General features: G+C 40.4%; 1 protein-coding gene and 1 long non-coding RNA gene across 3 annotated transcripts; one reads left to right on the top strand and one right to left on the bottom strand.

Annotated features, from left to right (window-relative positions):
• Window positions 1–11,285: 11,285 nt before the first annotated feature.
• On the bottom strand, window positions 11,286–19,525 carry LOC141410768 (uncharacterized). The gene is made up of 3 exons (XR_012435552.1): window positions 19,410–19,525; window positions 16,803–16,956; window positions 11,286–12,609 (listed from the first exon to the last, which is right to left on the bottom strand). It is a non-coding gene; the product is annotated as an uncharacterized lncRNA (long non-coding RNA).
• A 2,208-nt stretch (window positions 19,526–21,733) lies between these two features.
• On the top strand, window positions 21,734–76,411 carry Chic2 (cysteine rich hydrophobic domain 2). Of its 2 annotated transcripts, none has more exons than XM_020161797.2 (6): window positions 21,734–22,000; window positions 39,913–39,967; window positions 40,108–40,263; window positions 64,791–64,847; window positions 65,014–65,073; window positions 68,829–76,411. In XM_020161797.2, the coding sequence occupies exons 1-6, from the start codon at window positions 21,882–21,884 to the stop codon at window positions 68,877–68,879; spliced, it is 498 nt and encodes a 165-aa protein (XP_020017386.1). In that variant the 5' UTR covers window positions 21,734–21,881; the 3' UTR covers window positions 68,880–76,411. The 2 variants fall into 2 exon arrangements, with proteins under 2 accessions (XP_020017386.1, XP_073898329.1); XM_074042228.1 differs by lacking the exon at window positions 21,734–22,000 and adding an exon at window positions 34,926–35,215.
• Window positions 76,412–144,179: the final 67,768 nt, after the last annotated feature.

Genomic DNA, 144,179 nt, shown 5'->3' on the forward strand with positions numbered 1-144,179 from the left:
AAGGTGTAAGCGCCTGCTTCACAAGCACAAAGCCCTGAGTTCAAACTCCAGTGCCACCAAAAAAAAAAAAAGTTGCAAGCATCAGCCTAGTGTTGCCTATCTGAAAAGCGCAAAGACTAGAATTAAGAAGTAGATAGGGAACAGACTGTTTTGTGCACCTGTACCCAGAACATAGTAAGGTCTGAAAACCCTTTGGAGTGGATGGAAGCAATATTTTATTCTTTTACTTCACCCACAGTCAATACAACTTCCATTAGTTTAGTTGCTGATAAGGTACCACTCCCAGCTGACCGCACACAGCGCCTGAGCAGAATCTGGGTCTGTTTTGTTTATTCATCAGTGTCTGTACATCCAGTCCAGAGCCAGCATATATCAGAAGGGCAATTCATATTTGTTGAACGACTGATTCCTCATTTTACAGAGAGGGAAACTGAGTCTCTGAGACACTATGCAACTTGTCCAAGGCCACATATCTTGAAAGTGGCAGAGGGAAAATTCAAAGTAAGGGGTTTTTTGCTTGTTTTGTTCTGTTTTAATTGAGATTGAGTCTCGCCATGTAGCCCAGGCCTGATCCTCCTGCCTCAACTTCCCAAGTGCTGGGAGTACCTGAGTGTGGCACACAACCACGATCGAGCCACACCTTCAAATCAAGGTCTCTGACGATAAAATCCTGCTTCTCTTTTAACCGAGCCTACAGCCTGCATTGGCTGTGTCCCTGAGCCAAATCGATAGTGCGCCGGAACTCTGCGCGACCTGGCCGGTCCCAAGTCGGTCCGCACTCCACTCCTCCACTCCTCCCCACCCCAGATGGAGAAGGCAAGCGAGGCAGGTTTGTGAGAGGCCCGAGGGACCGCTCCGTCGACCCGGGTAAAACCAGGCTCTGGAACTGAACTGCGGAGGCGCCCACCGCGCGCCCGCTGCTCCTAGCGCGCTAACCCCCCCTGCGCGAGTAGCGCAACCTCACGGTCTCTCTCACTCTCCCCCCACCCCCATCTTCCTGGCTATTTATCTTGGAAAAACACAAGCGAATCTAAATCGCACTGACCCTAGGCCTCAAAACACCTACATTAGCAACAGCGCCTAACACCAAACACACCCGCGTCCGCATTCAGCCCCGGCTTCCTCGTGACCGCTGCGCATGCGCGAGCGCCAGGGCTCCTTGCGTGTGCCTGTGCGCCTGCGTGGGTGCGAACTTGATCGGGTCTAAAGGGTAGCTCGGGTGGAGGGTGCGTGAGAAGGTGTGAGTGGGGGTGTGCGGAGGGGATGGATGTGTCTGCCTGCGTGTGAAGAGGCGCACTGGTCCCAGAACGGGGAACGTGCAGGTGCGTGCAGGTGCGCGCAGGTGAGTGAAGCGTGTGCGAGTGTAGGAGTGTGTGAATGAGACGAAGACATTTGCCATGGACTTGTAGCCCAAGGTGTGGGAAGAGCGCGTGGGGGAGTGAATGTGATCGTGTGCGTTTGCGTGATGTGCGTGCGCGCAGCGCGTGCGTGCCCAAGCCCTGGTGCCCCCCCCCTACACACACACACACGCTGCGCGCGCGTTCCTGGAGGTGGACCGTGGGCGGTGGCTGGAGCCTGCAAGTGACTCCGACTGACAAAGCCTGGACACGCTGAGTGGGAGGGGATCCGGGAGTAGCACCTCTGAGTCTCCTCTTTCACCCTCCCCCGGTTTTGCGCACTCCCTTCTTTCATGAAAGGAGCATTTATGGTGTGTCTGCAGTATGCCAGGGTCTGCTTTAGGCGCTGGGGAAGCCAGAACATAACAGCTTAGGTCTCACTCACCTACTCCCACTGTATCTTTTGGGTTTTCTGTTTGCGTGTGACTGCTTTGCAGGATGCTGGTGATACAAACGTAAATTTTGGCCTCTGCTCACTCAAGCAGAGGGGTACGGAGAAGCTTATAAAATGGATAATGGTAGTAATAAGATAATGTATTGTAATAAGTGCAGATCTATCTCCATCCCAACCTCAACCCTCTCGCTGTGCCGTTGATCTTGGGCTTGGAGTGAAGAAGTCCTGGGTGTGAATGCTCCCTGTCTTCAACAATGGGAACAATAAGGTGGTTGTGAGAATTGTGTTAGGTCACAACAACTCTCGGCACAATGCCTTGCACATGGTTGTCACTTGATATATTGCACCATCACGGTAAGCTATAATGAGGATGTTGATGTTCCCAGTCAGGTATTGTAGGGTAGGAGAGAAGCTGCATTTGTGGGCCACAAAGTGTAAGAGACTGTGGGTTTAAATTAATTTAATTTGTGTATAAATTTATATTACATTCCTCCATAGCATCAGAATGTGAGTCTTCATCGATTTCTTCCCCTCCTGGGTAGATATTCTGAATAGTGGTGTCATTGGGAAGAGAGCAAGAACCCACAGGAAGCAGATATTCTTCACACAGCTTTAGATCATTTTCAGTCCACCCATGGCCATTAAAGTGACAGAGAATATTTTCACAATGACAAAAAAATGCGTGCAGTCATTTAACCTGTGAGCAAAACTTCGGATTAAACACGACACAGTAAACATATTGTGTTCATTGTGTTTAAATAGCACAATGTACTATTTAAACAATTAAAGGACATGCTTATTTATTATTTTTAAAAAGAAGCCTGTCTTATTAAGATGCTTTTTTGCCATTTGAACTAGGATCACAAAATAAATCTGTTTTAAACTAAAAAGAACACCTTTAAAGATCGGATTTCCTAATCTAGATGTTTTTTTTCCCCCAGAAAAAATAGATGACAAATCCTGAAAAGCACAAGAATTGTTTGCAGTATCTAGGTTCTTGAATTTTATGGCTGGAAATAATTTCCCCCTTATCCAGCTGACCTATGTCATATCACAACTAGGAAAACTGTGGTCCAGGGAGATGAAGTCATCTAAGTGGTCAATCCTGCCTATGTCAGTTTTGTTCCTCTACCCAGTTTTATACTTGTAGGAAGATGCCCAGGCAACTAGGAGAAGAAAAGAAAGAGGAGTTCCAGCTCCCTGCTGGGCCTGTACAGCTCTATTGCTGGCAACTCCATCTTCTGGTCGTTCAGACCAAAACCCTTTGAATCTTCCAGGTTTTTTTCTTTCTCTGTCTCTGTACGTTTAATCTGTTGGGAAGCCCTGATAGCTCAGTCTTCAAAACTGACCAGAAACTGACTACTTCTCAACCCCTGCCACCAGTGTCATGCTAGCCCAAGCCATCACCACTCCACAGCCTCCTAGCTGGGCCCCTTCCCATACTGTCTCTACAGTCTGCTCTCAACCTAGCAGCCAGCAGAAGTCTTTCAAACAGAAGTCAAAGCAAGAACCAAAGACCCTTAAGTGACCCCAGAGGCCATTATATCTCTGACCACTCCAGCTATAGGCTCTCCTACTTTTTTCTCCTCTATGGAGAACTTTTTCCCCTTAAAAAAAAAAAATCAAAGTTCCAGTTAAACATGGTGGTACATGCCTGTAGTCTCAGGTAGTCAGGATGTGAGGCAGGAAGATCATGAGTTTGAGGCTGGCCACGCAAAGTTAGGGAGACCCTATCTCAAAAATAAAAGCAAAAGAGCTGGGGACACAGCTCAAGTGATAGGAGGCCCTGGGTTCAATCCCGGGTACTACTAAAAATAAGTAAATAAATAAATGTCTCTACCGTATTCCATATATGCCAGCATCCTTACTTAGTGTGCTGTTTCTCTCCCATGGTGCTTTTCACTAGAATGAGAGCTCCTGGAGCGGATGAAAGTTCGAGAGGATCACTGAGAACAGTGCCTGCACAGTAGGCACTCAGTCTTGGATGGGGGTAAAAAGGAGAACACCAGAGTTTTAGGTGGATGCCTGACAACAATTCTGTCTTCCCTTTGCGCACCACTTGGAGTTTATAAAGACTGGATAAGTGATGTCATTGGGCCTGAACAATTATATAGCAGGATAGGACCTTTTGTTTTTATTTCCTCAATGAGGTTAAAGGACATTCGCAATCCAATCCAGAACCAAAATCAAAATCAGAATGTCATTTTTGGTGGGAGATAAGTTCTGTGTTTTTAGATGTCTTGGCTAAATGAAGAGAACTAGCAGATTACTGGAACCACTTTGGATCTATCTGACCAAAGCCTGGCCCTGAGATTAGGGATAGGGGCCTCACTCCACCATCTGCCTGAGGTATTAGTGTAGCTGCTTAAGCCTCAGCTATCTGGATGGTGCTTGGGGAACACACCACAATGGCCAAGAGATACAGTCTGGTTTTTTAGAGCTTATTTGAAGTCTTTCCTGAATCTCTGGGCTTGGCTGGCGGCCCTCCCTTGTCTGGCTGCCCTCCCTTGTCTGAGTGCTCTGGGCAGATCAACACACTGCCTTAGTCAGTGCATTACTGTCCCTTCCTCATGTTTGGGCTCTCTGTCAGTCCATCAGCGTTATCTGATGAGCTCATCAACTGGAAACTGATTGAGCAAGACAGTGTTCCCAGTTCTCTCTGCACACACAGCAGTATTGTCCTGCACAGACGCACAGTAACGATCGGCATCCTCTTGCCAGTCACTGGTATCTCAATAGTCACTAATTATTATTATTTTTTTTGTGCTGGGAATTGAACCAAGGGCTTCATGCATGCTAAGTGCACACTGTACAACTCTACCACCGGTCCTACACACGCATTTTTAAAAATCTTTTGGTGGTACTGAGGGTTGAACTTAGGACCTTGTGTTTGCAGGCAGCCACTCCACCAGTCCTTCTTGTGTTGGCTATTTTATTTTATTTTTTTGTTGAGTCCTGGGGTTTGAACTGAGGACTTCATTCCACACCTCCCGTCCATCTTTGCTCTGGTTATTTTGGAGATGGGGGTGTTAGAAACTATTTGCCTGGACTGGCTTTGACGGAGATCCTCTGGATCTTAGCCTCCCAAGTAGTTATGGTTATAGGCATGAGCCACCAGTGCCCAGCTCAATAATCATGAGTTAATGACTGTTGTTGGAACAAGAACTTATCATAATACACCTAAAAGTAGTTTTAAAAAGTAATAGTGCTGAAGACAGATGTAAATAGAAAATCACCAGGGGGTAGGGTGAAAGGAAGGGGAGGGGAAGGGGGGAATAATGACCCAATCATTGTATGCACATATGAATAAAAAAAAAAGAAAATCACCAACTCTGAACCTGTTTTAAAAGATAATTTCTCCTCAAGGAGGTCCATATGTAGTCAAATGAATGAGTTACTTCTTTGCTATCAAGTGACGTAAGTTGTTACTTTTTTTTTGGCAGGGCTGGGGATAGAACCCAGGTCCTTATGCATGCCAGATAGGCACTCTACCAATGACCTACCTCCTCAGCCTGAATTGTTACTTTTTTATGTGAATGGAGAAATACAGCATTTATACATTTTGACATAAGACAAAGAACAATTTCATTGTTTTTTTTATTGTTATGCTGGGTGAGGGTACATTGTGGCATTTACAAAAGTTCTTACAATGTATCAAATATATCATACTTGAATTCACCCCCTCTTCTGCTCTCTTCCACCTCCCTCCCCTCATTCCTGGAATACTTTCAACAGGGATCATTTTTGCATTTACATACATGTGTACTTTAATTGTTTATTGAAATATTAGTTCAATATTTGGTTATTGACTATATGTAATCATCATTTAGAGTTTAATACGTCTCAGTTCTATACGAGTTTTCTGTCCTCTAATGCATCAGAAACAATGATAATGAAGGTAAAAGATGTAGCTCAGAAAGAAACAATGGCAATCAAATAAGACATCATTAATATAATTAATATTCTTTTTAATTTTTTTTAGTGGTACTGGGGTTTGAACTCAGGGTCTTGTGCTTACTAGGCAGGCGTTGTATCACTTGAGCCACACTCCCAGCCCTTTTTGCTAATGTGTGGGCAAGCCCAGATCACAGTCCTTTTACTTACACTTCCAGCATAGCTGAGTTGACAGGTGCATGCCACTGTGCCCAGCCTTTATTGGTTGAGATGGAGTCTTGCTGACTTTTTGCCCAAGCTGGCTTTGAACTGAGATCTCTTAGCTAGGCATGACCCACTGTGCCCTGCTCATGTTTTTGAGAGGGCTTTTTTTTTTTAATCATATATATGTGTAAACTCGGGGCCTTATGCTTGCTAGGCAGACACTCTTACCACTTGAGCCACTCCACCAGCCCTATCATATTGTTGTACTGGGGTACATTGTGACATTTACAAAAGTGCTTTCAATATATCTTAGTTAAATTCACCCTCTCTATCATTCTCCTTTATCCTCCTCCCCCATTCTTACAATAGTTTCAACAGCTCTCGTTTTTCCATTTTCATAATACTTCTACCATATTCACCCTTGGGAGGACTTTTAAACCTGTCCTTTCCCTTTCCTTCCTTTCTTCTTCCCTCTGTCCTTTCTTCTTTCCTTCTTCTGTCTGTTTATCCTTTCTTCCTTTATTCCCCCCCATTTTTATTAGCATATATTCATTGCACAGAGGGGATCTGTTTTGACAATGCTGAGTAGGATTACATTGTACATTGGTTATATCATCCCCTCCATCTCCACATCACCACCCCTCCTTTTTCCCTCCCCGTTTTTTGAGACAGGGTCTTACAATATATCCAAGGCTGAACTTGAACTAACTATTTCTCCCAGGCTGGTCTCAAACTTATGATCCTCCTGCCTCAGCCTCCTCCTGATCCTCAATTCAGTTTAATTCACCATTATTTACTGAGCACCAACGTATGGTAGGTGCTGGGTCTACGGAGATGACTAGAACTTAACCAATAGCTATCAGTGAATCCTTGTAGGTGTGGAAACAGCGGATAGGACCATTCTTTCTTCCTGTGGGCAGCAGGGACTGAGTTTGGGCCTTGAGCTATTCGGAGGAGATGCTTAATTATAAACAATGGAAATAGCAGGAGAAGAGAATTCTAGGCCAAAGGTCCATGAGTGAGCCCAGGCTCAGAGAATGAATGTGCATTATTTTTGTGGAGGTAGAACACCTGCTACAGAAGAGGGAAGCAGCCAAATGGCTTCAGGACAGAAACAAGAAATTTGAGTGACACACGAGGAAGTATGAAGGATCTGTATTAAATAGAGAATCTTTGAAGGATGCCATGCAGAAAATTGAGAGGATGATAGGTGCTTCTCGACTTATAATGGGTTATGTTTCAGTAAAGCCATTGCCAATCGAAAATATTGTAAGTTGAAAATGCATTTAATATACCTAGCCTGCAGAACACCCTAGCATTACCACACATTACACTGTAGAGTACTGGTTGTGTGTTCTTGTGAAAGGGTGTCTGCCTGTGAGCTGTGGATCACTCTTACTGCCTGACACTGTAGCAAAGTATTGTGGTACATATTGCTAGCCCAGGAAGAGATGAAAATTCAAAGTTCTAGATACTGTGGATCAGTTTTGTACCATTGCAAATCGAAGAATGGCAAATCACACCATTGTAAGTTGGAGACTGTATATTATCATCATAAAGGATGGATTAGAAGAAAGAGAAAGCAGAGAGACTACAAAAATCCAGATTGCATACCCTTGGTCAGCGATTGGGGATCAGAGAAGAGAAGATAAGTTCAAGAATCTGTTGGAAGGTAGCACCAACAGGCCTTGGCTACTGATTTTATGGGATGGGGTATAGAAACAGAAATGAGTCAGTGGGGTCTTGGTTTTCCAGCTCGGGTATCTGTTGATGATGGTGTTAAAAAATGTAGTAATGACAGATGGAAGATAAGCAGGCTCTCACTGTTTCAGATGGGATCGTGGCTAGCACAGGTGGAAGAAGAGGATGATGAAGTATTTGGTTTTAAACATTTTGAGTTTTTATTTTTTTTTTATTTTTATTTTTACTGGGGTTTGAATTCAGGGCCTTACATTTGCCAGGCAGGTGCTTAACCATATTTTCAGTTTTTAGAATAGCTGAGGAGAATCTTTTTTTTTTTTTTTGAGACAGAATCTCCATATATAGCCTCAAATTCATGATCTCCTGCCTCAGCCTCCAAGTGTTGGAATTATAGGTTTTTATCACCATGCCCAACCTACTGGAAAATTTTTTGATGTATAGTATTAGTTGGAAATATAGATCTGAACCTAAGAGAAATTGGGACTGGAAATAAAAACAGCAGCATCCTCTAGTATTTAAACTGTGATATTTGAAGTAATGAGATGAATTTACCCAGGGTTGGGTGATTGTTAGAATGATGGTCATGAAAGGCCTTAATGTCATTTGGTTCACTACTTGTCCCAGAAGTTGGTACATAGTATGTAACATTTACAAAAAACTGGGTCTGTCCCACAGTCTTATTTCTCTACTTTTAGGAATCTGTAATTTTTTGGTGAAACTAAGGATAATGTAGGATTTAGCACATGACAGAGGGGCCAAAATACACCAAGGACACCAAATAAGGTTGAAGGAAGTTGGTTTAATATGGGATTGGAGCCTTCTTAGCTACCAGGTGCCCTGGAAAGTTGGCCTGAGAACTCTGTCCGCATTCCACCCCATAAAAATAGAATGAAGTAGGGAAATCCTGATGTACTGTTCAGATACCCTGCCTTAGCTGGGAATTGATGGTTCATACCTGTAATCCTAGCTACTCAGGAGGCAGAGATCAGGAGGATTGTGGTTTAAAGCCACCCCAGGTGAATAGTTCAAGAGACCCTATCTCAAAACAAGGCTGGTGGGGTGGCTTAAGTGGTAGAGCACCTGCCTGCCTAGGAAGCATGAAGCCCTGAATTCAAATCCTAGTATCACCAAAAAAAAAAAAAAAACCCTGCCTTCTTTTCTTTCCAGAATGCTTGCTTTTCCTGGTAGATCTTACCCACAGGGCTGTTGACAATTTAGCATGCCAAGAATCCATGGAGTGGAGCACCCAGATGTTTAGGGCCTGGTTCTAGCTTATTATCATGGTGTTACTCAGATTCTCAGTCTGAGTCAGAGCCTCAGTGACTGCTCCAGGTCACAGGGTATTTGTTTGTGTTTCCTGAAGGAGTTGAAGTGCTTTGCAAGATGTTCTGTCATATGTGTCTCCAGAGAGAAAATTGCCATCCTTGAAATCCCATGTAGGTGGGAAAAACAGGGAGAAACGGTCAATCAATGCACAAAATTAAATACAGCATCACTATTTATTATTAGCTATAATTGTTCATTTTCATCAGTTACCTCATTACCTGTCTAATTCCCTTCATCTCATTGGACTCTGCCTCGACCTGCTGCAACTAGGTAGCCTGTTTGTGGTCCACCACAGCACACATAGCTAATCTTTCCATATGCAAGGTTTCCTGCTGACACCTTTTTCCATTTATATTGCTTCTAGTCTTTTCACACTCATCTATTTTTAACTTTGAACTGGTACTTTTTCTTCCTAATGCTAAAAACACAAGTGAAGTCCCCCTGTGGTTCCATATATGGCCACTGTAAGTTTTATCTCTCCATGGTCTTTGGGCTGGGAATTTAACTCAGTGGGAAGGCATGTGCCCAGCATATGTGAGATCCTGGATATAAACCCCAGCATGGGAAAAACAAACAAACACATCTGAGATTCTGCACCTCATATTCTTGACAGTACACCATGTTGACAGTGCTCATTTTTTAAAGGGCAGAAATGGTTTTTAGACCCCTGTCCCTCCTTTCCTTCCTCTTCTGCTAGGGATATACACAGGGCCTGCACATGCTGGGCCCATCCTCAGAGACTGCAGGATCTTCTTGAGTCTTTCCATTCCTCCTCATACAGAGGTATGTACTGAATATAGTCTAACTGAATGGGCTTTTTTAGGTTACAGAGCACATGGATGCTGAATTTCCTTCTGAAGACTGAGTATTTTGGGTAATGATATTCAGGAAGAGAAGCTGAAGATCTTCCTCAAATTATAAAATCAAGTCTCCTGGGAAACTGGAAAAGTCACTTCCTCTGAAGGGACCTACTTAGGGGTCCCTGTCTTCCTTTGAGACCAGAGCTTGCTAACTTTCAGATAAAAGACCCTTTATTAGTAACAGTTCTTCAGGGGGCTGGTAGAATAGCTCAAGTGGTAGAGCACCTGCCTAGCAAGCATGAAGTGCTGAGTTCAAACCCCAGTACTGCCAAAAGACAAAAACAACAACAAACCAGTTCTTCATTAACTCAACAAAATACTTTGTGAGCACTTACGATATGCCAAAAACACTCTCCAAGGCACTAGGGAAAAGTGGTGAAAAATACAGATAATGTTTTCTGTATTTTTTCCAAGCGGTCCTTATATTAAGTTTCAGTAATAATAGGATCACTGGGCTGTTGTCTTCATCATGCTTATTTCTAGGTTTGAAGTCTTCCCATTCTTAAGACTATTCTTGAATTCAGTGGTAGCATAGGGAACTATTTCTCAAGTTCACTTATAGTGGCTATCAGTTGCTTCACTTGCATTCACAGTTTTTTATGTTAGCCTTGTAATTTGGGGGAAGTTGACTGTTTGTAAAGAAGAACACATGATCTAGGCTAAGTCAACCAATTTGTGTTATCCTTTACACAACGATTAGCATGGTAAAGGGCATCTGAGATGAGGAGGTCCAATAAGAGCAATTCTGAGAACTTGTGGGATGATTTCAAGAACACTGACCTCTCTTGTGCTCTGAAGAGTGTGTTGTATCAATGTGACGGCTGGATCTCCTGCAGACATTTTGCAAAGAAAAGGAAGAACCTGAAACATAGCTACACACAGAGTCCCTAGGATTACAAAGAAATGGAGGTAGAAGCCTGATCATAGCGTGCCTTGCCTTGTCCCTGTCTAACCTCCAACTATCAACAAAGCCGATGGATGCCTTTAAGAAGCAGCTTGATTTGAGTTTCATTAATTGCAATTAAAAGCACAGTAGTTTATACTTTAAAGAAAATTTACTCTCCTCCTTTGTTTTCTCTAGAATCATTTCACGAGAGTAGGTATTCTTAGAGTAAATCCACATTAGGAAGTTGATTTTGACAGTTGCTGACTGTCCATGTCCCCAGGATGATAAAAAATGCATGGCTTTGACCAAGATCTTTTCTGTTGTTAAGAAATATTTCAATATCTATTGTTATGCAGTCTACATGTAAAGAAATCTTCTTGAGTATTAATCCTCAAGAATGGCATGTGGTTTAAATTTTTAACACATATTTTCAGTGAGCAATTAAAGCACCTTTGAGATGCTGGTAAAGGAAAAGAAGAGAGAGAAAAAAGGTTGGTGTGATTATGGCCAGCAAATAATAAATATCAGGGAAAAGAAAATGTAGGAAAAAATCAAAAGGCAAAAATAAAAGTCAATTTTCTGGAACAGGAAGCTTTATTTCCTATCTGGAAAAGAAAGGCTATAGTAAAAAATTTAAGATTGTAGAAGTTAATATCATGCAGTCACAAGTGCTCTCTGGAGGTTGGGTGGACAGACAAATGAAGGCTCAATACATATATAATGTAATTCAATCTGTGTTAATAAGATTGTTTCTACATCATTTTCATCATAATTCAGAAATAAATGAGGGATTAAAAGGAATTACAGGACTATTTTATAGCACTAATAAACTAATCTGGCTGTATTAAATTTGACTTGACTGTCCTGATCAACTCAGCCATCAATAAAAAAATTATTTTTCCAAATCATCCCTGAAGTAGAAAAAGTCCAGTTCTACTGCAGTAGAAAAATAGAAAGTAGTATTTGATCCTTGGCAGTGGTGTTAATTAAAATAGCAGCTCATGTGTGTATAGTGGTAGGATTCTGAGCTACAGTAAACTTATTTTAGTAACCTGAAAAAAAGCCCTATTGATTCGATATGTGAGAAATGTTACATTCGTCGATTGGTTGGAGTCATTTTTAGTTAATCCAAGATTATTACCCAAAAAGGTTGTGATTTAAGATTCATGTGCCAAGTTATATTACTTCTAGAGCATCTTAAATCAGGCAGGAGAGGTTAGAACCACACGTTGATGTTCCAGGGTGTAGATGGGTCTGAATGGGCACTGATTTAGCCAACAATCACAGTCTCACCCCAAATGATGGACTCCTCTGAGATACTAACAAGAATTATCACCTAGTAACATGACATGCCTTTGAACAACAGGTCCTTATAGTAGGGGCGTCAGGAGGGTTGCTGTGAGAACGAAGTTAGAGGGACCTAGCAGAACCACCGTCAGAGTGGGATTTTTGGATCATGCTTAAGGCGAGCAGCAACCACGACAGCTTTGTGCATATATTTGGAGGACACATCTGAGACTCTCTCACGCTGATCTCTGTGGTTATTCCAGCAAAATAACCTGTCCATTCAGATGACCTGTGCATTGTCACCTCAAGGAAATATCATATATAATGTGAGCCCTTCACTTGAGTCTTAGCAACTGATTAAGTCAGGGCTAGGGGCATAGCTCAAGTGGTAGAGAGCCTGCCTAGGCAGTGTAAGACCTTGAATTCGAACCCTAGTACTGCCCAAAAAAGGGGAGGGGGGAAGGAAAAGAGAAGAAAGAAAATGATAAGGTCAGGTCCACTGTTATTTCCTGTTCAGCCATTGAACTGTACAGGTCTGAATGGAGGACTGCTTGTCATTCAGAAAAAGTGGAAGAGACACATCTACAAGACTTTGTAGATGCTCAGAATGTGATCCGTCATAGTGAGTAGTTTCTGTGAAGGAGGCATTACTGTCTTCCCCTGTAGATGAGAGAATCAAAGCAAGGTAATTTAGAGTTGGCTGATTGCAACGCAGCATGAAAACTAATATACTACTCCTTCTTTAGTAGTCTATCCACCCCGATTAACAATAAAAACAATAACATCACCAATAACAACATTTACTGAGTGCTTATCATTCTTTGTATGCATTATCTCATTTAATCCTTACAAAAGCTCTGTGGATGAGACCTATAATTAGCTCCAAGGCACATATGAGGACAACAAACATTGAGTCAACTGTTTACCCAGTTTCTTATACATCATCCTGGGATTGTTAAATGTTTGGAGACAACTATTAACTTCTCTATAATCACTTAACAATTGCTCATTATATGGAGAGAAAATGGTTAGCCTCCTTTTCTTACTAAGTGTATATTTTTCTGTCTTATTTATGTTGTCTCCATTTAGTAGAAACCTTCGCCCCCAGAAATCCTAGGGATCTTATATCTTAGTTATGCTTCAGCCTTTTAAGAGCCATTTGAGCTTGGATAAGTCATTTAACTCCAGTTTCCTTTGAAGTTGATGGAATGGGAAAAATATCCCCTTGCCTACTTCCTTCCCTGGGGTGCTGTGAGGGTCAGAGCTGATGTGGTAATGAGTGTGTTTTGTAAAATGTAAATGTGTTTTGTAAAATGTTGGGGTTTTTTGTTGTTGTTGTTGTTGTTGTTGGACTGGGGTTTCCCACTTGCAAAGCATGAGCTCTACTGCTTGAGCCACACTTCTAGTCCATTTTGCTCTGGTTATTTTGAAGATGGGGTTCTCCCAAATCATTTGCTCTATCTTTGTGAACATGGATATAAATATCGTGGATATAAATACGATTTCTACTTTTTCCTTTGCCTCATTTCCCCCTCACGTTTTGTTTCTTTTTTGGTGGTACTAGGGTTGAACTCAGAACCTTGCACTCTCTGGGCCATTGCTCTACTACTTGAGCCACTCTACCAGCCCTTTTTGTGTCGGCTATTCTAGAGATAGGATGCTTGGGCTGGCCTGGACTGAAGTCCTCCTCTTTATGCTCCCCCTCATTACTGGGATGACAGGAGTGCACCACCATGCCAAACTTTCATTGGTTGAGATTGAGTCTTTCATACTTTTTGCCCACACTGGACTTGATTCTCAATCCTCCCAATCTTGCTTCCACAGAAGATAGAATTACAAGCTAGTTTGTTTGTTTGTTTCCTGAGACACGGTCTTGCTGTGTAACCAGACTAGCCTCAAACTGCTCTCAATACTCCTGCCTTAGCCTCTGAAGTGCTGGGATTATAAGCATGAGCCACTACATTCTGCTCCCTTATCTTTTTAAATAAAGTCATTCCTTTATGTGTTCCCATCTACATGTCTTCCAAATGAACTGAACAACAACAAAGGTAACAGCAAGATTTCTGTTCACTTGAAACTCTTAGGTCATTCTGCACCTAAGTCAATCTCTTGGTAAGGAAGGAGCATTTAATTTTCTATACCTCCTAATTACCTCATAGTCCATTTCAGTCTTAAAGGACACATTGGGATCTTCACATATATCAAGTGCAGATTTAGTAAATGATTCTCTTCAGCCTAAAGTCACGAATGTGTCTCCTTCATATTTAACATCACTAGAAGAAGCATACTACCTTGGATATTGAAGCACTAATGGTAACTGACTGAAAGAATTTGGTTTTTTATACTGTAGTTCCATATAAGAGTAACTCAGGATCTTTGGGGTTTTTTGTTTGGTTTTTTTTTTTTTTGGTGGGACTGTGGTTTGAACTCAGTGCTTCCCACTTGCAAAGCAGGAGCTCTACTGCTTGAGCCACGCTTCCAGTCCATTTTGCTCTGGTTATTTTGAAGATAGGGGTCTCCCAAAGTATTTGCTCAGCTTGGCCTCAAACTGCAATCCTCCCAACCTCAGCCTCCCAAGTAGGTAGGATTATAGGTGTAAGCCACTAACACCTGGCATAACTCAGATTTTAAGAAGATTGAAACATACTAGCCAGTGAAAATAGAAAAGAAAAATGTGAAAGAATGAATGTAGATATAGTGAGAAAGAAAAGGATATGAGAAAATATCAGGGGCAAGGTGTTCTTCCCCCCCACCACCATGGTACTGGGGATTGAACTGAGGGCCTCATGCTTTGCTCTAACATTTGAGCCACGCCCCAACCCTTTTGTTTGCATTGTTTTTTTTGAGATTGAGACTTGTTAACTTTGCTGGGCCTGGCCTTGACTTGAGATCTTCTTGCCTCCACCTCCTGAGTAGATGGGATTACAGATGTGCACTGCCATGCCCAGTTTGGGACAAGTTCTCTTCTAAGATCTTAAATGAGGCTGAGTGCACCTAATCTCATTCAAATCTGAAGACTAGCATGCTTATATCTATAAAATCTGACTCTCTCTGTATCATGTATAAAAAACAGAGGGAGCTCTAAACACTGACGAGTGAGAAGGGCACTCACTCTCAGGGAGAGCACCAACAAGTTAGAGAATAGGCACCCATTTAGAAGCAAAGATTACTTGTGCCACTCAGGCCTTAAAGTAAAGCTCAGTATCTTAAAAGTTACATACTGGGAATCTGTGTAAATCACCTATGGTCCTATGACAATGCTACAGAGGCAAAAGACAAAACTTAATCAAAAATATAACCTAAGAAACTTTTATGTAGACAAACAAAAACTCACTTAAGACTACAAATTAACAGTAGAACAACCTATTCAGTCTATTTTTCTTTGCTTTTCTATTCTTTCTTATGATATTTAGGATCAGGAAGGAAGGATTAGTCCCTTTTTCTTCTGGCCTTGCTGTAACAGTCGTCTGTTACTATATACAATTACTTCAAAACTTAGTGCTGTAAAGCAATAGTCCAGGCATGGTGGTGCATAGCTTGTTGTGTCCCCTGCTTGGGAGGCTGAGCTGGGAGGTCACCTGAGACCAGCCTGAGCAACATGTTGAGATCCTGTCTTGAAACAAAACAAAGCAACCCCAGACATTTATTATTATTATTATTATTATTATTATTACTATTTTGTTTTGTTTATTTTTGCTGTGCTGGGGATTGAACTCAGGGCCTCATGCATGCTAGGTAAGCGGTCTATGGCTGAGCTATATAGCACCCAGCAAACATTTATGATTTCTGATGGTTCCTGTGGGCTAGGAATGGTGAATGGCTTAGCTGGGTGGGCTGGCATGAGGTCCTTTGGGAGGTTATAGTCAAGATGTTATCTGCGGCTGCAGTCATCTGAAGCCTTGACTGGTGAAGGATGTAATTTGGGATGGCCTGCTCAGGGGAAGGGCAGGAGGCCTCAGTTCCTCTTCCTGTAAGTCTGTCTCCATAGGGCTCTGACCTGGTGCTGCTTCCTCCAGAACAAGTGACTTAAGAGAATCTTACGTCGTTTATAATCTATCCTCAGAAGTCACTCACTGCCATTTTCACAAATCCTATCGGTCACACAGGTCAGCTCTGTTCTGTGTGGACTACAGAAAGGTGTGATTACCAGCTGTTGAGTCTCATTAGGGAACATCCGGAAGGCCAGCTATCACAGCTGTCAGCCATGTATAAGCCCCAAATGTTAAGGAGGCTGTTGACCAAACAGAGACCAATGGAGTCAGAGACAGCCTCTGAAAAGAGACAGGAACTATATTTCATACTTTCCGTGTTGGTTTAAATCAAATAATATGTAGATATTATTTAATTTAGATATTAGTCTAGAGGACTCTAAGATAATTCACATTTACAGACTTACTATAAAAACATTTTGGGGACAAACTTTGGACCAAACACATATATAGTGTAAAATGATCTAGAAAAAATTGTTAGGTACTAAAATTCAGTGCTGAGCACTATTGTAGATGTTCAGAAAGTAGAGGTATAAGTTACCCAGATATTTGTCTACTGGCATTTAAGACCATGTAGCATGGTGGTGAGGAAACTTACTGCTCAGACTCAAGTCCTGGTTCTACTGCTTCCTAGCTGTGAGACCTTGAACCAAGTTACCTAATTTCCTTATGTCTCAATTTGTAGAATATGCAAAATAGGGATGAAAATGTACATAGAGATCCCTATGTAGCAGGGTGTTTAAGGTTAATTGCTTAGAACAATACTTCAAATGCTTTATACTATATAAGCATTTGCTTTTCCTCAAGGTAGGGTCTGCCCTCAGGAAGCTCCCATTCTACTTTACGACATCTTTTCCCCCTTACCCTTAATTGCCTCAGTCGTATGGATGCAGAAGAGGGTCACAGTTGCTCCCCGAAGGCCTTCTGCATGTTGTACTGCACACACCTTATCCAGTCCTGGGGCACTGGAGCAGCAGTGCTGTTGTTATCCATGACTTGTCCTCCGGACATCAAAACCCTAAGGTTGGAGCAAATTTTAGGTCGCATGTCTACTATTGGAATTGGGGAAATGATCAGCTTAATTCAATCATGGCAAAATACGATTTACCAAAAATCCTGGTGCAGTGGTGCCGAACATGGGCTGTTTGCAGAAGCAGTGGGGAGGATGATACCTCAGGGTAGCTGGACTACTAGGTCCTCATTTGGGAATTTAGATGTGCACATCCTCATCTTTATTTTTAGGATAAATTTCAGACTTGTGACCAAGGCCAAATTTCTACCAACATCTTTGACCCCATCTCAAACCTGGCTCTGTGTTACTCTCTGCTATCCAACCACACTGGGTTTAGTTCGTTCTACATTTGGACCAGTCTCCTTTCTGCCTTAGGGTCTTTAAACTTGCCATTCACACTGTGTGGAGCTTTCTCTTCTTTCTTCTTCCCTACCTTTGCTTAACTCATCAGCTTAAATGTCATTTCCCCAGAGAAGAAATCCTTATTTATTTTTGGTGGTATCAGGGCTTGAACTCAGGGCTTCATGCTTACTAGGCAGGCATTCTATCACTTGAGCCACTCCATCAGCCCAAGAAGTCTGATTTCTCAGAGTGACTCAGGTCTGTTCACTACTCACAGTCCCCTGGACTTCTGCACAGGGCCGATCGCACTTGCAATATTTATTTATATAATTCTTTGTCAGCCTCCTCAGTGGACATTGTGCTTTATGAAGGCAGGGACTGCATTTTGTTGAGTGCCTTACTGCTAAATCCCTAGCTATGGCCAGTGTTTGGCACGGGAGAATTGTTCAATGCATGTTAACGAATGAATGAAGGTTTATATGCTGCTTAGACGTCAACTTGGGCGGCCATACCAAAATAACATTGTGTCTTAGTCCATTTTGGGTTGCTATAACAAGATATAATAAACTGGGTGAATTATAAACAACAAACATTTATTTCTCTTAGTTCTGGAAATTGGGAAGTCCAAGATTATGGAGCTGACAGATGTTTCTGTTGAGTGCCCACTTCCTTATTCACAGACAGCTGACTTCCCACTGTGTCCTCACACAGAGGAAGGGGCAAATTAGTTCTCCAAGACCTATTTTCTAAGGGTACTAATCCCATTCGTGAGGGCTCTGTTCTCGTGATCTAATCACCTTCTAAAGGTCTACCTCCTAATGCCATCACCTTGGGGGTATAATTTTAACATTTGAAAGAGGCTGGCCTCTAACTCATGATCCTGCTTCCACCTATGGAGTACTTGGATTACAGGCATGTGTCACTGTACCCTGCCCAACCTACAAGTTTTGTGGGGACACAAACATTCAGTCGATGTGGACTGGATGGCTTAAACAGCAGATATACCTTTTACAGTTCTGAGACTAGGAAGTCAAAGATCAAGCCAATTTGGCTCCTGGTGAGGGGTCTCTTGGTGGCTTTCCATTAGCTATCTTCTTGTGTCCGTATGTGGTAGACAGGGACAGCAAGCAAGCTCTCTGTATCTCTTATAAAGGTACTAATATCATCCTGAAGACCTGACCCTTAGGAAGACCTAATTATCTTCCAAAGTTCCCATCTACAAATGCCATCACATTAGGGGTTAGGGCTTCAGCACACGAATTCAGGGGGAGGATACATTTCGTACATAGATCATGCATTATCTCATTTGATTCTTGATAACCCTATGACATAGGTTTTATTTTAGGTGAAGTACGGTAAGCTTAGCAAGCTGAATCTGCTAAAGATCACTTAGCTTGGTAGTGGGCTTGGTAGCCCAAAAGTGGAGGGCTTCACACCTAGGAATAACTGCCTTAAAAGCAACAGAAGACTTGCCTCCTGAGGCCCTGAGTCATTATCCTATTTGGTTTTGAACCATTTGGTCTGAAAGTAAATGTAAAAGTAAGTGAGGCAGGAGCATGAAGGGGAACCCAAAAGGAGAGAAGCAGATAGAGGGGTGGGTGCTCAGTGGGGTACAGGTGAGCCCCTCAACATGGAGAGCATGGATATATCTTCAGGAGAGACTGCTGGAAAGAGCTTGACAGGAAACTGGACCCAGGAAGGCTGGGGGTGGAGTTTGGCATTATGATGTCAATTATGGAGGAATGTTTGACTCATCTTCCCTCACCCTCTTGGCCTTGTTCCTAGGTCCCATACACTGGCAGGTTTTTCAGAACAGGAAAAAGAGGAAGGGAGGGAAGCAGAGCCCCTCCTTATACCCAGGCTTTGGGAGTTACAAAGATCTCTCTGTTGAATAAACCTTAGAATGGAAACATTTCTCCCACACAGAACCAGTGTTAAGATAAGGGTAAGGGTCTCACAGTCCTCTGAAGCAGGAGCTGTGCAAGGTGCTGGAGACTGAAGGAGCTGTGTAAGGTTTCCTCTGCCCTTGGGAAGTTGTCAGCTGTGTGCCGGGTAAGATACTCAGGGCAGCAGCCCCCTATCTTGGCTGCTGTTTCTATGGAAAGGTGGATTCTTACCACAGCACGCAGGGTGTAGGCTGTGCTGGGAACAGGCCGAACTTCTCCCTCTTGTTCCTTTCTTCCTCCTGTTTGCAGCCACTCCTCTGAGCATAGCTACTGGCCACCTGCTTCTTGCCAAGGAGGAAATTCAGGAGGTTGGCACATCTAGTGTGTCAGAGTCCTGAGTGAGACCACTAAATAGCCATGTGGCCACGACAGAGTCACATGGCATCTCTGAAACTAAGGAGTAAATTACCCATCTTGCCTACCTTATGAGGGTCTCTGGTGGATATTAAATATTTTATTTTTTTATTTTTGTGATATTAGGGACCAAAGTCATGACCTCAAGAGCTCTACCACTGGAACCGCACCCCCAGTCCTTTTGCTTTATATCGTTTTTCAGAGAGGGCCTCACATTAACTCTGCCCTGGCTGGCCTTGGATCTTACCCACCTACCTCCAACTCTGTAGTAGCTGGGACCACAGGCATGTGCCACCACACCTGGCCTTAAATGGTATATTATGTACGTACTTCATAAATAGCAAAGCATTACGCAATGCAGAAAATTACGGTGATTCTCATAGTCAGGCAGCTGGATGGGGCCTGAAAGTCCGCCTGTTGTCACTCATCTTTACTGCACACCAAGCCTTCTTCTAAGCATTTCTTATATATTAACACATTTAGTCTGTCGAGCAGCCCAGTGGGGTAGGTGCTATTATCTTTTACGTGAGGAACAGAGAGGTTAAGTGATTTGTCCATGGCACATAGTAGGTGACACAGCTGAGAGTCAAAGTCAGATTCCCAAACCTTGGTCTGTCAGCCTCTAGACCAAGTTGCCTTCTGTGTGCTGCATTAGCGCCTTCGGCATATCCTTCTGAGGACTTGACAGAGAATTACAATTGCTTATGTTAAGGACAGAAGTTATTGGAAGGCAGGGACTCTGCCTCATTTACACACACACACTCTCCATAGTGCCTGCCACATAGTTGGAGCTCAGTAAAGATTTGTTGAATGAATATATACCTCTGGGAAGGTAGACAAGTCTGACACACACTGTTTTTCCTTCATCTTAATTCACTATGCCCATTTTCTTCAACTGTTTCCAATAGCAGGTTGTTTGACATTTCTCACCATCCACATTGATCTTTGCACTTTTTCTTCTTGGGCAATGACTCATAAAGTGAACTCCAAGGATGTGAGCATTGCACTTGAAGAATGGGCTGAGCAGCACTGGGTCCAGTAGGCCTATCCTTTCCTCCCCCTACAGTAGAGCCTCATTATCCAGACTTTTGCCTTAGGAGTGCATTCCTGCCCTTGTGCTTTTGTATGCCTGATTAGGAAACCAAATATCCTTAGCTTTTCCCTCCTTCCTTCCTTTCCTCCCTCCTACCTCCCTCCCTCCCTTCCTCCTTCCCTCCTTCTTTCTTCCTTTTCCCCTTCCTCCTTCCCTCTCTTCTTTCTTTCTTTATTTTTACTGGTAAAAAAAGAAGAGATTCCCTAAGGTTGTCATGGAAGAAAGCAGGTTGTTTGGTGAGAGTTTGGGCAGGGAACTGCATCTTCTAATCTGGAATCCAGAGAATTTATCAATTTGTTTCATAGCATGACTGGTGAGATTTTTTTTTAAGAAAAAAAAATCAGCATTGCTGGCCTCACATATAGGACTGTATTTAAGGGACAAGATGTTTGAGTTTGGAGATGTCTTGAGAAATCTTGTAGTTAGTAGACGAGATTGTTTGCAGTGTATCTTGTTGGTCTCAAGTTGGGGAAGTAGACTCTGGTTCTCATTGTAGACTAAAACAACTGACAAAATTGAGATCAGATTTTTAGACAAAGTGGCAATCACACGCATGATAAATTTTCGCTTCCAACCGGGTTTTTGTTTGGGTTAGAGATGACTTTGGGGACCTGCACATCCCACTGGGCATCCCGAGCTCGGCTCTCTGAACCGGGTCACCTCCGCCAGCCCCTACTACGGCAGCCTTCCGGGTTAGCGACCCAAGAGCCGGAGGGCGGGGCCGCCCCGGCGGGAGCGCGCGCCCGGGCCCCATCGCTGGGTGGCAGTGGGGGACAGACGGCGTCCCGGGAGCGCGCGAGGCCGCACGTGCGCGCGCCCGCCCGCTCGTCCGCACTCCCGGCAAGTCTCGCGATGCCGTAGCCGGCAGCTCCCGCTGCGGGCGGCTCTGGCTGTTGCTGTGGTTGCCTGAGTTGCTGCTGCTGCGGCGGCGGCGGCGGCGGCGGCGGTGGTGCCTGTGGAGGTGTCGGCCCCCGGGCGGATGTTGACATTGTGTTGTTGTTATTGCCGATGGTAATGGCGGCCGCGGTTGGCTGGACCCCATCTCCTTAGTAGCCAGAACCCCGACAGCCAAGCGCGAACTCCGCGGCCTCCGAGCCGGCGGCAGTGACTCCCTCTTCCTCGGCCGCCTCGCCAGCCGGTCCCCGGCGCCGAGCCCAGAAGTCAAGGCCCCTTGGCAGGGGTGTCGGGGGCGCGGGATGGCGGATTTCGACGAGATCTACGAGGAGGAGGAGGACGAGGAGCGGGCCTTGGAGGAGCAGCTGCTCAAGTACTCGCCGGACCCGGTGGTGGTCCGCGGCTCCGGTCACGTCACAGTGTAAGGCCCGGCGGAGCGCGAGCGCGAGCGCGAGGACCGGGCGCGGGCCCGGGGCGGGGGCCGGGGGGACTCTTCCCGGAGGTCGCCCGCGGTGGGGGTGGGGGGTGAGGACTCGCTGGATTCTGTGTGCTTTGCACTCCCTAGTGGGGACAGGCTGTCCCTCCTCCCCCGCGCCCCCAGCAGGCCCCTGGCCTGGGCGAGGGGTGGTCCCCGCCGTGGAAGGGGGGGTTTTGTGGGGTCTGCCCTTTGGCCCCCGGCTCCAGCTTCGGAGTGGAGGTACGCGTAATTATGAACCTCCCCGGGTTCCCCGTGGTCCTTTGGATCATTGAGCCTAGTGACATACGGCTCTGAGGCCAGCTCTGGACCGTGTAAAGACCCTAGTGACAATCGGTAGTGAGGTTCACTGTCGTGTGTCTGTAGATTTCACACATCCCCACAGATCTTCCCCGTTTCTTAACAGTTAATTGCTGCAACTAATGCAAGCTTCTGTAATTGTAAATAATAAAAATTTAAACATGAACTTAAATTTAAGATACGCAGAAAGATGGGTGTTTACAACGAGCTTTAAAAAAAAAAAAATCCGGTCTACTGGATGAGGGCTATCTGTGATCCAAGTCCTTCTTGGGGGCATGAACTTTCCGTTGGCGTCTTCATTTCATTAGAGTTCCTGTAAGTCTTACGAGCAACATCAGAAGTCCAGTATTATTCAGGCAATAAGGAATGAAAGTTTTCAGAAAGGTCATGACTAATAAAGGAATGCTCAGACTTGAACCAAGTAATGAGCTGTCCGGAAGCAGGAAGTTTTTAATGTTTTTCTGAGAAGTCAGGCTGTGCACTGCTTGAAGTATTGATACCCTTTAAGTTTATATCTAGGGTTCAAATCACAGATCAAACTTGTATATCTCCGCGCTTCCCGTTTTCCTAAGTCTGAAAGGCTGGGCAGTCTGAGGAGGTCTGGACTAGTTTCCCTTGTATTTTGGTAGAGGGTGGGTAAATGGGTGTGCTGTGATGAAGATTGTCGGCAGAATCTTTGCACTTAATATGTGGAGACCAGCCATATTGACCATGTTGTTTCCATTTGCTTATGTAATGCTTTGATTTTTTTTTTTTTTTTTTTTTTTTAGCACTAGGTAGTTTGTATTCTGTTGACTTAACAATGTCCCAGCACCTTGAGGAGACCATGAGTTTGATCACAATAACAGTTATTAAGTGTTTTAACTGTCATGTCATATCCAAGTATCATAGATGTTAAGTTTTAACATATATCACAATGTTTTTAGTGCCCAAACCACTAAGCTACACACCCAGCTTCTATAGTCACTACCTTTTAAGATTATTAAGGATTGATTGAGTTCATGCAAAAATTTTTATCACAGAATGTGGTAATGGGCTTATTAAATTCTAGCCCTTATTAGTTATTATCTTCCTCAGATACAGTTTTCCACTTTGAGGAACAGATAGAAAATCCACTAGTAAGAAATCAGTACTTGCTGGGCACTAGTGGCTCACTCCTGTAATCCTAGCTACTCAGGAGGCAGAGATCAGGAGGATCTAAATTGGAAGCCAGCTTGGGCAAGTAATTTGTGAGACCCTCTCTGGAAAAAACCCAACACAAAACAGGGCTGGTGGAATAGCTTACATGGTAGAGTGCTTGCCTAGCAAGCTTGAGGCCCTGAGTTCAAACCCCAGTACCACCCCCCCCCAAAAAAGTACTGTCATTTTCAAACCTAACATACTCATTTAACCACCTAATTTTTCCATTTCCAAACAACTTGGATGTGCTTAAATTATTGTGTGAAGTATTGCAATGAGAGTAAGAATCTTTGTGGACTGAAAACCAAGCCCATTTTGTGGTGACAAATACAAAACTTGTACGTGACTGTCATGTGTAATTCTCAGGCATACTAGATTGGGTAGCCAAGTTAGCACCTGTAAATTGGTGCTTCTATGTTATCACAACTGTTGAGGTTGTACAGTTTTTTCTTGTCTTTGAGTATAAACAGGAAGAGTTAATTAAAAAGTTACAGCAATACTATGGAAGATTATGCCCCCTCCCCCCCTTTTTTTTTCTCACTAAGGAATTGATCTGAGCAGTCTTCTCTTGCCAATGTGAAAGTAAATGATAGTAGAAACTTAATCATACGTAATCCAGGTCAGACTGGAAAGATACAGATCTATCTGTATGTTTGAGTTTGCCGTGTTTCTACTTTACTTTTCTACTTTAATGTACTCCAGTATTACTCTTATTTTATTTTAGAAATTTTTGTATTCTCATATGATATGATTGGTATATCATTGTGGTAAGGTGTAAAGTAAGTTATCTTCCATTTTCTACCTCATAGGTAGATAAAGGTTAATTTTAGAGCATTACCAAATTTTAGGGACATAGGAAACAAAGTGTCCAATTTGCACAAAGTCTACTTGAAAGTGGCTTTTAATACAAATATTTTTATACTGACCCCAATGACATCTACTTTGTACTTCTATCATGATCAGTATTCTTTGTTGACATTCTTCTGGATGAATGTAATATTTTTCTTTATTGTTAGATTTGCATGTAGAAATGTGGAGAAATCTTGTGTAGAAAAGTATATTTTGAGGAAAAGTGGTTAAAAAAGTGGTAAAAGGGGAAGGAAATAATAAATTTCTATTGCATAATATTTATATACATGTAACTTACGTGGCTTGAACTGTCAATTCAATTAAAAGTAAATTTCTGTTTTTCTTTTTTGATAACTTCTCATTATGTAATGAAAATGAGGGAAAAAAGTGACTTATTAGCTGGTGTTGGCCAGACTGGTTAATATTTTTAAACTTGGAGTTTTTTCCTCCTGGGTACTGGGGGGTTAAACCCAGGGCCTTGTAAATGCTAGGCAGTTGTTTTACCACTGAGCTACATTCCCATTCCAATTTTGGAGTTCTTTATTATGCAGAATATATTGATAATTTACTTAAGACTGATTTTTTTCACAAGGATGATAACTCCAAGGGCCATGTTAATGTAAAAATTAAAATTTAAAAAGTAATTTGAGGCCAGTATTAACTAGCTAAGCTATCATAACTGCTGTTATTTGGTATTTGTTCCCATCCTGCTTCATATTCCTCTGATGTCAGGCGCAAACTTGGGGCTTTCCTAGAGTATGTATTATCCTTGACTTTTAACTTAAGCCATGTCATAGAGCCAAATTATTTTGCTGAGGCTTGTTTCCTAATATATTCTTTTCTAATTTTACTAAATTACCTTGTCTTCATATGCTATGTTCTGGTAATCTTACCGTTGCCACAAATAATTCCTTATCCTTCAGCAACAGTTTTGATTAATGGCTCTTGAACACCACCCATTGCTCATCTTCATCTAAGATATTTTTTGGAAGACTGAAGATTTAGAAATGTGTCTTGAAATGAAAAAGTTTGGAAACTACTTTATGGTGTATATGGTCTTTGTGAGGAAAGATCACAAGAATACCTTAGTGTTTATTCATCTTTCAAATGGTAGAGGTAGTAAAATAGTGTCTCTTGAAATGTATTGACTGCCGGGTTCGATGCTGCCCTTAGCAATAAGAAACCTGAACACAATTTGCCCAGATTATAGAATCAAAGGAATCATTTTTTAAAATGTCTTAATTCCCAGCTCATAATATAAAGCATATCCCATTTTTATTTTTATTTATTTGTTAAAAAACTTTTAGACAGGGTCTTGCTGTGTTGCCTAGGTTGATCTCAAATTCTGGGTTCAAGTGGTTCTTCTGTCTCAGCCTCCCAAGTACTGGGACTATAAGTCTGTGCCACTGTGCCTGCCTTGGTATATTCCATTTGTAAAGATGAAATTTTTTGTTTTGAGATTTTTGGAGACCTTATTAATATTTCTCCACAAGCTGTAAAGTTTTGAGGGCAGTGATTGTGTTTATTAGTTTTTATTTCTCTGCTGTTTAATTAGAATTATTATACAGGTCCTAAAATAGTCTCTAAATGGATGAGGTAATTCCATACGTTTTTGGATCTTGTTGAATGGCCAAAGGAATCACTGTTGTCTGCACTTACTAATGAAGGCAAACTATTTTACAGAATTCTTTATTTACATAGAGAAAATAAACAGCTCTTTTTAAAAATGAAAGAAATGTGGTAAGGTCTTCACCTTTGCCAGCTGTTTGGGAGGCAGAGACAGGAGGATACTGGTTCCAGGATGGCACAGAGCAAAAAGGTAGCAAGACCCTGTCTCAAAAGCGAGCCTGGAAGGATGATGCATGTCTGTGGTCCCCGGTATTCTGGAGGTGGAGGAGAAGGGTCATGGTTCTAGGTCAGCCCTTGTAAAGTCAGCACAACACCCTGTCTGAAAAACACATTAAAAGCAAAAGAACTGGGGGTGTGGCTCTCTTTCAAGCTCCAGGTCTCGAGTTCAATACCTGCTACTGCCCTTCCCCCCCAAAAAGAGTGAGGAAATAACATTTTGAGATAGGCATTTTTCCCTCAGAAAAATTTTTCTTATTCCTAATTATTTGAGAGGAAATTAATTTGATTGAGAATATGACTTTGAACATGTTTTTGGTAATATGAAGAAAAAATACTAAGTCTTTTATATGATTCCCCTGCCCTTCCCCCCTCCCCCCCTTTTTTTTTTGTGGCACTGGGGTTTGAACTCCAGGCCTCACACTTGCTAAGCAGGTTCTGTTAGTACTTAAGCCACTCTGCCAGCCCACTAAGTGTTTTAATTGTAGCAACTATTAAATCTTAATGGGTAAATGTTCTTAAAGAAATGAGAAATACGGTAATGAATTGGAGCTTCAAAGGTGTACTATATTTGAATTTAAAAATTTACATAGGGTTTCAGTCTGTAGAGTTTGGTATTGGATTTCTGCGTACCAAGAGGTTTGAAGTAGGCTAGTACTTAGAATTGTATATGACTGTCTAAGTGGAATTCAGGGGCTAAGTAGTGAAAATTAAATTGTAGGTTATTAATTAATCAAATACTATTATTCTAGATTACTCTAAAGAATAATGCTTTTGAGAAATACTCTTAAATTCCAACTTGAGTTGACTCAGGACACTAGGCCAACTATATACTCAAAGGATTTCAAGTCTCTGTAATATCTGTGCTGACTTGGGTTTCTGACCTGTTGTATAGCTACTTCAGATTCCATTCTGAATAGGGTTAAGCTTTAAATATAACTTGGAGCAATACATGCTCTTAAGTCTCCATGCTCTGTTATCTTCTGCAGAAGATTTTTTGGGCAACTTTTTGCCCAACCAGAATCTTTAGGGGATGGGTTTAGGAATTTTATTTTTACTTATATATATATTTGAAACAGAATCTCACTATGTTGTCTGGCTGGTCTTGAACTCTTGGGTTCAGGTGATCTTCCAACATTAGTCTCCTTAGTAGTTGGGACTACAGGCATGCATCACCATATTGTGCACTAGGAATTTTTATTTTTATGAAGATTTTGGATGATGATTCTCATATCAGATACATTTGGAAAGTAATGATGGTACTATAGAAGCTGTGGTCTTTGACATCACTCATACTGGTTTCAATTCTTAGACACTTTCTAACTAACCACAGGCAAATTTACTTCTTTTTTTTTTCTAGTACTGAGTTTGCACTCAGGGCTTCATGCTTGCTAGGCAGGCGCTCTACCACTTGAGCCATTCCGCAGCCCTGTTTTGTGCTGGGTATTTTTGAGATAGGGTCTCCTCATACTTTGCCCTTGGCTGGCTTCAAACCTCGATTCTCCTGTTCTCTGCCTCCTATACTGACACCTGGCCAAATTTACCTTCTTGAGTTTTCTCCATCTGCAGAAAGGGATAGTATCTACCTTAGCCGTTAGGGGTGAGAGTCAGAAATAACTTATCTAGTGACCTGGATCCATAATAGGCATCAACAAATTCTTACCGTATGTTTTGATTATCCCCATATGTACATTTTTTGGTTAATCTTTACCATTTTGTTGGAAATCAATCTAAAATGTGGCATATGCTTTGTTGCTTTAAAACAAGATCCTGAGCATAAATCAGAATTATAAGATTGACTAAAGGAATCATTTAATCAAAAACAGATATTATCAGATGAGTTGTTGGTGATGTCTTCAACTATGAGGTATGTTGAGGTTTGAGATCTAGATGACACTGTCTTGAGTTTTAGATGTGTGAGCTGTTGCTTTCTGTTTACCTTCTTCTGTCTAACTGATCTGTACTTGCAAATTTAAAAACTAACCTTTTTAGAACCAGGTATAAAGTAAAAAGTTTATTCTAAATGCTGAATTTAGGTCTTTAAACTTTAGTACTTGGGTTTTATGATGTTTTGTTTGCTCAGAATTTTTTACTCTTAATTTTTTTTTTTTTGATAGTACTGGGGCTTGAACTCAGGGCCTCATACTTGCTAGGCTTGGTAGGCAGGTGCTCTACCATTTGAGCCACTCCACCAGTCCTGCTTTGTATTGGGTTTTTGTTTTTTGAGTTATGGTCTCCAGAACTATTTGCCTTGGACTGGCTTTGAACTGCAGTCCTGATCTCTACCTCCTGAGTAGCTAGGATTATACAGTTGTGAGCCACTGGCACCTGGCTTTCTCTTGATTATCAGTTATCTTACAGAGGTTTCCTGAATAAGGAATTTAATGAGAGTTTTTAATTAATGAATGAATTTTTTTGGTAGTACTGGCAGTTGAACTCAGGGCCTTGAACTTGCTAGGCAGGCGCTGTACCACTTGAGCTGATCTTGTCAACCCTTTTTTGCGGTGGTTATTTTTTTAGATAGAATCTTGCTTTCTGCCTAGGCTGGTCTGGACCACATTCCTCCTATTTGTGCTTTCCTGCATTACTGAGGATAACAGGCACACACTGTTGTGCTGAGCCATTGGTTGAGAAAGGGGTCTTATGAATTATTGCCTGAGCTGGCCTTGAACCATAATCCTACCAGTCTGCACCTACTGAGTAGCTAGGATTATAGACTGGAGCCACTTTGCCCAGTCTAACAAGTATTTATTAAATTCCCATTTTATGCCAAGTAAGTAAGGCTCTGGGTATATAGTTGTGAATAAAAGATACGTAGTTTCTGCCCTCATGGAATTAGCTAGTAGACAAATTGTATAAAAATTGCTGAGAAGGAGACCAATAGGGTTCTGTGATTGAAATTAATGTGATTAGGGAGAATAACATTTAGGAAGGGATGACCGCATCTTGTAAAGAGCACCTCAAGTCTAGAGAAGGGCAGGTGCCAAGACTCTTAAGCCAAATAAGCTTGACTTGCCTAAGGAACTAACTGAAAGGGTACTTCAGTATTATGGCTAGAAAACAATAAAAAAGGGATAGTGCCTGAAATGAAGTTGGAGTTGAGTGGGGGCCAGAGAGGATTGTAAAAGGATTCAAGTGAAATTTAGGAGGCTATTAACAGCAGGCTAGCTAGAGACACGATAGTAACCTGGTTAGGATTGTGGTCTTAAGATAAGGAGACACTGTAGTTCTGGGTATAATCCATCAAATTTCACAACTTTCCTATGACATATGGAAAAACATAGTAGTGGCCACTTTTGTCATTTGATTTGCCAGTTGTTATATGTATGTGGTTTTGTTTTGTGGCTTTGTCGGGAGAGAAGTCAAAGAACTGAAGACTGTTTGATGACATACTTGCCCTTGTATTCTATTGTGGACATCTGGTATACCAAGAGATCATGTGTCTGGGCCAGTGGAGTCATTCAAGTGGTAGAGCACCTGCCTAGCAAGGATGAGGCCTTGGGTTCAAACCCCACTGCACCAAAAACAAAAAAAAGGAAGCATGTGTCAGAGTGGAGGGGTTTTCTCCTGGGATCATAGAGATTGAAGTGAGGACCTTCATATTCTTTAGATACAAGATGTATGATAGTTGTAACTATTTGTTCATTAGATTTGAGGGAAAGATCTTACATTTAAAACTGAGTTGGAGCCACAAGGGCTGAAATCTTCTCACAATGGCCCAGATAAATTAGTTTCCTTCCTGTCCTCCTCATCCTCCTTTTCTCTTTCTCTTCCTTTTCCTCTTCTTTAAGCACTTTTCCTTGAACTTTACTTAGGGTAGAGTTGGTTGGACTTTGGAGTACCTATCTTTCTTTTTGATTGATTGATAAGAAGTAAATGTATATATAATAAGCATCCTACAAGAACTCCTTTTTTAAAATTCTCTTTGATCTTGCATTGTAGTTATGGTGGAGTCCTTTGTTAGTTCAGTGAAGGAATTTCTATGTACTCAGCTCTCTTTGCCTTTTCTAAACATTTCAATTGTGAATGTTAATTGAGATGAATATTTTTGGTCCTCTATTGTGTTAATCAGCTTTCCATTACTATAACAAATGCCTGAGATAGTTGTATAAACTTAAAAAGAGAAAAGTTTTATATTATCTCACAGTTTTGGAAGTTTTATGATTGGTTGGCCCTCTTACTTTGGGCCTGTGGCAGCACATCGTGGTGATAGTGCAAGGTGGAGCAAAACCACTAACCTATGGTGGGAGCAAAAAGAGACTGAAAAAAGAGATTGTGGGGTCCCACAGTCCCCTTAAAAGCCATGCCCTCAATAACTGGAAGCCTCCCACTATGCCTTTCCTCTTGAAATTTCCATCACCTGATAGCACCACTTTGGGTACCAAGCCCAAAACATGTGGGCTTTTGGGAGACACTTAAGATCCAAGCTATAGCATCTGTATTAGAAGCCAACTCAGTTTTTCTTTTTGGTGATATGGGATTGGAACTCAGGACCTCATGCTTGCTAGGCAGATGCTCTACTGCTTGAGCCACTCTACCAGCCCGTATATTTTCTTAAGTAAACATTTAGCATCATTGTCTTGCTCATAAGATTTATGTAAGTATGAGGATATTTTAAAATATGTATAATTCCTTAATCTGTTATAGATAATTTAAAGTAGTTGAGATAATCATCTGAATCCCTATATCATCAGAAGTTAGCTAATACAATGAATTTAAGTCAGTATTCATTTATATAAATTTCACTGTATAACAACATGTGTAATCTTCTGTTAATAATTGACAGTATGCTAGTCTGAGGGTGGAGATTAGATGGATCATGGTTCAAGGCCAGCCTGGGCAAAAAGTTCATGAGACCCCATCTCAACGAATAGCTAGGCATGTGGTGCATGCCTATCATCCTAGCTATTATGGAAGTATAGAAGAGAATCATGTTCCATACTGGCCTGGGAATAAACATGAGACCCTATCTCAAAAATAACTAAAGTGAAAATTCAGGGCTGGAGGTGTGGCTCAAGTGGTAGAGCATGTAGCAAGCACAAGGCTTTGAGTTCAAACTCCAGTACCACCAAATAAAAAAGAAAAATTTGACAAGATAACCTTAATTGAAATTGCAGAGTGCTAATGTTAGAGCATAAGATTGTAGTGGTGAGGATTATGACAGTGAATTTGACATGGGATTTCATGAATAAGATTACACTTTCATAGAGCTCAGTGAATCCAAACATTATTCACGATGTGACACAAAGTAAACATTTTTAGACTTCTTCTAAGAGTCATATATATGTCTCTTGCTTCAGGGGTTTTGTGTCGTCTGTGTAAATAGAGAGTACTTCCAGTTCCGTTTCTTTCTCCTTAATCTGCATTGGTAATCAAACACATAATGAGGCAGCCAGTTAGAATTAAGGCATGATTTGGAAGCATCAGAATCTGTTAGCTTCTTCCATAGTTATGATTTCATTTCCAGAAATAGCTAAAAATCCGATTCCATTGAGCTCAGAGTTTAGCATTAGGAAATAAAATGCTGTCTTCATTTACCATCTGCATAGCCCATGTGATCAGTTTGAGTCTAAAATTTCTAGTTCGTATGTTCACAGGTCTTGCCGTATCTATGGAACATAAAATCCTGTGAATCTGGGTTTGTACAGGTTGAGTGTCTCAGAATCCAAAATATCTAAAACCGAATTTATAATGCTCCCGTCAAACAACATCAACTGCAGACTTCTCAGTTTAGAACAGATCCAGCATCCTGCTTATTTAGAACAAAATTTTTGTCACATCGTTGATGTCTTTTTCTTTCTCTAGAGCCATTGGCCCTGTCTTCAAATCTGACCTGAATTATTCTAGGCATGCTTCTGGTTCAGGGCCTTTGCATTGACTCCTTTTTCTGGAATATTCCCTTCAGATATCCTAGATCCTTCATCATCTTCAAATCCTTCTCAGTTATCTTCTTTTTTGGGGGTGGGACTGCAATTTAAACTAAGGGCTTTGCACTTGCAAAGTAGGCACTTTGAGGTGCCACTTGAGCCAGACCTCCAGTCCGTTTTGCTTTGGTTATTTTGGAGGTGAGGTCTCAAGAATTATTTTCTCGGCCTGACCTTGAAACATGATCCTTCCAATCTCAGCCTCTCAAGTAACTAGGATTACAGGTGTGAGCCACCCGGCTCCCTTACCTTACCTCCTCCCTGTTTAAAATTATAGCTCTCTTTCTTCCCCTTACTCTGTGCTACTTTTTTTTTTTTTTTCATAGTGACTTCCTCTTTCAGAAAAAAAGTCTATCCTCTTTTAACAAGTCTGAGCCAGGCGTATTAAGCAGGGTCTTCTAATGTAGCCTAGACTGGCTTCAGATTCACAGTCCTCTTGCTGTAGCCTTGTGGGTGCTGAGATTACAGGTATGTGCCTCCATGCCTGCCAGTAAACTTCTTTGAGAAGAATAAAGTTTTAAAACTTTTTTCATTATACGGCAACTGTCCCATCTGCAAAATGAACCCAGGAAACCTTCCTAATTTTTTTTTCTTAAAAAGTTTAGGGGCTGGAGGTATAGCTTAAGTGGTAGAGTACCTGCTTTGCAATCACAGAGCCCTGAGTTCAAACCCTAGTACCACCAAAATTTTTGAGGGGGAAGCCAGGCATGATGGTGCACACCTGTAACATCAGCATTTGGGAGGCTGAGGCAGGAGGATCATGAGTTTGAGGCTGTCCTGGACTACAACATAGTAAGATTCTGCCTGAAATAAAAAAAAAATTGTGATGAGGCTGGAGATGTAGCCCAGTGGTAGAGCACTTGTGTGCAAGACACTGAGTTTGATCCCCAGCACTGTAAAAACAAACAAACAAACAAAAACTTTGGGACAGCATTTGACCTTTGATCTGTTTTATCTGAGGCAAATAAAACTGGAAGGAAGATTTGCTTTATTTTTTCTCTCTCTCCATTGTATTGCTATTTCACCTTAATCACAGTAACTTTTTTGGGTTTTTCCCTGACTGGATTCCTGGCCAAATGCTTACCCATATTAGCTGTAAACCCTTCAGTATTGCATGGCTATCTTGAAACCAGTATCTCTCTTGTGAACCCTGTTTCCTCCATACTTGGTTGGTAGAAGGTTGGAAATCCTTTGCAGTTAACATTAGTCAATTTGATCTTTGGTAATTTATTTGGTAAGCTGTTGATGAGGATATTTGTAAAGTTGTTGAGATCTAGTCATTCTCTAATTTATAATGTTCCATAGTAGTTATTAAATGACAGTATTACTTTACTTGAAGGATAATAACAATAATAAAAACAGACATTTATATTATAATATTAAAAGTGGCTAACATTTATATAGGGTTTATGCCATGTATTTTTGGTATGTTATATACATGAACTCATTTTGATGAGTTTCATAGATTATCGCTGACATATATATATAGGTAGGGAAATTGAGGCTCAAAAAAGGTAACTAACTTGTTCAGGGTAACAGACACATAAAGTACATAGCAGTGTCAGGATTCAACCTAGGCAACCTGGCTTCAGAGACATTTGCTTAATTACTTTATTGAACTGAAGCAACAAAGTTATGTGTTCTCTATATTACTAACACAAACATTATAACAAACTCACATTAGTTTGGGGATTTTAGGTACAAATGTGAAAAGCTCAGAAACATTTTTTTTCTAGATTCTGTGAGAACTTTAACATTTATTATATATTAGTCTTAATTTTTACACTTTTTATTGATAGAAAATGAAGTCTCCTGAATTCTTAATTTTTTCCTAAATTTTAGAATGTTCCACTTCAAATGAATAACATTTTCTCTTATACAGAAAGCTATTAGTTTCAAGAGTAAGACCCCGTCCTAGGTCCTACATATTAACTAGCCAATGGACTTTTTAAGTTACTTGCCTTTTATATATCAGTCTCATCTGTAAAATAGAATGTTAGGGTTGGATGATATGTGTGGTTTTTTTTAACTCTCAAATTCTGAGATTGTACTGTTAAATAATTAGAAATTAGTTTTTCTTTTTAACTTCTAAATTCTTTATATTTTGTTTGTACATAAATATACTTTAAGATGCCTCTTAAAATACTCTAAGCTGGTCCTGGTGGTGTATGTCTATAATCTTAGCACCTTGGAGGCTAAGGCAAGAGAATAGAGTTTGAGGCCAGTAGGGCTACATGGTAAATTCAGGGTCACCCTGGATTACATAGTGAGATCCTGTCATACAAAACACCCCTCCTCCCCAATTTAAAATGTACTTTAAAACTAGTAGCATTATCTCTACATCTAAGCACGTCACTTGTATATTCATTACCCTTTTTTTGGCCTTAAAACAAAACCCCTTTTAGTATACCTATTTTTTTCTTTAGGATTTAATCACTTTTCTAATTATAAGGAAAATGTAAAGGTTATTTAAAAGTTGAGAAATTGTATTTCCCAGTTAGCAGAAAATAAAACTTATAATCACTAAGAGGCAAAAAATCACATATTTTTGTGTAACTAGTTCTTTCTATTTTACTTTTTTCTGGAAATCTTTGTTTAGACTTAAATACTAACACCTGTTTTAGAGAAACTGGAAAATGTGAAAATATAAAAAAATGAAATGTCATAATTTCATTACCTGAGATCAACTGCTACTAATATTTTGATGGATTAAAATTTTGTTTTTCTGTTTGTATGTAAATATTTTTATTAAAAATTGAGACATACTCATTTTTTTAACATTTTTTCGCTTAAAATTATATTGAGCATTTGCCACTATCATTATAGGTTCTTATAATATGAATTATTATATTTCAGAGAACAGAACCACCCAAGTGGCCTTAAGCAGTGGAATTTTTTTATAAGAACGCCTGGGGACCAAGGAAGACAGGAAATTAGCCCTTGTACAGCCAGGCTTCAGGAGGCTGGAAAATTATTGTTGTGGATACAGTGTTGCTGTGGTGATCCAGTTACTCTGTCATTTTTCTCAGCACCATATGTCCTCTGCTCCCTGTTCTAGTGCACGGTCAGGTGATTCAACTACTTTCACTCCTCGCTTCTGCTGTTGTATTGAGAACTGGCAGGCTGCTTTCCCTTGTACTTCATACCTTCTGCTTATATTGGCTTCTCTTTACTCTTTACTTTATTTCCAGTTATTCACAGCTTTACTATTTTGACTTCATTTTAAACCCTTTTTCTGTATTTTAGCCCTTAGCCATGTTACCAACTTTTAGTCTCGTATTCAGATACCATAGGAAAAAGACCTGATTGTGAGTTGGTAAGGTCTAAGTTGGGCAGCTCTGTTGGGCCCTGCATCTGATGTGCTGCTTGCCAGCTCAAGGATTTAGTGTTCTTAAAGTCAGTACCCGTTTGTGGGTCACTACTCAGGGTATAGGGGGCTCCTAGTTAGGCAGCTGTTGTAGCTTTCCATATCGATGTGTTGTATTTAACATAATTGTATAATATTTCTATTGTTTTAAAACACTTATTGTTAGAAATAGGGCTTGGAGCGTGGGCCAAGAGGTAGAGTGCTGCCTAATCAGTATGAGGCCCTGAGTTCACTCCCCCAGTACCTCAAAGCAAAAAGAAATAGGACAGCAACTCAGAAGCAAGGATAATAAACACCGACCAGTCGAAGCAGTCAGATTCTTGAGTATTTAAAAGACAGAATTCATCATGAGTTCAAAACATATCTTAATTCAAAATGACAATGCAGTAATGAATTCTAAAAGACATTATATGAGAAGCTACAAGGAACATAGAAAAGTTTAAAGCTGAAGTAAAAGGATCTGGGGTTTATATGGGTCTGAATTATGGAAAAGATTGAAATGCATTCAAGAAACTTGGTTAGTGAACCTAAACATCACATGATAAGTACCTAGTTAATACCAAGTAAAAGATTCACATGGGAAAAACTGTGTTGGCAGTGCATAATATAAAATGCTTTTTAAGTATTTGCTTAGCAATAGTTACCCAGTACTGAAAAGTAGGACCTATCTTTTTTTTTTTTTTTTTTTAAATTTTTTTGTGGTACTGGGGTTTGAACTCAGGGGGCCTACATCTTGAGCCACTCCACCATCCCTTTTTTGTGATGAGTTTTTTTGAGATAGGGTCTCACAAGGTCTTTTCCTGGGCTGGCTTCGAACAGTGACCCTCCTGATCTCTGCCTCCTTAGTAACTAGGGTTATGGGTGTGAGCCACTAGCACTTGGCAAGGACTTATTTTTTAAAAACATTATGAAACAACAAATGAAACAGAAATGGCTTTAATACCAAAATATCATTGTAGAATTCTTGATTATTCATCAATATATAGGTGTTGCTGTACCTATTTTCTTCTGGTACATTTTTAGGTCCTTTTACGTTTTACTAGATTATACCCTTGCAGAGTCTGTCAATTTTATAAGATTTTTTTTTCTTTATAGTTAAGATCATGGTAAAGTACAGTTTTACACTTTTTCATGCTATTAATTTGCAAATTTTATTTTTAAAGGTTGCCTAATACTCTGTTATTGAGATACTATAATATACTTAACCATTCCTGTAATATGAATAAATGTTTATGTTTTTGAATAAAGTTTCAGTGACTTGTTTATCCACAAATTTTTATCCACATTTCAGGTTATTTTTGAGATTATATTCCTAAAAGAGAATTCACTGTGACAAAGGTATAAATATTTTTAATGCTAAATTGATTTCTAGAATGGTGGTAACAATTTTTAATTTTACTAACACTATACAATATTTTCCATCTTAAGATCTTCTTGTCAACATAAAATATTTTAAAGGTTTTATTTTATTTATAGTAATTGTGTCCGTTTTTTTCCCCCGGTACTGGGGTTTGAACTCAGGGATTCACGCTTGCTGGGCAGGCATTCTACCACTTGATCCACTCCACCAGCTTATTACTCTTTATAGATAACAAAATAAACAAAATAAAGATGCTACCCACCTTGAATCTACTTTTAAATTATTAAGTGCTGCTTTCAGCTTTTTGGGTTAGCAGAATGTTAGAGTATTAGAATCTGAGGGATTCAACTTTTTGCCAAATGTAGAAATCATTGCATTTCATTTAAGCATATCAGATTGTCAATGGGATGAAATTTGGCCTTTCCGGTACTGTCTCAGGCCAGTTGTACTTTATTTTAGCATAAAATATGCTATTTTTTATCATATTTAAGGAATAATTTATAATATAAATTTAGACTGAATTTTTTTATCCTAACAAACTATGACCTCTGCCAAACTTAAGGAAAGAAAAAACAGGGAAACCTAGAACTACGGTAGTATCAAAACTAAGCAATTTATGTCAAATCAAAACCCATTAAGGTAATATTTTGCAGTTATGTTATCAAACTTGAGTGATCTTTTTAAAATGTATTTTATTAATTTAATTTTCAGATTAATTGCTCATGTATAAAAATGAAATTGTTTTGTATATTGATTTTGCATCCTATAACTTTATTGAACTTGTTTTTTAGTTCTGTTGTGTTTTTAGCAGACTCATTAGTATGTAAGTCTCTTTTTTTTTTTGTGGTGGTACTGGGGTTTGAACTCAGGGACTCACACTTGCTAGGCAGGTGCTGTACCATTTGAGGCATCACTTGAGCCACTCCATCAGCCCTTTTAAGTGTTGGGTATTTTGGAGATAGGGTCTTGTAAACTCTGTCCAGCCTGGCATCGAAATGCAAACTTCCTGACTTCTGTCTCCCAAGGTAGCTAGGATTACAGGCATGAGCCAACAGCGCCCAGAGATGAATGATCTTGTTAAAACTTTACCTGATAAAGTTAAAAAAAAACACTAAAAAAAAAAAAAAAACCCAGAAAAGCTTAAAAAGTATGAAAGACATAGCAAAGAGGAGGTATTTGCTGTGGTCTGTGCCAAACAAGACATTGTGATACTCAGGCTCTTTACTCCGAGAAAGTATACTATGTGACAGAGAACTTCCTGAAGGGTTGTTTTTAACTGCTTTGATGAGAGCTGTTTCATCAGTAAAGAAATGAGTGAGAGCCTGGATTGTAGTAGCTTTAATAATGAATGGGAGCTGAGGTAAAGCTAGTGAATGTTAAGAACTCTTTTAAAGACATCGAATGAGGAAGTAAAAGAGCTGGATGCTGTCATGCACTGAGGGAGAAGAAAAGTGCAAATGAACATTTATTCAGCATGGTAGATTTACTTAGGCTTTTAGGCTATGTGTAAAAAGAGAGGGAGAGATCCAGTAGACTACAGAGGAGACCAGAGGAAATGTAATCAGCTTTGGGAAACTATCCTCTTCTGAGAAAGATCATAAAGATATCTAAGACACAGCTAAATCTAAAAAGGAAGGGAAGGGAAAGTACAGTTTCATGTTTTTCATGTTATTAGTTTGCATGTATTAAAAAGGAGTATTTGTATTAAAATGTTTCAAAAGGGAAGTTCTGTCAGGAAATGGAATGTCAGAATTGAATGATTGTAGGAATGAAGATACAGTGAAATGGAAACATGTGGGCTATGAGTAATACAAGTCTATTTAAGATTCCATTTAGAACTAGGCATCAAGTTGCAATCCCCCTTGGAAAGTTATATCTGTATACATGAATTAAAAACAAACAGAAAACCAAAATATGGTCCTGCCGTATAGCCCAAACTGGCCTTGAACTTGAGATCCTTCTTGCCCTAGTGCTGTGGGTATGCACCACTATGCCTAGCCTTATTACATGAACTTTAAAAATGATTCCCAATTTTATAAAAGTAAGTTGGCTCTGTATATGATTTCTTTTTAAAAATATGGTATGGTAGTACATAGATTATAGAATCCCAGCACTTGAGATGCTGAGACAGGAGGATCACAGGTTTGAAGCCAGTCTGGGCTACATAGCAAGACTCTATCTCAAAAATAAAAACAAACAGTAACAAAAATCCCCAAACTGTAAAAGCATCTTACTTTAGGATCTTGTGATGTGTTACATAGAAGGTACTCAAAATTTGTGATTTGATTAAATGCCCTTTTTTCAAATACTTGAAGATTTCTAATAGGTAAGAGCAAAGAAAGTTATTAAGTCTATTATCTTCTTGTTACCTTTGAAAATAGTTTAAATTTTTTCTTTTATCAATTCTAAAGCCATGTAGTATTTTAACCATAATTCAAGAAAAAGTCTTTTGGGTAGTGAGAATAGATGTAGTATAGCAGGTATCGGCATTTTCACTCATACCACCAAATGCACTAACAACCAAATAGGTATTAAATTTAATGGCATATAAAAACCCTTCATAGTACTTTTTCAGTCCCCACTTTTGTTTATATTTTCTCTTCCTTTTTCCTTTTACTTCTTCCTTACATATTTCTTTCTCTTCTCATTACTGTGTCTACCAAGGATTCCTACTAAAATTCATAGTCATGTGTATCTCCATCAGTAATATTCAAAGCTGGAAAATTTGCTATCCTATCTATTAAAATAATATGCTTTGAAGTTTTTATGAACCATCTGCTCTTGTTTATATATTAGTTAATGTTGTGCCTCATATCATTATACAAAAGTTTTGATTCAGCTGCTAACATAATTGTTTGTTACATTTCATAAATTGCTTATTAGGGTAATTTTGTATCTCAGACTTTTGTTATATCTCACACTTCCTCTGAATTGGGCTTTGCACTCTGTTTACTTGAACTTTGATTAAATTAAATGGTCTACATTTTTTACAACAACGATATATAATAACATACTCTTATTTTTTTTTAAATAGATTTGGACTGAGCAACAAGTTTGAATCAGAATTCCCTTCTTCATTAACTGGAAAAGTGAGTTTCTCAATTATTTGTCTTCTACTTTTTTGTCTCAGAATTACTTTTTCTTAGAAAACTAGAAAATGTATGCTATTGAGATATGTTTATTGACATTAATATCACAGTGTTACTATTTCTTAAATTTTTTTCTTTAGGTAGCTCCTGAAGAATTTAAAGCCAGCATCAACAGAGTTAACAGTTGTCTTAAGAAGAACCTTCCTGTTAATGTACGTTGGCTACTTTGTGGCTGCCTTTGTTGCTGCTGCACGTTAGGTTGCAGTATGTGGCCAGTTATTTGCCTCAGTAAAAGAGTAAGTCAAATTATATCTTTTAAATTTAGAAGTAATCAAAAAAATTGAATTTTAGTTTTTGTATTGAGTGAATAACAATATTCTGAATAGTATACAAAAGAATGTGATCTACTAGAGTATTAAGTGATTTATATATCCAAGTGCTATAAGATTTCCATCTAAAATTGTTTTTATAAATTTTATGACATAGGAAGTCATGAGCAAAGAGAAGAATACAGCATTGTCTGTATGTACATTGATGGTTGGCATAGTAATAGTGATCAAGAACGCTGGGTTCAGCTCTACCACATGTTTCTGTAACCATAGGCATGTATCCTAATCTCTTTAAAGCCTAGTTGACACAGCTGTAAAACGGTAATACTCACCTATGAGTTGAATAGAATTGTTGTAAGGAGAAAATGAAATACAGTAGATCCTTGGTATTTGCAGGTATATGGTTCAAGGATAATACTGTTGAAGGAAAACTGTGAATGTTCTGGATGCATAGAGTTCAGTATTCTAAAATTACTCAAATTTATTCGTTACATACATACATATATACATACATGAGTGTCTATAACTTGAAACCACATGGAGGGAGTACTTACTGTCACAAAAGTTAACTGTTGTACACATTAGTATTGCTCACTAAAAACTAGATATTATTTCATGCTCTTTAATTTGAATCCTGGTCATGCTTGATTCATTTTTCCCATGACGCCACTCAGCTTCCACTAAGGACATGCTACCTTGCAACAAATTTAAAACTCTACTTTATCACCTAAATTAAGCACATTACGTGCCCTTTTTGGCTTGAGAGGATAAGGGCACATTTGCGTTGGGGAGGCATACAGTCACAAAATTAAGGGCAGGAAAATAGATCACACACCAATTTAAACACAACTGATGAAAACGTGGGACTGACTGAGTTTCACATCAACTGAGCTGTATAATGTGTGCATGGGAATTTAAAATTCTTGTTTTAGAAATTTGCTTTTTTAATTTACTTTTTTTTTCTGTGTTGGTCAAAACTGCATGTAATAAATCTAATGTTTGTCAAGCTCTTAACTAAATACCTCTTAGGAAGTTGTGTGTTAGCTTTTCCATGCTGTGAAAAATATGTGAGAGAAATAGTTTAAAGGATGAAAAGTTTATTTTCTCTCATAGTTTTAGAGATTTCAGTCATGGTTGGCTGGCTCCCTTGCTTTTAGGCTTTTAGGCAAGGCAGAAATATCATGGCAGGGAGAGTGTGCCAGAGCAGAGCTTCAGAGCTGCTCACTTTGTGGTGACCAGGGAGCAGAGAGACAAAAGGACCCAGGACAAGACATAGCACCCGAGAATATTCTTCTAATGACCTCCTTCCTCCAAGTAGGCCCTACCTTCGAAAGTTTCCACCTTACCCAATAATGCCATGAAATTATGACTCCATGAGTGGATTAATCCATTGACTAAGTCAGAGCCCAGTGGTTGGATGTACTATCTGGGAGCCAGGTCTTCAACACAGGAGCCTTTTGGGGGATACTGTATATTTAAACCATAACAGAAGTAGTTAATAAATACTGACTTACTTCTAAAAAGTCGTTATAATGGTTATTTCTGTATGATAAGATATTGGGAAATTGTGTTTTCTTTTTGTATTTTACAAGTTTTCTGTAGTGAGTACACAGTGACTCTGTAATTAGCAAAAATAAAGACTTATAATTTTGACTGCTTAAATAAAAAATTCCCAAATGTTGGTAGAGATGTTCTAAGTTTGTAGAGATTAAAAGCCTTATATATTTGCTTAAACATTTTTAAAGTTGGTATGTATACATGTAAAAATGAAATACTATTAAGTCAAACTTGAATGGTTTTGTATGGCAGCATTTCATTTTGTCACCAAATAATGGTAAGGAAATAGGGGAAACCCAATTCTATTTATTCTTTGATTTCTATTATAAAAAGTAAGAGGTATGTTTCTACTAAAATTTTAAACTAGAATATTTTATTGATAGGAAGGTAATAATGCCTTTAATACAGGATTACTTTGGTAATATTAACTAATGTTTGTAAATTTTACTTGGATCTAAGAATGTTTCTTGGGCTGGGGGTGTGGCTTAAGTGGTAAAGCCATTCCCTAGCAGGTAGAAGGCACTGGGTTCAATCCCTACTACTAGGGGGAAAAAAAAAAAGAATTCCTTTTTTTTTTTTTCCCCATACTTTTCACCACATCATCTCATCTCTAGACCGTAGAAAGCTGATGTTGGTTTTTTTTTTTTTTTTTTGGTCTCTGGTGATTTCTAGATCCACAGTGAATTTGCTATCCTTTTAGTTTAGATACCCTCACTCCCTTCTACTCTTTAGGCATTTCCATTGCTTAATTGACTGCTGTATCTCATTTAGTTGGTAATTAGTGTCAAAACCCTAAAATTCAGAGGGCTTTCTTATTCTAGAAACCTTTGAGTTCTAGCCTTTTGTTTCTGTTTTGAGATCTTGTTACTTTTTAAGTAACACATGATACTACAGTGGGTGTACAGTTTATTTAGGAAAAAAGGTAAATACCTTACACCTCTAAATATTCTTATCAAGTTAAGATCCTTTTTGAAATGACTCCATTAGATTCCTTTTTATTTGAGAGTTAGATAAATTGATGCTTTATCCATAGTTCCAGTTCCATCCATAGTTTCAGATAGTACAGGTCAGCATGGTAGTATTCAGTCTAAGATCTCTTTTGTATATATAGGACTGTATAGAATAGTTATTTGATAGATTTAATTTTATCTGGACTTTACTATCCAGTGAGCATGAAGCTATATAATAACCTGATTTTAAAAAAGGCTGTGCTTTTCCCTTGTCTTGGGTGTAAACTATTACATAACCATGAAGGGAATGACACTTCATGGATGTCTGAAGGCTCTTAGAGGCCCTGGAGAAAGAAGAACTTTGTAATATGAGTGTAGAATAATTTAGGACAGGAAGTTTTAATCTTATTTGTCATGGATCACTTTGATAAGGAAGCTTATGAATGCTAATTTAGAATAATGTTTTATATATTTTAAATCATTTAATGTATCTTAAATGTATTAAATAAAACATACAGGATTACGAAGGAGACCAGTTAAATAAAATATAGTTATAAAAAACTTCAAGTGATTTATAAATCTGTTCTTTATTAATACAAACAAAATAAGATAGCAGTAGATCCATGGAATCATATGATAGGAAGAATCTGTGATATCTACAAGTGGCAAAGGCACAGTTCCTGTTTAGTCATTGTAGTTATATACATTCATAGTGTAAGAAAATATAGTACATTTTAGCTAGAGGTTAAACATGAAAATGAATTTTTGTTCCACCCACTTTCATAGACTCCCAGAATCCCATGTAGGTACTCTGTATTAAGAATCCTTGATGGAAAGAAGAAATTCAAATGGCCAAGAAACACATGAAAAAATGCTCACCATCTCTAGCAATAAAGGAAATGCAAATTAAAACCACACTAAGATTCCACCTTACCCCTGTTAGAATAGCCATCATTAGCAACACCACCAACAACAGGTGTTGGTGAGGATGTGGGGAAAAAGCAACCCTCTTACACTGCTGGTGGGAATGTAAACTAGTACAACCACTCTGGAAAAAAATTTGGAGGCTACTTAAAAAGCTAGACATTGATCTACCATTTGATCCAGCAATACCGCTCTTGGGGATATACCCAAAAGACTGTGACACAGGTTACTCCAGAGGCACTTGCACACCCATGTTTATTGCAGCACTATTCACAATAACCAAGTTATGGAAACAGCCAAGATGCCCCAATACACAATTTTATGCAGCCATGAAGAATAACGAAATGTTATCATTCGCCGGTAAATGGATGGAATTAAGAGAACACCATTCTAAGTGAGGTTAGCCTGGCCCAAAAGACCAAAAATCGTATGTTCTCCCTAATAAGCGGACATTAGATCAAGGGCAAACACAACAAGGGGATTGAACTTTGATCACAATATAAAAGCGAGAGCACACAAGGGAGATATGAGGATAGGCAAGACACCTAAAAAATTAGCTAGCATTTGTTGCCCTCAACACGGAGAAACTAAAGCAGATACCTTAAAAGCAACTGAGGCCAATAGGAGAAGGGGACCAGGAACTAGAGAAAAAAAGAATTAACCTAAAAGGTAACACACACGCACAGGAAGTTAATGTGAGTCAACTCCCTGTATAGCTATCCTTATCTCAACTAGCAAAAACCCTTGTTCCTTCCTATCATTGCTTATACTCTCTCTTCAACAAAATTAGAGATAAGGGCAAAATAGTTTCTGCCGGGTATCGAGGGGGTGGGGGGGAGAGGGAGGGGGCGGAGTGGGTGGTAAGGGAGGGGGTGAGGGCAGGGGGGAGAAATGACCCAAACATTGTATGCACATATGAATAATAAAAAAAATAAATAAAAAGCTATTTGCAAAAAAAAAAAGAATCCTTGATGGGCTGAAGTGGTAACTCAGTGGTAGAACACTTGCCTACTTTATGCAAGGGTCTAGATTTCTAGCTCCCTAGCACCACAAAAAAACAAAACGAAGTCTTGAGTTAGACGTACAAGTATTAAAAGGCAAAAATCATGCCTAACTGCCAGCCTGTGAACCTCTTGTGTCTCTGCATTTGTGACATAGAATCCTCTTGTATATGTTATTATTGTCCTAGATTCTAGTACCTGGTTTGTAATTCAGAGTTTTAGTCTTCCTTGTGTGTGTGTTTCTCTCTCTTTTTGGCAATACTGGGGTTTGAATTCTGGGTCTTGTACTTGCTAGACAGGTACTGTATGACTTGAGCCATACCCTCAGACCACCTTTCTCTTTTTTGAACTACCTTAGCCTATTTTTGAAAATCATTTTTTAGTGTACAAAAAATCCATTTTTAGTGTATGGTTCTATGATTTTTATAAAATATAAAGTATAATTTATAATTTTTTAAATACAAAGTATAATTTATTCATAGAATTGGGTAACTGCTACCACAATTAAGGTACATAATCTCATCAAAAAAACTTCTTTGTGGCTCGTCACTGGTGGCTCAGGCCTATAATCCTAGCTTCTCAGTAGGCAGAGATTAGGATGATGGAGTTCTAGGCTACCTGGGCAAATGGTTTGCAAGACCCTATCTCAAAAATGCCTAACACAAAAAAGATCTGGTGGAGTGCCTGCCTAACAGGCATAAGGCCCTGAGTTCAAACACCAGTACAGCCAAAAGCATAAACTTCTTTGTACTGTCCCTATGTAGTCATACCCTTTTCAGCTCACTATGGAAATCACTGATCTATTGTTTATCCTTACAATTCTACCTTTGCCATAGTGTTATATAAGTGAGATTATACAATATAAGTAGACTTTGATCTTGATTTCTTTCATTTAATGTAGTGCATTGGAAATTCATCTATTTTGTTTCATATATTAATAGTTTATTCCAGTATTCCATTATTAATGCTATTGTATAGATGTGTCACATTCACCAGTTGAAGGATATTGGGTTATTGCTAGTTTTTAATGATTTTGAATGAAGCTTGCTAGAAACATTCATATGCATATTTTTGTATGAATACAATTTTTCATATTAATAAGTGGAATTCCTGGATCATGTGGCTTAATTTTATGAGAAACCTCCAAACTGTTTTCCAAAGCGGGGAACCGTTTTGCATTCCATTCAGCATGTATGAGAATTCCAGTTGCTCACCGTCCTTGCCAGGTAATGTCTTAGAAATGTCATTCTGACAGGTAGTAACATTTGTAGATTCTTTGGGATTTTCTACATAGATATAACTATGTTGTTTGAGAATTGAGACAGTTTTATTTCTTAGTGTTCAATATGTTTATACTTTATTTCATTTTCTCCTTTTCACTGGGTTAGACTTCCAGTAAAATATTGAATAGGAATATTGAGAGTAGACTCTGACTTCTCTTGTTTTCTGTTTTCTCTTTCATTGATTTTTGTTCTTATTTTTTTCTTCTCTTTGATTTGGACTTATTTTACTCTTCATTTTTAGTTTCTTTAGATGGGAGTCACTGATTTGACTTTTATTCTAAAATGAGCTTTTAATGCCAACTATTTTTATTTAATGCCAACTATTTTAATGGCTCTAAAATACTGCTTTGGGGTTAGGGGTGTATCTCAATAGTAGGGCAATAGCATGTGCACTGCCCTCGCTGAGTTTCATCCCCAGCACTGCCAAATTACTACAATAATAATAAAAATAAAGTACTGTGTTGACCAGATCCCACAAATTTTTATATGTTGTGTTTTTATTGTCCCTCAGTTCAGAATATTCTAATGTTCCCTCTTTGACTTTTGGATTATTAAGAATGTTGTTCTATCTCCGAATACTTAAGAGATTTTCTAGAAACCTTTCTGTTTTTGATTTCTAGTTTACTTCTCTTATTATTAGAAAACATACTTTGTGTGATTTCACTTTTAAAATACGTGTTAGGTTTTATTTTTTTGTGTTCGGTTTTATTTTATGGTCTTGAAATTAGTGCATCTTGGTATTGGCATCTTAAATTTTCATTTATATTTTAGCAGCTTTATTGTGATAGAAATGAAATACAATAAGCTGTACATATTTAAAGTTTGTCATTTAATGAGTTTTGTCACATCTATAGCACACACATAGGTTTACGTCAAGATGATGAATGTATTCATCAACCTTAAAAGTTTTCTTTGTGCCTTTTTGTAGTCCTTCCCAACCTAGGCAACTGATCTTCTGTCTGGCCCTGTAGATTTGTTTGCATCTTCTAGACCTTTAAATAAATTGAATCATAAAACATGCTTTTTATGTTTTTTAATCGGAGCTGACGTTTGAACTCAGGGCTTCATACTTACAAAACAGGTGCTTTACCACTTGAGCCACATACCTCCATCTTTTTTGGTTTTTACTCGTTGTTTTGAAATCCAACCATGTTACTGGTTCATTAGTTATTTCCCTTTTATTGCTAAATTATGATGTATTTATTTGTATGGATACACCACATTTGTTTATTCATTTACTTATTGGTGGACATTTGTTTTTCTTCCAGTTTTGATCTGTATAAGTAAACTGAATATTCTTGTTCAAATCTTACAAACATGATTTCTTTCTCTTAAATAAAAATGCATGAGTGGAATAGTTTGATTTATGCTGATGTATATTTATCTTCTTAGTGAACAGAACTGTTTATCAAAGAGGAGATAGTGTTATTTTACATTCTGACAAGCAGTGTATGATAGATTTTATTCTGCTACATCCTTGTCAATATTTAATGTAAGCTTATTCTGTTAACATTATGGTTTTCATTTTCATTTTAGTAATGAATGATGCTGTTGAGTATCTTTTCATACTTTTTTTTTCCTGCCAGTTGTGTATCTTCTTTGGTGAAATGAATGTCTGTTCTGACTTTTTGCCTAGTACATATTGAGGTGTTTTTTTTTTGTTTTTTTGGTTTTTTTTTTTTTTGGTGGCATTAGGGTTTGAATTCTGGGCTTCATGCTTGCTAGGTAGGTACTTTTAGCACTTGAACCACTTTACCAGCTTGAGTTTTCTTGTTGAGTTTTGAGAACTTTTTTTTTTCTTTTTTGGTGGTGTTGGGGCTTGAACTCAGGGCTTCACACTTACTTGGCAGGCACTCTTTACCTCTTGAGCCATGACTCTAGTTCAATTTTGCTTTGGTTATTTTGGAGATGGAGTTTTGTGAACTGTTTGCCAGGGCTGGCTTTGAACTTCTATCCTCCTAATCACAGCCTCCCAATTAGCTAGGATTATAGGTGTAAGCCACCAGTGCCCAGCTGTAACTGTCATTCTTATTTGTCAAACTCCGTCTGTGCTCCCAGCTTACAACCAAAATATTTGGTGGGCTACATTGGAAGCCAGTGAAGCACCTTTGCAACATCTACCATGTTAATTATTAACTGTCTTGGTTCCCTTTCCTTTGCTCTTAACCTTGGCCATCAGATGGGGCAGTTTTTAGCAGTAGAACTGGTCTGACATGCTGTAGTTGGTGTTAATAGACATTTAGGCTTATTAATGGCTTTATCAGTAAGTGAAGAGATCTTTGATTGCAGCTTGTCAGTATTTTTTGTCTATAGAAGAGGGGGTGACATAAATGACTACAAGAGTTCTTTGTCTCTGACATGAAAAAATTTGCCTCTGAGGCTGTATGCTTCTTGCTTGTACTAAAAGCCATACAGTTTATTTTTGTTAAATAAATACATAAACCCAGTGTCACTTGTCGGGGACTAAAAGGAAGAGGTGCTGGAAACCTAAGTAGTGTTGTAGGGGGTGAGTAGAAAAGAGGCTTGGCAGATGTTGCTGCCAGGCAGCAAGAGGGCTGTCTCAGAGATATCCATGTCCACACCATTAGGGCCAGCCTACTTACCTGGCAGGGACCTGGCTAGGAGGTGCCTGCTCCAGCCACTGGCTTGAGAGGCGGAGGGTGGGAAGTGTTGGGCAGGGGTGTCCTGTGTTTATCCTCTGTGTCAGGCACTCCCTTTACCTCTGTAATGTTCTTGCTCTGACTCAAAAGTTTTTAACTTTTGCTGAGTGGGAATATATTGTGAAGAATTTTTAATTTTGATTAAGTCCAGTTTGTCCATTTGTTTTTTTATGCTGGTTAATGTTATGTCTAGGAACTGTTTCTAAGCCCAGGTCATGATTTTCACCTATATTGTCTTCTGAAAGATTTCTACATTTATTGATTTAGGTTCTTTATATGGTTTAATACATGGATTGAAGGGGTTTTTTGCACTAATTGTATTTGTTAAAAAAGGTGATTCTTTTTCTGAATTGAGTTTGTACCTTTGGTAGAAATAGCACACCCATGTAATGCAAAGATCTATTTTTTGACTTGGTTCTATTTCATTGAGCTTATTTATCTTGATATCAGTACCACCATGTTAGTTCTCCAGCTTTGGATTCTTCTTTTGAAGTTGTATTGCTTTCTAGATTGCTTGTACTACATACAAATTTCAGTTGATTTCTACAAGATTAAAAAAAAAGATACTCTACTAGGAATTTAGTTTCAGTTGTTAACTCTGGATCCGTTTAGAGAAATTGGCATTTTAAAGATATTTTATCTTCTGACATATGAACCAGTATCTCTCCAGTTATATAAGTCTTAAAATTTTTCTGAGTGGTGTTTTGTAGTTGTTAGTGTACATGCCTTATATATCTGTTGTCAATTTATCATTAAGATAGACTACTTTCAAGTTATTTTAAATGGTACATTTAAAAAATTGATTTCTTTTTCTTGTTAAGCTTGCCTATTAATTCCAAGAACTCTTTTTATAGATTTCATTGAGTTTTCTTCATAGACGATCATGTCATCTACACATGAAGAGTATTACTTCTTTCTTCATGAACTGGATGTTTTTGTTGCTTTTTCTTGTCTTACTGCACGTCTAGTATCTCCATAAAAGTGTTGATTGTAAGTCATTAGGACATACCTTTGCATGTTCCTAATCTTAGAAAGGATCTGTTTGGACTTTAAGTATCATGATAATCGTAGGGGCTCTGTAGATGTCCTTTAGAGCTTGAGCAAGTTTTTTTTGTTTTCTTTTCCTATCAGTTTGCAGATGTTTTTGTTTTAATCAAGAATAGAGGTTAGATTTTATTAGTTTTTTTCTGTGTCTTTAGATACGGTTTTTCTTTTTAGTTTAGACATATGTTGGACTAGGGCCAGGCATGGTGGCTCACACCTATAATGCCAACTCTTAGGGAGGCAGAGATCAGGATTACTGTTCAAGACTGGCTCCTGGGTAAAAACACTAGGCCCTGTTCTGAAAAATAACTGAAGAAAATAAAAGGGTTGGGGTTAGTTCAAGTGGTAGAGCTCCTGCCTAAGAAGTACGAGGTCCTGATTGCAAACCCCAGTACCACCTGGGGAAATAAAATGGCTGGCAGAATGGCTCAAATTATATAGCACCTGCCTAGCAAGCATGAGGCCTGGAATTCAAACCCCAGTAAATCCCCTTCCTCCCCACACACAAAGAAGTATGTTGAATTACATTGATTGAATTTTGGATGTTAATCAACCTTCCATTCCTGGAATGAACCCCACTTAATCATGTGTATTTTTCTTATATTTTCATTGATATTGATAGGCTAAAAGTTTGGGGGGGGTTGTTTTGTCTTTTTTGTGGTATTGGGGTTTGAACTCAGGACTTCACATTTGCTAGGCAGGTGCTTTCACCAATTGAGCCACTCTACCAGCCCTTTTTTGGGTTGTTTTTTTCCCAGACAGGATCTTACAACATATTTGCCCAAGCTGGCTTCAAACTGCTAGCCTCCTGATTTCTGCCTCCTGAGTATCTAGGATTACAGGTGTGAGCCATCAGTGCCCAGCTTTTTTTTTTTTTTTTTTTTCCAGACTGGTTTTCACTGTGCAGGCCAGGCTGGCCTGAAACTTGAGATTTTCCTGCTTCTGCCTCCTGAGTGCTGGGATTACAGATGTGAGCCTTCATGTCTAGCTAGAAATGTGTTTAGAAGTTTTTTCATGTGTGTTCATGAAGGATTTTTTTTGTAATCTTTTCTTTTGTAATATCTTTGTCTGGTTTTGGCATTGGATTAATGATAGCCTCATAAAACCAGTTGAGAATTATTATTTTATCTTCAGGTTTCTGAAAGAGTTTGAAGAATAGGTAAATATTTCTTCCTTAAATTTTGAAGTCATAAGTGAAGCCATCTGGCCAGACATTTTCTTTGTGGGGATTTTTTTTTTTTTTTTCCTTTTTCCTGTGCTGGGGATAAACTCAGGACCTCACACATGCTAGGTAAGCACTATACTACTGAGCCACACACCAGCCTATAAGATTTTTAAAATTAGGAACTCAAGTTTTTAAATTACATGAAACTTTTCAGCTCATTCTTTTATCATGGTTGAGCTTTATAGTTTTTGTTATTCAAGGAAGTTGTCAATTTGGGGGGTGTTGAATTACAGGCAAGGCATCTAGTTCATAATATGTACTAATTATCCTTTTAACTATCTTTAAAATCTCTAGTCATGTCATCTTTCACATTCCTGAATTTGTAAATTTCTTTAAATTTTTCTCTTTTTGTTTTTCTTCCTTTGACCAGTCTAGCTAGAGGCTTATCGATTTTATCAGTATTTTCATTTGAATGTTTGTGTTTTGTAGTTTTTATTTCACTGGATTCATGCTGACATTTATTATTTTGGGTTCAGTTTGCTATTCTTTTTCTAGTTTCTTAGGATGGAAATAAAGGTCATTGATTTGAAACCTTTCTTCTTTTCTAGTATAAGTGTTTAATGCTGTGTATTTCCTATCTGAACACTGTTTTAGTTATGTCACACAAATTTTAATATCCCATGTTTTAATTTTCACTGAATCACTTTACTTTTTTATGTTCCCTTTTTACTCATTCTATGACAAGTGAGTTATTTAGAAGTATTTATTTAACTTTTCTAAGTATTTGGGAATTTTTCAAAAGATATTTCTGTTAACTGATTTTTTAATTTATTTTCATCATGGTCAGATAACTCACTTTGCACGTTTTGAATTCTTTTGAATTTCTTGAGACCTGTTTTATTACTCATAATATGAGCTATCTTGATAGTGATCCCTTGGAAAAACTATATAACCTGCTACTGGTTGGAGTGTATTTCATGTAAGCCAAATTGGTTGATTTTTTTTAATTTAATTTTATTTTTTTGCTTTTCTGTTTCCTCTATCACTTTTCAATACAGGGGTATTAAAATCTCTAAGTTTAAAACCAAACCAACCCAAACAAGCTGAGCTGGGTGCTGGTGGTTCACGTCTATAATCCTAACTATTAAGGAGGCAGAGAATAGGAGGATTGCCAGCCCTGGCAAATCATTCAGGAGACTGTATCTCAAGAAAAACCCTTCACAAAAAAGGGCTAGTGGAGTGGCTTAAGGTGTAGACCCTGAGTTCAAGCCCCAGTACCACAAAAATACAAACAAACAAACAAACAATTCAGGGTGTGGAGGCACTCTGGAGGCTGAGGCAGGGTGATTGAGAGTTTCAGGCCAGCCTGTGCTAAATAGACCCTTTTTCCAAAGCAACAACTATAACTGTGATTTGTCCATTCTTACAGTTATGGTCTGTGTATCTTGATATTCTGTAATTTGCTTCATAATGTATCAGGATTTTTTGTGTCTTCTTCAGGGGTTGACCTCTTCATGAAATTTACCTTATTTTTCTCTGAAATCATTTTGTCTAGAATTAACATAATCATTCTGACTTTGTTCTTATTAATGTTTGTGTGATATTTCTTTCTACATTCTTTTATCCTGCTTTTGCCTTTTATTTAAAGTTCTTTTCTTGCAGTCAGTGTTAGGTCTTTTTTATGCAGTCTGAAATCTCTACCTTGTGATAATTGATGTGGGTAGGTTTAAGCCTTTAATTTTACAATTTTCTCTTTTTCCCAACTAGTTCTTTATTTCAGCTTCCCCATTTTCTACCTTATTTTTTAAATAACACTTTATTGAGATAAAGTAATCATTTCAGAGTGAACAAGTCAGTGACATTTAGTGTGTTGACAGTACACTGCAGTGCAACCACTGCTTCCATCTCGTCTAAATCTTTTCTGACACTCCAATGTGAAATCCCTTCCCATTAAGCAGTTTCTCCTCATTGGCCCTTCCCTGTGTCCCTGCAGATTGCTGGGTACCAGTCTGTGTTCTGTCTCTGGATTTATCTACTCTGGATGTTTCACATAAATGGAACAATACAATACATGACCTTTTGTGTACGGTTTCTTTCACATTTTGGAGGCTCATCACATTGTAGTATATATCTGTACTTAATTTTTTATGGCTAAATAATATTCACTATACTCTGATTTATTTATTCATTCATTAATGGACACAGGCTATTTGTACCCAAAAGATGACTAGTGCTTCTATGAAGGTAGGTGTGCATTTATCGCTTGAGCACCTGTTTTCAGTTCTTTTGTGTATACTTAGGAATGTGGAGTTGTGTGGTAATTCTGTTTCACTTCCTGAGGAATCAGGAACACTGTGTAGGTTAGTTATTTCCCAAGAGTGAGGCAAGACTCTCCTGGGTACCCTACTCAATGGCCTGTGAATTATGATATTTCCTAGTTTGCTGGTGGAAAGTGGCACTGTGCTGGATCTTTACCAGCTTTGGACTCTGTTATTTCTAATCCTTTTTAGGTAGTGCTTTGCTTCACCTTCCTTATTTTCATGTACTGCTCACTGGTCGCTGTAATACTCAATAGGGCTTATCTACAGATCTCTGGATTCTCTGTGCAGTAGTACTGGTACCCTGTTGTGTACTTCTAGCTGCCCTGTTCTCCCCAGACTTTTGAGTTCTGTCTCTTTTACTCAGGGTGACCTGAGTTTTGCCTGATTTTCCCTCTAGGGACTGTGATCTGAAAGCTGTCTTGAGTTAATAAGGTTGGAAAATTGCAAGCCCTGCCTCACTTATTTGTTTCTTTTGTTATCTCTTGTCAGTTTCCCTGAAAATTGTTTCATATATGTTAGCTTTCATTTATATATTTTTGTTTGTTTTATGATAGAGGATAAGTCTGGTGTCTATTGCTACATCGTGGCTGAAAACATCTTTTTCGTAGAAGTATCTTTGATATGTAAGTACCATATCTAGGTGTTGAGGATAGAGAAATTTATACTATGTTCTTTTCCTCAAAGAGCATATAAGTCTGTTTGGAGAATTGGTTAGATTAGGGCTGGAGGCATGGCTGAAGCAATAGACTACCTGCTTAGCAAACACATGGCCCTGAATTCAAACCCCAGTACTGCTAAGACATGGTCGGGGGGTAGGACATGGACGGGGACGGGGAGGGGGAGAGAATTGGTTAGATTAATGCAGAGATAGTATCAATTTGTAATTTCTTTTTCTGTTTTTCATAAGTACCTATAATAATAGAAGACAATAAATATGTGTCCTTGGGGCTTAAAAATATGAAGGGACCACTTACAATCACAAACTATATTTGGAAACTTGTGTTATATTTCAAGTTTGAATTTTTATTTATTTTTGTTTTATTTGGTGGCGTGGGGATTTGAACTAGACCACTTAAGCCACACCCACAGCCCTTTTTTGCTTTAGGTATTTTTCGGGTAGGGTCTTGAGTTTTTGCTCAGAGCTAGCCTCAGATTGAGATTCTCCCACCTATGAACACGCTTGTAGCTGGGCTCACAGGGGCACACCAACATGCCTTCCTTTTTGTTGATATGGGAGTCTCACTAACTTTTTATGGTCTCAAACTTCCATACTCCCCATTTCAGCCTCCCAGGTAGGTAGGATTATAGACATGAGACACCATGCCTGGCCCTGCTTTTGTTTCTTTGAGGCAGGGTCTCACTATGTTGCTCGGGCTGGCCTTGAACTTGCAGTGTAGCCCAGGCTAGTCTCAAACTCTAGATCCTCATTCCTCCACCTCTAGAATGCTTGAATTACAGGTATGTGCTGCCACACCCAGCCCATTTATTTGAATTTTACATTCTATTACACACACACTATGTATATATACATACATGTATATATACATACATATTAATAGAAAATTTAAAATAATTTATCATTGAGTAAAGTTGACAGTATAGAAGACTTATATATTATAAATGACATAATTTATAACAAAATATTATAATATTTACATTATTCCTATATTGATAATATAGAAAAATAAACATTTTTTTATCTTGAAATTGGTGAGTTGGTTAATTTTTTTTATGCTGCCACATGCCATTCTCTGTATTTTTTTTCCAGTACTGGATATTGAACCCAGGATTTTGCCCATGCTAGGTGAGCATTCTTATTACGAGCTACACTTATAGCCCCTTGAATTTTTATCATTCATTAATTCAGTGAATATTTATAAAACAGCACTGTGAACTTGATACTATTGTAGATACTGAGGTTATATGGTTCCTCTTGTGGACTTAAAAGATAGACAAAAGCAAGAAAATAAATACAAGATAATTTAAAATAGTAAGCAGTGCTTACAAGATAGTAACATGGGAACCCTCATCCTTGTAGTATGTTCTTTGTAAGAGCCTGAGGAGCTTATAGATGGATAAAATACATCAGCTTTATTAAACAGATTTTATGACACTTACTTTGCAGAGGCTTATTTTCATTTATACTAGCTAGCTATACTGGATATGTAGTAGTATAGCTTAGAAAATTTATGACCTGAGAAGTCCCATATCAAAGAAATTGAGTTTATAGTTTAAAAAAAAACTTCAAACAAAGAAAACGTCAGACTCAAGTAGCTTCACTGGTAAATTTTCCCAAAATTTAAGTATAAATAACATATACACCCAGCTTCAAACATCAGTTTTCTATCCTGCACAAGTTATCTTACTGCTCGTACAGAAAAATATCTGTTGAATTTACTCTAAAAGGCAAGGTTCTTGTTTTCACTAGTAACGTATCAGATTTTCTGGAGTGTTATCATCTTACTTAGAGTTTGCAAGGCCAGAGGAGTACATTTTTTCAAAAACATATGTTGAACACCAAGTAAATACCATGTGCTATGAGAGACATAGGACAATAATAATTTAAAAAAATAACAACTGCCATTAACTAAGCACCTACTACCTACATGCACTTGCTCTGATTCTGAAAACAACACAAGGGAGTGATAGGCCCCATTTTAGAGAGGTCATTGATAAGGTTTAAAGAGACTGGCTTGGTAAGTGTCACATTCTGAACCAGTAAGTTCTAGCCCAAAGTGTAAATTCTTGCTATCACATGTTGCAGACTACTTCCCTATTCATAAATGAATGGTTTCCTCATAAGAGATTAAATAATAGCAACAGGGCATAGAAATAAAATATTTGCAAAAAATACAAATAGAAAGCAGTTTTAAGAAGCCATGCAATTCCAGTGATCTTATGTAAGCATGAAGCATTTTTAAAAAGAAAGACAGCTAATAAGGTCAAATTAGTATATAGTCTAAAACTTTGAGTTCTTCAGTCAGGAAGGATAAGGGCTAAGAACATACATAAAGACTGTGAAGTCATTAAAGTTGTTAGGTGGTATGTGTAAACTTAGAAAACTGAAACAATTAACATACGTACAATGGGAAAGACTCCAAAACAACTTTAATAAATATTATCATATAGATTTTTTAGGTTTTTTTTTTTTTTCTCTTAAGATTTTTTGATTATTGTTTTTGCTTTGCTGTACAGGGGGATTTGAACTCAGAGTCTCCTGCTTGAGCTACTCTGCCAGCTCTTTTTGCATAGATTATTTTTAAGGCCTGGATCTCAATCCTATATATGCTTCTCCATGTAGTTGTACCCACCCACTGGTTGAGATAGGGGTCTCTCATACTTTTTGCCTGGGATGGCCTTGAACAGAGATCTTACAGACCTCTACCTCCCTAGTAGCCAGAATTGCAGGCTTGACCACTATGCCTAGGCTTCTCTGACTTTTTTTTTTTTTAGATAATTTTAGAGAATACATGACATCATTTTCTATCTGACCAGTACATATACTTTAATGTAATTTAAGATGTAGCATTTTGTTTATAATACTGATTATTCCAAACTGCTAAATTTCTGATACTTGTATAACTTGAGGTATTTGCTATAAAATGTAAAATCTGTACTGATATACAATGAAATAATGTACTCTAAGAAACAAATAAAGAAGGTAATAATTACTGTATACCTGCTATTAGCAAGGCTATACACACACACACGCATGATGTATTATGTATATTCTCTTTAGTCTTTTCAACAATTTTATGTGGTAAATATTATGGTAACTTCTAATAATTATTGTTTGCTATATATACCAGGGATTGAGTTAACCAATGTATTTGTATTGTGTTCTATACAGTTACAAAAGTAGACATTCATATTTTTAGGATGAGGAAACTAAGGCTCAGAAACCAAATTACCTGTTTGAGGTTTCCTAGTTTACAAAGCTAAGCCATAACTAGCATTCCAGTCTTACAGCTCCAGATCTGATGCTTTTCCCACTATTCTATGAGACAGGAAAAGCAAGCTGTTTTTGATTCTTATAATTTGATTGTATGCCTAGAAGGGAGGTTCTAAGGGGAATTTAGAGCTTTGAAAGGAATTTAAATATTTCACAAGTTGGGAAATTAAGATCTATAGTAGGTTATAATTTACCTGAACTTACTGAGTTGACTGATAAGTGGTAACAGTATGTAAGCCTTATCATATCAGTTTTTGCAATGTTGCTTTTAGTTTTTTTATTAGCTCTGCCTATGTAAATATTGGTTTTTTCTGTGCCATATTTAAATAAGTTTGTATTTCTTAAAGACACAGTAAAGGAAAGAAGCTGTGAAGCAGGTAAAATGGATACAGGAGAAAAGTACATTTAATAAGATTTTACACAGAATTATACCTGAACAACTAGGAGTTGATGTATTGTTTTTGCTTCTGATACTTTTTTTTTTTTGAAGAGCTAAACTCATGCCTTTGAGCATGCTTGTCAAGCACTCTACCACTAAGCTATATCCCTAGTTCTTTTGTTTTACTTTTATTAAAAAAAAAAAAAATCTGCCTTTGAAAATTATTTATTAGGTTCCCCACTTCCTGGCAAATAAGTGCACATGATTTTTGGTACAGCTCTTTTTCCCCTAATATTACACCCCTTTTTGAAACTTGCATAGAGATTAAGGATGCTGTGTAATGAATTAATGTAGTATAGGAGAAGCAGAACTCCTACTGAAAGTATTGATTCTCTATTCTAGGTGTTCAGTTTGAGGTTTCTTTGCCCCTTCCTGACTATTCTTTCCAATTATAAAATACAGGATAAAGAAATAGATTTAAGCAGGGCACCGTTGTGACTCCTGTAATCCTAGCTACTCAGGAGACAGATCTGGAGAATCACAGTTCAAGGCCAGTCCTGGCAAATAGTTCATAAGACCCCATCTCCAAAATAACTACAGTGAAATGAACTAGAGGTGTGGCTCAAGCAGTAGAGTGCCTGATTTGCAAGCATGAAGCCGTGAGTTCAAACACTAGTCCCACCAAAAATAAAAATAAATTAAAGCCATAATGTAAGCAGCACTAATTTTATTAGAAAATCATGTCACTAAATTCTCATCTTACGGTGGATACTCATAAAAGCATAAATTTTGCATCTTAAATGTGCAAAACCACCATTGGGACTTTAACAGTGTGTTAGAATCTTTGAAAATGTGTTTTATCCAGAGCTGACTGACATGCAGTTCTCTCTGAATATTAAGAACTTAGTATCATTGATGTGGTAGTTTGTAGAAAGAGTTGCCTATCTTCTTCTGTGACCAGTCCTGCTGTTAGCCCATCCAGCGAGTTTTACTATCATATGTTGTGTTTTCCAATTCTAGAACGTCCATTTGATGTTTGTATAGATTTCAGTTCTCTTGAAATTGTTTTCGTTTACTTTTTCCCTCTATTTTCTTGAATATATTAATCATGGGTTTATAATATAAGTTGGTTATTAAAGGATGATAACCTGGCTAGTAGCTTAAGTAACTCGCATATTATAACTATTATTTGTCTCAGGATATCTTTTTAAAACAAAGTGTTCTTTATAGATTTATAGTTGTGTAGCATGATAGAAAGAGTGTGAGGTTGAAGGCAATATAACCTTGGTTTCAGATTCTGGCTCCACTATTTCCTAGTATAGCTTTAAGTTTCTTGACCTCTCTAAGGTTTACTTTTTATATGTGAAATGAAAGTAATACAAACTGCCTAAAAGGGTTATTGTAAAAATATCAAAAGGAAGCTCCTTAGCACGAAGGTGCCACGCCCTCAATGAGGGTCCGCAAATGCTGGTTCCTTATGTGCTCTTATTTCTCCATTTATTTTATAATCAATCAGCAAGTGATTTTTTTGAGCTCCTTTTCTAAGCACTGATTTTTTTGTAATTGCATAATTTTTTCAAAAATACCTAATAGTAAATTTTATTTTAGTGAAATTCATTTGTCCTACAAATAGTTTTTTCCTAATTTTCTGCTGTCAGTTGAAATTCAGTCTTAGTTGCTTTGAAATGTTTTCTGTGTTCTCAAATATTATCTGAGATTAGTGGATAACTTCCTCAAAATTTTGTATAACATTATATATTTATGCATATATGTCCTTTTTCTTAATGTGAGAGAGTTCATGGCTCTCATCATTCACAAAGTAGTCAGAATAACCTTCAATTGCCTTGTTTTTTGTTTTTTTTTTTTTGTCTTTTTTGTTTTTCTATTTTTTCCTTTTTTTCTTTTTTTTTTTTTCCGGTGCTGGGGACCGAACTCAGGACCTTACACTTGCCAGGCAAGTGCTCTTCCACTGAGCTAAATCCCTAACCCCAGAATAACCTTCAAAAGTTGAGAAGCACTTGCTAACTTTTGATGAAATTCCATTCAGTTTTACATAGCTTAAGATCAGTACCCAAAAGTCACCAAGCAGAACTGCATCAAGAAACTATTTTTTGTAAAATGCTAGCAGTTGTTTAGTTTATCTTCATCGAACAATATTACTTTTTAACAAACAGTAAAAGTGGTGTTCTGATAGCCAGTGGGTGTTTTAGTATATCTACATTTTTTAAAAGTTAGTGTTCATATGTAGAATTTAGAAGGAGCTTTGACTCCTTTTGAGGAATCAGTTCATATCTCGTTTATTTTGTTGGTGAATCCAGGTTTTTCATGTGTTACAATATTGAGATACACCATTTAATATTTACCACATCACTGGAATATGAGATTTAACATAAATCTGTAACAAATAGAAGTGAGTCTCTTTTCTCCTAAATTAAAATAATGCTTCTAAATTAGATATGGTTTCCTTCTAATAACTTTAAAACTATTGTTTCACTTATTTTAACAATTTCAGTTTGCACAGATGTCTAAACATATGTCATTCTTATTTAAAAACACTTGAAAGTTAAAAATAAGATAATACATTCAAAGCATTATTCCAGTTAAAGCTTAGTGCATTATAAATGTAAGAGTTTAAAATTTAAATGTTTTAAATGAAAAAATTGAACATTTGAAATTTTGTGTTGACACTTTTGTGATGTTTTGAATAAATCCATTTCAAATAAATTTCAGTTGTAGGTTTGTGGAGCTCAGCTTCTATAAATGGTTGTAAAAGTTTGAAAAAACTTTTTACCAAACAATTGCTTGTTAATAAATAAATCTTTGGTAATGAGTATTAGGTAATAGTAGCAATAAAGTAGAAGAGTAATACTTGGTTCCTTGCTGTCCTGAAAAGCTTATTTATGTTTAATAGCACATAACTTGTTTATAGGCAGTTACGTTACTCAGGGAAAATACTTTATAATAAATTAAACTTGAATTTTTAGGAAACCCTAATTCCCTATTTCATTAATTTAGTTTTTCTAGGTGTTTCATACATGTTTTACTATTGTAAGCCTACTTTAGATTCTTCCTTGGAAGTTATAAGGACATATCATATTGGGAGTATCATCTAATTAGCCATTTTGTAAATTATTCAGATCCTTTATTTCTCTTGGCAGTTTTCATGTTTTGGCTTTTTTCTACAATTTGAGCAGGACCAAAGTTAAAAAAAAATAGAAGCCAAAATCTATCCTTCCAGTTCTTTCTTTCTATCTATCTATCCATCCATCCATCCTTATGCTCACTCAACTCATATCTTTTTAATGTCTGTTTAGTAAATAAATGATGATTTTGAGTCTCTATTGTTGTTTTTACTGTAGTACAGCTGAATGGTTATATTAGAACTACTTCACTAGTGAGAAAAATACAACCACCAAGGTGCTAAAATGAAGAAATGCATTGCTTAAAAAAGGGGGAGGGGGCTCATTCAAAATAGCTCTCTGAAGAGGGAGATGGGTTGGAGTCTGGATACTTGGAGCTGTCCTCTTCTAAAGCAGGTTAGTGACATGACATCATTCTCACAAAAAATTGTTTTGCTTATGTGGTGAAGGTTGGTGGTCTTGGTCCTTTTCATGAAAGAATCCATAATAAAATTAGATTTCTTGCTGGTCATTTTAGGCCAAAGGACTGAGGGTTCATTGGTAAAGAACCACTAACCTGTCCTCTCAGTGTGAACACTGAAAAGGATTAAGGCCCACTGTAGGGAAGCTTGTGCTGAAGCCCCACTGCCCTTTCCTCTGTTCTTTCAGCTAAATAGACTTTTAGTTCCCATGACTATCAGTCTGCTGCTTTTCACAAACACTAACTTCTTTTAAGAAAATTAAAATGACTTATTTTTGGAAGCTGGCACAGAAAGATGATGTTTTGTTGGTATTTTGTGTTGACAGATTGTTTTTTCCGATGCATATTAATTAGCTTTAATTGATCTTGAATGTGGAGGTAAATATAATCATTTAGAATTCAAGGACAGATTTTTTTATATCCTTAGGTTTGCTTGTCCAGTTAAATAACTATAGAGTTTGGCAGTGCTAAATCATACATTTCATTAGAAATAGCTATTTGACAACCCTGTGGACATAAACTCATTTTAACTTAAAAAATTTCTAGATGACTACAATTATAATGTGCTTTCTTTTCACTGACGTTTAAAAGCTTTGAAATCACTTGTATAAATGCTGAAGTGTCATATTTTTTCACTATCTGCCAAAACGGTATTGTATTTAATCTTGAAAATATATTTTGATTTTGTTAACTAAAAATAATTAGAGTATTAAACATTCTCAGTAGTTAAAGCTTTTTTTTCCATTTAATTTGAGCTTTTGTTGTTACTAACAAATAATTTGTGGCACAGTTTCTTTTCTTTCCTTTTTTTGTTTTTTTTTTTAATCACTGGTAGAATCTATATACTTGTCACCTTAGTGTGCTAGAAATGTTCCACTCAAATCATGGGTTCCTTTCTGGTTTTGTGTGTTCTCACCTGCTCCTCACTGTAAATCGTTGAGATGTCAAGTGCAGTGATTAATTAAGCTGCACGTGCAAGTGCCTTTTTTTTTTTTCACCTGTCAAGCAGGAAAGAAGTCTTATAGCAAGATTAGATGGTACTGATTCACAGCGTCTACTTCAGACTGTCAAGTGTGTAGAAATATTGTATATTTAGATACTCGGAATGTGGCATAGCAGGGTTTGTTTGGTTTAGAATTCTTTAATATTGTAAGATACCAAACCCCATCATTAAATTTCTAATTAGAAGCAAAGAGTAAATTCAGAATACCTTCTTAAGTATTTTGGAATTTTAGGTTCATACTTTGTAAATACCTTTTATTCAAATATTGGTAGTTGATTTAAGTTATTTAAAGTAAATATTTTTAAGTTTTTAAAGTTGATTTTGCAGGGGGTGCGGAGAAGGGGGAGAAATGACCCAAACATTGTATGCACATATGAATAAAAGAAATAAAAAAAATAAAGTTGATTTTGCATGTGTATGTGTACATGTATATATGTATCATGAGATCCATTCTCATTATAGTATAACACGGGTTTAAATTTCTGATGAACTGATGATGGTTAACAACATTTTTTTGAGTAATAAATATTTTCAAAATGTGTTAAGGTTTTGGGTCCTATTTTTATATAGCTTTAATATAAAACAGCAGACTTGGAAAGCTTGTTCTTTACTCTTTTATCCCCCTCACTCCCTTTTAAACACATCAGTAAAAGTAAAACCTCAAATTGTATAGTAATCTTAATCTATTATTAAAAGGTCCTAGAAAGGAAGATTACAAGGTAGATTCAGGTTTTGAATCGGTTTTACCATTGGTTTAGCAGCGGGTGGGCAGGCAGATGCCTGCTCATAGTAGAACCTATTGCCATTTTTCACCATTGATAGAGTAGCCTTTCAGAGTCAATGAGCTCTGTCAATGTGAGCTTGTCAAGGCTACAACTTCATAGACCTGAGAGGCGGTTTGAGAGGTCAGCCCTTTTCAGGTTCGCTGTGATGCAAATGAACTTTAATGCTTAAACAACTATTGGAATTTTTATGTCTGCTCCTTGTTCTTTTTTCTTCACAAAGTCATTGACGAGACATTCAGTGCTTTTTAAATTGGAAGTTGCATTGTGCTAAAGACCCAGTACAGATTTACGGAGGGCTGAAAGCAGTTAGATCATGTTCTTTTCATGGTGCGATTAGAATCAAATCGATTTCCCTACAGCCTTCAGCATTCAGATGGCAATTTTAACAAAGCTTGGGGGCTAGACAAGGGACAAAACGACTGAACTGAATGTTAATTACACTCTGCAGCCTTATTTTCTTTTGATTTGGGGCTGACTGGCAACTAAATTAACAAAAAGTGTGACCATAACTGCTGCCCTATTTTCATTTAAAAGGAGAGCTGCCTCTAAAAGGCTATCTTTACAAAGAAACAAGTGAGGTCTGCTGATCATTGTTAACAAGGGCACTTTTTTTTCCTTTAAAATTCTTGCCAAAAAGACTGTTGGTGGGGGGGAGTAATGTAATAAATTAGTCATTGGCGTATTATTGCTCAGAGTGATCGTTGATATTCTGATTTTTATGACATAAGCTTGGAAAATGTGAAGCACCTCTACTGGTAATTTGTTAATAGCTATGAGTTATAATTGGCACTCATATGACTTTGGTATGTTGTTAGCATGTTCAAAATGCTAAAAGGTAAATTGGAACTAGATTACAGTAGATCTTTAAATGTTAACATTTTGTTATGTAACATTAAACTTCAAAATCAGCTTTATCCTAATGCCTTATCACCTAGCTCATTCTTGCTTGACCTGCAGATTTTCATATCTGATTATAAGTACTCATTTACAGTTGTGTCATATTAATAACAGTAGATGCTTTTTCCCTGTCTCTCAAGAAAGTTGCAGCTGCTTCAAGTTGCACTTGATCCTTGTGGCATCACTGTCACTTTTGCACCTGCAACCATGTCAGTCTCATCCTAACACCTGGCATCATGAATTACCTTCTTTATTCATCTTCCCAAGCAACAAGGGATTTCATGCTGCATGGTCTATATTACAACAATCGAGTAAACTTGTTTTCTCAACTGGTCCCTGAGACAGTACCATTGGTTTAAGAATTGGTTTTACTAGCAGGTGCCCTTTTTTATGTTGGCTTAAATAAAATTTTGGCTCTGCTTGAAAATCTGTCTTGAATGATGAACTGGCTTTTAAATGTGGACATTATTTTTAAGTATCATGTTGAAGTTGGTTTGATTTTTATGCTCATTGGTGGTTTTTTTTTAATTAACTGAATTATTTTATTTTTGGATTTACCCTAATGATCATTTGTATGTTATCTAATTTTTTAATTATTTTTGCTTTAAAATATATATTAAAGATCTTTCATTATTATTTGAATATTGCAAAAATATTTTTAAGAAGTAAGATTTAAATTTATATAATTTGGTAAATGACATTTGCTTTTGAGGCTTTGATATTTTAAACCAGATGCTAGTCAGTTTGAAACAATTTTTTTTTAAAGATACATAAGCTTAAAAATAAACCCATATATTTTCTTAAGAAGTGTACTATTTCTGTTCAGGTTACTATTTAGTGCTAGAACATTGATAATGATACAGATTCAGTTACTTTCCTACACTTCTCTCCCCTTCTCACACAAAAAGCAGCTGCAAAACAAAGTTTTTCTAAAACCAGTCAAGAGTAAACTTTTTCCTCATTTGTCTTCCAGACACGAAGATCGATTGAGAAGTTATTAGAATGGGAAAACAATAGGTTATACCACAAGGTGAGTACCACAGGGAGCAGCTTCGTACTGTTGGGGTCTGAATTGCACAGTATGGAAACAGATGCTTTTGTTGAACTAAAAATATGAAAGGTGGACAAATGGGTTAGTCTGTGTGCTGCAGTAAAACAGAGCTCATTTTTCTTCTTTTACTCTCCTACTTGTCTAGCTGTGCTTGCACTGGAGACTGAGCAAAAGGAAATGTGAAACGAATAACATGATGGAATATGTAAGTTAAAGGGCTGTTTTGTGAGTTTCTCTATTAAATGATCATTTATTTTGCTTCTGATCTTATTCTTTCCGTGATTATTAATCAGCAAAGGTGTCAGGAGCTTAATCTCCTGAGTGCAAGGATTTTCTACGGTTCACAGATGCATGGGTTTCATGTGCAAGACTGATTTATAAAGTTATGAATGACTTGAAAACAAGGCTTCACTGTGTTCTGAAAAATAATAAATTAATTGCCAAGATAAAATAGCCTGAACATGTGTTGATGGAGTGTGAAATTTTAGATGCTGTATAAAGAATAACCACAACTTTGGTTACGCAGCAAGTCAGATATGGCTTTTTTATATAATGCTAATCGAGTTTCCAAGTATGGAAGAAAACCTTTCAGCCAAGCCATTGGAGCTTAAGAAACCTTTAGCCTTTATAGACTTTAACTGCCTGTATATCTCAGTGGCCTTTAGAGTATCCTTCAAAGTGTTATTAGAATATTGCTTTGTAAAATTATCTTTAAAAGTAAGCAGGAGAGGGGAGGCTGATTATTTGTGCTTATCCTGTAAAAGATAATTTTGCATACATACACAGTGATTTTAGAACTTTAATTTGCCCAACTCCCTGCTTTCCTTGAATAATTGTTCTTGTTTGGAATACTATAGGAAATTACGAATTTTCATTAATTCTCCCTTGAGCTTGAGTATTTTATTTTAAATATAGAAAGGTTATTAGATTAAAAAGAAAAATGCCTAAAGAAGAGTTAATTGTTGGAAATTAAAACCACAGCCTTTGTGAAGTACCTAATATAACATTTCTGATGAATTTTATCTATTCTTTGAAACAATGTAATCAACTTAGATTGTATGTGTATATGTGTATAAAAGATTGATTAAAAGAGTGTTTAAATAGTTGGAAATTATCATAAAATCATTTTCTCTGTTAGCACTTTCTGGTTCTTTAATTATCATACAGCCAAATTCCATTTCTAGCCTTGAGCATAAAAGATACTCTTTTAAAGTGTGTCTTTTTTTCATGAACTAGCTCTATTCAGTGAACTGAATAATGTAGATTTTTGTCTTTACCCATTATATCAAACATGTTAATTTATGATGATTAGAAAGACACTTCATAATTCTTTACAGTCACAAAAACACATTTGAGTAATATGTTTTGAGGTTGATCTGTAAAAATACTAGTCTTGTATTTTCATCATAGATAGTAAGAAGTTTAGGTGTGTATTTTGGAGGGACGGATAGATATTTAGGAAATTTAAAGGGTTTATGAAAAAATACTTGGTACATTATAAGCCCAACTACTAAGCTTCAAATTGAAGCTTTAATTACTTTTTTGCACGTTTCTAAATGACACTTTGGAAAGGAAAACATAAAAGTTATTCCTGAGCTGGGGTTGTAGCTCAGTGGTAGAGAGTGCTTGCTATCATGTGCAGTGACTTAGAGTTGGAGCTTTAGCACCTCAAAAAAAAAGTTATTCCCCAAAATTAGAGATAAGGGTAAAATAGTTTCTGCCGGGTATTGAGGGGGTGGGGGGGTGGAGTGGGTGGTAAGGGAGGGGGTGGGGGCATGAGGGAGAAATGACCCAAGCCTTGTATGCACATATGAATAATAAAACAATAAAAAAAAAAAGTTATTCCCAACGCTGTAATTTCCAAGAAGGGCTAGATGAATAGCATTCATTCATAAAGTATGCTTATTATTTTATGACATTGTTTTTAACTAAAAATAAAATAATTTAGTTACCTTCTTTATAAAATAATTTCAATTTATAGAAATTTCATTTGTTAAAGGAAAATATTTCTCCTTGTTTGTATTTTGAATATTAGCGCTAATCTATAAAAATACCAATTCAAAACTAACTTTTCTTGATTCAGTTATGATAGAAAGGTATGATTTAGAAGAAAGAAGACAAGTGGCCGATTTCTGTGTGTGACTTATGAGGGAAGAGAGTTTGTAGAATAATGTTCTTTAAAACTAATAAGACAAATATAGTCAGAAAGATAGCTTCTAATTTATATTATGTAGTATACAACTGTAAAATGTGATGTCACACCCAGAGACTGAAAATTTTAAGATCACTTGATGGAGGACATGTTTGAAATACAGAAGTATTTATTGAATGTGAACTTACAAGTAACTTAAATTTTGAATCATTAAATTTTAGACCTGCAAAGAACCTTTCCATCCAGTCTGGGCCCTTTCTTTTATGGGTGAAGAACCCGAGCAACAGGGAAATGTGGCTCAAATGAAGAAGCTAGGTGCAGAGAGTATTTTAATAGGAAGCTAATTGAAAGTTTTGTAGGTAAATAACAAGTGAGGAGAGTGGCAAAGGTGGCACACATAGGCTTAGGGCAGGATAACTAGAGTAGGGCGGTAATATTTTTGAGCCAGGCATAGAAGTACTTTCTTGGGCTTTTTTTTTTTTCCCCCAACTCAGGACTTTGTGCTTGTTAGGCAGGCACTCTACCACTGGAGGCACTACTAGAAGTAGTACCTGTTTATTGAGGCAGATCAAAAAGCCAATAGAAAGAACTCAGGAGTGAAAATGAAAGTTATTGGCCCAAATGGCTAACTCATACATGTGTACAAATCTGGAGGTCATATCAAAACACAGTTTCTCATACAAACAATAAAAAGTTCACCAAATTTGGAAATTATTCAAATCAGGTCATTTTTCAATCTGTATGTATTCCATACAGAATTGGAGCAAGAGAAAGAGTTAATTGTAATTTAAGACAGTTGAAGTTCAGAATAATACATCTTTTTTTTTTTTTTTTTTGGCAGTACTGGGGTTTGAGCTCAGTACCTTGCACTTGCTAGGTGCTCTACCTCTTGAGCCACTCACCAGCCCTCAAGTTCAGAATAAAAATGCACTCTAGTCCAGTTGTGTAATTTGTTTATTTTCCTATTAAAAAAAGAAAAAGACTTTTATCTAAGAAAGCCAGGCATGGGGATGCATAACTGGAATCCCACCACTATAGGGCAAGACTGAAGCAGGAGTATTGGGAGTTTAAGGCCAGTCTGGGTTATATAAGGAGACCCTGTCTCAGAAAATTATTATAGAGAGACACAGAGAGACAGACATAGGCAGACTGATTCCACACCCTAGAGAGATCACTTGTCATGTCATGTCATGTCCTAGTAGGTAAAATGGGAGCAGCTCTAGAACTCTTAGAGAAGACCCTTGGAATTGGGTTGATGAAAGGGAGGAAGCATGAAGAATTGTATTTGGTCTGCTAACAGTCATTTAACAGGAATTAGGCAAGGCTTGGGAGTTAAGATAGTCTTTTAGTCAAATCCATGATGTTACAACTTCTGGGATCATTAATTTTCATCTATAGAATGAGGATGATAATTGTTGAGATTAGATAGACCCATAGACTATGAAACACCTGGTATGCAGTTAGTTTTCTGTAAATGTTAGCCTCTTTTCTCATTCATTCAGGCATGCACACGTCTATGTGCTCCTCTAGTGTCAAGGGGCATTAATTTACATACCCTGCACTTCTCAGGCTTTGGTTATTTACTTACTTGTCTTCATAAAGCTGAGGAAATTTTCATATTTGGAAAAGGTCCAGAAATAAAAAGAAAAATTCTCATGAAGTTTTAAGCTATCACAGACATGTCTGTTTAAAAATGCAAAACTTTGTAGTTTTAAAATGTGAATGATTTTCAAACAAAATGTACATGATAGATTGCAACAAGTTTTAAGATAAAAATTTGTTTAAATCTTTTTCTTCTCCTTTTACAGGTCATCCTCATAGAATTTTTACCAAAGACACCAATTTTTCGACCCGATTAGCATTTACCTTGTTTATAGAGACTTTCCAAGTATGTTGTCTTTCCAATGGTGCCTTGCTTGGTGCTCTCCTGGTGGTGACATGACATTGGTTCTACAGAATCGTGTGGTGGTTTTGTTTTGTTTTGTTTTGTTTTGTTTTAATAACCGCATGTTCTGTGTGTGCATATTTGTCAGACTCTGCAAGTTATTTCATACAGATGTTTAATACCTAAGTTATTGTGCTCTCTTCTGTTATGTATTCTGATTTTCAAGGATTTCTTTTTTGTATTCTCAAAAAAATACATTTGAACTTAGCATAAAAAGTGGCCAGCCTTTTTTATTTTATCACCAAGTTACACACAGTCCTTTATTTATAAATTCCTTAACATAGAACAATACCTTTGTAAGGCTCTCCTTATCTATTCTAGCAAGTACACTATACTTGTATTAAATTTTCTTCCCTTTGAAATTTAACATGGTAATTATTTTAAAAGAAGTTTTCTTCAGTAGCCTTTCGAACCTCATATGCCCTTGAACTCACACAGTTCCTAATGCTCTGTTTACAGCAGATTCATCTGTTAACATTGTGACAACTTCTCGAAAAGTTTTGAAAATATTACTGTCTTCAAAGGTAGTAAGGCAGGATTAAATTATTTTTATTAGAACAGACAAATCAATGAATGGTATGCATGTATCTAATGGTTATTAGACTCAGGATCACAGAATATAGAAGCATCAGTCTGTATATTTTTTATCAAGATGATATTAATAATGGCCTTACATGGGTTATTTTTATTGTTCATCAAGTCTTATATGCAAAAGTATGGAAGTACTCCTTTTAAGAATTTCTATGTAAAATATTTCTCCCAATCTGACATAACCGTAGAATGAATATATGTTTTTGAAGAGTTTTGGAAGAAAAGAAACCAAAAGTTCTAGAACTAAAAGTAAGCTGGTGTTCAGTGCTGCATTGCTATTAAGAGCACATTATTACTGAGAAGTGGAGGACATATTTACAACTATTTTATCCACCCAGAGAATTCACTTTCAATCTAGTTACATATACTTTTTTGATTGAAAGTATGACATAGATTTCAATCAGTTTAGCCTGTTGCTTTAAAATACATATACATATATATTCTTTTCTCTTTTTGGTTGTACATATCTCTGTGCATTTAAATTTTTTAGATTTCTCAATGGCCTATATGTAAATTTTCATTTTTATAAGCCTAAAATTATACACGTCTTAATGTGTGTCAAGAATTTGTTCCATATAACTGTGGTATCGAGCAATAATGTGAATAACTTTTGAACTTATATAAATTGTATTTAAAAATTTGTATTAAGAATTGGTACCACTATCTCTTTTTTCTCCTTGTATTAAATCTTTTAAATACCACTTTCATTAATTTATATACCTGTATTTTTTTTTAAAAAACTTCTCCGAAGTACTGTAATCCTATATAAATTTGAATAGTTAAATGGCAGTATCTGAAATCCTATATTGGACATTAGGGACTATTTTAAAAACTAGGATTTAAAACTTTTTTTTTGTCCTAGAATTACTGGTTTCCAGTGCCCCCCCACGCCCCCGACAACACCTTGAATTTATAGAACACTTTACTTGTGAAGAGTTCAAAGTACAAAGAACTGAAATATTTCTCACTTACCTTTGTCTAGATGTGTCCTGCCACCTGAAGTAGTTCAATTAAAAGTAATGCTATTCAAAAACTCTAGTATTCCTCTGTGGTTTCAATGTGAAAAATGTTGTATGACCATATAATGTTAAATCAGCTTCAGGATACAGAAAGAGCAGAAAACTACAGCAACTGTATAGACTATGCAACACAGTGCTCCTGGTATAAAATTGTGTAAATCCATAGAGTGCTGTAGAGATTAACTTTATAAGAAAAACTTACCTAATTAGACATGATTTTTCTCCTATTGTTAGTCTTTTGTCACTTGTAATTTTCAAAATTATTATATTGCTGTAAGAATATTTTAACATAATTTTCATAGTTGATACTAAGTATAAGATTTTAAAAAGCTTTTCTAATTTTACTGGGAAGTTTGCCAGTTACTTAAAAATTTTCTAGAACTGTCCATTCTCATACTTCCAGCGTCTACATGGAAAAGAGCCATGATGCATGGCATTCTCATGAGACAGTTATGCCTTGGGCAGTTAGAATTTCATCCTTGGGTTTTCCTTAGTAGCCTCCAGTATATTACCATTTCTTGAATTATTAGTTTAAGTGCCATGTTGCTAGAAATTAGAAATGTCAGAGGCCCATGTTACATGAACATCAGTCAGGAAATATTTAAAATAATGATTATCCCTCAGCTCCTGTTTCATAATAGAAAGTTTGTGGGACATGAACCATTAGGTGCTTTTTTTTTTTTTAAAGAATATATTATTGGCAGAATAGCCAAGGTATAGATTTTATATAGGCTAGGTGAATAACTTATGATCTTAAATACATTACTGGCATTTTATAGGCAGTCACTAATCCTGTATAGAAAGTCGTTTCTCAAATAACCCTACCATATTTTAATGCATAGCTTTTTGAATATTGAGTTAAAATAGATACTCCAAATCCTAATAATGACTATAGTAAAAATGATATGATATTTTTAGATTTGAGGTAGATAATTGCCCTTCCCTCTGAAGAAGATCACCTTACCTATCGAGAATAATGTCTTATTAAGGCTCTTTAATGAGTAGATTTCAGTCATTTAAAATATAAACATGCAATTTTGGCTTTAAATCTACAAAATAAATTTAACAAAACTTGAATAATAGGAAACAATGATTCCCTGTTCTTACGAGAAAAACTAGTTTGTAATTGAATAATTTTAAACCAGGAAGAGCCACAACTTTGTCCATAGTTGTGTTTTCTGCGTTTTATATATACAGAGCTTCTGATTGTTTCTTGATATTAGTAGACATAGGCTAGCCATGTAAGACCTTGACACTATTCCATTTCAATAATTTATAAAATAATATTAAATAGTAATATGTACAGTTGGACCTACAGTTGCATGAGTTCACATTCATACTACTTTTATATAACATTATATACTTAGACCAATCCAACTTTCATGGACTTGGGGTGGCCAAGTACCCTTTAGCTGCATGCCTGATGTTTCATTGTGAATAATTCATTTCACTATGAATATTTGTTGATCAGTAGTACTAAATCAAATGTTAAATGTATTTAAAATTGTCTCCCTACTGCAGCACCTAATCCTGTACTCTCTCCTTCTACCCTTCTAAAGCACCATAGATTATTTTGTTACCCTCTTTGTCTGTATGTGTGTTGGGAGGTGCTGAGAATTTAACTGAGGGCCTGGGGATTGATGGGCAAGTGCTCTGCCACTAAGGTACATACCTAGCCCTGCTGCCCTCTTGATTGTCCACAGTCCTCACCTAGGCCTGGACAGAATTGCCTTTTTTGTCTCCTTTCCTCAAAGCGCTTAGTAAGAATGTCATTCTTTTTTTGCTTTTTCTGTTTTGTTTTTTTGACAGGGTCTCACTATGTAGTCTAGGCTGGCCTCAAATTCTCTTCAGCCTCCTGACTTAGTCAAGCAAGTACTGAGATTGCAGGCAGGTACCATAATCTCAGGCCTATTTTTGCATTCTTAACTAGGTGTTTAGAAGATTGACTAAAGTGAGTCACATTAAGTTATATATCCTATTGAGATTGGGAGGACTGTGGTTCAAGGCCAACCTGGGCAAAAAGTTCCCCAGACCCATCTCAACCAATACTTCGGTAGTGGTACACACCTTTGTCATCCCAGCTACATCAGGAAGCTTAAAACAGAAGGATCATGGCCCAGGTTGACCTGGCAAAAAGTGAATCCTTATCTCCAAAATAACCAGAACAAAAAAGGCTGGAGGTGTGGCCCAAGTGGTAGAGTGCTTCTAAGTGCCAAACCCTGAATTAAAGTACTGAGTCCAGTATTGCCCCAAAATAAAAATGTTATGAATGGCTGCCACCCAGTTCTGAGAAGGCTGTACCTTTTTTTGGGGTGGGGGGGATACATAGGTGGGACTGGGGTTTGAGCTGTGCAGGGGCTTTACTCTTGCAAAGCAGGTACTTTACTACTTGAATCACATCTCCAGTCCGTTTTGCTCAGGTTATTTTGGAGATGAGGTCTCGCAAACTATTTGACCAGGCTAGCATCAAACCAAGGTCTTCCAGATCTCAGCCTCCCTAGTAGCTAGGATTGCAGGTGTGAGCCACTGACACGTGGCTTAAAAAGGAGCTTTGTACAGTTGGGGTTTTCCTTCTTAATGGATCCTAGACTAACTGGGTAGACTTTCCATAGTCTACAGAGATAATAGGGAGTAACAGGATAGTTGGTCCTGGGACTGCTTCTCAAACACCCTTTTTTGAAGTAAGCTTATTTATATCTAACTTTTGGAAGGAATAGGCAAATTCTAAGCCAGAATATTAATTATTCCACAGAAGTTTGTGTTTAAATACTTAATCCTTTCAAAAATAAACACTTTTTCATTGATCAGTGTTTTTTTTTTAAACCTTTTATAGAAGTTGAGATTTGAAGTATGTCTTTAATTCCTGAGTTACCTTGTTCTGCACATTGACAAAGATTTGTAGATAGCAATTTAAGCAAAGCCTACATATTGTTTATAGTACTATCCATAATTCTGTATACTTGTTCCTGGAATAGGGGTCAGTATTTTTGCTCCCAAATGGCAAATTGAACCAACAAAGTATTCAGTATTATCTTAATGATACTGAACACAGAAATTCAGGATGCTAATCTTGGTTTGTAATTCGCTTTTGGTTTTCTACAAAATCATCAAATTAGTTGACTTCTTTGCTATTATTTTTATTTACAAAGCAGAAGATGCTGTGACTACCTCATGATGTTATCATGTTTCAGTCATTTATTTTTATATTGTTTATTAATGCTAGATGTTTAATAGTAATGTTTGAGTAGCTTTTTAAACTTATTTACAATGTAAGCATAAATGTGAGTTACATCAAATTTTGCATTTAAAATGAAAGACTGGCTACTCCATATGTACTTACAATGTTTTGTGTGTTTAAAAATCAGGGAAATACTAAATATATGTGAGAAAATTCCTTTCTAAAGACACTTTAAAATATATTCCTGTCTGAGATACTTTTGCAGAATTATGCTTTTTTTCTTATATTCTGTGTACTTTATAATTTGGAAGGCGATTTCTTTTTTTGCTTATGAAAAATAGTATATTGCTTTCCTAGCTCTTCATCTCAGAAATAGTTAAGTAAACTGACTACACCAGGCACTTTTTTTATTTTTGCCAAATTTTTTAGTTTTTGTTTGTGTATTGCTTTGTTGCTTTTTGAAGAAATACAGTATCAGCCAGCCTTCAAGAGAAGATAAATGGTGATTCATGTCTGTAATCCTAGCACTCAGAAAGCCAAAGCAGAAAGATTGTGAATTCAAGGCTAGCCTGGGCTATATAACAAGACCCTGTCTCCAGGAACCAAGTAAAAACAATGCCAACAAAAGAAAAGATAAGTGTTAGATCTGTTACCTGTCGGTGCTCCTGTTCTGAGAAATAACATACCTTCACACTGAGGTTTCTTTCCTATCATCTGTTTCCTCCTTCTAAATTTAGTAATACTAGTTCAAGTTCTTTCTCTTGACATAAATACTAAATAAATTTAAATTCTAGATGGAAATAATCTTCTATTCCTTCAAAGAACCTATTGCACAAAATTTAGGACCTCATTTTTCTCTAGTAGCAGTTTATTTAATTAGGTGATTACTTAATCATCATTGCTATGAAGTCTTCATAAGTAAGAATTTGACTTCACTCAAGTTATCAAAAGCCCTTTTAAATCTATTTCTTTTTGCATTTTTTGAAGATGTAAGTGTCATGCTTCTCAGAAGACTGAAGTATTGGGAAACTTAGCAGCAGTGGTAGAAGCAAGGTAGACATGATTGGAAGGCAATCAGATGCTAATGTCTCCAGGCTGAGAGAAATGATTGCATTTTTTTATCCTTTACTAGCTGAAAGGTGAAAATTAGCAATAGTCAGAAAGCGCACACAGCTTTTTGTTTTCTTTTATATAATTCTTACATATAATTACAATGGAAATTCTTTTTTTTAAAAAAAAAAAGATAGTTTTCCTCTATTGCAACGTGTTTTGAGAGATAGCAGAAGGCTAACTGGGGGAAAAAAGTCTATTTATCTTTTATAATTTAAATGAAAAAGTTTAGAAAAATCTTGTCCCTGTGCTTAAATGAGCATGGAATGGTTTTTACATAAAATAATCAAGAATTTCTGATGGCTGGGAAGCTATGCAGAGTCAAGAGCAGGGCTATTTCGCTGTGCTTTCAAGTAGTTCTAGTGCCATGCGAGTCCAGTAACATTGTAAAAATGAAGGTACTTTGCTAAAATATAAAGTTGAATTTCAAAGGTATGTATGATAGTTTTGCTTTCATTATTAACAAAAACCAAACATACCTGCTTTTCTTAAAAATAGATTTTCTTTTTGGTTAGATAAAAATTTGTCAGCTCTCATAATTGTGAAGAAATATGTAGATGTGTTATAGTTAAGGTGGGGTGGGTTTTGGTCCTTTGTTGGTTGTAGTACATTTAGTCTTAGAAAACTAAATCTTCATTGGTTTTCTTTTTTTGTTTGTTAGTGTTTTTGGTAGGGGCTGTTGGTGGTACTAGAGTGAACTCAGAGCCTCCTTCTTGTTATAGGCACTCTACTACTTGGGCCACTCCTCCAGCACTTTTTGATTTACTTTTTGTGGTGGTTGGTGGGGGGCAGCTCTAGGGTTTGAACTCAGGGCCTCACCCTTGCTGGGCATGCTCTCAATGCTTGAGCCATTCCACCAGCCATGATCAGGATTTTCTAGTGAACAAATGGAGACCTAATTTGAGTGAGGGAATTTTATTTATCTGTTGGTTTGTTTGTTTGCTTTGACTAATTGGTTGAATTTGTTTTTTTTTTTTTTTTTTTTGTGAGACAATGTCTTGCTTTGAAACTCAGACTAGCCTTGAACTCATTATCTTCTTACCTCAGCCTCTCAAGTGCTGGGGTTACACAGGTGGGTTGCCATCATTCCAGGCTCAAGAGTCTTTTGGTTTGTTTTTTAATTAGTATATAATATTTGTACAGGAAATTGCATTGTGATATTTCTGTATATGCATACAGTGTACCCAGTTTTTAGAGTTGAGTTGTTTTTAACTGAATCTCTTGCAACATAAGATGTCAACACATAATGCCATGGTCAAAACTAAAAAATTCACAGCATTTGGTCTTTAAAGAATGTAATGCATTTAATAAACTTGTAAAGTAGTTTAGGTGGAATCAGTAGAGAAGCTGGAATTCAGAGATCAAATCCCCTTAAAGGAAATTGGTATCTGTTGAAATGACCATGTGAATGGAGTATACAGTCCTCTCTTTCTCCCTCTTCCTCTTTCTCTTCGTTCTTCTCCTTCTCCTCATTCTCCTTCTCCTTCTTCTCTCTCTGTCTCTCTCTCTCACACACACACACACACACACACACACACACACACACTACCTTCAGTAAATATGACCTATACAAGTGCCTGGGAATAAAATAATTAAATTGACATTACTATGAATATGGGTTTAGGAGCTGTGTACAGTGAACTAAATTTTATGTGGTTATGAACTTTTAGCATAGTTGAAAAAAATACTCTGGGTTCTATTCCCAATAATTGCTCAAAAAAAAAAAAGTACAATTTTAAAATGAATACAGCCTTTTCTGTTTATTTTTGGTGGTACTGGGATTTGAACTCAGGACCTCACTCTTGCTAGGCAGGTGCTCTACCACTTGAGCTACCCCCAGCCCTGAATACAGCTTTTAAATAGGATTACTGACTATCCTGTTTAGGCTTTCACTTCCAGGTGAAGGCAGAGATAATCCTGTCACTCCTGTAAGCACACATATTTAGCAGCACTACCAAAGCCTGCTGTATTGTTTCCATTTTATTTAACCCAGACTCCAGTGTACATCTTTAAAAAAAATAGGTTCCTATATATGGAAAATATATTTCACATTTATGTGTATACATCTTGTATACACACAGAGAGATACAGTTATAATTTAATAAAAAAGTGATTCATTTCACTAAAATAGCTCTATAGTAGGCAATAAAGATGTTTTTATCTCATGACCTGGAATGTTTTAGTTATAATATAAAATGACACTTGGTTCTACATGAAAATTTAAAATCTAAGGGGGAAGTTTTAATTTTGTTTTTTAAATTCCCTTGAATCATCTCAATATTAGTTTTAAAAGACTGACTCCTTGTTTTCTGAATTTCCATTCTTTCACTTTTTCCATCCTTACAAAAATGTTAGCATTCTCCTCAAGTGTATTAAGTTTCTTTTTTCACAAAGAGGACTATGGCAAAAATGCTGTTACTGCTTACAGTAGTTCCTATCTTAGAATCCATTGCAGAAAACCTAAAAGATAGCTCAACCTTTGTACCTACAGTCTTAGATATTGTTAAATACCCATTCAATTTTCTTTGCATTCTGTGTGAGATGAATATTTCTTGAGACTTTTTTGTTTGATTTCCTAAAGAAATCAACCAAGGAAAAAAACCTCAAAAAACAAAACAAACAAAAAACACCCTGTAACTCATGTGAAGCATGCAGGGTGTTGTAATTTCAGTTTGCAAAGCGGTGTGATACAATGTTGCTGAGCCAAAAGCACACGATAGATTTAATGTAGCCAATTGTGTACTTCTGAAAAAAAGAGTAACTGTTCCCTGTGAGTTAATTTTGGATTTTTTCAAAATCTCTCTTTTAGGCTTTGTGCTGGATTCTTCCAGACAAATGCGTATTCCATGTGGGCCACTGTTCTGCTAAATGCTCTCAGTTCTCCTTTTGCAATCAAGATTATGTTGCTAAGGAGATTTTGCTTTTATTGGTGCCATTGATTTGTGTTAATACGTTTTGAATACCTCTTGGTATTCTTCTGTAGACAAGGCCAAAAGAAAAACTTCCCCGAGTTCCCCCATTTACATCACAAATGGAGCGGTGGTGTAATGAAGCCGATATAAAGTGGGCAGTTGAAAGGGAAGTAAAGAAGGGCGCTCAAGTGAGAAATGAAGAAATGTGCAAGTGCAGTCTGTGGGCTGCCCTGGGTCCAGCTGCAGGAACTGGCTCTGCCAGCGGTAGTGAGTGAGCACCTCCCTCTGCTAGGACCACCCACTTTTGGAGCCAGGCTGGCATACCATACATTACCTCACTGATGACTGCAAGGCCACTTAAAAAGTGAGACTCTCTTCTGAGGGATCAGGAGATAATTCTCTCTTACTCCTTTTGAGTTGTTATAGCGTGACTTAGGTCAGACTTCTATTCCTTCTGACCTTAGGTTATCTTATAAAAAAGTCTTTAAGGTGAACCAGTTCTGGCTCTGAAGAGGAACATAGGTCTTCCTAGATGAGAACAGTGTTAACTAGTTCAAAGTGATTTTATCCTATGTTCCTTACTTTGTATCATATCCTGAATGCCAAAGGCTCATTACTGTAAAACCCAAGTACTGTGTGAATAGGAGATACCAACTAGACTATCTTTAACCAACACAGTATGTGATGGTGCTGGGGACTAATGTTTGGTACATGATGTGTAGCTTACACTGTTCTAATAGCATAATAGAAGCCTGGTTTGTTTGTTTGTTTAAAAACACAAACATGCACTTATGTAACTTGAAGAATTTTTAGATATTTAAAGTGAGAAATACCAAAGTAATACAGAAGCCTGAAAAGTTCCTACACAAGTCTGATGAAATTAAAAATTGATCACAAAAGAATCATCTGAAGTGTTTTCTGTGCTGTTTGAAGATGAAAAATTACTTCCTATTGAAACAGTTTGTTAATTCAGCAAGTGTTACGTTTGTATTGGTATATGGTATTTATACTGAGGGTTTTGCTGTCATAGTTCCACATAGACATATGTTATACCCCTCTGTTTTCCAGAGCAGTTTTGTCATGTATCACAAAATCTATATTTACTTGTAGCTTGGGGGCTTTTTTTCCTTGCAGTATTTTTAAGAGTTTTTAAAATTAACTCCAGCCTGAACATTAACATTGGGAAATACCTTTCTGGCAGTATTTATCAGTTTTTTTTTTTTTCTTTTTGGTTTTACTAGAGTTTAAACTCAGGGTCTCATGCTTGCTAGGCAGGTGCTCTACCTCTTGAGCCATGCCCCAGCCTTCTCAGTGGTTTCTGTGTTCATGGTACCATTCCTCTGTTCCATAACTGCAAGAATTCTGTGAATGGAAAGCAGCCAGTAATTTCAAGTAAAATTAATTATGAGAAGACACTATTTTGTATATATTAAGAACTTTAAAAAATTGGAATTAATGCATTGAAACTAACTTTCAAGTTACTTTAAAAGTCTTACACTGAGTAAGCCTGATCTGCAAAGGCAGTTGTACCTGCTCCTGCACATAAAAATGTGCATGGTGTGGTTTTACTGTGAGCAACAGACATATCTCAGAGATATGTGTAGTTTACCTCAAGCTATTCCAAGACTTGTGTGCTCTGGAAAGCTAGCTTCTCAGTCTTCTCTTTGTGACATACTACTGTTTGCTGGATGGTAGTTTCTTTTTCCCCAGTGCTGGGAATCAGACGCAGGGCTTGTGCACACTGAGCTACATCCCCAGGTATATAATGGGTGGTAATTTTGTAAAAGAGTGTATGAATGTGAAATCGACCACTCTGCCCTGATTGTCTGACCAGCGTTTCTTTATGTTTGTGTTAGCTTTGTGTCACTATAATAAATATCTGAAATAATTTAGAAAGGTTTATTTTAACTCATAGTTTTAGAGGTTTCAGTCCAGGATGAGTTAGCTCTGTTGCTTTGGGCCTGTGGCAAGGAGGCACATTATAGCAGAGAGTGGATGGCGGAGCAGAGCTGTTCACTTCATGGCCAGAAAGTGAAAAAGAAAGGAAGAGACCCAGTCCCCTTCAAGGTTGTGCCCCAATGACCTGAAGACTTCCCACTAAGCCCCATCTCTTAAAAAGTTTCTACCACCTCCCAGTAGTACCACTCTGGGGAACAACTGTTTAACACATGGGCCTTTGGGGCACCCTCAAGGTCCTATAACATACTACTTAGGGCAAAGGTGAGATAGGTTAGCTAAAAATAAAAGCATCACATGGGTTTTAAATCTATCAGGACTATCAATAATTAGGCTGCTCCAGGAAAGTGCTTCAACAAGAAAGCAAGTGTATGGGAAACCATCTTTTTCCAGTTCTGTCAGCACTGGGTTTTCAGCCATAACCCCCATCCAGAGTTGGAAGAAACCCCAGATGTGTCTAGTAGGGATGTTCATGTAATACTACTGGGCTGCTAAAAATCAAAGAAAAAGCCTAACTAGGAAGATTTCTGGTTTTAAATAAGGCCGACACTACCTCCCCCCCCCACACACAAATTAAAATTTGGAGGAGAAAGAAGGAAAACTTATACTCTTGACTATTTTTCTCAACTATAAGAACTCTTCCCATTCTAAGCTAATTTTATAGTGGTATCAGATCTAAGAAGTGTGTTAGTTAAGGTCTTGTGTTGGCTAGTGACAGTGGCAGGACTGAAACCTCAGATATGTGACCTGTTTGTAGTTCATAGATGTGGAGTCTTTCTTAAGGTAAGTACTAGAAATAGAATGTTACTTTTTGCAAATGTAGTGATAAAATTTGTCAAAGTGATCCCTTGAAATCTGTGAGAAAGTACCATCACAGTCAACTGAATGAAAGGGTGTCTCTGATGCCCAGAGCACTAAGGATGGAATGTGACCCCATTCCTCAAAACTTGCTTACCCAGCTCTGTAAGTGGTGAAATCTTACTCCTCTCTACTACAGTCTCAGAGCTGTGACTTAAAGATTTAATTATTTACTGCTTACCGTGTGAAAACATTTAGAATGGCTGGCAGCTCACCAGCCCCTGAGTTAAAACATTCTGCACCCTGACCAGACTGCTGGTAGCCAACTTCACATCAGATTAAACACATTCTCTTCATGATGAATAGCTTGGAACTCAAAAACTCGAGTTTATTACCAAAAATGCAATGGGTGTGTTGTTTTCTAAATTAAAATTATTTCTTGTTTTACCGTCACCTCTCTGATTGTGGTTATCAAATGTATTTCTTTGGCTGTGGTAAGATAGAAGAGAAAAACACAAATGAAGGACATTTGGGGCTAATTTTTTTAAAAGGACTCCTACAAGGTTGGACACAATGCAGCAGGATGAACATTCATGAATTTCATACTGAAAATTTTACATTTCATTAACATTTCAAATTACGAAGATCTACAAATACTGGTTTGTGTTGTGTGTTCTCATTTAATTTTTCCAAACAGGAATAGCATAGTGCTATTTCCTCTGTTTCTTTACTATTGATTTCTCTTTATTTTAAGGTATAAGCTAACTATAATGTATTGTAGCATAATTTCAGTGAGTCTTACTTTACCTGTAGATGTATGCATGTAAATTGCATGTAATTTTTTTAATGTAAAAAGTGCTTAGAATGAAGGCCCTTCCGAACCTCACTGCTCACTTGTGCAGTAAAACGGCCCTCCTCAGACTTTCCAGTCTAGTTTTGTATCCATGTGGATACCATTCACTTTTGAAAACAAGTGGCAATATCAAAATGTAGTGCTTGATAATTAACATTTACTAGGGATTAAGGTAGAATTATTTAATTCCAGTTTGCTATTCTTTGAAATAGATTATATTTTGGGAAGTTCTGTGAAATTACAAAAAGAACTTGAAATCATGGTGTCAGGGAAGTAGTGACTGTCTAATGTAACCACCTCAAGTGTTGGATCTAAGGTTCTAAACTCAACAGGAGCTGGCTGGCTAGCAGGTTGCCAGTTGAGGGTGATTGACAAGCAGGTGCTTGAGAAATGACAAGAAAGCCCTACTTTCAGTTATTGGTATCAGTAATAATGACATTATGGCTTTTGGCTATGACTTGGTAAGATGTTTTCTGAGAGTTTTTATGTACCATACAAACTTCAAATAAAGTTACATTATCTAAAATGACTTTTCACTGAATGCCTTTTGACCAGCATCTGTAATTTAAAAACTTGTGTAGCTGGAAAATTTCCAACTTAAAAACAAGAGCTTTAGATAGATTTTTGATAAAACTATAAAGTGTACTTTAAAATCACAGTTTAAATTAACTTTATGCATGCACTTTTCCTGTTGTTGAATGCCTGAAGCCCTTTAAGAAACTCCTTCAGTGAGGAAGTAAGCCTTCTGATGGTGCAGGATTGCTGAGTTCTAACAAGTCTTTTTACACTGTCTTCTTTCACTTTGGAGGCCCTATAATTATGTTTAAAATCTGCTATCATTCTTGCATGCCACATTTCCAAACATGGATGAGTAAGCATGAACAATTCCTTGGTTATTTCTTTTGTTTTCTCTATTAAACTATTTTTTAGTAAGTCCACGTTTAAACTCATTTACTCATCAAAATTGCATTCTTTAAATGAATATGTGTATCACCATCAACAGTGAAATTCATTAAGTCATTGAAAATCGACCAGAAGATGGGTTTTAACAAATTAAATATAAAGATGAGTGAAGTAACAGTGCTGGCAATGAAGAAACCTAGATCCTTAAACAGTATGTTAAAAGTTGCTTAAAGTGTGCTTTGGGGCTATATATAAAGACTTGTTATGTAAATAGCTTTGAAGGAATAAAAGAAAGGATTACGTTCTCAAAAGTGTGGGTCAGAGATAGAAAGTTGTGGTCATAGAATAACTTCACAAGTGGAGTTTTATCTTTGTTTTGATGAAATGTTTTCCTCAAGAAAGTTTTAAGGCTTTAAACTTATAATTGTTAAAATAGAAAAATCCTGTAGAAATAAAAGAATGTCAAATATAATTCAAACAAAATAGAATCTAGCATTATAACAAATCTAATAGAATTGCCTTTCGGTGGATAGTACTGGGTTTTGACTCTGGTCCTCACATTTGCTAGGCAGGCGCTTGCTCTACCACTTGAGCCCCTCTGTTTTTGGTATTTTCAAGATCAAGTTTCACAAACTATTTCGGGGCTGGCCTCAAACCTCAATCCTCCTGATCTGTGTCCTCTGAGTAGCTAGGATTACAGGTGTGAGCCACTGGTGCTCGGCTAGAATTGCCTTTCAAAGATCTCTTTTTCTTAAAAACAAAATGGAAAGAAATTTTTAAAAAGCAATCGACATTTTAATGCTATATTAAGAATGTTTTCGTTGTCTCCACTTTTATTTAAATTTTTAAATTGATGATTAACTAATCATTTTTCCTAACACAAAAAAAGAATCCAGATCACTTTTAAAAACCTGCTAGTCATCCATTCCATTTAGATAAGCTTCCCCTCAATTCTCTCACACCAGGTACATGACTTCATTCCTCCCAACAATACATGTTTAGCTTTAAGCATATTTTCATTGGTTTCTCATCAATTCCTTATTCAGAAGACAGTAAAGGGAACAGTAGCTAGTTTCTATTCTGTTCAGTTTGCTTCCCCAAAAAGTAATTCCATCGTGCTTACTGTCCTACTAGTCAGTAGCCTGGAATAACTGCCTCAAAAAGCATGTCATAGTTTTTCCAAAAAAATTCAAGCCCAATTGTTAAATTATTTTTCAATCCACAATAGGTTTTAGGAAAATAATCTGAAAATCAGATGTCCACCGTCATGATTAATGCATTTAATTAAATGATCAGCTTAGATTTCTCAAGTGACAGATAACAAAGTCAGAAACATCTTACTAATGAGATTGGAAGCAATTGAATTGTCCTACTGAGGAGAGACAGCCTTTAAGTTGGTTTGGTGAAGGAAGGGTTCAAGGAAAATGTTAAGCATGGCTCATCCACGTTTGCACTGGTTATGAGGTGACAGCCATCAGAGGAAGCCTCGCACATGGGAAGATACAGAAATGTGCTGTGTTGGAAAACTGGAGGGTTCCACACAAGTGGAAAGTAGGGAACTGGGGGCTGGTAGCTGACACCTGTAATCCTAGCTACTTGGAAGACTGACATTCGGAGGATTGTTTCTTGAGGCCAGCCTAGGCAAATAGTTCAAGACCATATCTCATGTAACCAGAGCAAAATGGACTGGAGGTCTGGGTCAAGTGGTAGATAGAGCATTTGCTTTGCAAGCATGAAGCCCTGAGTTCAAATCCCTGTCCTACCAAAAGGAAGGGAGAGATGTTCATCTGCCAAATTAATGAATTGTGAGGAAGCATCAAGAGGTAGTAAAGGGTGAAGAGATATGTCATGCTGAAATTTAATTCTCACCTTAAGGACATTGAGAATGGTGTGGACCTAGTCAGATCTGTCATTGATAACGCTTATTCTGACCTTGAAATTGAGCATAATTAGCAAGCTATAATGTTAAATGGTTTTAACCTATAGACCTAACAAGTAAAAATTCCTTAATTAAAGAACTCACATTTAGCAACAAGACTAAAAGGTAAGCTAGAAGGAATAGTGGTGTAGAAAAACTTCTTCCTTATGTTAAACTAAAAGACCAGTCTATTATCAATTCTGGCTAATTATTTGGGACATTATCAGGTAGTTTTTTCGAGTCATACTGGAATCTAATTCTGGCTTTGCTGTCTTCCAGCTGTGTGACCTTGGAAATGTCACTTCTCTGTGCCTCTTATTTATAAAATGCATTTGTCAATAGCACCTGCTTCAAGAAAGAGCTGAGAGGATTAAATAATGCATATATTCCTACCAAAGACCCCCAGGAACACACAGGAGTTTAATGCAGTTGGGTTTATTGCTTGCCAGGGGGAATCCCGGGTGCCAGAAAGGCTTATTTTAAGATTTGGACTTAGGTGATTGGAGAAGACTCACGGGGGAGTTTGCACTGGATTCGGATTTTTCTTGGAAAGGAGTAATTTTATGTTTGAGTTTTTTAATGGATCATATTTAGGCAGTGGGAGAATTGAAGCAAAGTGACAGCTGTAGTTGGTCCCCGAGCAGCAGTCACTCCTGATAGGCACTAGAGGGGATGTGTGGGATGCTATGCTCTGCACTGCAACATTGTTTTTGTCTGCTGTCAGACAAGACACGAAGAGGTGTTTTCTGCACTTTTTTTTTTTTTTTTTTTTTGGTGGAACTGGGTCTTGAACTCAAGGCTTGATGCTTAGCGGAGGTGTTTTCTGTTTGTCTCATTTCATCATGATATCAGAGTGACCTTGCCTTGTGGCAGTGCTCTGCAAGATTATGTTAACAGAAGGTCCCCAGGCTTAGTTAATAATACCAAGCCCGCTTCTGGTGCCAGGGGCTCTTCTCACTTTCTCATCTTTCAGCACAATGCCTAGAATAAAGTTAAGCTGAAGGTGGAGGCAGGAGTTTGAGTCCAACCTGGGCTCATATTGAGACCTTATCTTAAAAACAAAAAACCAGAACTATTTGCTGAGGAATTACAGCAGTGCAATTCTCACATGCCTTCAGACAGTAGCATAACCCAGTTTGGTCTAGATTTTAGATTAATACAGCAGCACTTAGTTTTATTGGGTAGTACCTTCATGCTCTTTTTCTATGTAAATAGATGTCCTATGTTTTAGATTTTTACTTTTGAGTTAATATTTTTATATTCAAAATGATACATCAGAATGCTAACAACAGATTTCTTTGAACACTTACAGAAGTTCAAAAGACAGTTTAGAAAGCTCATTCTAGCCAGGTACCAGTGGCTCTTGCCTGTAATCCTAGCTACCTGGGAAGCAGAGATAAAGAGGATTGAGGTTCGAAGCCAGCCCGGGCAAATAGTTCTCAAAACCCTATCTCAAAAATACTCAACACCAAAAAGAGCTGGTGGAGTGGCTTAAGTGGTAAAGCGCCTGCCTAGCAAGCTCAAGGCCCTTGAGTTCAAACCCCAGTACTGCAAAAAATTAAAAAAAAAAACAAACTCATTCTAACATCCCCATTTTATCTAAGTCTTGCACTGGTCAAGTTTCATAGTTTTTATCCTGAGCTGAAATTAAATATTGTTAACTACGTGTGGTTATTTGTAAAATGTGTTCCCTGTGGCCATGAAAGCAGGTCCTTACCACTTTAATTTATCTTTAGTACTTACCTACTGCAGTGCCTGGCACAGACTAAACCTTGAAGAAATGGCTGTTGAATAATTGAATGTAGAAGAGAAAATAAATTAGGCTTGGGAAGGAGAGCTGAAATGAACATGCATTGAAACTAACATTCAATGCCAGGGATGATATGAAAGTTATGCTGAAATCCTCCTGGAGGTCCTGGGACATTGTAGCATCCCTACCTACTGTGCAACAAAAACTTTTACTTACTTACCTATTTGAGACAAAGTTCTTACTCTGTAGGACAGGCTGGCCTCAAACTGTCCATCCTCCTGCTTCAGCCTCCCAAGTCAGTAGCCACTTGTCTGTTCCCAGTTGACTGTCCTGCCCCCGTCATGCGCTGGCCTCCCCTGGCCTCTGGGACACATGCTGTCCGCAGTCCCTGGGGCTTGTTTCTTGCTGTATCTTTAGCTCTAGCTGCTCCTTTCTCATTTTCAACACTGGCATGCCCAGGCCTGAGCTCTGGGACTTCCCTGTCCTGATACCACATCATGGTACCAGCTCTGACCTTTCCAAACTCCACTTGACCCTTTCTCTGCTTAACAAGCATTTCATATTTAAAACGACCACAGCAACACCTGATTTTCTTCTGTGAAAACTGTTCTTTCTTTCTCACCTCATATGTGGCACCTCTCCTTTGTCACTCAAGACAAAAACCCAGTAGTCACTTCCCTCCATGTCCTATACCCCTGTGTCTCTCCCTCAAAAATGCATCCTCAACGCCACCTTTCTCTCCATTCCTGTGGCTTTCATCTTTGCAGAAGTTCTCATTAGCGTCTGTCAGTTCTCACCTAGATCACTGCCATGACCTCTTACCTCTCTCCCACCTTCCTGCCCAGTCTGACCCTGCCTACATTTGGCACCATTCCCCACCATCCAGTGTCACCCACTCTGTCTGGCTGCTCTGTGTTTTGGTTACTCAAAAAGCATCGTCAGGCCTCCTTCAGGGCTGCCCATTCATGGTTGTCTCTTCCTGTGACTCAGGCCCCACACCAGATGTCCCACACAGGTGTCAGGAAGCCATTCCCAGCCCTCTGTCTCAACAGCCACTATCTCACCGGCCTCCTTTATTTCCCTCATTATACTTTCACCATCTGGATTTCTCTTCTTCGTAGCTTCACCAGGCTCATCTGTATCTGCTCAATTTAATTCCCTGCACGGTCTGCCCAGCACCAGGAGCGTCACCTGACACGAGAAGTGCTCAAGAATTATTGGTTGACTGAATATTTAAATTTTATTGCCATATTTGTTTTAATATAAAACCATTCATGCAACTTTTCTTTTTTTAAAACTCAGAGCCTAGCACTTGTCAGGCAGACACTCTACATTGGAACCACACCCTCAGCTCTTTTTTTATTTTAGTTATTTTTCAGGTAGAGTCTCATGTTTTTGCCTCAGTGGGCTTGGATTTCAGTCCTCCTATTTATGGCTTTCTATGTAGCTGGAGGCTTATTGATTGAGATTTCCCATCTTGCTAACTTCTCTCCCTCCTCCCCAAGTTCAAGGACCTGGCCTTGAACGTGGATCCGCCTAATCTTACCTCCTGAGTAGCTGGGATTACAGACATGAGCCATGGTACCTGGCTGTGTTTCCAGGTAGGATCTCATGTTTTTGCCCAGATTGGCCCCAGACCTTGATCCTCCTACCTTCACCTCCCAGAGTAGCCGAAACCATGCTTAACCTGAGACAGCCTCACTGATCCAAGCTGATCCAGGCTGATCTCAAACTCCTGGGATCAAATGATCTCTCTGCCTCCTTGGCAATTTTTTTCGTTTTTTTTTTTTTTTTCTCTTTTTTTGTGTGCTGGGGATTGAACTCAGGGCCTTAAGCCCACATATTGAGCATTCACTCTATTACTGAGCTGTATCCCAGCCTACTCCTCAACTTTGACCTTAGGAGAATGTGCCTTGTTTCTCCCCTGGTCCTGTGTATCCATTAAAAATTCCCTCATTTCTTACCCAATACCACATTCCTTCCTTTGAGAAGCTGTGTACCTCCTTTCACCTATACCAACCACTGTCTAAAAAATAACAGCCTCCACCAGTCAAGGGTATAACTCAATGGTCGGAGCATTTGCCCAGTTTGCACGAGGCCCTGGGTTTGGTCCCACTATTAATGAACAAGAATATACCCAAAGTAAATTAAGAATAATTCTGAGTGTCATCATTACTTACGCTTTAGTCAAAGCCTGCTGGAGTCACTATCATGCTGTACACCATCCTACTTGCTAAATGATAACTATAGCCAGTCAAAGCTGAAAGGTGCCTGTTTGACCTGGAGCCAGGGCTTTGGCCATCACTTCCAATTGCACAAGATTATTATGTAAAGCTAATTGAACAGGCTCTGATCCTTATTTGTGTGCTCATCCCGGTAAACCCAAACCCCATGGCTCCTAATGCTGCCATGGACAGTCAGTTCAGTGTTTATTGACTGTCTTCAGGGCTCTGCTGGGTGCCAAGATGCCAAAGAACAGACTCTAGCACCCTCTGCTCAGCATGGCCATTCACAGCTCTGCTAAGGATTTGAGGTACTGGAGCTAGTTAACTGAATCTAAGAGGGAGGCCTGAGGGAGGAGGGCTTAGCCTAGTACAAAAAGGCGTTCAACAGTCTCACCTTCAGTTGGAGTTTAAGAAACAGCACAAGCAGCAGGCATGGTGGCACACACTTCTAATCCCAGCTATTCAGGAGGCAGAGGTAGGAGAATCTTGAGTTTGAGGTCAGCAAACATATAACAAACAATAACAGCAACAACATAAACCCAGCATGGTGATGCTCACTGTAATCTCAGCTACTTGGGAGGCTGAGGCAAGGGGCTCACAAGCGTTAGGCTTCCCCATACAGGAATAATCTGCCCTCACAGATAATGCACAGCTCTGATGATTGGCTTTCTGGGGTAAGGAGGGCTCTTTCATTTCTGCCCCTAGTGACAAAGTAGGAGGGGGTGGCTGATTGTAAGGGCGGGATGAACTGGAGGAGGTGGGGCTGTTGATTTATTTCACTTTCTTGTACTGCAGTTGCAAAAAGAGCATAAACTGGCATGCATGAGCCAGATCTGATCTTTCTTTTGCTTGAAGTCAGAGTATACAATATTTTGAAAACTTGGTCTGAAATTCTTGAAAACAAGGACACACTAGGAGGAAATGCTGGAGGGGCACTAAGCAGAGCCTAAAGGTGGTCCGGCCTGTTTCTGCAGGGACCCTGCAAGGACCGGGTAGGGCAGAGCTCTTGTTCCTGGAAGTGCAGACCCCAGAAAGCCAGCAGTCTCAGTCCACACAGAGTGTAAGACAGACAGGGAGGGGAATGAGTAACGCAGTGGAGGGTGTTTCTAGATTTGGGGCTTTACTGCGTAGCTCTTCAGCCCTCTGTGAAAGCCCCTCCACTGTGTGCAGGACAGAGTGAAAGACCATGGGGTCCAGCACAAGGGAGAGGCTCTCCTTAAATATCTGGTGGTGGCATTGTCCTCACCTCCCCAAGAGAACTCTGAACAAAGTGACCCCTATTAGGAATGAGAACAAAGGCCTTATTGTTTAGGCCTAAACAGCTCTGAGTGTTTTTTCTAGAGATAATTAATTTAATTAAAATGGTCCCTGAAGCCAAACGAGATTCATACTGAGCACTAATGACACACATTCCTTCCAGATTCCTGCACGGAGCTATTCAGAATTAGCAAGCTATCAGCCACTGTAACCCACACGTACTTCTGTTGGAACTTCTGTGGGGACCCTGGAACAGTGCTCCTAAGCTGGGAGAGTGGCATTCATTAGTTCTGATGGACTTAAACAGACTGTCTTTTATCTGTGCACTTGAATCCAAAAATGATGTAGGCATTTTTTCCTTCATGGTGGTTTAAGCTGGGAAATTTGGCTTACTGACTGACTGACTGCATCCAAATCAAAAATCCACAGGCCAGCCTCAGCCCATTTGTGCTCAATAAAGGAATGAATGGATAAATGAATGAAAACCTACCCTTTGATTGGGTGTAGATGGGCTTGATTTGATCTGGAGTAAGTTTCGAAGTAAGTAAATTGAGTAACATTTAATCTTAGATCAAAACTACCAAGTTCTCCTGTACTCTAAGTGGATATAACAAGCCACCGACACTGAATGGTAGCTTATTTATGGTATAAATAATATGTTCCAAACCTAGCAGGCACATTAGGGAGGTGGCATAGAATGACCACTGGCAGATGCGTTCCTGGCTGCCTGCCTTTCTTGTGACTTGACAGCAGGCACATTTAAAAAATTTCTCAGCCTCAGTTTCTTCCTATATAAAGTAAGAATAACATGAAACCTAACACACATGTTTTCATGAAGTAAAATATTTCATCCACCATGTTGCAATTCCTGCTATGTACCACACGCTGTTTAGGTGTTTGGGAGCATTATCAGTGAACAGAAGAAAGAGCCTTGGCTTTGTGACACTTAACATCCAGTGACAGCAAGGGGACAAGAAACAAAAAACCATAAATATAATGAAACAAATTACATAGTATGCTAGAGGATGTGTGTAGCACAGGGCTGTGATGTAGCTCAGTGGTAGAGTGCGTGCCCATGGACAAGGCCCTGACTCTGATCTCCAAGACTGCAAAAACAAAAGCACAACAAAAACAGTAGTGCAGCTTAAGAGTTGCAGAGTTGGAGGCCATGGGAGGTGAATAGTGTTGCAATGTTATATGGGGAACAGGGTAGGCATCGTGAGAAGGTGAGGCTTGAGCAAAGATTTGAAGGAGGTGAGGGAGCTACCCTTGTTAGAGATAGAGAAGAATGTTCAAGGCAAAGGGAGCAGACAGTCCAGAGGTCAAAGGCAGGAGGGTGCCAGGTATGTTTGAGAGCAAAGATCAAAGAAGCCAGTGTGGATTGGAGGGGAAGAAGTAACTGCGGTCAGACTATGAAGGACCTTGAGAGCATTTGGCAGGGCGTGGAGTGAAACAGGGCAGTCTGTCTGGCTTGAAGTTCTAAAGACCAGTGGTGTGGGTAGGTGGCTGTGAGGGAGATAATAGCAGGTTTGTGTGCTGACATCCAGCTATCCAACTATGTGAGTGATCCTGTTGAGTGATGTGATGCAGGTAAGAGGAGAACAGATTGCAGGAGGAATGGCTTGAGCAGCTGAGAGGGGCAACCAGGCACTCTAACGTGGACCAGGTGGAAGGCGGGGGGTGGGAGGAGATCAGTGGGTAGATGAGGCTGTGGGAATCTGCAAGTTTTCTTCTGCTTCTCTCAAACTTTTTAGAGACCAGGTAGCAAAGTTGTAAGGTGAGAAGAAAGGGGCTGGGGGCAAAAGGAGTCTGAGCAGTGAGAAGGAAGGATGAACTTGTTCTCTACGAGGATGGATAAAAGTGAATGGGATCAAGGGCAAACACAAGGGGATTGGACTTTGAGCACATGATAAAAGCGAGAGCACACAAGGGAGGGGTGAGGATAGAAAATTAGCTAGCATTTGTTGCCCTCAACGCAGAGAAACTAAAGCAGATACCTTAAAAGCAACTGAGGCCAATAGGAAAAGGGGACCAGGAACTAGAGAAAAGGTGAGATCAAAAAGAATTAACCTAGAAGGTAACTCACATGCACAGGAAATCAATGTGAGTCAATGCCCTGTATAGCTATCCTTATCTCAACCAGCAAAAACACTTGTTCCTTCCTACTATGGCTTATACTCTCTCTTCAACAAAATTAGAAATAAGGGCAAAATAGTTTCTGCCGGGTATTGAGGGGGTGAGGGAGAGGGAGGGGGAGGAGTGGGTGGTAAGGGAGGGGGTGGGGGCAGGGGGGACAAATGACCCAAGCATTGTATGCACATATGAATAATAAAACAATAAAAATTTTTTAAAAACAGTAAATGGGGAAGGAGAACATACAGTACCCCTAACCTGAAAACCCCAAATCTGAAATGCTCTGAAACCCAAAATCTTTTGAATAACTCACATGACACCCCAAAAGTTTTGGATTTCAGAACATTTGAGATTTGGGGTTCCCAGGTTAGGGGTGCTCAACCAGTGAAGTATATGCAGATATTCTCAAATCCAAAAAACTCCAAAGCCTGAAATATTTCTGGTCCCAAGCATTTGGGACGAGGGGTATTCAACGTGTGCTCTGCTGCCAGGCAGCATTAAGTGTCCACTTAAAGGTTCTCCGTGAGGCACCAAAACAAGACAAGTCAGCAAGTCAATGTCTTCACCAGATGTATCAGTCTTTCCAGAACAGGCAGAACTGGGTTTCCCGAGCGCTGTGGTTTTGCTAAGCAAGTGTGACAATGTGAGAGAAGAGTGAGGCCTTGGAAGGGTCCCAAAGGGAGCAATTACGTAATAACTGACCAAGAAACCATAAGCCAGGTAAGGAGAGAAGATGAGGCCTCAAGTGAAAAGGGGGAAGGACCAAGGGAGGAGTCCCCCCACCCCACCATGTAAAAGGATTGGAGGAACTGGGGCACCGGAAGAAGTGGGAAGATGGGAGGTGGCGCCAGAGTGGAATGTGTCCAAATGGTCAGTAATTAGTGGCAGTTGTTAGGGACTCATAATACTTTACCGCAAACCCTTGACACCAGGTGTGTCTTGTGATCTAGAAGTCTTCAAATTGTGGAAGGGTACCTGGTGTGTATTTGGCTCCACAGAGGTCCTGGGGAACAGTGTATACTCAAACACCTTAGCATGTCTTCAGTATCCACGTTCAGTGAATGCAAAGCCTCGTGTGGGCCATGCTTTGCTTTCAGTAAGTTTGGGCACTAAATTTCAAAAGCAAACAACATTGACATTTGAAAGGACTTGAGGCTGACAGTGGCTCAAGTGGTAGAGCGCCTGCCCAGCAAGCATGAGGCCCTGAGTTCAAAGCCCAGTACCACCCCCCACCACACACACACAAAATGAAAGCACTGAGGTTTCAGGATGGCAGACAAGAGAAGGTGTACCTGTAGTGACGCTTCAACTACACATTGTGAACTCAGGGGAAAACTGCATCTCTGTAGACATCAGTTGTGTCAGTACAAAAAAGAGAACTCGAGTTTGGAAATGTCTGTACTACTTTTGGCTCAACATTTCATGCCCCCTTGATACCTTTCACTGGACTTTCCAAACCAGATTATTTTACTAACCAATGCTTCATCATTGAATAGGGGCTATGATTAATTTTTGTATTAGTAAATGGATTTACTTTGAGTTCATTATAGTTCTGCTTAAACTGATGCTATCAGAAGAATTTGTAAACTTTCTTTCCCATCTTCAAGGCTAAACAAAAGGGTAAATCAATCCCAGGCAATTCAGCAAATTTGGTGAAACTTTACCAGATAAATTAGAAAGTCAGATGGCTTAATAAAATTTTAATAAAAGTATCTTTAAAAATCTGCATTGTGTAATTAAATTAAATTCTGTTTTTTAATAGCTAAGCATTTCCCAGTAGGTGGTAAGCCATAATTTGTTCTGATGACTGGCCAAGGCTGATTTCTAATTTAATACATATCATCACACATAACGTGCTGGGAAAATGCTGGAAGAAAATGTGTCCTTGACGTAGATCCTCTCCTTTCAGTGGCTCTATTAATGGTCTCAGCAAATCCCTCCTTTGTAGGCACAGCAGAGGGAAATGTCAGCTCAGCTGTGTGTAATTATTACATGTTCCTCAGGGAGACTGTCCAACAGGGCGCTCCCTCTCTGCAAGTAGGGACAATGGTAAAGAATGAAGTCATTCTGGGTGCTCGTGGCTCACACCTGTAATCCTAGCTACTTGGTAGGTAGGTTGAGATTGGAAGGATCACAGTTCGAACCAGTCCAGGCAAAAAGCCAGACTTCATCTCAACCAATAGCTGGGTGAGTTGTGGTGCACCTGTCATCTGAAGCTACACAGGAGGCTGAGATGGGGACGATTGCAGTTTCAGGACAGTGTGGGGCAAAACAGTTTGTGAGACCCCATCTCAACAGAAAGAAGCCGGGCCTGGTGGCATACGCCTATCATTCCAGCAATAGCCAGCAATCTAAAATAGGAGGATCATGGGTCCAGTCCTGCCTGGGCAAAATGAGACACTATCTCCAGAATAATCAGAGCAAAAAGGGCTGGAGGCGTGGCTAAAGCAGCACAGCACCTGCCCAGCAAGAGAGAAACCCTGAGTTCAAACCCTAGTACCACCAAAATACAAAACAAAACAAACCCCACATCTCCAAAAGCAAAGCTTTTGCATATATCCCATTGCCAGTGCCATTTGGACTTGACTTTGATTGTCTTCAAACTCACTCTATACACTTACTTTTCTCCTTCATGATGCTCTCTTACTCCCCCCGCCCTTCTGCTTAGCTAACTACTACTCTCACTCTTTAGTACCCAGAGCAGGTGATAACTTCTCAGGGGAGCTTTTCCTGTCCCCACTCCCATGGCTGGGGTGGGTCCCAGAGTAATATCATATGATCTCCATTTTAACATACACTGGCAGTGCTCTGGACTTGTCCCCATGTCTCCCTAGGCCCTCGGGATGAGGCACACTGTCTATCTTAGGCCATACTACTTCCAGTAGTATGAAAGATTGAGTTCCAGAAGCAGGTCTTTGTACTACATACCCAGACTGGGTCAAACAAGACAAGCTTTCCTCCCACTGTTCATGAGGCCTGGAGAAAAACGAAGGAGAGAGAGTAACAGAGGCCTTCCTCATCGCCATAGGCACGGCCATATGTGTTGATGCCTGAGGAAGGTGGGTTGTGCTGTCACTGATTGGTCCCAGGGGAAACTGGGTTCTTTTTCTTGTCAGAGCAGAGATCCCACTTGTCTTAGGAGGCTTCAGTAGATAAAGGAAGAAAAGCAATAGAAGATAAAGATTCTGTCTTCAAGGAATTCATTCAATAATCCAGCAATATGTACCAAGCACCTATTGCAAACAGGATGTAGTGGAAGCTACCTACCTCTTCCGAAGGCCTAGATTCTCTGGAGGGGCTCATGCCACACAAGATACCCTCTTGCACTCTGTGTGCATCCCTGATTCTTGTTAAGAAAGGGGTTGAACTGCCCTGGCATGTAGTTTTAAAGACGCATCATTTCCCTACATACAAGTAGCTGAACACTTACCGCACTCTCACACTTCAGAAGTAACATCACTCCTAAAGTCAAATTGAATCAGTCAGCATGATAGTTCAAGCCTGCAGGCTCCCACTCATTTAGTCCAGGAGACTGAAAACTAGAGAAAGAATCACTAGAAAACAGTACGAGCTTAGGGGGTCCAGGCCCCCGAAGAGCATCTCCTGTGCTCCTTACCTAGGTACTGCCATACAGTGTTTGGCATAGATGCTTGGTAAGTTTAGGTTGTATTATTGAATGAATGTCTTGAAGATGGACTCCATCTTTTTTTCTTTCCTTTGTCTTACATCATGAGTGCCTAACAGCACCTGGCTTGGAATTCCTCATACGAAGGAGTGAAGGTCACAGATAGGTGCCCAGCCGAGGCTCCCTGTTTGGCAGAAGAATCCAGGCAAGATCTTCAGGGCTCTGGTCACTATTTATGTGAATGGGGAGCAGTGGAGAAGTGCCACAGAATAGCCCAGAGCCAAGCTACCCTGTGTGTGACCTTCAGTCTCACACATTAGTGTTATCTGGAGTCTATTTAAAATAAAGAGTGTTGGGTCCTACCCCAGAACACCTGAACCAGAACCACAGCTTAGCAAAATCCACAGGGGATCTTAAAGCACACTAACATTTAAGAAACCCTGGGCTAGAATATGACCACCTACATCTAGATTACCAGGAAGACAGCTGGAAGAACAGAAAGGGTGGTCTTGAAGAGAACGGAACCCAAAGAAAAAGAAGGTAAGGCAGTCTAAGGATGGTAATGGTGGTGGAGGCAGAGGAAAATCAGAAGTGACACAGTATGCCAGGCCTAGAGCTGCAACTTAGAGGGACAAATAGGCTCAAAGACAGTGATGCAGTGGCTGGCTTTGTGCTCAGAAGAGGTTAAAGTCAGATATCCTCGGAATTCAAATCTTGGCTTAGTTATCTACTGTTCTGTCACAAACCACTCTATAACTTGTTGGCTGTGATGGTTAATATTGATTGTCAACTTCATTGGATTGAGAGACACCTAGGAGATTAATAAAGCACACCTCTGGGAGGGTATTTCCAGAGGTGATTAGATCATCGAGGGCTCTGATGTAATCAATGGTTTAATCCACTGATGGATTCAAATTTTGAATAGACTACTGGGAGGTGGTCAAACCATGAAAAGTGGAGCCTCGTTGGAGGAAGTGGGTCTCTGGGGTCCCGACTTTGAAGGGTGTATCTTGGCCCTGTTCTCTTCCTGTTTCTGTCTTCCTACTCCTGGCTTCCATGAGCAACTTGGCCTCTCCAAGCCCTCTGCCATGATGTTCTGCCTCACTACAGGCTCACAGTGATGGGGCCTAGCAACCATCACGAGCCAAAATAAAACTTCCTTCACGTTGATTTTCTCAGGTCTTTGTTACATCAATGGAAAAACTAACACAGTGGCTCAAAACAAATATTTATTTGCTCATGATCCCCTGTGTACAATATTTAGGGCCACCTAAGCTGGGACAGCTCCTCTCTGTCCCATGTGGTCTTTGCTGGGCCCACTCATATATCTGTAGTCATCAGGGAGATGGGCTGAGGGGTGGTGGTTGGTCCCATGTAGCCTCCCTGGTCTCGCTCTCTCTCTCTTTTTTTTTTTTTTTGCATTCTGGAGTTTGAACTCAGGGTCTATACCTTGAGCTACTCCACCAGCCCTTTTTTGTGATGGGTTTTTTTGAGATAGGGTCTCATGAACTATTTGCCCAGGCTGGCTTTGAACTGTGATCTTCCAATTCTCTGCCTCCTGAGTAGCTAGGATTACAGACATGAGCCACCAGCACCCAGCCTCCCTGGTCACTTGTGTCTGGACCAACTAAGATAGCTGGGCCTGTCTCCATGAAATTTTTTTATCTTCAAGGAAATGAGCCTGGTTTTGTTCACAAGGTCCAAGAGTAGCAACTGCAAGTTCTCCTGAGGTTGAAACTTGGAGGTCACTTCAACCCACAGAGTGGGAGAAAATATTTGCCAGCTATACATCAGACAAAGGACTGATAACCAGAATATACAGGAAACTCAAAAAACTAAACTCCCCCAAGATCAATGAACCAATAAAGAAGTGGGCAACTAAACTGAACAGAACTTTTTCAAAAGAATCCAAATGGCCAAAAAACACATGAAAAAATGCTCACCATCCCTGGCCATAAAGGAAATGCAAATCAAAACCACACTAAGATTCCACCTCACTCCTGTTAGAATAGCTATGATCAAAAACACCACCAACAACAAATGTTGGAGAGGATGCAGGGAAAAAGGAACCCTCCTACACTGCTGGTGGTTCCATAGTACAATCACTATGGAAAACAATATGGAGACTTCTTTAAAAACTAAACATAGACCTGCCATATGATCCAGCAATCCCATTCCTAGGGATATACCCAAAGGAATGCAACACAAGTTACTCCAGAGGCACCTGCACACCCATGTTTATTGCAGCACTATTCACAATAGCCAAGTTATGGAAACAGCCAAGATGCCCCAGTACTGATGAATGGATTAAGAAAACGTGGTATCTATACGCAATGGAATTTTACTCAGCTACGAAGAAGAATGAAATTTTGTCATTCGCAAATAAAGGGATGGAACTGGAGAACATCAGCTTAAGCAAAGTTAGCCAGGCTCAGAAGGCCAAAAATTGTATGTTCTCCTTCATATGCAGATTATAGACCTAAAACAAATGCAGTGATGTTATTAGACATGGGTCATATGCTAAGGGGAGGACACATAGGGAAAGGAAGGAAACCCAAAACTTGAAAGTGTTTCATGTCCCCACTGCAGAGGAGCTAATACAGTAACCTTAAAACGACAGAGGTCACTATGGGAAGGTGACTGGGAAGTACTGAAGAGGTCTGGTAGAGATGAATCAATTCAGGTTGCAATACACATGTGTGTTGAAGCAATGCTAGGAATCTCTCTATATAGCTATCCTTATCTCAACTAGCAAAAACGCTTTGTCTTTCTTATTATTGCTTATGTCTTCTCTTCAACAAAATTGGAGAAAAGGGCACAACAGGTTCTGCCTGGAAGCAAGGGGGGTTGGGGAGAGGGAGGAAGTGGGGGGGCGGGGGAAGAAATGGCCCAAACAATGTATGCATATATGAATAAATGAATAAACAATAAAAAAGTCTTTAAATTAAAAAAAAAAAAAACTTGGAGGTCGCTTCAGTCAGGGCCATCGTGAGGTTAGCCTGGTGGAATAGGTATCACTGAACGTGTGGACACCCACCACACTGCCATATGCAGCTTTCACCAGTTCTTGGGCCTGTGTGAAGAAACACCTTTCTGAGCCTCAGCTTCCTCTTCCTTTAAAATGTAAATAATGATACCTTCGTTGTGGCGTTAGATGAGATAAACAGCTCTTGTGAGTGACAAGTAATTACCAAACAACAAATAGTAACTGTTGCTATTAATACATTGCTAAAGTTTGTTTTCACTTTCTGGAAGAGTCCTCTCTTCCATTCTGCATGGAGAGTACTTTTCAAGAAAATATATTCTGGCAGGTTTGAAAAGGGTCAGAGAGAGGATATGTTGTATGTGTGTGTAAGAGAGAGAGAAAGAGAGAGACAGACAGTGGACAAGAATGAGCTAAGGACCAAGGAATGATAAAAAGAGAAGGATTTCAGAAAAGGAAAAGTAGATGTCTGTGTGCAAAACATAGAAACTGGACAAAAGATTTACCTGACAACTCATTTACTACCAACTCTGCAAAGCCTTTCTATTCCATGTGTGGTCTGAGGACCAACAGGCCAGTGTCACTGTCACCGCAGGTTATTAGAGACAAAGAGTCTTGAGCCCTGCCCCAGACCTACCCCAGAAACTTCCGAGTTATAGAGAGCTTTCTCCCTCACTCACTTTGCCGTGCCTCACCTTCAGTGGAGTTCTTTTGGAATAAATAAAACTACTCCTATGTGAGGAGGACCTATGGGACAAGGGAGACAACACTTGACAACCTTCCCTCAACTTGCGAGAACGGAATCATTTGAAGGGGACTACTGGTTTAAGTCCATATATTTGATCCTGGAAGAGCAATGCAAAGATGAAAGGAGATATGCAGAATTTTGTAGGAGGTCATTTAGGTATCTGTAACAATGAAACTGGAAGAACAAGAAAAATGTTCAGAATAGAATCAAATATAAGTTAATTATTCTAACCATTCAGCTAACTGGGTTGTAGATAAACCAGGTAAGTTTTATCTCTGTCTTGAAGCTAGGAGAGACCAAAATCCTTCAAAGTGCATAGATAGACTTGAAATCACTGTTGCTCTGACAACTACAAAAGGAGTTCACTACGTTGTAGCTCTTTATCCCAGGGAGAATCAAATCTCCTACTGAGGCAGCTGGTAATAGGAAAAGTACCCAAGCCAGGTCATGGTTTCTTCGAAGCTCACCTCACGGGGAATTAGGTGGTGTAGGTTCCACCCCAAGCACTCCTTTGAAACAGCAGTTTCATCTGGACCCGTGGGGCGCGTAAGGGACCCCAATTATAGCTCATTGAATTCACATCTGCATTCAGTTACCAAACACCACTCCTAAGTACTACTCAAATCTCCTCCCCTTGCTCACTCCTTGCTATAAATATCCAATCCAAACCAAGGCACTGGGCTCTTGAACTACAGGCACAGCTCTTAAGCCACCTTTTTTCAGAGCTCATGCTCCCTCCTTGATGAATATACTACTGTCTTGCTCTCACTCACTCTTAATAAAACTCGACTACTATTTTGCAATCTGTATGTCTCTACCCAATTCTTTGAGACAGATAGCAAGAACCTGAGATCTTCTCAACCAGGGTCTTCTGAGACCACCCACTGTCAACAATATTCAGCCCCAAATCTTCAATATGAATGCTGGTTCTACTCAAGTAGTGACCCCTACTGGTTTGGGATGGTGTAACTGTTTTCTTAGTGGGTCTTTTAATCCTGCTAAGGTTTAAAGTTAGGGAGGTAACTAAGTAATCAAACCTATAGGGTTAGAATTTTTGCATAAACTCAAGAAGAGATTTTTATAATCTTGAGGCTAATGTGTTTGTTTGGTATTTCAAATATTTATGAAGGAGGACTTGACTTGCTACAGAAGTGTGATCCTAATTTAAAGAGAGCATTTTGTCATGTTTAGTTGAAGGGTATAAAGAGATCTTTAAAACTCTTTTGGAATGCCTAAGAAAACTTGAGATTACTATAGTTTTGTTTTTCTAAGGTCATATAAGTATTTGAGAACATTTTTCTTATTAGAAGCACCAGGATATTAAATATATAAATGCAGTTTGCAATTTGCAATGGAATTTAATTAAGTAAGTATGTGAATGAGACCGTTTAGAATTGGTTCCAACAGATTTAGTTGACAGAGCATTAATCCTTGAAACCAATGGCCAAACGTTACCTGATTTATAAGTAGAATAAGGTTTGAACTTTCTGCCTTAAAACTTCAGCTCCAAGACTTAAGGAAGGCTTTAATAAATTCATATTAACTTTTTAAAATGAAGTTACCTGCAAATAGTTTCAATTATACTCTAGAGTTCCCATTAAGAACACCAAAAATTCATATTGACCTAAATAATTCATATTGTCACCAGTGACTAGTAAATTTAGAGCTATTTTAAGGCCAAGAACTATAAGTGTGAGACTCCTCTCTCACACAAAGACTTCATGAAAGGGACATTCATGAATTCCTGCTGTATACGATGTATAGGTAACTGGCTGGTAGCCTGCACTAGGTGGCCCCTTCCAGTCACTGGCATCACCTGCTTCAGAAACCTGTCACAGGCAAAAGAGTCAAACCACGGCCAAGCCCCAGGCTGGAGTTTTTCCCTGTTCCCTCTGGTCTGTGTGTCTTCTGGAACCACAGCATTTTGCTCACTCTCTCATCTCAAAAAACCCTGGGACTTATGACTGTATTACAAATTGCAAATGATTTGGAAAATTCTAATTTGAAAATGATGCTCAGCATTTAGAAGACTGTATTTTCCTAAAGGCCTGAGGGTGCTTTTCTGACAAGTTTTTGGGGAACCAGCTGGACAACCAAAATTAAGGAAGACTTGGGCTGCCACAGACAGCCAAACACATCTCTCGTTCAGACCACAGAGTCTCAGATTAGTACTTTTGAGGATTTAAAAAAGGAAAACAAGATTCACCACCAAGACCTCTATATAGAAACTGCTTTGCCTCTGGGAGCTGATAAATCCAGCCGCCTGAATAACGGAAGTCACCCTGCCCCTTCAACTTCCACATTCTAAGTGCTCACAAAATATTTGTGAGCAAATAAGTGAGCTCTGGTAGCCATTAATTGCATTAGAAATGTTTGCAGAAAGGAACATGGAAGTGATGTTTTCTGTTTGTTCCACATTCTGACTTTTATCTCTACTTAAAATTTTTGTTTGTTTGTTTGCTTTTGTTTTTTGAGGTTGGCTTTGAACTCACAATCCTCTTTCCTAGGTCTTCCAAATGCTGGGATTACAGATGTGTGACACAATACTTGACCCTATTTTACATTTTTAAATGTAGGTTAAACCCTAACTTCATGGCTATCATATATTAATAATATTTTATTGTATATAGTCTTATCTTAATTACATACAATAATGGAGAAAGAAAAACAGAATTTAACTGGAGTGGATCTAAGAGATTATTTAGCTGGCTAATAGTAATAATAATTATTACTGCTAGTTACATTAATAATAATAGTAAGCTCTATTATTTATTGAGCACTTACTATATGCCAAGCATCATGGTAAGTACTGTCATACCTTATCTCATTTAATGACTGACACAACCTTATGAGGTAGGTATTGTTGTTCACATTCAAGAAAACATATTCTAAGCCAGGCACCAGTGGCTCATGCCTGTAATCCTAGCTACTCAGGAGACAGAGATCAGGAGGAGCCCAATTTGAAGCCATCCCGGGCAATAGTTTGTGAGACCCTATCCTGAAAAAGCTCATCACTAAAAAGCGCTGGTGGAGTGGCTCAAGGTGTAGGCCCTGAATTCAAATCCTAGCACCACAGAAAAAAAAGAAGAAAACATAGTCTAAGAGGTTACATACCTTGTCATGGTTGACAAAGATTACTTAAATATTTTTATAGCTGACTTTGATCACAATAGATCGATCTTTCTGATATATTTTGTCTAAGCTAAAATGAAAATAATTTTATTTTTAGAAGTCAGAAACTGATGGTGCAGAAAGTGGTAGAAGCCAGCCAGCAGGGTGTTAGAATTAATTACGGTTGGACACTCTTCTTTTCAAAGACTATCACTGAATGCCGAGTGTCTGCACTGCACTGTTCTCAGTGTACAAGTGGATGTGGGAGGCATAGAAATGGTTTGGGGACGCACCCTGATTCCAAAAACAGCAAGATGATGTAGATCATTTTGTCCCACGAGCAAAGGACCAAGGAAGTGCACAGGGTTGACTAGGGCAACTACCCACAGCTGGAACAATCAGGGCTCTGGAGAGAAAGGGGCACCTTGGGGGCTTGAAGGCTGGTTTGGAGGGGCTGGGCAAGGGGCCCAGGGGAGCCTTTCCAGCAGAGAGGAGACTGCCAGCAAACAAACGCACCTCACAGGAACTTCGATGCTCTTTCGCTTCTTACACAAAGGAAAGCCTTACACCTCAGCTTCCGGACCAGCTCTCATCTTCTGACCTCTCTCTCTCTCTCTCTCTCTCTCTCTTTCTCTCTCTCTTTCTCCACCCTCTCTTCCCAGGCATACTCTCCTTGTGAGTGTTTCTTTCCATCACAGTCGTCAACAAACAAGCAAACGAAGGTCCTCTGTGCAGTGACTGGTTAGTCTCCTCTGTCCTCCCTGCATGGTCTTCTCTACTGCGTGACTTTTCTCATTCCTGCCCACCAGGGCCCCAGCCCCAATGAGGAAACTGCTTGCCAAGATGATCGGTGACCTCTTCAGTGTCACCTCCCAGGAACACTTGGCTCACCTGGCAGGTGAACTTGTGGCTCGTGAGCTTTTTTATGAAAACTCTGTTGTCCTCTGGCTTCTCTCCTTTGCTGGCTCTGCTCTCTCCCAGGTTTCAAGAGTGGTCACTCTACCTTGGGTTTTAGGCTCAGTGGAAGAGTGCTGATCAAGTCCCTGGGTTCCAACCCCAGCACTGCAAGCAAAACAAAAACCCTAACCCTGATTTTTCAGCCTATAACCACCAAACCTGCCTTCCTGAATTCCCCTGTGGCCCAGGTCATGGTGCCCGGATGCTCACACCCTCCTGAGCGTCCATCCTGCATAACCCACAGCTCCTCAAGTTGAGCTTGCCCAAATGGAGCCGGTCAGCAATTCCCCCTTTCCTGGACCCATTTCTCCATTGACTTCTCCATGTTTATTAATGACACCATTTTTGGCCTGGGTGCCTAAGGAGATACCCTAGCTCCTCCTCGCCCTATCCCACTGGCGTCTCATTGAAGCTGAGCCTCCATGGTCTCTCTCTGGGCCTGGTTCTTCTCCACTCATGCTCAGCTGCCATCTCCTCCTTGGTGCATCCTGAAGGTCTCCTAAATCTTCCCCTCTTTAGCCTCCTTTCCTTCCAATCCATCTTCCCCTGCTGGAGGCGCAATTTCACAAACAGCACAGGTGCTTTTGAATGCTTCTGCACACGGGTCTGTCTCCAGCACATGGAGGATAAAGAACAGCCACATCCCAGGCATTTAAGTCCCCCCCCATGGCTCCAGCCTCCTCCCTTCACTCATCTATAGCCATCCCTAGTCTAGTCACACCTGACCTCATGCAGGTCCCACCTCACACCTTCCCTATGCCCTTTCTCTGCCTCTTTCTGTCAGGAATGTCCTTAGCTCCTGTCCACCCAGAGAACTAATATTCATCTGGAAAATCTTGGCTTTACTAAGGCCTCTGAGAAGAGTTAGAGCTGGCACACTGGGAGTGACTCTCCCTTGCATGTAGCATTGGCACGGAGAGGCTGTTGGTGCTGTCACAAACCAGGCCACGGATTCCAACAGGCCATGTGGCTTAAAGTAAGCATTTGTTTTTCAGTTCTAGAGGCTGAGAAGTCCAAGATGAAGGTGCTAACAAATCCAACGTCTGGTGAGAGCCTGCTTCCTTGTTTGTTCACAGCGACTTCTGCCATATCCTCACATGGTGGAGAGAGAGGGGAACTGAGGGAGAGACTGGAGAAAGAAGGGATGCTTTTATGTGTCTCCTTAGAAGGGCACTAATTCCATTTAGGAGGGTTCCACCCTCAGGACCTAATCACCTCCCAAAGGCACCACCTCATCACTTAGGGATTTCAACATATGAATGGGGGCAGGTGTTCACATTCAATGCATAACTGATTCTACAATAGTGCTTAAGCAATGAGGTTCCATGAGGAATTTGCTTTCTTATTAATTCAAAGATTCGTCTTATAAAATACATGATCTATGGTACTGAAGTGTAGTTTTCACAGGATCTAAGACTCTCTTTTTCCTCTTATTAGATTCTTCCCTGGGACTTGGCACACAGGAATCCAATTTGCTTTTGGTGAGACCAGGGAAGCCTTCTAAGGCCTCCTGTTACCCTTCTGTGACCTCTTTGGCTATTGGCTCCTAAATCCTAATAGAGCTGCCCTCTCCCTTGCATTAGAAAATGAAGCTGGGAGGGAAATGACTTCTCTTCTTTGAGCTATCACTTCTGTAGGCCTCCTAACTCCTTGCAAAGAGATTTCTATCTTACAACCACTGTTGATGGGAGCGAACTTCTAGAGAGTTAAGCTGTTATCGATCTTTTTGTTTTTAAGAACACTTTGGCCTTGCTATACAGAATAGTAAACTTACAGCATGACAGAAACCAAATAAGAGATTAGTGTCATTAAATGAAAGCCATCGCCAATTAATTTAATCTAGACTAAAAAAACTGCAAAATGGTTCCAAATACTTGTCATAATTACAATGACATTAAGATGCCTTTTTGGGTTGTTTTTGTTTCTTTGTAAATAGGATTTAAGTAGCATACCCTGTGAAGATGATAAATCTAACTGCATGACTACCAGGTGCAAGAATTCTATTTGTGTGGCATGAACGGGGCTGTTAATCCCTCACGCGTTCTTTTCTGTTTGGCAGCAGACCACTTCCTGGTGTGCTCGGTAATAACAGGCAGCTGTCCTGTCAGCCCTGCTGAAAAATGAGATAATAAGGCAGGCAAATGATGTCCTTTATATCCTGAATCTACCACTTCCTGCGGTTTTCTTCTCAAATGCTTTAAGGAACAAGGATCTGGGCAATTTTCACACTGTTTCTTCTTCTAAAAAAGTTTGTCCAAATTCTTGGTGAATGTCACTTCCCTTTGGGACATTTGGTGGAAAAAGAAGCAACCTGCTTCATTGCACCAGGACAGAGGTTCCAAAAAACCTCTGAAAAGGGTCTGTGAATGGAAATCCCACTCACCTCTCAAAAGCCATGGAGGTGATCAAACTGTCGCTAGGGCTCGGAGGGATGGGTTTGGCTCCTGTAGGAGACAACTGCTGGGGACCTTTCGTTGTGCCACTGGGCTAAAAGGACATTTTAGAAGCTGTACCAAGAGCAACAATGTCCTAAGACTCTATGAAAAAGTAGCTGAGAAAATTGTGGCTGGGAGGGGAGGGTGGTCTCTCCCCAAGAGCCCAGGATGGCAGACAACAGGCGTGTTGGAGCGATCATGGAGGTCAGTAGTGTCTCTCCCATATTTGACAAGAAAAGAAGTTGAGGCTCAGTTCTGGAGGGTGAGTTTGAACCCAGGCATCTGATGGCCAACCTGGGGTTGGTACCTTTTTCCTAAAACAAGGGTGCATTTCTTGGCATTCTTTACAATCTACACTGACCTCTGATTTAGATCCTGTTTGTGGGCTGGAGGTGCAACTCAGTGAGAGAGTGCTTGCTTAGCAAGTGTGAAGCCCTGGGTTCCATCCCCAGCACGGAAAAACAAACCAACAAACAAACCAATCCATCAGTCCTATTCATGACATAGGGGAAATGTCATATTCAGAAGACATGTGGGTTTTTAAGGATTCCTCCAGCTGACTGTCATCCACTCATTCATGAACTGGTCACAGGCAGGAGTTAGAAACAAACAGGTCAAGAGATGCTGGCACCCAGTGTCTCAGGCAGTGGCAGTAGCAAGAAAAGCACAGTCCAGTCACCCTAGACACAGGCACAGTAGTGATAGAGTGTGTGTGGGGGGGGGGAGGGGACCATTTGATTCAATCAGGAATATCTTAAACAACCCAACAGAAAAATACCTGCTTTATTTCCATTTCTTCCAGCTGTACAGACTTTTCCTGCTGGAACCAGGATCTTGCTTCTTTGACAAAGTTGTTCTTTTCTGCCTTTACTGGAATTAGCCTACAAACAGCTGCAGGACAGGGACTTCCCTGGGGGCCTGGAACACTGCCTGTTTGCTGCAGGCCTGGGGGAGGGGAGGATCCTGCAGCCACCTGGGCCTCAGCGGTTGTCCTGAGTGAGCAGGCCTTTGTCCTGCCCACCCTGGCTAGGATCAAGCTGGACCTGGGCTTGTGAGCAACTCTGCAGGGGAGGTGATGTCTGGAAAAGGGAAAGAATTTAATACAGGCCAAAGGAGTGCACTTAATAGATTGAACTTCTCCTCACTTCTTCACCTCCTCTAGCTTTCAAAGGCTGGCCAAGGTGAGGCCTGAGCCATCTGGAGAGGCCCTTGTGGTCTGGCAGCACTTGGGACTGGAGGACCAAAGCCACCTTTCACTGGATCAGTTCTCCTCTCCAGCCTCCACCCCTCCTTACCCTAAGGTTTATTTTTCTCCTTTCCAAGGGGAACAAATTATATATCTAATATTTACTGAGCACTTGCAAAGTGCTATGCATCAGTTCAATTACTTTATAAGTGTTAGTTCAATGAATCTTCCTAGCAACCCAGTAAAATATTTCATTTTACAAACGAGCAAGTTGTGGCTCAGAGGCATTGAGTGACTTATCCAATGTCACACAGTTGGCAAATGAGAGGAATGGGAGGCTCAAAAGTCTGACTTCAAAGTTTCTAAACCTCTCTAGGAGTAGACGATTGACTCATCCTAAATTTTACAGAAATATGCCATCTAACACAGTAGCCACCAGCCACGTGTAGCTATTTAAGTTGGCATCTAAACTAATCACAATTAATTAAATTAGACCTCAGTTCCACAGTCACACCAGTCACATTTCAAGTGCTCAGTAGCCCCAAGTGGCTGGTAGTTACAGAATTAGCACCCAGGAAAGATATATCCAGCATAATGGAACGTGCTAACACCCTGGAAAATCCTGATTTCTTATAACTTTATTCTGCTTAATAAAGTCTAAGAACAAGAAAACAAATAATGGCAAACTGTTTATATAGTAAATAAACTGCAACTTTAACATCAAGTTCTCCCAGGAAAGACGTTTCTGATGAAAATTAAAGCAAATATGATAGCACCACGCAAACTGGAATCAGACTTGGGGGGTAGTGCGGAGCTCAGTGGCAGGGTGCCTGCCATATATATATATATGGGTCTAGTAGAGTGGAATGCCACTTTTATTAAAACAGCACTCCTCCCACACACAGCGGGCACACACACACACACACACACACACATTTTAGTACACACGTGTACTAAAATGCTTGCAAAACTAATAAATAAAAAGGAAAGAAGGAAGGAAATCTGTCCTGTGATAAATTCAAGTGTGGCCACACCTGTTGACAGTGGTGTGAAGCCCAAGTATGACTGCACCCTGCTTCATCCCTCCTGAGGAGCACTAGCGTCCCCATTTCCACCAGGGAGCATCCGCTTGGCTTTTCTGCCTCATGGCAACAGGCCACATGATGCCGCTCTGGAGGGCTTCTGGGAGGATGCGAACCAGCAGGTCACCGCACACAGGCAGAGAATGGCGCATGGCTGGGGCCAGGCAAGGGACTGAGAAAAGGCTTGCTGGAGATGCAGGCCAGAGCTGTTGTGGTCTGTTGGCTCCCCTGGGACAGGGGAAGCCCCCTCTGCTCTCCCCACCAGTGTGGGCAGCCTGCCCAAGCAGCTGCCTTAGGGAAAGACGACAGTGCTGGTCACTTGCATGTCTTTTCAACATGGAGTACATTTGTGGTTTTATAGCCTCTGTTGAGGGATTGAAAGGTCTGAGGTTCAAACTCTCAGGGTCTCAGGGGAAAGGAAAGGACGCTTAGTGAGAAAACATTGCTAGCAGCTCATCTTAAGGATGCATTTGTGTGACCCTAACTCTTGACCCCTGTGTGAGAAAGCGTGTCTCTAAGTAGAAAACCGGAAGGCGTGTGACTGACCCTGTCCCCAGTTGCAAATTCCTCCCTGGGCTTGGCCACACAAATGCTCTGGCAGAGCTGCCTGCTGTGGTGCTGGGCTGCCTGAGGGAGGCATGACCTCATCCAGCCTCCTCCCTTCCCTCCGCTGCCCTAAGACAGTCAGAACTGCTCTAGAGGACAAAGCTGATGCTCTCACTCCTACAAACACTTGCTACTTCTCCTAGGGACTGGAAACATCTGGGTTTATTCTGTGTGATGACCCCTAAGGCCTTAACTCACTCAAAATTGAGGCAAATTCCATCGGAATTTTGTTCCTCACTGGGCAAGGGTCCCTGAGCTCTGAGGTGGCAAGTGTCGTGTGGCAGGTGGGTGAGAGTCTCATTCTACCTGGCAACCTGGATGCTGAATTCCTTGTCCCTCCTCACAGGGGAGGCCTGCGTGCCTCTCCACCTCCCTGTCTCCTTGAAAGTTTTATGAATAGTAGGTCCCTCAGCCTCAGGCTAGATTCCCTGACTTCTGTCCCTGACTTGTGACTGACCTCTGCCCCCAAAATTCTCCGTGGTCCTGTCCTGATTTTCCAGTTTCCTGACCTCTTGCTTGGCTTGCTCTGTAGCCGCCACAGGCACTGTAACCCTCCGTTTGCCTGCTCAGCAGTTTCCTAGGGATGCTGAGTCCTGTTGGTGCTACCCGCCCCCAATGTGACACTCCTTCCCACCCCTGCCATGTGTCGCTCCAATGGCTTAAGTCTTTTTTTTTTCCACCCTGTATTCCTCTACTCAATCTTGACTGCCACAATTAGACAGAAAGTACAAGGACACTTTTTCTTGCATTTGTAGTGGTGGCTTAAGTCTTTATCTTGGGAGGGACCTGGATTCCATGCCCAGCACAGAGCGTTCTGTTAAATGGACCAAACCAAGGGAGAGTCAAGACTTGGGAACCAGCTTTGCTAGTTCCACATCTGTAGCTGGCTTAACTGTTGAATGGTCATTTGCATCCAGGGTGTTTAATTTTCCTGTGGTTCAATGATAATCATAGGATGTTAGGCTGAAAGAAACACTGTACTCCATCCTGTCACAGATTAAAAAACAGAGCCCCAGAAAGGTAAAGCAACTTGCCCAAGGTCACACAGCTATTAATAACAGGGGTGGGACTAGAACCCAGGTTGCCTGATTCAAATCTAATTCTTGAGCTTCTGTTTAGCTGAAGGGGGCACAGGAGACAAGGAAGACTGTACCTCTTACAGGTACTCGAGTCCAAGTGCAGATAACAGAAACCATTTCAGTTGGTAAGCAGCAAGGATTCTAATGAGGGAATTAGATGCTCCCAGCACTGCAGAGGAGCCAGAAGAACAGACCATCCACCATCCTGAAATTCCTGCCTGGAATACTTCCAGAAAGACACAACAGAACGGTCTGCACAGTGACACCTCCATGCCTTCCCAGTCCCAGGATTCAGGAAGCTGCTGTTGCAGCTGGAGCTGTACAAGCCCACAGCCAATTGTAAAACAGCCCCCACCCTGCCGAGTTCCATTTCCAAATCACATCTCAGTGCTGGACCTTCCTCGGAGGGAAGTTAAGGCAGGAGGACCACTTGAGCCCAGTGAGACCAGCCTAGACAAAATAGCAAGTGAGACTCTTTCTCACAAAACAGCCCATCCACAATCCTGTCTACATGGGTCCGGTAGATCTGGGTTTTGGCTTTGCAGCAATGCAACACAGGCAGGAAGGCACACGTGGAAAAAGCTGGCCTGGATTTAGAAAGAAAGAATCCACAGAGTTCCTACCCCGCTGGCCACAGTCTCTTCATCCTTTTGTGATTTTGTAGAGTTGTGTTGTAAGTGGGCAGTAGCTATTTCTTTTTCTAAGTCTCTAACCATGAACTCTACACATGTTTCAGTTCAATTTTCCAAGTGCTCAACCTAAGCTTTTGACCATCCCTGTGCATTTTTCAGTATGGCTGACTTTGTAAAGTGATTTGCCTAAAAAACTAGCTTTCATTCAAATAGGGCTTACATTCCTAACAAAGTCAAATAGGTTTTTAGAAATAATCTTCTCCTCCTTCTCTTAAGAGAGGAAAATGAGGCCCAGAGAAGTGAGGGGACTTGATTGAAATAAAACCATTAGCTAATTTCAAACCCAGAACCGACCAGCTAATGCCCTTCCCAATATGAGTCATCAAAGAGAGTACTGACCACAGCTAAACATGCAATTTTGTGATACCTAAAAGTGTAGTGAGTTCTATTTTTTAAAGACCACTCTTGTTTTTATAAGTAGGTACAAACTGGAAAAAAAAAAAAAGAAACCCTTATTATTCTAAAAGAAAAAACACGATAAAGGATGTCTCAAATAACAGTCAACACTCTCTATAAATATGAAATATTAAAAGTATTTGTCTTAAGATCAGGAATGAGATGAGGATAGCTTCTACTGCTATTATAATTAATGCTGTTCCAGAAGTCCTAGCCAATTCATTGAGATAAGAAATGGTGTCAGTAGAAGGTAGACTAAATTTTCATTATTTGCAAATCTTTAGTGTTATACATAATGTGCAATTGTCACAAAGAAAACACAAAAGAATTAAGTGAAAACTGCAGTCTTAATATAATAAGTCTCCAGTGATGTGACCAGTGACAAAATACATATTTTAAAAGTTAGCTGCTTTCTTTTATCTTAGTAATAATGAGTTAGATATTATAATGCAAAATAAAACCCCATTCCCAACATCAACACAAATCATAAATTACCTAGAAATAACTTAGCAAGAAATGTGCTGGGCTTACAAGAAGGAAATGACAATATTTCACAAAAGGATATAATAGAGTGAAGGCTTGCATAAATGAAAAACACACTTTGTCCCTAAAGGGAAAAAATAATAATATAAGATGTCAATTCTCCCCAAAGTAATATAACCCTTTAATGCCTCACCAATAAAAATCTCCCCCTCCCCAAAAAGAGTCTACGGAGGAGATTTTGACAAGATGATTCTAAAATTCATTTGAAAGAATAGGTAAGTAAAAACTCATAAAACCATGCAGTATTTGATTTATGGACAGACTCATATGAAGACAAAGTTCTAACACCGATACTGGAAGTTTCCATGTTAAATTAATGTTAGTGGCTACCCCTAGGGTGGAAGCAATGGGAGTGGGCCAAGGACCATATCAGGGATATTAAATCAATTTGACATGGGTTTATCTTTATTAGGAATGAAAGTAACCTAAAATAATAAAATACCACACCAGTCTTTGAAAGAAGTGTGTACAGGGTGTGTTGTAAGTAGGGTTGGAAGGGATATTTGATAAATTTTTTCTCTTCTTTTTTTTGCAATACTGGGGTTTGAGCCACTACGCCAGCTTTTTTTTTGTGTGTGTGTGTGATGGATTTTTTTTGAGATAGGGTCTCCCACCAACTATTTGCCTGGGGTTGCTTTCAGCCGTGATTCTCCTGATCTTTGTCTCCTGAGTAGCTAGGATTACAGGCATGAGCCACTGGCACCCAGTTGATTCATTTTCTTAAGCTGGCATACATTTAAACATGAATGATTTAGGGGTTTTATATGTGGTCAGCCTAGACTTCCTGGACAAAGACCAACTAGCCCCTCAGAGTACTCTGCATTTGTTTTCCAGCAACCATCACCTTAGTCATAGTTGTAATCCAGTGTTTTGTGTTTACCTGCTTTTTAACTAAAAATCCCCAACACCACCATAGAGAACAATTTTTTGAGTTCAAACCCAGCTCCACTCAAAAAAAAAAAAATTGGCTCCTGCCAAAACACAAGGTAAGACTGAGACAGGGTTTGTGTAACCTAGGTTGGCTGCAAACTGTTTTGCCCAGGTTGATCTTGAACTTGGGTCCCAGGTATGCACCAAAATGCCCCACTTTTAGCCTTTTTTGTTGCAGGAGAATAAGTGACTCTATGAACCTAAGTGTAGGATGGGAAAAGGAGATTCTGGAACAGTGCCTGAATTGGGAGAAAAGTGATGTGTACTAAGTGGGGAGAGGGACCTTGTAGCTTTCTCAGCCATAATTCACCAATTCCCCTGCTCCCTCAGGAAAGATGACATTGGCCTGGAACTATGGGGGAAATTGATTGGGGCCTGACTAGAGACAGCCCCAGCTATTGCTGCCTCTGCCTAGTATTTGTGCTTACAGCACCTTCCTGCATATCAGGACAGGATTTCAAGGCCAGTTTAGGACAAAACTCCAGCTTTACCAATGCAACCATAAATGAGTACTTTTACCTGCAGCCAGGGTTTTCACAAGCAGCAGTTTTATTCCTCCAGCCACCTGGCATCTGAGCACCATACTCGACTCAATCTGTATTATATTTAACAAAAAGAAAGTTATCTTTATTTTAAATCACATACAGAATTCCACACTTAGTCACCTCTCGATGTGACTTGCACTTGAAATGTAAACTTGGTCATTATTTCCATTAAAATATCAGAGCTAAAAAAAAAATCAACCTGACATATTTTATTTCTCTTCCTAAGAAACATGACTGAGGCAATTGTGTTAAAATATTAACATTTTCCAACAATAACAAATGTAGTGGATAGTGTTAGATTATTCGTCCACAATTTTCTGGTTTTGTTTTCTCTAAAAACAAGCCCGAGAGGGATGAGGAGACTGTACTGTCAGATATTTTGAATTCTCAATAATTAGTACTGGGTTGGACGTGGTTCAAGGGTAGAGCACCTGCCTAGCAAGTATGAGGCCCTGAGTTCAAACCTCAGGACTCCCCCTAAAATTAGCATAGTATAATTCTTGCATAAAGAATAAATCATTGATACTAAAAAACAATATAATGAAAGGCTAGAAATAAGATTCAAGGGGAGGAGGCACTTACTGATGTTCACAGCAGCACACATAAAATTTTTTTCTTTTAACCAGAGAGGTTTTTAAAGAAAAGGTAAAAAATGAAACTGCCAAACAATGAGAAAGAAGTTTGCTACATATTTATCTGACTTCAAGATGGAGAAGGTCAAAATCTCTGAGGCCAACTATAAAGACAACCGGTAATCAAATCCTTGAAGCCGGGTGAGAAACAGGTCCACTTGAACGTCATGGTTGGGAGGAATTAAATATAAAAAGTCCTTAAAATGTCAGTGTATTTGGGCCTAATGATTCCATTTGGAATGATCTTAAAGCAACAATCAGAATGGCACACAAACTTTCATGCAAAGATCTTTTCACTTGGCCTTGCGCTGTCTCAAGACATGCATCTAGAAGAACCTAGACCATGATACCAAGGAAACTCTAGTAAGTCAGACTGGAAAACACGTGCTCTGGTCTCACTGCTCAGTGATGTGCTCTTTATACAAACTATCACGCAGAGCGCTCAGTAGGCCATCTGAGCGGCGACTTGACTTAGATCATTCTTTTGGATCCATCATTTGAAAGAATTTATACCATTTCTTCCGAGTCCACCATCCAGTTTCCCAAGCTTTTGAAAACTGCTGTCTGTAAAGGCTGAGTCTTCCATCTTTGAAAAGAAGCAACACTTAGTGCAGTAATTCAGCCCTGATGCAATTTGTCTCAAAAGTACTGACATTTCATGCTACATAGCTTAAATTCAGAATCAATGTGGGATTCATATAAGTGAAGGGGGGGACCTGTTAATTACTTGCCTGCATCTTAGCTTTAATGGTAATTAGAATTCATGAACTCCCTGGTAATTTTCAACTACATAGCTTAATTGAAACAAATTAAAGTTGCAGATCAAATGTGCTCAACAATTCCTGTGCTGACTGCTGCCTTGGAGAGGTGGGAGAGGGCACTCTAGGAGTGGTGTAGGACCCGGTGCCTCTGTCACAAGCAGGGCCTGGACCCCGGCAGCCATCACCCCAAACAGTCATGGGGAAGTGGAAGGTCCTCCCATAGTGCAAGAGGGTCTTGAACCTTTGGACTTGTGCTAAAATCCTCATTTTGACCTCACATTAGTGCTTACTAGGACTGATCACCAGGCACACTACTTTTACCCTTTGAGTATGTAGTGAAATGGTGATTATTGGACCCTGCTATAGTTTGGGACTTAAGTGTCCCCTCAAAGCCTATGTGGTGAAGGCTTGGTCCCCACTGTGGCACTATTCTGAGGTGATGGAGGGTCTTCTGTTTTTTGGAGCATGCCCTTCAAGAGTATCGTGGGACCCCAGCTCCTTCTCTTCCTTTCTTTCATGTCCTGGCAATGAAGCAGACAGTTTTGCATCCCCGCCCCCATCGCCATGTATTTCTCCATGTTGTACTGCCACAGACCCAATCTACCATGGACTGGAACATCCAAATGGGTGAGCCAAACTAGACCTTTTCTCTTGATCAGTTGATTTATCTCAGGCTCTTCCTATAGTGGGAAAGCTGACAAACACGACCCTTTCCCATTCCAATATGATCAGTTCCTTCTCAAATTTTCTTTTTTCATGGTACTGAGGTTTGAACTCAGGGCCTCACACATGCTAGACAGACACACTATCACTTGAGCCACTTTGCCAGCCTTACTTTGTGTTGGGTATTTTTGAGATAGGGTCTCATGACCTATTTGCCTGAGCTGGCTTTGAACTGTGATCCTTCTGATCTTTGCCTCCCCAGTAGTTAGGATTACAGGCTTGGGCCATTGGTGCCCAGCTAAGGTCAAACTTTTAATTGCTGATTTGAGGCCCCTTGGAACAGTTTTGTCCTCTGTCTCCATTCCAGATAGTGGACTGGAGCTTCTAAGCTCACCCATGTGTGGCAGTGGATATGTAGCACGAGAAGGAACAAACCTCTATAACTTTAAGTCACTGACTTTTACAAAATGACATTGGCTATCCTGACTGATACACACTTTTTGGAGCAGCCATTGAGGAGTCTGCCATTCTGGCAGCCTCTAACCTCTGTAGAAAGAACCAGCATGCTGACTTATAAAATCTCTCTCCCGTCCCCATTCTAGGCCATTTCTGCTGTTACACATGGAGAGAACCTACTGTAATCTTACTGTATTTTAAATGGTGAATTCAAAGTCAGAATTTTGCAAATCAAGCTTCAAACCACATCAAGTTTTAATGAGTAGGTTCCATGAGATATTTAAGATTGTTCTAGAAAATTCAACTTCTCCTGATCCAGAATGACATTTACTCACATGGCTGCTCCTCTAGTTACAAAGAAAAAAAATTAAATCATAAAACATTGCTGAACAGTTATTAAATAGTATCTAGTCCCTAATGGCAAATTCATTTTCATTTAATAACAAGTTATTGTGAAGTATAATGAAAAACAGAGTGGCATACAAAAAGCTGGCCTCTGTTGTCATTGACATGGTGCCAATTTCTTGGGTGCAGCATTACAATACTATCCATCTTCATAAAGCCCTCTCTGGAAGGCTTTATTAAACAGTGGGAAGGAATGGTGGATGACAGCTTCATTAGTCATGACTAGGTAATCCTAGCCAATTTCTCCAGGGAATTATTAACACATTCCTAAGCACCTCTTAGACAGAGGAGATAGATCAGTTGTAAGACCCTGGACATCATCCAAACCTGGCCGTGAGTTTCTTTAGGTTCCCAGAACACTTTCTTTTCCCAGTGCTTTTGGGGACAGGGACTTTCTGAGTTTGTATGGGTCAAGGCCTCAAAACTCTTTGCTCATCCTTGAATACCCAAGGGAGAGAAAGAAATCTTCCTGGCACCTGCCTCGTTAGATAAATCTAGGTTGTATTGTTTGCTACATGGATGAATTAGCTCCAAACTCATTTTTGTCTGGCTAGGAAATAGCTCTGAAAAGGTGTCTTTGGGAGCTCAGGGGTGCATAGTCACAGCGTAGAATCTAACAGGTTCCCGTGACTCCCTGCTACTAGGTATCCCAAGTTAGCTGAAGATCTGCCTAGTCCCACAGAGCGCCTTGCCTGGGTGGCTTGAAAAGACCCTGAGTGTTTATGTGGCCTGCTCTAAGATCCTGCTTCTCATTGCTTGGTGAGTCATCTGGGTGGGTTTGAAGAGGGCTGGCAGGAGAATGGTTTATTCTGCAGGTCAGCAGAGTTTTAACCACAGGATAGCCCAGCAGTAATGGTGTCTTTAAAGCTCTCTGGTTGCTTCTTGGTATAGGGAAAGGGCTTAAGAATTGGAGTGAGACATGACCTCAAGCATTTGATCTGCCACTTACCAGCTGTGGGACCTTGGGCAAGTTAATTAACTCCTCTTAGTCTTAGTTTCCTCATCTGCAAAATAGGGTAATAATACCCATCTCATAGTTTCATGAGGACTAATTAATGTAATTAGGAAAAGTACTTGGCGGAGAGTTTCAGCAAGTATTTCTTTCATTGTGTGAGCTCTGTGTCTGTGGACCCAACCAATCATGGTACAAACTATTTTTTAAAAATTGCATCTGTAGTGAACATGTATAGACATTTTCCTTGTTATTTTTTAGATAATACGGTGCAATGACTATTTACATAATATTTATAGTGTATTAGGTATTATTATTAGTGTATTATTAGATATTATTAGCATATTTGGATTATGATTGAAACTATCAGAGATAATTTTTTTTCTTTAACATTTTCTTTTTTTTCTTTTATTATTCATATGTGCATACAAGGCTTGGTTCATTTCTCCCCCCTGCCCCCACCCCCTCCCTTACCACCCACTCTACCCCCTCCTGCTCCCCCCCCTCAATACCCAGCAGAAACTATTTTGCCCTTATCTCTAATTTTGTTGTAGAGAGAATATAAGCAATAATAGGAAGGAACAAGGGGTTTTGCTGGTTGAGATAAGGATAGCTATACAGGGAGTTGACTCACATGATTTCCTGTGCGTGGGTGTTACCTTCTAGGTTAATTCTTTTTGATCTAACCTTTTCTCTAGTTCCTATCGAGATGATTTAAACAATAGTGAGAATAATGGCAGGGGACGAACCAAATTGGGGCATGATGCATGTAGACATGGAGACGACGTCACAGTGAACCCCTGTATAACTATCAGATCCTAATAAAAATATTTTAAAAATAAGATAAACTATACTGGAAGATTGTGTAGGTTATATGCAAATGCTGTCCTGTTTTACAAAAGAGACTTGAGCATCTGATGATTTTGGTATCAAGGTGGTGGAGGTAACCTAGAACCAATCCTCCTTGGATACAAAGGGATGACTGCCTGTGCAAGCCATATCCTACTTCAAAAACAAAACCAAAAGCAAAAGCAATCAGATTTATAGGAAAGAGACGTCATTATGAGTTGTTCCTATTGTCCTGCTCGATACTCCAAATTAAATCCCAAATTCTGTTTTTTTGTTGTTTGTTTGTTTCGTTTTGTTTTGGCACTATTGGGGTTTGAACTCATGAGCTCATGTTTGCTTGACAGCCACTTTACCACTTGAGCCACTCTGACAGCCATTTTTTGTGTTGGGCATGTTTGATATAAGGTCTTGCTTTTTCCCTGGGCTGGCCTCAAACCTTGATCCTCCTGATCTCTGCCTCCTGAGTAGTTAGAATTACAGGCTCCATCTACTTTTAAAAAAAGATGGCCAAATAACAATGACTAATGTGTATAGGTCACCAGATGTTGGCATAGTTCTCACAACAACTCTGTAATTATCCCCATTTTCCAGAGAGGGAAACTAAGGCACACAGGAGAAGCTGCAGGTAATAAATTTTGGAGCTGGGATTGAAGTCCGTTGTGCCTAAAGAGTCTGTGTTCTAAACATCATCGTTGTATTCAAGAATCTTTTTGAACTAAATTGAACCTGGTCAAGAACTCCAGTATAAACAGCAAGCTTCCTAAGAGCACTGTGTTAGGCAGGTTTCTGTTACTGTGACGAAATATCTGAGACGATCAATGTAGAAGGAAGAAAGGTTTATTTTGGTTCATGATTTCAGAGGTGTCAGTCCATGGTCACTTGATCCTGTTGTTTTGGGTCTGTAGCAGCACAGTACGTCATGGGGGAGCACATGGTGAGAGAGTTACACCTCTTATGCATGTTGGAAGCAAAGAGAGAGATGAGGGACCAGGATCCCAATACCTCTTTCAAGGGCACACTCCCAATGACCTAACTGTAGCAGGCATTGGAGTGTTTACAAATTGATCTTTTAGGATTCTCCCCTTCTAACCCTCTGCAAAGCTACAGCCTGTCCACACTCAAGGTCTGGATCCTTCAAGAGCAACCCACCCCCCATCCATTTCTCAACTCTCCCAACCGTCCTGGCCTCATCCTTTCCCCAACCCACTCAGACTATTCACATCTTCACTGATCACTGGCTCAGAGAAGAAGAGAAAGTGACCATGAAGAGGGTGACAGAGAGTGAGACAGGCAGGGAGAACAGCAAATCTGTGAAAAAGAGAAGGAGCAGCAAAGAAGAAAGGAAGCTAACAAGGCAGGGAAGAGCAGAAGGATGGTTACAACATTGCGGTGGACTGTATTTCATATTCCATATCTTAAAGTCTGTTTATTGTCTGAACTGTTTTTTTTTTCCCTGCTGCCTCTGGCTTTTGTGAAACAAAGTGATGTGTATTTTTGCTTTAGGTAGCATGAAAGAATCTTGTTTTTAGTGACTCTTGACAGTGATTGAATCCATAGCAATGATAACTGTGAAATTCTTTCATGTCTTTTCTTTTGAAATCAATTTAAGAGCATCCTTTTTTTTGGCTACTACTTGGAAGCTATTTCAATTATTTGTTTTCTATTGAAAAAGATGTTAAAAATTCTGATTCCATCTGGAATTTAGCACCAGCTATGATCAGTTTGCTAAATATGTACCATACCTGGCATGGGGTCAAGCCCCACAACACAAAAGTGCATGAAGATTTTCTCTACCTAAAAAAAAAAAAGTAAAATAAAATAAACAAAAAAAGACAAAAAGATAAAAACAAAACAAAAAAGATTTTTTCTGTCATGGAGAAGTCTGAAGCCTAGTGGGAGCTTCTCTGACTGGGGCCACCACTGGAGCCTGTTAGGTGCTCCATCCCCGCCCTTCCCTAGCTCCCATGGAGGTCTAACGGGTGGTCCTGGCCATACAAGACAGTCTGGGTGGTTGCTGGCAAAATGGCTCAAGTGGTAGAGGGCGTGCCTAGCAAGACTGAGGCCCTGAGTTCAAAGCCCAGTACCACATACACACACACACACACACACACACACACACACACACACACACAAAGGCTCTAGTGGGGTAAGAGTCATTTGTGCCCTTCCTGTCATGGACCTGGCTTTAGAGGAAGCTGTCCAGGATTTCAGAGGCCACGAACACATCACCTTCCCCTTGCACTTAGCTCTGTAAAGTCCAGGAAGTCTCCGCTTTGGAGCACAGCTGGGCAAGGCCAGGAGATAGACCTGCTTAAATCACAGCCAACCAAAAATCCTGTGTTCTTTTGTTTGTTTGTTTTTTGAGACAGGGTTTTATTGCGTAGTAGAGGCTGGCCTTGAACTTATGATCCTTTTGCATCAACCTCCTAGTGTTGGAATTACAGGCATGCATCATTATGTCAAGAATCAGGTATTCTTGTCAAAAAGTCTGGAGGTCCAGAATTAATGTAGGGTCATTGGGAAATATCTTAATTTTAGAGATTATATTAGAAAAATTTGGGAAAAACCCTGAGTTTTAGGCATCTATCTTGCCTCCCGTCTGCATAAGGATGGAAAGCTTTATCTTTCTTTCTTTCTTTTTTGGCAACAGCACTAGGTTTCAAACTCAGGATCTTCTTCTTGCTAGGCAAGTGTGCTACCATTTGAGCCACACCACCAACCTACTCGAACTTTTTAAATCAAACTTTTACCTTTCTGAAAATGCCCAGTATAGTAAGTTCATGAGGGATCTAATTAGGGCCGGGTATTTGGTTCAGTGGTAGAGCTCTTGCCTTGCATTAAGAGGTCCTGCATTCAAACTCCAGCAACACACACACACATACACACACACACACACACACACACACACACACACACACACACACTGATTCTGATTATACAGAATACATTGTTTTGTTTTGTTTTCTGTGGTACCAAGGCTTGAACTCAGGACCTACACCTTGAGCCACTCCACCAACCCTTTTTGTGCTAGGTATTTTCCAGAAAGGGTCTCACAACTATTTGCCCGAGCTGGCTTTGAGCCACGATCCTTCCTATCTCTGCCTCTGAGTAGCTAGGATTACAGGCGTGAGCCACTGGCACCTGGCCAGAATACACTTTTGTACATATAAATAAACTCACAAAATGCAAATTTTAAAAATTCCCTAACTTCCAGATCTCTCTTCCATGGCTCTGAATTTCTGGGAATTGTTCATCAGACAATATTCCTACCCACCTTATTTTTTCCTCTACACAATGAAATAAAAGCAATGATATAAATGACTAAGTAGTTTGGGTGAGCTCACTATGTTGAGTTTTTCTTGGCACAGTTTTAAGTGGGCCAAACTAAAACAGAAGAGCAAGATTATGCAGCTCTCTCTCTCTCTCTCTCTCTCAGTGTGTGTGTGTGTGTGTGTGTGTGTGTGTTGTATTGGGAAAATTGGAACCATTTTTATAGAGTAGTGAGTAGTTTGTAGAAAACCTGGTTGGTAATAACCTTTCTATTGTACTGGAACTTTTTTCAACAAGCCATTTTGAGTAGCGGCTAGGAGCATTTCACTTATCCTAGGAGCACAAATACTGTTTTCATATGTAGAATGCCAGTTCCTCAAGGGAGGAGAGAACTTATGTCGTTTTTTCATCTCCCAGAGAAGAGGGCACAGGAACTGGTAGGAGATGGAGGGGACCAAGGGAAGGTTAAGGAGAAATGGATGGATGGAGGCCTGCAGGTGAATGCATCATGGTTTCCCATGATGACAAAGCAGTCAGGGAAGCTGGCTAGAGCTGGACATGGCTCTAAAGATTCACCTAAGACTACTTATTATTATTTTGTTGTGCTGGGGATCCAACGAGGCCTGATAGGCAAGTCTGCCTTTAAACCATGGCCTGAGGTTAACTTAGTCTGGCACGCGCTCACTGTTCCTTAACCAGCTCTCTTTCCACCTGCTGCTTCAGGGTCCCACTCAGGCCCACGCTGCGCTGTCCACCACAGTAGGGTGTTTGACTCCAACAGTGATGTCCAGGGTGGCCCAGCTGAGGCTGAGCTGGGAACTAACACGGCTGAGTTACAGGGTTGATGTGGAATTTGGGTAAAAGGCAAACTGCAAATTCGCTAGGACACAAACTTATAGGACACCGAGAAAGGGAAATCACATTTATGGTGTGAAAGGAAAGGGGGATTTGGGAACCCTAAGTTACCCCACTTCCTTGGTTTTTGGCATACAATTGCTGTTGAACAAACGCTGACAGACTAAACGACTTTGCTGCGTAGATGGCAGTGCTGATGGGTTGCAGCTCTTGCTGCCTTACCTGGGCTTGCCCTTGCTGTTTCTTTTTTTTCCCCTGGTTGTGTTTACCCTTGATCTAATGTCCACATATGAGGGAGAACATACGATTTTTGGTCTTTTGGGCCAGGCTAACCTCACTCAGAATGATGTTCTCCAATTCCATCCATTTACCAGCGAATGATAACATTTCGTTCTTCTTCATGGCTGCATAAAATTCCATTGTGTATAGATACCACATTTTCTTGATCCATTCGTCAGTGCTGGGGCATCTTGGCTGTTTCCATAACTTGGCTATTGTGAATAGTGCCGCAATAAACATGGGTGTGCAGGTGCCTCTGGAGTAACAGTCTTTTGGGTATATCCCCAAGAGTGGTATTGCTGGATCACATGGTAGATCGATGTTTAGATTTTTACGTAGGCCCTTGCAGTTTCTTAAAGTAGCCTCTGAAGTCTTCGCACTTAAGGGCCACCTGGGAGCACGTCTCTGCTATTCCAGAACAAACCCGAGGATTAAATGCAGCGTGTTAAAAACACAGGCAGAACATGCCCAAGATCAACTCAGAGCCATCAAAATGGGGGTGGCTGCTGCCTCAGACAGGAAGTGCCTTCCTCCTCTTCCCTCCCTTCCCCCGGGGATGAAATGGTATTGACGAAAGGGGGCTGAGAACTGGGCACGATCTTCCTCTTTCCGGCTGACTGAACAGGCTTCTTCCTGCTGAGCCCAGAGAACTGCATCTCAGGACATTCCTTCTTCCTTCCCTGGCCTGTGCTTGGCGTGCAAATGCCGTGTTCTTGGATCCCGATTCCCCCCTCGGAGGGAGGTGGCTGGCACACGCACGTGTGCCAAATGCCTGCGGCTGTGGTCCATCGTGTCTTGGGAGTGCTCGTCTGCTGACTGATGGGGAAAACTGGCGAGAAGAAAGTTCGCTTCTCATTCTTCAGTGATGTGTGAATGTATTGCCATTGGCTCTCACTAGGTAGCTTGAAGCCAGTGATGGAAACATGTTTTCGTTGGCAGGGGAACACAGTCTACATCCACATACAGGCATATCTACTTTTTGGCAGATGCAAAAACTTTGTGGCTTTGGTCCTTGCAACATCTCTGTCTCTGGACCCTTCCAAAGCCTCCAGACCAGACCTCACCCTGTGCTTGAATTCTACTTGAAGCTTTTCCTAACACTTCCAGGTCACACTGATTTCTCCACCATCTCTGCTCTCGTTGCCGTGGACGTCTTCACCACGGCCAGAGCAGACTGATGGAAAAGAAAAGGACGTGCTAGTGGTAAGGTCCCAGAGGGGCCCATGCTTGGGTTCAACGGCCATAGGCTTCGGGCAACAATGTAAAGTAAGACTTTAACTGCAGCAGGCTGAGGTTGTTGCCTCCTCCTCCCGCTCGGATTCCTTCTTCATCACTTCCCCTTCAGGATGTGGGTGATGATGGAAAGAGACCAGGAGCACTTTGGGGAAGCCAGTGATCAGCTGACGTGGGTTCAGTTGGGTCTTCTTAAGTGGCCCACACGCACTTCCATGTGGAGCTAGGAAATTGCTTGTCCTTTGAGGGTCGGAATTGCTGGTGTTCAGTGCATCCTCACTCTGTATCCTGGGTCTGGATGTGATTTTAGATGTGTCCCACAAGGCCTGACCCTGGATGTGCATGGGTAGAGAAGAAGTGAGATTTAAAATGCACATACTGGACTGTTCTTTCAATCATCTCATCGATGTCTAGTCAGGACACAAATGACCTTCAGGAAAATAATGCACTCTATGAAGTTATGAAGCACCTTACTCCCATAGTTTTAGAATGGGAACCAAAGGAAAATGGAATCGATGAGAATTCTTGTGTTCCTAGAGTATGCAGCTGCAGTGAACTATAAGCTGTAAAATACAGTTTTTATGCACACCAAACTGCATTTTATGTCTACTTTCGGATCAAACCTAGTGTCTCTGATACACTTTACCCTGACAAAGTCTGGCAATATCAGAAAAAATGGCATTCAAGAACACTAAATCACAGCAAAGCAACCAAAGTGACAAGATGCTCGCAAGTATTCATCCATAACTATTACTTGTAGTTCAATGGTAACTCAGACAGTCACACAGACCAATCCAGTATTATAGGATTTTACCTTACTATTGTATTGCTCTTTCTATAACAGCATTTAAAGTCCTTTTGAATTGCTTTTTCTTCTCTATGAAAATGATATTACAGAACTGTCATGTGAAGAGATGATTATACAAAAAGTATGCAGTCAAAAATAGAAGAAAAAAAGATAATAGAAGTATGTAAATTTTCAGGATCTTGTTATGTTTGTGGTATTTGCCACCTTTTAAAAAAGGTATGATTTCATTTTTTAATCTAAGTAAATATTCCTTAGCCTATTGTAATGGTGCACATCTGTAATCCTCACTGCTCCAGAGCTGAGGTGGGAGGATGACTTAAACCCAGGAGGTCAAGGTCAATCTCAGCAATATAGTAAGATCCTGTCTTGAAAAGTGAAGTAAAACAATTCACTTTTGGGCTGGAGGAGTGGCTCAAGTAGTAAAGTGCCTGCCTCACAAGTTCAAACCCCAGTGCCACCAAAAAAAAAAAAAAAAAGAAAGCAATTCACACTTACACCTAATTTTGCATTCCTATTTTGAAAACAGATAATCCTGAATCTGCTCTTGACTACAGTTGAGCATTGGTCTATACTTGCTTATAAAAATTATTATGTTTGGGCTGGAGGAGTGGCTCAAACGGTGTGAGTACCTGCTTAGTGAGCATGAAGCCCTGAGTTCACACCCTGGTATCACAAAGAAAAAAAAAATATATATATATATATAATGGTTATTATTATTATGGTGGTTCTGGGGATCAAACCTGGAGCGTTGCACATGCTGGGCACATGCTCCACCACCGATCTATATCCCCAGCCCTTACAAAAATTATTGAATTTTTGATAGCTTATGCTTGGTAAATAGTTTTCAACAGAACAGAAAGTAAATAGTGTAGTCTGTCAATACTCCTAGCCCCACCATGAATTTCAGGTTTGTCTCAGCTTTTCTCCAGCCAGTTCATTGTGATGAAGTGTCACCTCGTGCCACCTGCCTGGCCTGGCTTCTGCCTCTGCCCTGTGACTTTGGGAAATTTACTAAATCTATTAGTGCTTCATCTTGTAAAGGGTTTAATTGTCCCGTACCCATCTGTTAGGGGTGCTGTACTCACTGTACATCCGCTTGTCTGGAAAATGCACGTTACAGTTTCTTTGCTGCTTTTCCATGTGTATATTGGTCCCCTCCTCCCAAAACTGTAAACTCAAGATCTGAGACTAATGGAAACCATCTTTCACATCTCAGCATCCCTCAGAAATGTGTGGATGGGAGCGCCATCTAGCCGCATTCTCCGAGGTTCCACTGACTGCCAGGCACGATTCAGTGCTGATGTGGCCATCCAGGCACAACAAATGTCACTAGATTTGTCAGGAAGTGGAAAGCGACAGAAATTCAGAACCTATGTAACAGCAGACATTCTCAAGAAGCCAGAGGTCCGTCAGAAACAAAGGGCATCTTTGAAATGCAACAAGATGGAAGTCTATAGAAAGGACAGCTTTGGATTTACAGAAACTCCAGGAAGCACAAAGTATTTACTGCCTGTGTCCTGCTGAAATAGTGTGTGAGGGGTCTCTAAAATGGTGGTCTTCAAGAAAGACACGGGACAGTGTGGAGAAGGGACTGGACGTGAGTGAGACTTTCCAAGATGGCACAGCTGACAATTGCCTATGAAGCAGTTGGAACAAAAACCCAGGATGAGATGATAAAAGATCAAAGGATGAGGAGAGGGAGGAGATGCTTAAAAGAAGGTACAGTCTTAAAAGACTGCTTAGGGAACAATACCGAGAGATTAAGCCGCAGTACTGCATGATGGAGAGGTGATAGATTCTTGGCTCTGTCCAAAAATTCACAGTCTGGTATTTACTGGAAAAAAAAAAAAAAAGAAAGCTCATCCAAGAGGAGGGCGAGCCCAACTTTGTGAACAAATACACAAGTGCACAAGACTAGAAAAAAAGACTAGAGAGAAAAATAGTAAAATATAAACCAAGCTTATTCAGAAGAAGGCAAGGATGAGAGAAACTTTCGTTCCTTGTAGCACTATGTACTCCCCAATTGTGAAAAGTATGTATTACCTCTGTGATTAAAAAACACACCCATTTAAAAGCAATTAAGTAGGGACATAGCTCAGTGACAGAGTGCTTACCTAGCATGCATGAGGCCCTGGGTTCAATTCTTGGTCCTGGAAAAAAAAAAAAAAGAGGCAACTAGCAATTAATTGAATATAGTTCTTTGCATTCTCGTTTTTCTTTCTTTCTTTTCAAGTAGGGCTTTTTGCCCAGGCCGACCTGAAGTGTGATCCTCCTATTTATGCTACCCTGAATAGCTGCCACCATGACCACTTATTGTTGAGATGAGGTCTTGTCAACTTTTTGTGGGAGGCTGGCCTTGGCCCATGATCCTTCAGCAGCCTTGTGACCTGAAGGTCCAGAACTTCTCCCAGAGTCACTCAGAAGGAAAAGCATGACAGTGACTCTGACCTCCCAACTGCTACCGGCAAGTGACCATGACTTGCTCTTTCCCATACTGTCCCTGCCTCCCCAGGATGGGGCAAAATCTAAGACCCAAATCCTGCCTTGGAAGCCCCCGAGGTCTAGTGTGAGTTGCTGAGCTGAGCCTGGGTGGAATCTGATAAACTCAGGGGCACCAAGGGGACAGCCCAGCTAAGGTGAGCTGAAGGAGGTGAGGCATCACAGACGGCGCTCTGTGGGGGCTTCAGGAGGTTGTGGAGGCCAGTGCTGTGGGACAGGCAGGTCACAGCCAGAAAGGCCAAGGCAAGAAGCACTGTGCCTTGGGCCCAGGCTGCTGGTTGTGCCTGGGTGTGGATCCTCAGGTCTCATCTCAGGAGATCAGGCCGCCTCCACTGTCCTCCACAACCCTGAAGGCATGTCATTGTTGTGTTCTCTCCCCTCTTTTTTTTCAGAGCTGAAGATGGACTGCAGGGCTCAAAAGGGTTGGCACATGCTGTACCTCTGAGCTATACTGCAGTCCCCTCCCGACTCTGCCTGACTGTGGCTTTTTGTACCCGCCTCTGACTTCCCAGCTTGTGTGCTTTATGTGAGCATTAGCTGATTGATTTAGGCATTATTTCTTATTTCTTAAAACGTGTACTTGGGACCGGGATTTAGCTCAATGGTAGAGTTCTTGCCTAACCTGCCTGAGGGCCCAGGTTCCATCCCCAGCACCAGAAAATGAATGAATGAGTGAATAAATAAATAAATAAATAAATAAATAAATAAATAGTTCACCTCTTAACAGCCCATCAGAAACAGAGGTAGAGGTGAAACATGTTGATCAAGCGAACGACTGGATGCCGCCCTGGGGACAGGGAGTCAGGAGGAGGGCAGGCATAGACTGTGATGCTTGCTTGGGACCAGCGTCCAACCTGCTCCTGCTAGGAACTCTGGGGCACAGGCTGCTTCTCAAGTTGATTGCTCCTTAGACAGGGCTAGCCTGTGGACCCCTAGCTGTGAACTGCAGAGGGTAGTCAGGAGGTGAAATTGCTCCCTTTGGCCAAGGGCAATGCTCCAAGGAAATGGTGCCACTAGAGCCATCATCACCTGCCAACCCTCATCGAAGTGGAGAGGGAATGGGGTGGGGTGTGCACCCCTGAGCAGATGATAATGATAAGCCTTGACACTTGCTGAGCACTTACATATACCAGGTACTGTTCCAAGAACTTTACAGACACCATCAGTGGACATTTACGGCCACCCTATGAAATAGACATACCGTTCTATTATTATCCACATTTTACAGAGGCACAGAGAGGCTAAGTAACTTAACCATTGCCACACAGCTAGTAAGGGTTAGAACTGGTTTGGGAAAAATGACCTCAGCTGGCAATGAGCTGGGGATATAGCTCAGTGCTAGAGCTCTTGCCTATTATGCAAGGCCCTGGGTTTGATCTCCAGCATCACAAAATAAGTAACTAAATAAGTCTTCCCCTGTAGGACCTTACAGAAGAGCAACTTCAGTTAAGAACTTCAGACTGGCACCATCATTTATCCAGTCAGTTACCCATGCATCCCATACTTACTGAGACCATCCCATCTGGGTCCACATCTGCAGCCCTGCAGAAGCTCCACCTGCACCAGGTGAAAGGCTGTGCGCTCCTTCATGCCAGACCCTGCTCACAGTGCCTGTGAGAGGGAAGTACACGGAGGGCAGGCCTAATTCCATCCTGGACATCCGCAAAGGCAAGGAGAAGACGGGGCCCAGTATGCTCTGGAAAGACGCAGATGTTAAAGACTAAATAATTAGACAGGCATTTTTGGCAGAAGGAACAAACAGGCAAAGGCAGGGAGGGATGAAGAGGGGTCAGGTGGGGAGGGGCTGCTGTTTGAAAACAGAGTGGGACTGGGGGCGTTGCTGGGAGTGAGCAGGGAGGAAGCCTTGCCACGTTCCTGGCCACACTTTGGACTCAACCCAGACAGGCCAGTGAAGGAGGCAATGAGCGACTGTCTCCGTGTCCCCAGACACCTTCATGACATGCTAGTGGACAGGACTGCTGCCTGGCTGCCCTCCATTCAGCCTGGCTCAGGGTTGAAGCAAGAGTCACAGGCTGGGAGGGGTGAATGGCACCAGGGAAGAGATAAGGAGACAATTCCCTAATCTGGGAGTTGCTGTAGAGACTGTGTCATGTCTCTAGCTATCTGTGCTGCTTCTTTCATAAAACAAGGAGCACGAAGCAAGGCCCTTATCTCTCTCCATCCCGTGGCTCATTGTACTCTCTGAAGGACGAGTTAGCACACACCCCACTTTATCAGAGGCATTTGCTCACCTAGATATCTGCCCCACCCCCAGGGGGCGTGGTTGCCAAGCCAGGTGAAGTTCACAGTTCACTGCTGACTGCTGCTCAGCTGATTACAAAATAACCAGAGCCCAGGGGAAACATAGCCAAGAACTGGGACCCCTCCTTGGCTTCATCGTATAAAGGATTAATGCAATTAGTCAACTTTCCACAGGGAGGGAAGGGGAACCCTAAAATTTCTAAGAACTGCTGAGAAAGCAAGAGCTTTCTGTAACTCACCATTGTGTTTTGTTTTTCAGAGTGCCTAGCAAACAGTAGGTGCTTAATCAATGTTCATTGCTCCTTTTGAAAATAGGAACTTTTTGGGAGACCCTCAGATTGGCTTTGAACTTGTGATCCTTTGATTTTTTTTCTCCATTCCTCCCTTCCTCCCTTCCTTCCTCCCTCCCTTGTACAGGGATTTGAACTCAGGGCCTCATGCTTGCTAGGCAAACACCCTACCACTTGAGTCATGACCCCAGCCCTCTGCTTCTCTCTCTCTAGCAGTCATTTACAACCTTTGCTTTTTAAATTTTTGTTTGTTTGTTCTGGTGTTGGGGACGGAACCCAGGGTCTTGCACGTGTACCCTACAACCCTTATCTCAAATATATACCTTGGGAGGAATCCTAGCAGCTCAGGTTTTTACAGGATCACCTAAGATTTTTCAGGTTTAACCTAGAACCAAGTCATTCTCATTCATATTTCTTGAGTGTCTATTCTGAGCCAGGCTCTGTGCCAGGCACGTTAATAACACCAGCACCATTCTAACTGACATACGTATAGCTAATGCGCATGTGAGGTACAGCTGTGAGTGCTTTGCTTTACTGTAATAGGTATTTAACCCTCTACAGGGACTCTAGGTACTGTGTTAGTGTCCTCATTTTACTCCATAGATGGGTGACCTCAGCTCTGTTTCTGACTCATGAACTTTTGGGGATCCAAGCCATAATGACTGGATTAGGTGCAGCCCCCGTGGGCTCACCTCCTGTGGGGGAGGGCTTTGAGTATTCCAGGAGAAGCCCGAGAAAGGCCTAAATGGTAGCAGGTGAGATTCACATAGAGACTGAGAACTTTCTAGCGAATGGTAAGATTCTGAAATGTGTTGCTTCAGGTCTCAGAAATTATGGGGAAAAGGACCAAGAGCTAGTTGGGCACCCTGTGGACTGGAACAAATGGTGACTTTAGATCCCTGGCTCGGGCACAGGTACTTCACAACCCTGGGCCCATTTCCTCATCTGTCAAATGCCTCCGGGAGTTGCTAAGCAGATTTGAGGTATGGAGAGAGATAAGTGGGATCTTTAGCACAGACCCTGTGGTAAAACGGGCCTAGAAGCTGTCAGAAATGGTTCTATGTGGTGCCTTCCTGCAGAAGGGTGGGGACAAACAGCAGGCCTGTGGGGGTCTAGCATTCCTGCATATTAGGGACTAAAGTTGCAATTGTGTAGAAAGCAATTGCCATACAAACTGTCATAGAAAAAGCCAGGACACCACCAGATGGGCTTTGATTGCAGCCCAGTGACTAAAGCAGTCACCCATTCCTGGCTGGGGACAATGAGTGTCTGTGTAAGGAAGAGCTGGAAGGGCCCACTGGACAGATTCTTAGATCTTCAGAGCAGAAAGCATTCTTTCTGCATAGAGGTGCTTTGTTTTGTTTGTTTTATTTTAGTATCTTTTTGTTTGTTTGTTTGTTTGTTTTGAGACAGGGTCTCACTCTGGTAGCTCAGGCCTGCTTTGAACTCACAATCTTCCTGACTCATCCTCCCGAGTCCTGGGATTATAGGTATGAACTACCACTCCTGGCTCTAGTTTTTTTACATTTTTAAAACAATGAAAATGCAGTGTAACAGCAGTGTGTGGCCTATGAACCAGACCACCATTGTTTCATGCCCAGGGTCTCCACTAGTCAAGTGCACATCCCCTTTTCACCAAGGAGGAAAGTTAAGGCTCAGAGAGGTTGTGTATTGTTTTATGATACACATAAAGTATCAGAGATGGAATCTGAACCTAGACATTTTGCATTCAAAGTCTGGACTTTTGACCACTATGCTGTACGTAGCTCACAGGAAGGCTGAGGGGAAAACCTCCAGAGACATCAGCAACCTCCAGACAATGATCCCCATTCATTTTTCACTTGCCCACATTCCCCACCTTACTTTCTTCCACACACACATCTGTTGGTATTCCATTTAATTTTAATTCTTTTCATCTTTTCCTTCAATAAATATTTTACTCATATTTAGTACTATATTTAAAACATCAGGCACCGGAGAGCCCTTCAAAGGAACAAGCATCGAGGATGTCTGAAGAAAATGCCTAGATGGTGGGCTTTATCTCACACAGCTGAATATAATTACCCTCCAGATGTTACCCTGCTGACTTAGTGAATGGATCCTTGACGTTTCGGAACCAGTGAGATCTGAGCCATCCCAGAGGACCTGGGTATCTGACGCCTGCAAGCCTGGGTGGTGATGTCCTATCCACATTCCCTTGACCTCCTTATCTTCACCAACACCCAAGTTAACTGAGCCAGTAGAGGACAAGACCACAGGCTTTTTTGCATAGTCCCGCCTTCTAGCCTCTCCCTGCTGTGAATGGGTAAGCCAGTATGGTTCTGCTGCCTCAGCCTGAAATGCTGGTTGGGCTTCCTGGGGCAACCATAGAGGATAACACGAATGGCTCCAATTGGTGCTCATCCAGGCAGAGACCAGAGCAGGAGGAAGTCTGTACCATTTTGGTACGGTTGCTCTGGGCTGCTTGGAGCATGGCTGGAGACCCTCCCCACCTTTTAACAGTGTTGACTAAAAGCTTCATGGACTTTCTAAAAGAAGCACCATTCCAGCTGTCCAGGAGTCAAGTCTTTTTTTTTCTTATTTTATTATTCATATGTGCATACAAGGCTTGGTTCATTTCTCCCCCCTGCCCCCACCCCCTCCCTTACCACCCACTCCGCCCCATCCCTCTCCCCCCCACCCCCTCAATACCCAGCAGAAACTATTTTGCCCTTATCTCTAATTTTGTTGAAGAGAGAGTATAAGCAATAATAGGAAGGAACAAGGGTTTTTGCTGGTTGAGATAAGGACAGCTATACAGGGAGTTGACTCGCATTAATTTCCAGGAGTCAGATCTAACTCTGGCTTGGTCCCCTGGAGTCAGGTCTCTTGGTTGTGGTAAGGTAGCCATGTACCCCAAACAGGTTGTAATAAACTTTGAAGAGGAAACAGGCATGCAAAGTTGCGTTAGTCTGAGACCACTTCCACAGTGGGTATTTTAGAAGCTTGTCTCCTGGATTCCCTATGAGCTGTTAAATTTCTGAATTGTTGAAGTCATACCCCATTATTGTGTCACCCTGTCACACTCACCCTCACCCTTCCATCTGTAGCCACCTACAGGCTGCCAGGAGCGGAATGACATCACCTTCTAATCTTCCCCCTATGGTGGCATGCCCAGAACAGCTTCCTCTCCAACACATTTGCATTCCAGTCCCTCACGACTGCCACCTGAGTCAAAGATGGAAGAACTTGTTAAAGAGAGGACAGAATGAAGAAGCAGGCTATCTGTCCTGTGGTCAAGTGTTCTGGGGTCTTCTCATCCTTCATCCAGTCCAAGCCTGCAGGCCCCCTCAGTTTTTATCCATGTCCTTGGCTGGAGAGGTCCATCAGACTAGAGGATCAATGTCCCAGCAGCCAAAAGTCTCAACATACCAGTCCCACTCACACTAAATTGTGACCCTGAAGACACCCGAAGTTTGTCTGCTTTGACCCACCCACCCACAGGACTACCCCTCCATTCTCTCAGGAAGACTGGGGTCCTCCACACCCAATTCTGAAGACCTCAGGGGCCAGTGACTCAGAACAGTCAGGGGTTTGGAGTCAGTCTGACTCCAGCTTCAAGTCATTAGTCTGTGTGGCCCTGTCCCTTCTCTGGGCTCAGTTATCCCCCCAGGAATAATAGTATTTATATCTACCTTACACATTGTATATGAAGATCACATGAAAGAATTTATGCCTGGACTTTAAAAAATATATCAAAGTGAAATTGACATAGTATAGCATTAACTTCGATGGGTGCCTATGGATCACACCTGTAATCCTAGCTACTCAGGAGGCAGAGATCAGGAGGATCATGGTTCAAAGCCAGCCCAAGCAAATAGCTCTGAAGACCCTATCTTGAAAATACCCAACACAAAAAAAAGGCTAGTGGAGTGGCTCAAGTGGTAGAGTGCCTGCCTAGCAAGTGTGAGGCCCTGAGTTCAAACTTCAGTACCAAAACTGGAGATTGATCCCAGGGTCTCACGCTTGCTATGCAAGCGTTCTACCCCTTGAGCAATACTTCCAGCCCTTTTGTTTTGTATTTTTGTTTTTGAGATAGGGTCTTTCATCTGCTGCTTGGGATGGTCTTGACTCCCAATCCTCCAGAGCGCTGCCTCTCAGGTAGTATCATACCCAGCAGCCTGCACTCCATCTCTATGGATTTGTGTATTCTGGACACTTTCCATAAGTGAAATCATGCAACACTGTTTTTTTGGGTGTGTGTGTCTGGCTTCCACGTTGAAGTCAGTATTGTTGCTTCATTCCACTTCACAGCTGAACAATATTCCACTGCTTGCTTATATATTCACCTGCCAGTGGCCCTTTGTTACTGTGGACAGCACTGCTGTGCAGAGTCAAATGGACGTGGTTTTTAGAATGCTGTAAGTGCTTACTAAATGTCCAAGAGGCAAACCAAAGCCCAGGGTCCTCTGCTAGTGACTAGAAGACTCCTTGCCTCAGCAGGATCTCCCCCACACAAGTTACTCATTGTCAAGTTCACAGGAATGGCCAGACTTTTCAAATCTGTGCTCTCTCAGATCCAGTCCCCACACACTGACATGGACAGGAGGGCGTGAGTGCGAAAATCACATGCTGGATCCTGCTCTGCCCTGCTTACCAGCTGGGTTACCTAGCCATGCCCATCCGAGGTATGCTTTTCTAAATCTATTTCACATATTTTCTAGAAAAATTAGAATGTCATTGAGTCTTGCTTGTCTTAGGCTCCCGCTAAGCCTCAGTTTTTTCACCTGTTAAATGGGATGATAGTGTTAGCATGAGCAGATAGGTAGGCATGAACAGGAGTAAGGAAATGTCTCAGACTGTAAGATTCCATTCCCTAAAACCCCAGATGGCCCTATATCCTCCTTATGAAGCCCACTCCCAAAACAAAGGCTACTCTGAGAAGGGCAAAGAGGACCAAATGCACAGGCACCTGACCTCATCCTCTGACAAGTACAGGCGTATGACCTCCCACACTTGGGTGGCTTGACAGACAGTTGTCAAGTGATTTGGGGAGCAGCCACAAAGGGAGGCCCTCAATTTCTCACCCCCCTAGTAACTCCACCCAATTGGACTATAAAATCCAGCCCCAAGCGCTCTGGTGCAGTCAGCCCCATCCAACTGCCCGCCTCCCTCTCGAGGTGTGCTGGAATCCATTTAGCTAATAAATCCCCCTTTGTCGCCACCTTCTCTTCGTGGTTCTTTTGCTACAGCTGGGTAGCACCCTAATCTTAGATGTTGCACCCAAAGGACCAAGGATCCTCTGGGACGCCCCATCTGAAGGTATGTGCTACAATAGCAGAAGCTTAGGAGGGGTGACCAGCCGTCCTGGTTTACTTGGGAAGATAGGCATTAATACAGGTGATGGCTTTGGACATGGATTTCATCTTCCTTACTTCATGTTAAAAACAGCAACAGCAAAATATTGAAACAGGGATCACCTTATGAAAAAAAGAAAGAATAATACTTTCTTCTTTAATTTTCCCAACAAGTATTTTTTTTTAGCACATACTGTGTGCCAGGCCCCAGTCTGGCTCCTATGATTCAGCAGTAAACAAAGCGGACAAAAGTCTCTGCTGTCCGAAGTTCTCATTCACATGGAAGGACCCAGAAAATGTGTAAAGAAACTAGAAAGGCTAGTGTGTTAGAAAGCGGGGAAGGAAAAGAAGGCTTCTGAGAAGGTGAAGGTGGGCCAGCCAGGGGGAGCTTTGCCAGCCATTGTCCAAGTCCCAAGAGTGGAGTGGCCAGGACGGATTTCCTGGAGAAGGTGACAGGAAATTGCAGGAGGTGAAGGGGAGAGCCAGGTGGCTCCATCCTGAGGGAAACATCAGGAGGACTCTTTGAGGTAGGCAAGGCCGTAAGCGTTGCTGGTGACTCCAAGGAGCCAGCTGAAGCCCCGTGGGGGAAGGCCACTGAGGCTGTGGGACAGACTATGTTGGGTTCCATAGTAGGGACTTGGGCTGTTAGAAGGAGATGCTAGAGGGCTTGGTGGGAGTGGTAGAGGCCTCCAGAAGTTCCCCAACCCAGTGAACAAAGCACTGGCTGCTCAACTCCATCACAAGGAAATCAGTTTTTTGTTGTTGTTTGTCTTTGAGAAAGGGTCTTGCTACATATCTCAGGCTGGCCTTGAAGTTAAGAACCTCCTGCCTCAGCCTCTCATGTGCTGGGATTACAGGTTGCACTGCCACACTCAGCTAAGAGGTTGGTTTTATAAATAGAGAAGAACTGAAGAGAGTAGAAACAACAAAAAGTTATTTTTCTTGTAAAGACATAATGGGAAACAGATAACAGAAACCTAGCTGATTGGCTAACATCATCTTGCTACAGGATGTAGGATGCAGGATGAGGGATGAGGGATGCAGGATGAGGGATGAGGGATGCAGGATGAACGATGAGGAATGCAGGATGCAGGTTGCAGGCAGAGGGATCCTCGTCATGCCAGTTGAAGTTGGCCTTTTTGGGAAATTTCCTCGTTATCTTTCCCTCTTGATTTCTTGCATGGTCAGACAACTTAGTTTCTTTAATGCTTAATCTTTTTCATTTTGTTAGCATGTATTTATTGTATAGGGAGATTCATTGTGCCAGTTCCTAGTAGCCTTACATTGTACATTGGTTAGCTCCCGCTCCACCCCCCCCAACCTCCTCCCTGCCCCACTTAAAGCAATTGCAAGAGGTTTCATTGTTCTATTTCATGTATGTGTATGAAGCCCCTCAACCATATTCCCTCACCTCCATCTCCTCCATTCCCCTCCCCCCTCCCACAAGTACCCCCACACACTGTACCTATTTTACAGTCCTGTCTTTCATTATGAATTCCAAAGTCAATGTCAGAGAGGTTTCTCGATGTACCTCTGCTGTGAGTATTCTTCACTTTGGCTTGTTCAACCCCTTCCATTGCTCAGCTTCCCCTTTCTCTTCCACCCCCCATTATTCAACAGCTTTCAATACTTATCGTTAGATCCTCGGTCTGCACAGATGTAATGAATTTCAATATTATTGACTGTCGTGCTCTTTCCTTTTCCTCTTCTGCTGAGTTCCGTAGAGTAGCTCCACCATTACAAACATGCAGCCTTTGTCTTTCTGAACCTGGCTTACTTCACTTCACACAATGTCCTCCAGTTCCGTCCATTTATCTTCAAACCACCTGGTTTCGTTCTTCCTCATGGCTGAATTAAACTCTCTCTTATATACATTCAAATTTTTGTATCTAAAAAATGAAATACCTTTTAAGAAAGTTATGTGTTCTAGAGACCATGAAATAGGATATTCAAAAAGACAATGATGGGTTTGCTGAGGATGGGTACCTTATTTAGGCTAGATTGTCCTGGAAACCCTGGTGACAGGCAGAAACGGGGAGAAGGGCAGTTCATGCGGAGGGCAGTGGCAAATGCTGGTGCAAAGGCCCTGTGGTGCCATGGAGTTGGTGTGACTGGAGTGTGTTGAGTGGACAGTTAAATAGGGTCGGGGGGAGCACTAGTCAGAGTTTGCGCTTTTCCCTGAGTGTGTTTGGAATTTTCTCGTGGTTTTTAAGCAGGAGATGGTGTTACTAGGAGTTTCAGTTGGGGTCCTCAGTTGTTGCATTCCAGATTTCAAGCAAGATGCAAAATGTAGTAAAAGTAGGAGCAAAGTTTATTAAGGTGAATAAAGGCACACATAGGAGAGGGGCCGCCTCGGAGAGGACGGGCACTTTGTGTGTCCCAGCTTTACTGAGGAGTAAGGGGAAGTTTTTGGAGAATCTTCCATAAATTTATCAGAACCAGTTGGGGTTTGTGTTAATGATACCTCACTACACACCCTACCACTTCTGTGATATATTTCCACCTTCCTGGTTTTCTCCTTGTGTGTTTTTATTTTGGAAAAATCTTTTATTTTAAGACAAAACCCTTATTTTACTATGTAAAAACCTTCTCTTTTTCTCTTTCTTTCTTTCTTTTTTTTTTTTTGGTAGCACCTTGCTAGGCAGGTGCTCTTACTGCTTGAGCCACGCCACCAGCCCTGTTTCGTGTTGGGTATTTTCGAGATAGGGTCTCACTAGCTATTTGCCTGGGGCTGTTTTTGAACCATGGTCCTCCTGATCTCTGCCTCCTGAGTAGCTAGGATTGCAGGCATGAGCCACCAGCACCTTTTTAATCTAATAAGTGTCCTTTTTTTTCATGTGTCTTCATGTCCTATCAGGTTTCATTAATTGTATTTTAGTAAGCCCTAACATAATTTCTAATTTCAAAATGTTTTTATAACTTTTTACATTTTTTACTTATTTTATTTTTAAATTAATTGATTAATTTTTTTTTTTTTTGGGTGGGACTGGGCTTTAAACTTGAGGTGCTGCACTTGCAAAGCAGGTACTCTACTGCTTGAGCCACACCTCACATCCAGTTTGCTCTGGTTATCTTTTTTTTTTTTTTTTTTTAGATGAACTGTGTTATATTTAATCAGCCAACATTGCACGTGTTCACGTCACATACAACCTTACAACACCCAGGTATGTGGGCACCTGCGAAAGGGGGAAACCCAACTTCTCTCTCTTCTACAGGTGGGCAACTTGAAGGCTCATCCACAGAGCTCACCTGCCTGACTTCCTGCTACATCATGGGCTGTAGGTCCCTCACCAGCAGACTTCTGAGTCCTGAGCAGGGAGTGACTCCTCTCAGGCACCCAAGCCTGCCAGGCAGGTGGGGGTTTGCACCCTTTGGCACAGGCATAGCACCATGGGAGATGTCAACTCTAGTCTCCGAAGCCTGGCAAATACGCCTTGTTCCCAAAGATGCAAGGAGCTGAGGGAACAGACTGGGAACAGTCCCAGGAAGGAGTGTGACACTAGTTGCCCTGAGGGACAGAAGGGAGAAAGAGGCCAAAAGTCATCAGCCAGCTAAGAACAACAGAGGCACAGGTACCACTGGACACCTGGAGGAAGTGATACCAACCCCTGGTGCCACCTGCCAGGGAAGCATTGCTGAGGACCAGGGGAGCCAAGCAGCTGCAGACAGGTCCTACAGCCTGGGTGGGGTTCATCTTCTGGTCCTTCATTTCCTCCCAGAGCCCAGCATGGTGGAGAACACACAGAACTAGCGAACCAAATGAAAATGAGCACAGACAGCCCCACTGTGTGCCCAGGGGGCCAACAAAGGCAGGAACTCCAAGACTGTGTCACTGCTCCTCTGGCAGCTGCTCAAGGAGCATGTCCTCCATGCCTCTGAACTTGATGATTCTGGTCAGTATATACGCCCTTTTCCCAGATCCACGGCGGTCTGGGTGCGAGGTCCTCTGTGCGCTGAAGAAGGGGACCTCGCTCATGGCTCCCGGGCTGAGAGAGAAGCTAGAGCCGTGCCTGGGAGGCCGCTCCTTGACTGTCTGGTTATCTTGAGATGGGGTCTTGTGAACTATTTGCCTGAGCTGGCCTCTACCCTCCATTCTGTCAATCTCAGTCTCCCAAGTAACTAGGATTATAGGTGTGAGCCACTGGTGCCAGCTTTTATTTTTACTTACTAGTAAACTGTTTTGTTTTTTTTTAGCCTTGTCACTTGTCTACACATAGCTGTAGATATTTTTCAAACTTGGCAATCTCTTAGATTTTTAAAAGGGTATCTTTGCACCACTCCCCACTCCCCAGTGCTGCTTTGGTCTTACACAATTCTAAGTTACAGACTGTTACATTCCAGCTAGGGCTGGCCAAGACAACAAAACTTTCAAACACCCTTGAATACCAAGAAAACAGAAGATAGAAAAAATACACAAGGAGCCCCAAATCTTTACATGTTAACCCTGTAGTTGTAATTTAGGATACAATTGTTTGGTCTTTTTAGACACAGGAGAAGGAGAGGAATAAACTCCACTGTTGTGCAAATTTTGCGAGAAAAAAATAGTCCAGTGTAAGAGAGCAAAACTGGAAAGGCGGTGCTCCCATGTGGATAAGCACCAGAATCAGGGGAATGAGAATAAAGTCACCTGCTCCTGAGGAGGGGTCTCCTTCAGTCTGCTATCTTGGCTTGTCAAAATATATCACCAGGTCCGGGTGCCTGGTCTCATCAGACAGAGAATTCAAGAACAGACACAGAGGCGACTTAAATAGATGTAGGCTTACTAGAGCAAGGCAAAGCAAAGCAAAGGAGAACTCCACCTTAGATGGGAGGGTGGGCACACTCAAGACGTTAGTGCTGCTGGAGGACCCAGGACCTCAGGCCTTTCCTGAGGTCTGCAGATGTGGGGGTGTTCAGTCCTGGAAAACTGGGTTATGCGTCGTTAACTCTCAGAGACTGGACCAAGTGTCATCAACTTCCACATACAGGATGGGGCAGATCATGGCCTTGCTTAGTCAGACTGGGGTTGTTGTTTTCTGGGGGGTCCAGGGTGACAGGTCAGGAAGACCGGGCTGTATGTCACAGTCATCCTCTTAATGTCAGCAGTTCAGGATATGATTCCTTCTCAACATCCAAGTCATCATTCTCAACCACCATCTCCTAACTCCCTGCCTAACCCCTATGTGAGGCGGCCTGGTCACCACAGTGACACTTGTGTCTTAAACAGACCATAGTGGCTGATCTGTGGCAGATGGACTGTGGCAAGAGGAGTGGGTGCAGGGACACGAATTAGGGGCTGTGGCAGTGGTCTGACAGCTGGTGACTTGGACTTGGCTGGTAGCAGGGATGGGGGATCAGAGAAAGTGGTCCAACTTGTGACCGAATGAGGAGGTAGAGTTGGTGGAATGATTTGGTAGAATGGACAAGAGTTGGTGGAGTGATTTGGTAGAATGGACAAGAGTTGGTGGAGTGATTTGGTAGAATGGACAAGAGTTGGTGGAGTGATTTGGTAGAATGGACAAGAGTTGGTGGAGTGATTTGGTAGAATGGACAAGAGTTGGTGGAGTGATTTGGTAGAATGGACAAGAGTTGGTGGAGTGATTTGGTAGAATGGACAAGAGTTGGTGGAGTGATTTGGTAGAATGGACAAGAGTTGGTGGAGTGATTTGGTAGAATGGACAAGAGTTGGTGGAGTGATTTGGTAGAATGGACAAGAGTTGGTGGAGTGATTTGGTAGAATGGACAAGAGTTGGTGGAGTGATTTGGTAGAATGGACAAGAGTTGGTGGAGTGATTTGGTAGAATGGACAAGAGTTGGTGGAGTGATTTGGTAGAATGGACAAGAGTTGGTGGAGTGATTTGGTAGAATGGACAAGAGTTGGTGGAGTGATTTGGTAGAATGGACAAAGTCAAATGTTTGGCCTGAGCAGTTGAGCCACTGTGACATAATTCCTGTGTTCAATCAAAGTTACAATAAAAATTACAGGGGCCACTCTTTGGTACTCCCAATTTGGCCTCAACAGACCAGGCCAGACACCAACACTGAGTCACACGCTGAGATTCCAAGTCACCAATCTGAAACGATTATGTTCTCTGTCCTCCCAAGAAATCAGGGAGAAGCCACAGCCAAATTTCTCAAACAGGCCAGTCGGATGGGCATGATAATGACAGTGCTCTTATCCTCAAGGAAAAGTAACTGAGGCTACCCAAAGTTAACCAGCCAGTTATTTTTGTGCAGTTCTACGTCCCTGTCCCACCTTACACAGAAAGCAACATGTTCTTCCTTCCTGCTTTCTTCAGCCCTTCTCTGTCTACAAAGCCAACCTCTCCTGCCTATCCCCTGAGAACCCTTATTTTACTAAATGAAGAGTGGCCCAATTCTAGAATCAAAAATAAAGTCAATTAAGATCTTTAAGCTAAATTTGTTGTAATTATGTTTTTTGACACATGTAAGCTCCTTGACAACAGGGACATTGTGTGTCTTGTCCACTATTCTAGATGTGCTCCTAGTGTCAAGAATAGTGACTAGATGAGTCAAGTGTGGTGCCCTATTGAGTTTACACAGTGTTGTGCTTCCTCTTGGGGTGTAGCACTTTGTTCTCCCCTCTTACAGCTCTTACTGCCATGCTGGGATGGTTTGTAGGCACACAATAGATGCCCAATAAATGCCTTTGTGTCAGTGATGAATGAGGATCTACTTCTTTAAAAATCTAAATATAGAACTGGATGCTCAAGAGGAAGAGCCCCTGCCTAGCAAACTTAAGGACCTGAGTTTATCCTCTCCTCCAAAATACTCCTATTTTTACTTTCATGTCTTAAAAGGAAAAACTAGATTTTGCATATGAGAGAGCGCATAGTGATATTTGTCTTTCTGAGTCTGGCCTATTTTGCTTAACACGACGATCTCCAGTTCCATCTATTTTGTTCTTTAAACACACATTTTCTTCAACATTCATCCATTGCTTGGCACCTAGGCTGATTCCATCACTTGTGTATCGTGACTAGTGCTGCAGTAAATATGGGTGTGCAGGTTTCGCTCTTGTATGTCTTCAGATGTGTGCCCAGGAGTGGTTGAGGAGCCTCCATACTGCTTTCCTTAGTGGTTGCACAAATTTACATTCCCACCAACAGAGTATAAAGTTCCTTTTCCTACCCATAAAGATCTACTTTTAACTGCATTGACAGAGACCCAAAATAACAGTGGCTCAACACAAACGTTATTTCATTTCCCTCTCATATTCAAATCTAATCTGCGTACTGGCCTGCTCCATGAAGTGAACAAGGACTCATGTTGAGTCTTCCTTTGTGGTCAAGATGGTTCACCACCATCTCTGCTTTCCAGGGCTCAGGAAGTTGGGAAAGTTTCTAAGGGCAGGACCTTGAATTTCACAGGGCACTTTGATTCACATTCCATTAGAATGATGTTCCATTCTAATGGAACATCATTCAATCTAATTCCATTAGATTGAGTTCCATTACAACTCAATCAAGGGCCACTTTTAGCTGCAGAGGAGGCTGGGAAATGTAGTCTTCTACTGGGAGGAGGGTTGTGCCCAGCTTACAGCTGTGCCATTATAGAAGGAAGGGAGATGGGCTATTGGGGGAGAACCAAGGATCTCTACCACATGTAACCATTACATCATCGGATTTTCAACCCAGTAATAGCAGCAGTGTAGCATTAAAATTTCCACTTTGCTGATGAAAGAATTGGCACTAGAAAAGTTAAGTGAGTCATCCAGCAGCACGCAGTGAGTAAGAAGCCACTGTAAACTTGAAACTAAACTCTCTCTTACCAGGCCATAGGGAGAGCCCTCCTGCTATGTGGACAGTGGCTTAGTTCACTGCTGGATGACACAGCCATGGACTCATTCCCATGTCCATTGAGCACCAACTGCATGCCCAGGCTTCTTGGCACTCCTAGCCAGATCATAGCCTCTCTGGCCTGGGGAATATGGTCCTCACACCTGAGCCTCTGTGACACAGCAGGTTCCACCACCCTGTATCCGCAGCAGCCATTCAGAGTGCATGGCTCAGTACTCAGGAAGCTGGCACTGGGTAACTGGTGGCAGGAGGCCAGGGCTGGGGCTTCCCTTGCTGTGGGGCTTGTGGTCAGGACTACTCGTTCACTTAGCTGATTTACGGCCACACACGGGCACTACTGCAGTGAGTGACAGTAAAATCTTCCCCTTGTGTAGCTTACATTCCAAAAGGTGAATACAGTATATTAGGAGCAATATAATATGCTAGATGGAGAATGTAAAGTAGAATTGGGGGCTGGGGATGTAGCTCAGTGGTAGAATGCTTGCCTAGCACGTGCAAAGTCCTCCCCAGCACTGAAAAAGAAAAAAAAAAGGCATAAATGAGGAATATTGCCAAACTCCCCATAGTGAGAGGTACTGTAATTTTAACTACAGAAGTGGGTGAAGACTTTGCTCAAAAATAATAGTAAAGCAGAGAAGGAAATGAAGTGAAAGAGAAAGACAGAGAATAGCTAGGGGATGCGACTTCCAGACAGGGTATGGTAAGTGTAAAGGCCCTGAGGCACCAGCAGGCATGTGATGTTCAAGTTGGCTCAGAAAGGACAAGGAGAAGCATAAAAGGAGATGAAGTGGCCATGTAGAACACAACTGTGGGACTGGTGGAGTGGCCCAAGTAGTAAGAGCGCCTGCCTAGAAAGCGTGAGGCCCTGAGTTCAAACTCCAGTACTGTCACAAAAAAAAAAACAAAGTAGAACACAATTGTGCAAGCTGTTCATCACACAAGGATGTCTACACTGCAAGCTTTGCATCTGTGATATAGGATTATATCTGCCTGGAGGAAGGAACATGTTTCTGGGTGAGCAACAAGCTCCTTCAGTTTTTTTGTGGGACTTTGTGCTTGCAAAACAGGGGCTCTGCCACTGGAGCTACACCCCCAGTCCATTTTGCTCTGGTTATTTTGGAGATGGGATCTCAGGAACTATTTACTTAGACTGGCTTTGGACCTCAATCCTTCCCATCTCAGCCTCCCAAGTAGCTAAGATTACAGGTGTGAGACACAGCGCCTGGCTAAGGATTTCTTTTTAATAGCCATGGCTTGTTGTTTAAGAAAGATAAATCCATTGGAAGACGTGGCAACTGTGTTAAGATTGGGTAATAGGGACAAAGTTGGACTCGGAGATAAAGTAGAATTTCTGGCAAATCATGGTTACTTGGCCATTTGATGGCAGCTTGATGACATCATGAATCAGTAGGTGAACAGCCTGGTCCACCAGTCAGCAGCTACAAGTCTGGCACAGACTTTTCTGGAAACCCACTTGGAAGTGCAGGCTTGGCCTGGGTGGGCAGTTTCTTCCCCAGCTACTATCCACCCTATGGTAACTCCCGTTAAGGGAGCCCTGCCACATGCATATCTGGCTCCCTGCTGGGGGTTTGCGATTCTGTCTTCTTCACACCACGCCACACCACAGGAGGAGTCTCAGTAGGAAGCCCAGGTTGAGAACTCAGGATGTGATCCAATTCTGCACCATTTGGGAGTGGCAGAGCTGGAGTGCGAATCTTAGGGAAATTGGGAGATCTCAGCTCTGCTTTGGGCTGGTGGTCAACTGCAAAATATAAGCCTTGCTTGGCCACTCTCTCTGGATGTGATTCTCCAGAGAAGTTAGCCAGACAGGCACTGATTAGGAAACTAAGCATGAGGCCCTGAGTTCAAACCCCAGTACCACCACCACCACCACCCAAAAAATTTTTTCTTATTAAAAAACTGGAGATGTGGCTCAAGTGGTAGAGTTCCTGCTTTGCAAGTGCAAAGCCCTAAGTTCAAACCCCAGTCCCATCCACAGAAATGAAAAAGAAAATTAGTCATCATCTAAGTTTTGAGCTGGTGGAGTAGCTCATAGCGGTAGAGCACCTGTCAAGCAGGCAGGTATTGAGTTGAAAACCCAGTACCACAGAAAAAACAACTAAGACCAGGCAGACACTGGTGGCTCATGCCTGTAATCCTTGTTACTCTGGAGGCAGAGATCAGGAGGATTGTGGTTCAAACCTAGCCTGGGCAAATAGTTCAAGATATCCTCTTTCAAAAATGCCCAACATAAAAAGGGGCTGGCAGAGTGGCTCAAGTGGCAGAGCACCTGCCTAACAAGCATGAGACCCTGAGTTCAAAACCCAGTACCAACCAAAAGGAA

Source organism: Castor canadensis, chromosome 9 (genome assembly GCF_047511655.1).
Source record: "Castor canadensis chromosome 9, mCasCan1.hap1v2, whole genome shotgun sequence".
In the NCBI taxonomy this organism is placed as follows: domain Eukaryota; kingdom Metazoa; phylum Chordata; class Mammalia; order Rodentia; family Castoridae; genus Castor; species Castor canadensis.

What these genes read in the sequence shown, in the direction of transcription:
- Chic2 (XM_020161797.2), top strand. Translation starts at nt 21,882, where the DNA reads ATGGCGGATTTCGACGAGATCTACGAGGAGGAGGAGGACGAGGAGCGG. An exon ending in TTATTTGCCTCAGTAAAAGA is followed by an intron (nt 40,264 to 64,790) that starts GTAAGTCAAATT and finishes TTTGTCTTCCAG; the next exon opens with ACACGAAGATCGATTGAGAA. An exon ending in CGAATAACATGATGGAATAT is followed by an intron (nt 65,074 to 68,828) that starts GTAAGTTAAAGG and finishes CTCCTTTTACAG; the next exon opens with GTCATCCTCATAGAATTTTT.